General features: G+C 51.8%; 5 protein-coding genes and 2 long non-coding RNA genes across 19 annotated transcripts; 2 read left to right on the forward strand and 5 right to left on the reverse strand.

The window, feature by feature from the left end:
• Positions 1 to 1,530: 1,530 nt before the first annotated feature.
• Positions 1,531 to 41,826, reverse strand: TRAI (TRAF interacting protein). 3 transcript variants are annotated; one of them, XM_011739363.2, is made up of 16 exons: positions 41,385 to 41,826; positions 34,636 to 34,693; positions 34,019 to 34,102; positions 30,836 to 30,875; positions 29,792 to 29,919; positions 28,466 to 28,560; positions 27,862 to 27,975; positions 26,411 to 26,498; positions 25,703 to 25,792; positions 25,191 to 25,279; positions 15,964 to 16,116; positions 13,745 to 13,793; positions 13,342 to 13,491; positions 13,183 to 13,233; positions 12,846 to 12,973; positions 1,531 to 1,640 (listed from the first exon to the last, which is right to left on the reverse strand). In XM_011739363.2, exons 1-15 carry the CDS (start codon positions 41,480 to 41,482, stop codon positions 12,851 to 12,853), a joined length of 1,410 nt encoding a protein of 469 aa, XP_011737665.1. In that variant the 5' UTR covers positions 41,483 to 41,826; the 3' UTR covers positions 1,531 to 1,640; positions 12,846 to 12,850. The 3 variants fall into 3 exon arrangements, with proteins under 3 accessions (XP_011737665.1, XP_070947832.1, XP_011737666.1); XM_071091731.1 differs by lacking the exon at positions 1,531 to 1,640 and adding an exon at positions 11,837 to 11,949; XM_011739364.2 differs by lacking the exon at positions 1,531 to 1,640 and having other exon boundaries at positions 12,361 to 12,973.
• On the forward strand, positions 41,825 to 45,848 carry LOC105480460 (uncharacterized). The gene is made up of 3 exons (XR_986468.3): positions 41,825 to 42,107; positions 42,281 to 42,336; positions 45,718 to 45,848. It is a non-coding gene; the product is annotated as an uncharacterized lncRNA (long non-coding RNA).
• LOC105480459 (CaM kinase like vesicle associated) lies at positions 43,010 to 55,274 on the reverse strand. Of its 2 annotated transcripts, XM_011739372.3 has the most exons (12): positions 55,087 to 55,274; positions 47,327 to 47,435; positions 47,078 to 47,209; positions 46,824 to 46,898; positions 46,472 to 46,610; positions 46,213 to 46,333; positions 45,967 to 46,042; positions 45,740 to 45,876; positions 45,494 to 45,572; positions 45,194 to 45,281; positions 44,793 to 44,904; positions 43,010 to 44,699 (listed from the first exon to the last, which is right to left on the reverse strand). In XM_011739372.3, exons 2-12 carry the CDS (start codon positions 47,419 to 47,421, stop codon positions 44,341 to 44,343), a joined length of 1,413 nt encoding a protein of 470 aa, XP_011737674.1. In that variant the 5' UTR covers positions 47,422 to 47,435; positions 55,087 to 55,274; the 3' UTR covers positions 43,010 to 44,340. The 2 variants fall into 2 exon arrangements, with proteins under 2 accessions (XP_011737674.1, XP_011737673.1); XM_011739371.2 differs by having other exon boundaries at positions 43,010 to 44,904.
• Positions 55,275 to 58,574: 3,300 nt separating this feature from the next.
• Positions 58,575 to 62,715, reverse strand: LOC105480464 (uncharacterized). Of its 2 annotated transcripts, none has more exons than XM_011739379.3 (2): positions 61,923 to 62,715; positions 58,575 to 61,518 (listed from the first exon to the last, which is right to left on the reverse strand). In XM_011739379.3, the coding sequence occupies exons 1-2, from the start codon at positions 62,569 to 62,571 to the stop codon at positions 58,607 to 58,609; spliced, it is 3,561 nt and encodes a 1,186-aa protein (XP_011737681.1). In that variant the 5' UTR covers positions 62,572 to 62,715; the 3' UTR covers positions 58,575 to 58,606. The 2 variants fall into 2 exon arrangements, with proteins under 2 accessions (XP_011737681.1, XP_011737682.1); XM_011739380.2 differs by having other exon boundaries at positions 62,128 to 62,267.
• A 132-nt stretch (positions 62,716 to 62,847) lies between these two features.
• Positions 62,848 to 74,208, forward strand: LOC105480463 (uncharacterized). 2 transcript variants are annotated; one of them, XR_986470.3, is made up of 3 exons: positions 62,848 to 62,986; positions 63,327 to 63,435; positions 73,997 to 74,208. It is a non-coding gene; the product is annotated as an uncharacterized lncRNA (long non-coding RNA). The 2 variants fall into 2 exon arrangements; XR_986469.3 differs by having other exon boundaries at positions 63,347 to 63,435.
• Positions 71,895 to 87,848, reverse strand: LOC105480461 (macrophage stimulating 1 receptor). Of its 6 annotated transcripts, none has more exons than XM_011739374.3 (20): positions 86,618 to 87,848; positions 83,367 to 83,555; positions 83,159 to 83,287; positions 82,811 to 82,981; positions 82,337 to 82,497; positions 81,806 to 81,971; positions 81,561 to 81,697; positions 81,010 to 81,171; positions 80,821 to 80,914; positions 80,480 to 80,689; positions 80,246 to 80,392; positions 80,000 to 80,165; positions 79,732 to 79,833; positions 79,455 to 79,658; positions 76,354 to 76,434; positions 75,995 to 76,176; positions 75,793 to 75,902; positions 75,071 to 75,236; positions 74,510 to 74,646; positions 71,895 to 72,458 (listed from the first exon to the last, which is right to left on the reverse strand). In XM_011739374.3, the coding sequence occupies exons 1-20, from the start codon at positions 87,845 to 87,847 to the stop codon at positions 72,203 to 72,205; spliced, it is 4,200 nt and encodes a 1,399-aa protein (XP_011737676.1). In that variant the 5' UTR covers position 87,848; the 3' UTR covers positions 71,895 to 72,202. The 6 variants fall into 6 exon arrangements, 5 of the variants coding, with proteins under 5 accessions (XP_011737676.1, XP_011737678.1, XP_011737677.1 ...); XM_011739376.3 differs by having other exon boundaries at positions 80,246 to 80,272; positions 80,480 to 80,692; XM_011739375.3 differs by having other exon boundaries at positions 79,455 to 79,634; positions 80,480 to 80,692.
• Positions 87,849 to 93,120: 5,272 nt separating this feature from the next.
• On the reverse strand, positions 93,121 to 115,450 carry LOC105480465 (MON1 homolog A, secretory trafficking associated). Of its 3 annotated transcripts, XM_071091749.1 has the most exons (7): positions 115,177 to 115,444; positions 109,829 to 109,966; positions 97,397 to 97,536; positions 95,700 to 96,185; positions 94,374 to 95,139; positions 93,508 to 93,655; positions 93,121 to 93,409 (listed from the first exon to the last, which is right to left on the reverse strand). In XM_071091749.1, the coding sequence occupies exons 2-7, from the start codon at positions 109,879 to 109,881 to the stop codon at positions 93,269 to 93,271; spliced, it is 1,734 nt and encodes a 577-aa protein (XP_070947850.1). In that variant the 5' UTR covers positions 109,882 to 109,966; positions 115,177 to 115,444; the 3' UTR covers positions 93,121 to 93,268. The 3 variants fall into 3 exon arrangements, with proteins under 3 accessions (XP_070947850.1, XP_070947852.1, XP_070947851.1); XM_071091751.1 differs by lacking the exon at positions 95,700 to 96,185; XM_071091750.1 differs by lacking the exons at positions 93,121 to 93,409; positions 93,508 to 93,655 and adding an exon at positions 93,669 to 93,976 and having other exon boundaries at positions 115,177 to 115,450.
• Between the last annotated feature and the right edge of the window lie 8,903 nt (positions 115,451 to 124,353).

The raw sequence follows: 124,353 nt of genomic DNA on the forward strand, positions 1-124,353 counted from the left end.
CAACAGCGTGAGACTCCGTCTCAAAAAAAAAAAAAAAAAAAAAAAAAAAAATTACACCAATCCTAGTGAATGTGAAGAGGTATGTCTTTATGGTCTTTTGTTTGTTTTCATTCAATAACATTTACTGGGTGTGACAGAAGTACTAGGTACAGAAACCAGGGCTGGATTTTGAAGTAAAATGCTATCTTTAATAGACTCCAAAGAGTATTTAAGGAAATTCAGTATCCATTCCTGCTTTTTAAAACTCTCATTAAAATAGAAAGAGATAAAAATTTTAAATTGTGGTAAAATATACATAAGATAGAATTTACCATTTAAACATTTAAGTGTGTAATTCAGTGACATTTAAGTACATTCACAATGCTGTGTAACTATCACCACTATCTATTTTTAGATCTTTTTTTTTTTTTTTGAGACAGGGTCTGGCTGTGTTGCCCAGGCTGGAGTGCAGTGACACCATTTCGGCTCACTGCAACCTCTGCCTCCCAGGCTCAAACCATCCTCCCACTTCAGCCTCTGGAGTAGCTGGGACTACAGGCACAGTGCTACCACGCCCAGCTAATTTTTGTATTTTTTGTGGAGACAGGATTTCGCCACATTGCCCAAGGTGGTCTCCGACTCCTGAGCTCAAATGATCTGCCTGCCTTAGCCTCCCAAAGTGTTGGAATTACTGGTATGAACCACCATGCCCAGCCAAAAATTGTTTTAAATTAGCTGGGCATGGGCCAGGCATGGTGGCTCATGCCTGTAATCCCAGCACTTCGGGAGGCCGTGGTGGGCGGCCTTAGGTTAGGAGTTCGAGACCAGCCTGGCCAACATGGCGAAACCTCGTATCTACCAAAAATACAAAAATTAGCTGGGCGTGGTGGCGGGCATCTGTAATCCCAGCTACTCAGGAGGCTGAGGCAAGAGAATTGCTTGAACCCAGGAGGCAGAGGTTGCAGTGAGCTGAGATTGTACCACTTCACTACAGCCTGGGCAACAGAGTGAGACTCCATCTCAAAAAAAAAAAAATTAGCTGGGCATGGTGGTGTGCTTCCTTAGTCCCAGCTACGGAGGAGGCTGAGGCAGGAGGGTCTCTTGAGCCCAAGAGGTGAAAGGTGCAATAAGCCATGACCACGCCAGTGCACTCCAGCCTAGGTGACAGCCCTTAAAAAAAAAGGTGGGGGACAGGCATGGTGGCTCACGCCTGTAATCCCAGCACTTTGGGAGGCTGAGGCAGGCAGATCACGAGGTCAGGAGATCAAGACCATCCTGGCTAACATGGTGAAAACCCATCTCTACTAAAAATATAAAAAATTAGCCGGGCGTGGTGGCGGGCCCCTGTAGTCCCAGCTACTTGGGAGGCTGAGGCAGGAGAATGGCGTGAACCTGGGAGGCGGAGCTTGTGGTGAGCCGAGATGGCGCCACTGCACTCCAGCCTGGGCGACAGAGCGAGAACTCCATCTCAAAAAAAAAAAAAAGTGTGTCTCTCCCCATCCCCCCATTGTATCCCCGCATTGCATCCCCCATTGGCTTCTTCTCTTACCGTGTGGTCTCTGCACATGCCAGCTCCATGTTGTCTTCTGCTGAGTACAAGCAGCCTAACGTCTTCACCAGAAGCAGATGCTGCTGCCACACTTCTTGTACAGCCCAGACATCTGTAAGCCAAATAAAGTTTTCTTTTTTTTTTTTTTTTGAGACGGTCTCACTCTGTCTCCCAAGTTGGAGTGCAATGGTGCAAACATGGCTCACTGCAGACTCCTAGGCTCAAGGAATTCTCCCACTTCAGCCTACCAAGTAGCTGAGACCACAGGCGTGCACCACCATGCCCAGCTAATTTTTTAAAATTGTGTAGAGACGGGGTCTTACCATGTTGTCCAGGCTGGCCTCAAATTCTTGAAAGCAAGTGATCCTCCCATCTTGGCCTCCCAAAGTGCTGGGATTATAGGCGTGAGTCACCATGCTCAGCCGAGATTATTATTATTATTATTTTTTGAGACAGAGTCTCGGTCTGTTGCCCAGGCTGGAGTATAGTGGTGCAATCTCGGCTCACTGAAACTTCCACCTCCCCAGTTCAAGTGATTCTCCTGCCTCAGCCTCCCAAGTAGCTGGGATTATAGGCATGCGCCACCACGCCTGGTTAATATTTTTCTATTTTTAGTAAAGACGGGGGTTTTACCATGTTGGACAGGCTGGTCTCGAACTCCTGAACTCAAGTGATCTGCCTGCCTCAGCTTCCCAAAATGCTGGGATTACAGCCGTGAGCCACTGTGCCCGGCTGAGATTTTGTATGACTGATTCAATACCCTTACTAGTTATAGGTCTATTCAGGTATTCTATTTCTTCTTTGAGACAGTTTTTTTAGTTTTTGTGTTTCTAGGAATTTATCCATTTCGACTATGTTATATAATTTGTTGGCATAGAATTGTTCACCATATCCTCTTATAATTTTTTTTTTTTTTTTTTTTTTTTTTTTTTTTGAGACAGGGTCTCGCTCTATCTCTCAGGCTGGAGTGCAGTGGCACGATCACAGCTTACTGCAGCCTCAACCTCCTGGGTTCAAGCAACCTTCCCATCCCAGCCTCTTGAGTAGCTGGGACCTGGGACCTGGGACCACAGGCCCGTGCCACCACACCCAGCTAATTTTAGTACTTTTAGTAGAGTTGGGGTTTCACCATGTTGGCCAGGCTGGTGTCCAACTCCTGGACTCAAGTAATCCACCTGCCTCAGCCTCCCAAAGTGTTGGCATTACAGGTGTGAACCACCTTGCCTAGACTAGTTTGTTCTTTTTCTAGTTCTTTCAGGTATACAGTGAAGTTACTGATTTTAGATCTTTTTGTTGTTTGTTGAGACAGGGCCTCACTTTGTAGCCCAGACTGGAATGCAGTGGCATGATCACTGCTCACTACAAATTCTGTGTCCCGGGTTCAAGTGATCCTCCCATCTCAGCCTCCCAAGTAGCTGGGACTACAGGCCTGCACCACCACGCCAGGATAATTTTTGTATATTTATTTTGGTAGAGATGAGAGGTTCACCATGTTGCCCAGGCTGGTCTCAAACTCCTGGGCTCAACTGATCCTCTCACCTTGGCCTCCCAAAGTGCTAGGATTACAGGCATGAACCACTGCACCCAGCGAGATCTTTTTTTAAAATACAGGTTTTTACAGTTATAAATTTCCCTTTTACAGCATCCCATAAATTTTGGTGTATTGTGTTTTCATTTTCATTCATCTCAAAGTGTTAATTTCCCTTGTGATTTCTTCTTCGACCTATTGATTGTTTAAGGTGTGTTGTTTGAAAGTCATGTGAGCTGGGCATGCTGGCTCACACCTGTAATCCCAGCACCATGGGAGGCTGAGGCAGGAAGATGACTTGAACCCAGGAGTCCAAGACCAGCCTGTGCAATATAGTGGGAACCTGTCCCTACAAACAAAGAACAAAAAAACCCTCTAGCCAGGTGTGGTGGTGTGCACTACTAGTCCCAGCTATTCAGGAGGTTGAGGCGGGAGGATCGCTTGAGCCCGGGAGGTCGACATTGCAGTAAGCCATGATCATGCCACTGTACTCCAGCCTGTGTGACAGAGTGAGACCTTGTCTCAGAAACAAAATAAAACAAAAAGTCTTATCAAGGAGGATGAAGGAGCAGAGAGTTCCAGGAATCCATCTCTCCACAGCAAAAATTGAGCTAGTTGAAACTATCTGAAGCAACCATTTTGGAAATCTGGTCTAGTAGAACATTTTCAGCATCCAGGGGAGAGGTTGATGAAGAGGCTGGTAAACTTCAGTAAATTTTCACTTTTCTCATAGCAGCTGCTGCCTCCAGTCCAGTGATAAACATCTACGTGGAGAGCTCCTATAGAACCTTTCTTCTACACACACAGTTTCCCCTATTGAAGTTGCTCCCAAGTTTTGGCAATTATAAATACAGCTGCCATAAATATTTATGTACTGAGTTTTGTGTAAACATCATTTTTTTAAATGCATTTGCTAACTTTGGGTTTTTAAAAACTTATTTGGGGCCCGGCGCAGTGGTTCACGCCTGTAATCCCAGCACTTTGGGAGGTTGAGGCGGGCAGATCACCTGAGGTCAGGAGTTTGAGACCAGCCTAGCCAACATGGCGAAACCCCGTCTCTACTAAAAATACATAAATTAGCCAGGCATGGTAGCAAGTGCCTGTAATTCAGGAGGCTGAGGCAGGGAGAATTACTTGAACCCAAAAAGCGGAGGTTGCAGTGAGCCAAGATCATGTCATTACACTCTAGCCTGGGCAACAGAGCAGGACTCAGTCTCAAAAACAAACACACACTCATTTTGGTCTTTGGAAAATAATGAAAAGCACAATTGCTGCATTAAGACTACGTTTAGCTTTGTAAGGATGCCTTGGGTGTGGTGGCAATGCCGGGATTAAGACTACGTTTAACTTTGTAAGAATGCCACAGATGTGGTGGCTAGGCCGGGCACGGTGGCTCACACCTGTAATTCCAGCACTTTGGGAGGCCTAGGTGAGCGGATTGTCTGAGCTCAGGAGTTTGAGACCAGCCTGTGCAACATGGTGAAACCCCATCTCCTCTAAAAATACAAAAACATTAGCCAGGCATGGTGGTGCATGCCTGTAGTCTCAGCTACTCGGGAGGCTGAGACGGGAGAATCACTTGAACCCAGGAGGCAGAGGTTGCAGTGAGCCTAAATCAGGCCACTGCACTCCAGCCTGGGTGACAGAGTGAGACTCTGTCTCAAATAATAATAATAATAAAAATACAAGGCCGAGCGCAGTGTAATCCCAGCACTTTGGGAGGCAGAGGAAGGCAGATCACCTGAGGTCAGGAGTTCAAGACCAGCCTGGCCAACATGGTGAAACCCTGTCCCTACTAAAAATACAAAATTTAGCCAGGTGTGGTGGCACACACCTGTAATCGCAGCTACTCGAGAGGCTAAGGCAGGAGAATCACTTGAACTTGGGAGGTGGAGGTTGCAGTGAACCAAGATCACGCTACCGCACTCCAGCCTGGATGACAAGAGCGAGACTGCCTCTCAAATAAATAAATATACAAAAATTGTTGAGGTATGGTGGCAAGAATCTGTAATTCCAGCTACTCGGGAGGCTGAGGCAGGAGAATCACTTGAGCCCACGAGGTGGAGGTTGCAGTGAGGTGAAATCACCCCACTGCACTCCAGCCTGGGCTACAGAGCAAGACTCGGTCTCAAAACAAACAAACAAACAAACAACTGCCAAAGCGTCTTCCAAAATGGCCATATACCATTTTGCATTCCTACCAGCAATGAATGAGAATTCCTATTGCTTCACATCTTGTCAGCATTTGGTGGTGTCAGTGTTTTGGATTTTAGTCATTCTAATAGGTAAGTAGTGCTATCTTACTATTTTAGTTTGCAGTTCTCTGATGACATGTGATGTTGAACATCTTTTCATATCCCTACTTGCCATCTGTATATTTTCTTTGGTGAGATGTGTATCCAGATCTTTGCTCATTTAAAAAATTGGGTGATATGGCCAGGGGCAGGGGCTCACACCTGTAATCCCAGCACTTTGGGAGGCCAACGTGGGAGAATTACTTGAGGCCAGGAGTTTGAGACCAGCTTGGCCAACATGACGAAACCCCATCTCTACTAAAAATGCCAAAAATTAGACAAGTGTGGTGGAGCACACCTGTAATCTTACCTACTCAGGGGTCTGAGGCATAAGAATCGCTTGAACCTGGGAGGTGGAGATTGCAGTGAGCCAAGATCACGCCACTGCACTCCAGTCTGGGTGACATAGACCCTGTCTCAAAATGAATAAATAAATAAAAATAAAATTTGAGTTATTTGTTTTCCTTTTTGTGTGTGTGAGACAGAGCCTCACTTTGTCAGCCAGGCTGGAGTAAAATGGTGCTATCTTGGCTCACTGCAACCTCCGCCTCCTGGGTTCAAGCAATTCTCCTGCTGGGATTACAGGTGCCTGCCACCAAACCCAGCTAATTTTTGTATTTTTATTAGAGACGGGGTTTCACCATGTTGGTCAGGCTGGTCTCAAACTCCTGACCTCGTGATCTGCCTGCCTTGGCCTCCCAAAGTGCTAGGATTACAGGCGTGAACCACAATGCCTGGCCTGTATTTTTTCTTAGAGATGGGGTTTCGCCATGTTGCCCAGGCTGGTTTCCAACTCCTTGGTTCAGGCGATCCTCCTGCCTCGGCCTCTCAAAGTGCTGGGATTACAGATGTGAGCCACTGCATCTGGTCTAATTCCAAAGTTTATATGGAAAAGCAAAAGGCCAAGAATAACCAATACAATATTGAAGAAGAGCAAAGTCAGAGGAATGACACTTCCTGACTTCAAGACTTACTACAAAGCTATAGTAATCAAGACAGTAAGAACTGGACATGGTGGTTCACATCTGTAATCCCAGCACTTTGGGGGGCTGAGGCAGGAGGATCACTTGAACCCAGGAGTTTGAGACCAGCCTGGCTACGCGTGAGACCTGGTCTCTATGTTAAAAAAAAAAAGGGTGGGGGGCTGGGTGTGGCAGCTCATGTCTGTAATCCCAGCACTTTGGAAGGCTGAGGCAGGCAAATCACCTGAGTCAGTTCAAGACCAGCCTGGCCAACATGGTGAAACCCTGTTTCTACTAAAAATATAAAAATTATCTGGGCATGGTGGCAGGCGCCTGTAATCCCAGCTACTTGGGAGGCTGAGGCAGGAGAATTGCTTGAACCTGGGAGGTGGAGGTTGCAGTGAGCCGAGATTGCGCCACTGCACTCCAGCCTGGGCAGCAGAGCGAAACTTCATCTCGAAAAAAAAAAAGAGAGAAAAAAAGAGAAGGAAAGAAAATCAAGACAGTATGGTATTGGCAAAAATAGACCAATGAAACAGAATAGAGCCCAGAAACAGACCCACACAAATATAGTCAACTGATCTTTGACAAAGGAGCAAAGGCAACTCAGTAGAGAAAGAGTAATCTTTTCACAAATAGTCCTGGAACAATTGGCCATCCATATGCAAAAATCAAAAAAAAAATCTAGACATATCTTAGACCTTTCACAAACATTAACTCAAAATGGGTCATAGACCTAAATGTAAAATACAAAACTATAAAACTCCTAAAAGATAACATAGGGGAAAATCTAGGTGACCTTGGTTTGGTGATGACTTTTTTCTTTTTTGTTTTTTTGAGACAGAGTCTTGCTCTGTTATCCAGGCTGGAGTGCAGTGGCACAATCTTAGCTCACTGAAAACCTATTTACTTTTCAACTTCAGAGTTTTTCAGGGATAGTTTGTCAAAAAAATTCTTCCTGTGGCCAGGTGCGGTGGCTCACGCCTGTAATCCCAGCACTTTGGGAGGCCGAGGCGGGTGGATCACCTGAGGTTGGGAGTTCGAGACCAGCCTGACCAACATGGAGAAACCCTGTCTCTACTAAAAATACAAAATTAGCTGGGCATAGTGGCACATGCCTGTAATCCCAGCTACTCAGGAGGCTGAGGCAGGAGAATTGCTTGAACCCAGGAGGCAGAGGTTGTAGTGAGCAGAAGTCACACCATTGCACTCCAGCCTGGGCAACAAGAGCGAAACTCCATCTCAAAAAAAAAAAAAAAAAAAAAAAGGCCGGGCTCAGTGGCTCATGCCTGTAATCCTAGCACTTTGGGAGGCTGAGGCTGGCGGATCACGAGGTCAGGAAATCGAGACCATCCTGGCTAACATGGTGAAACCCCGTCTCCACTAAAAAAATACAAAAAAAATTAGCTGGGTGTGGTGGCGGGCGCCTGTAGTCCCAGCTACTCAGGAGTCTGAGGCAGGAGAATGGCGGGAACCCAGGAGGCGGAGCTTGCAGTGAGCTGAGATCGCGCCACTGCACTCCAGCAGCCTGGGCGACAGAGCGAGACTCCATCTCAAAAAAAAAAAAAAAAAAAAAAATTCCTGTGAGTAGGCCATACTTCCCTGTTTCTTCATATTCTTTATAATTTTTTTGAGAACTGAATATTCTGGCCAGGCACAGTGGCTCACACCTGTAATCCTAGCACTTTGAGAGACTGAGGCGGGCAGATCCCTTGAGTCCAGAAGTTTGAGAACAGTCTGGGCAATATGGTGAAACTCCATATCTACTAAAACTACAAAGAAATTAGGCCAGGCGCCATGGCTCACACCTCTAATCCCAGCACTTTGGGAGGCCGAGGCAGGCGGATTACCTGAGGTCGGGAGTTCAAGACCAGCCTAACCAACATGAAGAAATCCCATCTCTACTAAAAATACAAAATTAGGCCAGGCACAGTGGCTCACACTTGTAATCCCAGCCCTTTGGGAAGCTGGGGGGGGGGGGGTGGATCACGAGGTCAGGAGTTCAAGACCAGCCTGGCCAAGATGGTGAAACCCTGTCTCTACTAAAAAAAATACAAAAATTAGCCAGGTGTGGTGGCAGGCACCTGTAATCCCTGCTAGTTGAGAGGCTGAAGCAGGGAATTGCTTGAACCTGGGAGGCAGAGGTTGCAGTGAGCCGAGATTGCACCACTGCACTCCAGCCTGGGCAACAGAGCGAGACTCTGTCTCAACAACAACTAACCGGGTGTGGTGGTGCATGCCTATAATCCCAGCTACTCGGGAGGCTGAGGCAGGAGAATCGCTTGAACCTGGGAGGCAGAGGTTGCAGTGAGCTGAGATTGTGCCATTGCACTCCAGCGTGGGCAATAAGAGCGAAAGTCTGTTTCAAAAAAATAATATTGCCAGATGTGGTGGCCCATGCCTGTAGTCCCAGCTACTCGGGAGACTGCAGCCTGGGTGACAGAGACCCTGTCTCAAAAAACAAAACAAAACAATAAAAATAGAACAAAAAACCACCCAAAACGGAATATTCCGAGTATTTTTTTGTGGTAACTCTGGAAATCTTATTCTCAAATTCCTCAGGGATTGTTCAATTTTTTTTTTTTTTTTTTTTGACACTGGCAACTCTGTTGCCCAGGATGGAGTGCAGTGGTACTATCTCGGCTCACTACAACCTCTGCCTCCCTGGTTCAAGTGATTCTCCTGCCTCAGCCTCCTGAGTAGATGGGATTACAGGCATGTGCCACTGCACCCAGCTAATTTTTTGTATTTGTAGTAGAGACGGGGTTTCACCATGTTGGCTCAGATGGTCTAGAACTCCTGACTTCAGGTGATCTGCCCACCTCGGGCTCCCAAAATGCTGGGATTACAGGTGTAAGCCACCGCACCAGGCCTAAATTTTTGCTTGTTGAGGGCTGGAGCCATCTGTGATTTTTCCAAACTAGTTATGCAAAGTGTGTGTCTCCTGTGTGTGTGTTGTCACTGAAGTTTGTTATCTCTTATAATGCTAAAAACCTCAATTACTTTTGCACCAATCTAATATTTTATTTTGCAGCAACCTAATTCATTTATTTATTTATGAGACAAGGTCTCACTCTGTTGCCCCAGCTGAACTGCAGTGGTATAATCACTGCTACTGCAGTCTCCAACTCCTGGAATCAAGCAATTCTCCTGCCTCAGACTCCCTAGCAGCTGGGAGTCTGCAGGCATGCACCACCACACCTGGCTAATTTTTAAATTTTTTGTGGAGACAGGGTCCCACTGTTTTCCTCAAGCTGGTCTTGAACTCCTAGGTTCAAGTATTCCTCCTGCCTCAGCCTCCCAAAGTGTGAGCCGCTGTGCCCAGCTTCTATTATCTCTGTAGTCAGCTAGTGAGTGAGCTCACAAAGATTTTTTGGCTTAAAAAACAAACAAAAAAAGGCACGGGTCCTTTAAATCTTCTGATATGTTGCCAAGGTGGGGTGGAGCGGGGTATTAATGCAGGAATTGTATCTAAGAGGCTGAAACCAAGACAAGCATCTCAGAGTACCTCCAGGTCCACCAAAGCACACAACCCCCAAATTTTTGGAGGGCAAGGTCCCCAGACCTGTTCTGGCACCAGTCAGCTGCTTTCAGAACTGGTGCTGTTATCCCCACAGCCGGGTGGGGCTGAGGAATGGGAGTAGTAGCTGCTTGATTCACACTACTTTCTTCATCCAGCAACCCCCTTGTTAAATGTCTGATCAGGAACCAGAGTTCTGAAACGGTTGATTATAATCACTGCTCTTTTCAGCTCAATGCTTGCTTTGATCCAGGAACCAACCCCTGGAGCTTCCAGTTCCACCATTGTGCATGCCTTCACTCCACACTCTTTTGATTACTATAGTTTTATAGTTAAGTTTTTAAATTGGGAAGAACTTTATCTTTTCTCTAAAACAATTTCAAAAAAATGTTTTGGCTATTCAGAGCCTCTTGCAATTCCATATAAATTTGAGAATTAGTTTTCAAATTTCTGCAAAAAACAAGGGCCATTGGAATTTTGATAGGGATTGTATTGAATTTGTAGAATGCTTTGGGGGTTATTGCCATCTTAATATTAAGTCTTCTAATCCAGGAACACAAGATGTCCATATATTCAGGTCATAAGTTCAATTTTTGGTAACCATCACACCTATTTCCAAAACTTTTTCATCACCCCAGACAGAAACTCTGTGACCATCAAGCAGTAACTCCCCTGCCCCCTCCCTCTATCCCATGCTAACTTCTATTCTGTCTCTGTGAACTTGCCTGTTCTAGACACTTCATGTAAGTGGAATCATACAATAGTTGTCTTTTTGTGTCTGGCTTATTTCACCTAGCTGCCATAAGTTCTTAACCTATACGCAACACAGATCCCCACTTTATTTTTATTTTGGGGAGTCTCGTTCTGTCGCTCAGGCTGGAGTGCAGCGGAATGATCTCAGCTCACTGCAGCCTTTGCCTCCTAGGGTCAGGTGATCCTCCCACCTCAGCCTCCCAAGTAGCTGGGACTACAGGTGCACACCACCATGCCCGGCTAATTTTTGAATTTTTGGAGAGATGGGGTTTCACTATGTTGGCCAGGCTGGTCTCGAACTCCTGGGCTCAAGCAATCTACCTGCTTTGGCCTCCCAAAGTGCTGGAATTATAGGTATGAGTCACCATGCCTGGCCCAGATCCCTACTTTACAGATAAAGAAGCTGAGCACAGGGGCCAGGCACGGTGGCTCACACCTGTAATCCCACCACTTTGGGAGGCTGAGGTGGGTGGATCACCTTAGGTCAGGAGTTTGAGACCAGCCTGGCCAACATGGTGAAACCCCGTCTCTACTACAAATACAAAAATTAGCCAGGCATGGTGGTGCGTGCCTGTAGTCCCAGCTACTCAGGAGGCTGAGGCAGGAGAATCGCTTGAACCCGGGAAGTGGAGGTTGCAGTGAGCAGAGATTGTGCCACTGCACTCCAGCCTGGGTAACAGACTGACTCTGTCTCAAAAAAAAAAACAGAAGAAGCCGAGCACAGAGAGGCCAGGTAATTTACCTAAGGTCACTCAGCTGGACAGTGCTAGCGGCCAGCCCCTACACTCTTAACCTGATGCTTCACTTCACATCACTAAACTTCCTTGGCTCAAGTCAGCTGCAGAGGGGCCAAAACTCATAACCAAGAATGGTACCTCCTTGCCACAAAGCCCCATACTCCTCCAGATATGCTAGAGATCAGCTGGGCAACCTCCACTGCAGCATTCACTCACTCCCTGTGCTCTTAATCCCCATGCTGGGTCCTGGGAAAACAGGTGAACTCCTACCTAATAGTGGGAGAGGGAAATTTAGGGGACTTCACTCAGGCTGGGGGTCAAGAAGTGAAGCACTTGAAAGAAAGTGCCCTTGGCTGGGTGTGGTGGCTCACACCTATAATTCCAGCACTTTGGGAGGCCAAGGCAGAAGGATCGCTTGAGCTCAGGGGTTTGAGACCAGCATGGGCAACATAGCAGGACCCTGTCTCCACAAAAAGTAAAAATAAAAAAATTAGCCAGGTGTGGTGGCACATACCTGCAGTCCCAGCTACAGGTTGAGGTGGGAGGATCACCTGAGCCTGGGAGGTTGAGGCTGCAGTGAACTGTGATTGTGCCACTGCACTCCAGCCTGGGAGACAGAGGGAGACCCTGTTGCAAAAAGAAAAAAAAGAAAGAAAGAAAGTGCCTTTGCAGCCAAAAGTCAAAAGCTAGTAATTTGGCTGGTAGTGTTTAAACGTGGGGAGGAACGGAAGGTAGTGGTCGTTGGTTATTTGCTGTGAGTATCCCTGTATAGATAGATTTCTGTTTACTCATTCACTTTCCTACTTATGGCCTTTAGGCTATGCCTAGGTTAGAGATTGTGAGAAAAGCAGAAGTGATCTCATTTTTGCTAGAGTCTTCCTGTGCCCCATGAGAAGGCACATGCCTAGGGAAGGAACTGCTAGGTCTGAGGCTAGGTGATATTCCTGCTTTAGAAAGTCATGCCAAACAGTTTTCTAAAGTGTTGGTGCAAATTTACACTCTCAGAACCAGGAAGAAGATATTATTATTATTTTTTTAAATTTTATTTTACATGAAAATCTTCCATCCTCTCCATACATCCCATTCTATCCTCCATTCCCCAACCTGCTTGGCCCAGGCTATGCCTAGCAGCAAGTCAAAGGCAGGTAGAAGCTCAGGCTGAGGCTGCCTGAGATGCCTCAAGTACTCTGGTCCACAGAGACAGTCAACAAGCGACCGTGGTCTCCAGGCCCAGAAAGAGTCTGACCACATCTGATCATGGCTATAAACAGAAGCCTGGCAACAGGAGCAGGCCCTGCTGACAGGATCAGTGGGCTGGTCATGTCAGCTTCCAGTCATGGGAGTGGGGCAGGGTGAGGGCAGGAAGAGCAGCCTCTGGGTGTCACACTCCCCCTCACCTGTTTGTCTGCCCTTACTCCTCAGGCTGGTCCCGAAAGTGGGGCTCTGCCCACAAAACCCCCTGCCTGGACAGTCCTTAAATCCTACAAGTTGGAGGCATGTGTCTGGCCACTGGTCAGACTCACTGTTCTCACGACCACAGGAAGGTGTCCAGTTTGGCCTGGGAGAGAGAAGGCACTGTCTTCACGCTCACTCTCTGCTTAGCCTTGGTCTTGGGCTTAACAGGCAATGGGCGGATCATGGCTGTGTCAGTCTGGAGGAGCTGTCAAGGAAGAGGCTTGGAGAAAGGACTGCAATGCAGGGCAAGAAAAGCTCTGAGCCGGGGCTGGGCAGCCCTGGTACACAGAATGAGGCCCAGCACTGCACACCTGAGGCTGTTGGCACTGGCAGGCTGGGAGTATAGGTGAGGCATAGTATGGGCTCCACAGCTCAGCTCAGCTCAACACCACAGAAAAAGGATACAGGCTGGATGAATTTTGTCCGGCCACCGAGCCCATCGAAGCCTGTCCTTACCTAGGGTGGAAAAAAGAGATGAGTGGGCCAGGCTAATGGGCTGGGTGGCTGGCCACCCATTTCTACCCAAGAGGGTTGGCTCCTGCCACTGTGAGAAGCCGTACTCACCACATCTTTGCTGCGACAGGACTCTGACCTGGGCCTCTTGGGCTGTTTCTGGCCCAGGATGGCATTCCGGACAAAAATAGGGAAGGCACCAACCAGTTCCTCATCTGGCTCTCCTGCACAGCTCTGGTCACCCAGTGAAAGCTGGGACTCCTGCAGGAAAGACCCCAGGGCCAGACTTGATAAGCCAAATGTCAGCAAAGGAGGGAGGATAGTGGTGGTGGAACAAGATCAGGATCTCTGATGCCTCACTAGGAGGCAGGAGGGATAATAAGTAGAATCCCAAGGGTGGCTCCAAAGTACCTCAGTTCTGGACCAGGAGTGACAGGGCTCTGGCAAGACCATGCCCTCCCAAAAGTCCAGTCCTGGCAACGGTTAGACTGTGCTTCTTCTAGAAAGTTCTTACCTTCTTGGGGCCTTTGCATATCTTCTTGGGGACATCCTGAATTGGGGAGCTACAAGAATGCGAGAGAAGGCAAGGGGTAGGTAAGAAAGACATGAGGGCAGGTGAACCAGGCTCAGCACACGTACCTTGGGGAGTTACCATGTGGCACTGCTGCTGCCATGCCTGCATTCTGGGCAAGGCACCTCAGTGATCCCACCCCAAGTGCAGGTCTGTTAACAGCTGGACAGTCACAGCTAGTAGGGTGGCAGAGACAGGGATGACTGGGGATGACTGGACCGTGTTCCAATCCTGTGGCTTCCACTCAAGGCCAAATTCCAATGCTCCTCAAGTCCTCGGGCACCTCACCATGTCCCAGGCTCTGTATGGGGCTGGAGAGCCCAACCAACTCACCAACCACGGGAGGAAAGCCAGTCATGCCCTGATATGAGCAAAAGGCATCTTATGAGCTCAGGCCTAGATATGCCTTCCCAGAGAGGGGACACTACCTCCACGAGAGCCTCAGTAAGTTAGCCTTTCAGTAAAGTCGCTCACAAACTCCTCTCAGAACACAGGGCCAGGCCATCTCCCTAAAGAGTGTGTGTAGGAAGGGCCTGGGGCAGAATAGCGCATGGCCCCAGGCCCTGGCCTCCCAATCCCAGCCCCAGAGCTGGAAACTGTATTTCCATCCAATTCCTGGGGAACCCAGCAGCTGGATACCCTCTCCTGGCGTTTTCCCTGGTGGGTGAGAAGATGGTGATTTTTATTTATTTATTTATTTAGAGGTGGAGTTTCACTCTGCCGCCCAGGCTGGAGTGCAGTGGCGTGATCTCGGCTCACTGAAAGCTCCACCTCCCAGGTTCACGCCATTCTCCTGCCTCAGCCTCCCAAGTAGCTGGGACTACAGGCGCCCGCCTCTAGGCCTGGCTAATTTTTTTCTGTATTTTTAGTAGAGTCGGGGTTTCACTGTTTTAGCCAGGATGGTCTCGATCTCCTGACCTCGCGTGATCCACCCGCCTCAGCCTCCCAAAGTGCTGGGATTACAGGCGTGAGACACCGCAACCGGCCTGAGAAGACGATGATCTAAGGCTGGCCCTGTGGCTTCTCAAGTCATAAGGACAGGCATGGGATCAGGGCCTGGTGGCTGACTCCTCTACTCCTGCCTTAATGGCCTGTGGTAAGGCTACATGACAACCAAGGCTCCAGAATGGATGAGCTGAGTTAGGGACTCTGAACTTCACTACCTCCTTCGCTACCTCCACAGGCCCTGAAGGTGGTGGAAATGTCTCTGAAAGGCCTGGCAGCCTGAAGACCCCAGATGTCCACCTTCAACCTTTACAGCGGAAGACGGGCAACAGGAGGAAGCCAGAGTACGCAGCAGACACTGACAGGATCCCTGGGGACTGCAGCCCACGTGTCTTAGGTTTGTTTCTCATTGCTACCAGGCTTGGCCATCTACAACAGGGATGCCCATGCCTCTGAGGTTTGGGAGGTTAGACAGCCCAGCTGGCTTGCCCTCTTGCTCCCTTCCACCTCCACTGTCTAGCATCTCAATTTCTTTCTCTTTCTCTTCTTTCTGTCCAAAGTCTTTGAATAAGAGGAAACCTGCCCAGCCCTTGACCAGCCTCACCTGAACAGTACCTGTATGAATGAGTATAGTCCTTGTCTCCACAGTGAACCACACTTGGCAAACCTGGTCAAGGAGACAGCCTCCCTTTTTCTGGTCCCACAGTACCCCAGAGCAGGTTCCACCTGCCCCACTGGAGTTCCAGACAGCTTCTCATGCCTGCCCCTGTGGGTCACCCCTTTGGGTGGTAAGGCCCTGGGCTCTGTGGTTTGAGATGATCCTCCCTCAGGCATGAGCCTCAGAGGCAAACATAGAGAGGAAGTTCAGAGTCCCTGGCTCAGAACTCTGGTGGGCAGGCCTTAAAGGTATTGGGAGCACCCTCTCCAACTCCACCGGCCCAGACCCACCCCTTCTGGCATCCCTACATTCTCTAAGTTGCATTCCAATACCTTTTCCTTGAAGTGTGATGGTGAGGAATAATGAAATAAGAGAAGGGGTTTGCACAGATTGAGTGCTCAGGTAAGGGAACAAGAGGTAGCTGGAACCAAAGCCATAGCCAAGCCTAGGCAGTACTCATTGCCCCATCAGCCACTCAGAGCTAACAGCACAGGGCCTGCAGAGCTGTCTTAGCTATCCCCCCACCAGCCCATGGACAGTGCCGGGGACTACCACTCACTGTGACTTCTCTAGGCAAAGTTTTTTGGAGTAACCATGCTGGGAGCTGGAGGGCCGGGCTGGGGGAGTATCCACATCAAAGGTAGCATTGAGATCAATATCCTCACTGAAGGATGGCCGGCGGAGCTTCAGGTTCACCTCCACAGGGGCTGGGCTGAAGGCAGAGATGACCTGGTTACTTGGGGCCACAGTGGTAACCCAGAAGGACAACAGCTCCTCAAGCATCAGAGACAACTCAGCTCCAGGGACCTGGAGCCCACTCCTGACTGAAGGCCACCCCTCAAGAAAGCCCTACTCTCGGACAGGCACAGTGGCTCGCGCCTGTAATCCCAGCACTTTGGGAGGCCGAGGTGGGCGGATCATGAGGTCAGGAGATCGAGACCATCCTGGCCAACATGGTGAAACCCCGTCTCTACTAAAAATACAAAAATTAGCTGGGCGTGGTGGCTCGTATCTGTAGTCCCAGCTGCTCAGAAGGCTGAGGCAGGAGAATCGCTTGAATCCGGGAGGCGGAGGTTGCAGTGAGCCGAGATTGCACCACTGCATTCCAGCCTGGCAACAGAGCGAGACACTGTCTCAAAAAAAAGCCCTACTCTCTAGAGAACAAACCACTTGACTCAGTCCTTTGCATAGTCATGGGACCAGTGAAAGTGTGGAAGACAAAGAAAGAAGCAAGCCAAAACCCAGAGAAAACCTAAATGTATAAATAAAAGCCTACTGCCCTTTGACCACATAGCCTCATGTCTCAGAATGCAATGTAAGGAGCCAGTCAGAGATGTCACCACAGATTGATGTGGAGGGAAGGTCTCCCTTCCTCTCCCTGTGATGTTGCTACTTACCCCGGCAAATGGTACAATATTAGAAACCATCAAAATGATTCCCTAGGGGACTGGCAGTCATAGCTTAAATATGACGTAGGCAAAAAGTAGTGTTTCCAGAGAGTAAATTTAATAACATGGAGAAATGTTTGTATGCTAGATTTATTTATTTATTTATTTTGAGACGGAGCCAAAATCGTGCCACTGCACTCCACTCCAGCACTCCAGCCTGGGCGACAGAGCAAGACTCTGTCTCAAAAAAAAAAAAAAAAAAAAAAAAGCATGCAACAGTAATCCCTGATTGCACCACTGCACTGATCCAGACTCTGTCTTAAAAAAATTTAATTTGGCCGGGTATGGTGGCTCATGCCTGTAATCCCAGCACTTTGGGAGGCCGAGGCAGGCAGATCACGAGGTCATGTGATCGAGACTATCCTGGCTAACACAGTGAAATCCCATCTCTACCAAAAATACAAAAAATTAGCCAGGCGTGGTGGCGGGCGCCTGTGGTCCCAGCTACTTGGGAGGCTGAGGCAGGAGAATGACGTGAACCCAGGAGGCAGAGCTTGCAGTGAGCTGAGATCCGGCCACTGCACTCTAGCCTGGGTGACAGAGCGAGACTCCATCTCAAAAAAAAAAAAAAAAAAAATTTTAATTTAATTTAAAAGGCACACAAAACTCCATGTATAGTGCAATTACATGATTTGGCACCCCCCCCAACCACTCCCAACCCCACCCCCACATGCAGAAAAAGGAGTAGAAGGAAATATTCCACATGTCAACTGTAACTACCTCTGTAATTCCCTATTTTCCAAATTCTCAATGAGTGTGTTTTTACTTTTATAACGGGTGGGTGTCGGGAGGGGGGGAGTGAAGTTTTATTCTATTAAAAACTACAGCCCACAGGATTCTTCCAGCCCACCCAGACCTGGCAGGGCTCCCCAGCTCCTGCCATACAAGGAGAACCCTGGGGAGTGGCAAGGGTAGCTCCAAAGATGCCTTCTCTCTTCCCTTCCTCAGGAACTTTTCAGGGCTGCACCACAGTCCCACTCTCACTGGGATGTACACATCAGAGGGAGGAAGGTTACCTGCATTGATCTGGGTGGCTAAGCAATCCAGGCAACCTGGACTATTTCTTCCTTCCCTGTCCAGGACCCTAGAAGCTCTACTTCTGTCCTTGCCTGCAAGTGAAAATGAAGGCTGCACAAACCCACCTCAAACCAACTCCAGGCTGGCTGCTTCGCTTCTTCCTCTGGGAACCACAGCAGCCAGGACCACTCATGCCATCTTTTTTGCAGTATCCATATTCTGCCACCATTTACCAATCCCAGCAAGTTGAGGCTCAGGTTAGGAAAGATAAACTCAAGAGGCAGGCAGGATCTCGCTGGGTGCTGTGAATTTTACCCTCAAGGTAGCCCAAGGCAGGACTTTCTTTTTTTTTTTTTTTTTGAGACGGAGTCTCGCTCTGTTGCCCAGGCTGGAGTGCAGTGGCCGGATCTCAGCTCACTGCAAGCTCCGCCTCCCGGGTTTATGCCATTCTCCTGCCTCAGCCTCCTGAGTAGCTGGGACTACAGGTGCCCACCACCTCGCCCGGCTAGTTTTTTTGTATTTTTTAGTAGAGACGGGGTTTCACCATGTTAGCCAGAATGGTCTCGATCTCCTGACCTCGTGATCCGCCCATCTCGGCCTCCCAAAGTGCTGGGATTACAGGCTTGAGCCACCGCGCCCGGCCAAGGCAGGACTTTCTACTCCCAGCCATCCCCTAAGGCGTTGCCTAGTGGTGCCCAAGCTCAAGGCAAGCCAGGCTTATTCACTTGCACCTCCTGGTCATCCACAACACTAAACTCAAGACTCAGGAGGTTCTCATGGTGCCTCCTTCACTCCCCATATCCACATCTGGATCATAAGGACACATTTCTTCTTCTCTTAGACTATTTTTTTTTTTTTGAGATGGAATCTCACTCTGTTGCCCAGGCTGGAGTCCAGTGGTGCGATCTCGGCTCACAGCAAGCTCTGCCTTCCGGGTTCACACCATTCTCCTGCCTCAGCCTCCTGAGTAGCTGGGACTACAGGCACCCGCCACCATGCCCAGCTAACTTTTTGTATTTTTAGTAGAGATGGGGTTTCACCGTGTTAGCCAGGATGGTCTCGATCTCCTGACCTTGTGATCTGCCCACCTCGGCCTGCCAAAGTGCTGGGATTACAGGCGTGAGCCACTGGGCCCAGCTTTCTCTTAGACTGTTTCTATATTCTTCTTCCTTTTTTTTTTTTTTTGGAGACAGAGTCTTGCTCTGTCACCCAGGCTGGAGTGCAGTGGCCGGATCTCAGCTCACTGCAAGCTCCGCCTCCCGGGTTTATGCCATTCTCCTGCCTCAGCCTCCCGAGTAGCTGGGACTACAGGCGCCCGCCACCACGCCCGGCTAGTTTTTTGTATTTTTTTAGTAGAGACGAGGTTTCACCACGTTAGCCAGGATGGTCTTGATCTCCTGACCTCGTGATCCGCCCGTCTCGGCCTCCCAAAGTGCTGGGATTACAGGCTTGAGCCACCGCGCCTGGCCTATTCTTCTTCCTTTATGAGCTTGAAACCTGTTTCCCCTTCTGCCAGAGGTCCACTTTCTTTCCTTCCCACCTTCTGTTTGTCCTATGAGGAAGAACCTAGGGCTTAGTAGTCCTTCCCTCACTGGTTGAGGCTGGCTTGAGGCCCTCCTGAGTGACACTATCACCCTTGGGACACGCACCCATGGTCAACTTACAGGGCTTCATGCCAGATGCCTCAGCGGGTCAGGTAAGACACTCAAAGCTCCCCTTTCCAGAACATAGCTAAGGCCTTGAGCAGCTCATTGCCTGTGTGGCATGGGATTAGTCAATGTCTCCTCCATGAACTCATGGCTCCTGGCGGCCTTACCCTACCCTAAGGAAAGATCTCCCTGGCTCTCTCCAGCCTAGAGTTCAGGGGCCCTTGGGGCCCATAAGAGAGATCTTCCTAACACTGACTTTGTAATTGGGGTGGTGGCTACCTGCTGATGCCTCCCTAAAATGACAGATATGAAGGGTAATCCAACTGCAATAAGTAGAAAGGGCAACCACCATCAGCCCCCAGAGATTTCCAAAAAATTCTGGGAGAGAAAGCATGGCCAGGGGACAAGAGACTGACACAGCAGCCAGAACCCACAAGGAGGGGTCCATAAAGGCAAGGGAGGGCCTTGCAAAAGCATTAAACAGGCCTGAAAACTGGAACACTGATGAAATTGTGAGCTTGGCTCCACCCCATCCTAATCTGCATTGGTAGAACACTAGGCAGTCAGGCTGCTGCCCTGGGCCAATAAATAAAAGAGCTTTTCTCGAAGACACTAAACAAACCATGTAGAGTGACCTAGGGCAGTCAGTATTATTGGCCCCAACAGTAAAGCCTTCTGCATCCTGGGTTCAGGTAAGACTCAAGATGATATGAGCTGTCTGCACATCTCCCCCAAACCCTACCCACATAGGTTGGCCTCCAAAGTAGCCAAGGACTACCAGGTATGGGAGAGGAGCCCAGGAGAAAGTCCACGGTGCACAATTACTGACTCTGATACAAAGAGAAATATGAGACCATAAAACAAGAACATCCCCCATCTCTACTAAAAATACAAAAAATTAGCCGGGCATGGTGGCAGGTGCCTGTAGTCCCAGCTACTCAGGAGGCTGAGGCAGGAGAATGGCATAAACCCAGGAGGCAGAGCTTGCAGTGAGCCGAGATTGCGCCACTGCACTCCAGCCTGGGCGACAGAGCGAGACTCCGTCTCAAAAAAAAAAAACAAAAAAACAAGAACATCATGCTTTGCAAAACAGACATACCCAAAGAGCAAGAAAGAATGCTTGCAAATTTAAAACATGAATACTGCCAGGCACAGTAGCTCACGCCTGTAATACCAACAATTTGGGAAGCTGAGGTGGGAGGATGGCTTGAGGCCAAGAGTTCAATATTGACCTGGGCAACATATTGAGACTCTGTCTCTACAAAATATAAAATTAAATAAATTAACTGGGCATTGTGGCACATGCCTGTAATCTCAGCTACTTGGAAGGCTGAGGTGGGAGGATCCCTTGAACCCAGGGGGCGGAGGTTGCAGTGAGCCGAGATCATGCCACTGCACTCCAGCCTGGACAACAAAGCAACACCCTGTCTCAAAAAAAAAAAAAAAAAAATTTTAAATTAAATATGATTACTGATTCAGCCTTAAAAAGGAAGAAAATTCTAATACATGCTACATGGATAAACCTTGAAGACATTATGCTAAGTGAAATAAGTCAGTAATAAAAGGACAAATATTGTATGAGTCCACTTATATGAAGCTCCTAAAGTAGTCAAATTGATAGAGATGGAAAGTAGAAAGGTAAGTGAAGGAGCTGAGGAGAAAGGGGATAGGAGAGTTACTGTTTAATGGGTATAGAATTTCACCTTGGGTAGATGAAAACATTCTGGAGTGGGATGGTGGTGATGGCTGCACAGCAAGTAATTGTACTTGACGCCACAGAAATGTACTTAAAAATGGTTACGATGGTGAATTTTGTTTATATTTTACCACAATAAAAAATATTGCTGCCGGTCGCGGTGGCTCAAGCCTGTAATCCCAGCACTTTGGGAGGCCGAGATGGGTGGATCACGAGGTCAGGAGATTGAGACCATCCTGGCTAACACAGTGAAACCCCGTCTCTACTAAAAAAATACAAAAAAACTAGCCAGGCGAGGTGGCGGGCGCCTGTAGTCTCAGCTACTCGGGAGGCTGAGGCAGGAGAATGGCGGGAACCCGGGAGGCAGAGGAATGTGGATCCAATAACTGAGATCCGGCCACTGCACTCCAGCCTGGGCGACAGAGCAAGACTCCGTCTCAAAAACAAACAAACAAAAAATATTGCTGCAGTAAAAAGTTATAAAAATTAAGAAGTTTCTTAAAAAACCTAAGAAACTTCTTAATTTTTTTTTTGTTTTTGTGACAGAGTCTCGCTGTCATCCAGGCTGGAGTACAGTGGCACGATCCCAGCTTACTGCAACCTCCACCTCCCAGGTTCAAGCCATTCTCGTGCGTCAGCCTCCCAAGTAGCTGGGATTATAGACATGCACCACCACACCTGGCTAATTTTTGTATTTTTAGTACACCCACCATATCCAGCCAGAAATTTCTTAATTTTCCTAATTTTAAATCAAGAAATGGTGGTGGCTGGGCATGGTGGGTCACACCTGTAATCTCAGCCCTTTGGAAGGCCAAGGTGGGAGGATCGCTTGAGGTCAGGAGTTAAAGACCAGCCTGGCCAACATGGTGAAACTCCGTCTCTACTAAAAATACAAAAAACTAGCTGGGCATGGTGGAGCGTGCCTATAATCCCAGCTATTCGGGAGGCTGAGGCAGAAGAATTGCTTCAACTCGGGAAGTGGAGGTTGCAGTGAGCCAAGATGGCACCACTGTACTCCAGCCTGGGCGACAGAGCAAGACACCGTTTCAAAAAGAAAAGAAAGAAAAAAAAGGAAATGAAAGGAAAGGAAAGGAAGGGGAAAGGAGGGGAGGGGAGGGGAGGGGAGGAAAAGAAAAGGTGGCTCACACCTGTAATCCCAGCACTTTGGGAAGCCCAGGCAGGAGGATCGCTTGAGGTCAGGAGTTCAAGACCAGCCTGGGCAATAAGTGAGACCCTGTCTCTACAAAAAATTAGTTGGGCATGGTGGTGCATGCCTGTAGTCAATCCCAGCTACTCAGGAGATTGAGGCAGGAGGATCACTTGAGCCCAGGAGGTGGAGCTGCTATGAGAAAATTTACTGAAGTTTACCAGCTTCTTCATCAACCTCTTCCCTGGATGCTGAAAATGTTCTACTAGACCAGATTTCCAAAGTGGTTGCTTCAGATAGTTTCAGCCAGCTCAACTGTTGCCACAGAGAGATGGATTCCTGGAGCTTTCTACTCTTCCACCTTCCTTGACATGACTTTTTTTTTTGAGACAGGTCTTACTCTGTTGCCCAGGCTAGAGTGCAGTGGCATGATCATCGCTCACTGCAGCCTTGACCTCCCAGGCTCAAGTGATCCTCTCACCTCAGCCTCCCGAGCAGGTGGCCCAAGAAAACTTAAGACTTCTTCCAGACCTCTGTAGTAACACATTAGCAGTCACAGGAGAAAGGTAGAGGCAGTCTTTGAGGTCACTTGTAGTTGTGAGGGTCTTGCCATCAGAACACAAAGAAGACAGGGCAATGCTATTGCTGAGGATTCAACAACCATTTTTGAGAGCTTGAGGCTCTGAGTTTAGAAGATGCTGTGCCTAGGATGGGCATGGTGGCTCATGCTTGTAATCCCAGCACTTTAGTCCCAGCTATCCAGGAGGCTGAGGCAGGAGGATCACATCACCTGAGCCCAGGAGGTCAAGGCTGCAGTGAGCTGTGATCACACTGCTGCACTCCAGCCTGGGCAACAGAATGAGACCCTATCTCAAAACAAACAAACAAAAACAAGAATAGACTATGCTGGTGCTGCCTAATGCCTAGTTAAAAGATGGGCTTTTGCTAAAAACAAACAGACCTGCCACTGTAATTTTTTTTTTCTTTTTCTTGGGACAGAGTCTTTCTGTCACCCAGGCTGGAGTGCAGTGGTGCGATCTTAGCTCACTGCAACCTCCACTTCCCAGGTTCAAGCGATTGTTCTGCCTCAGCCTCTCGAGTAACTGGGATTACAGGCACCCACCACCACACCCAGCTAATTCTTGTATTTTTAGTAGAGATGGGGTTTCACCATATTGGTCAGGCTGGTCTCAAACTCCTGACCTCAGGTGATCCCCTGACTCAGCCTCCCAAAGTGCTGGGGTTACAGGCATGAGCCACCGTGCCTGGTCTCTCAAGAGAGACAGGGTCTTACTCTGTCTCCCAGGATGCAGTGCAGTGGCACAATCATAGCTCAACTCTTGGGCTCAAGTGATTCTCCTGCCTTGGCCTCCTGAGTAGCTAGAACTACAAGTGTGTGCCACCATGTTTGACTAAGTTTTAAGTTTTTTGATACAGGGTCTCATTATGTTGCCCAGGCTGGTCTTGAACTCCTGGACTCAAGCAATCCTCCCACCTTGGCCTCCCAAAGCGCTGAGATTACAGGTATGAGTCAATGCACTCACCCAACCACTTCGATAGTTATGCCCAGAAAAATACTGGAGACAAAAATGAATGAAGTCATCCTCATGTGGCTTGATGACAAGCCCAGCCCAGCTTACGAAGGTTTGTCAATTTAGTGTCCTGCTGGCCTGAAAGCCAAGGGAGACCATTGTTGTCCTCCCTGTACCAAATGGGCTACAGGCCCTGGCATGAAGCTTACTCAGAATGAGGTGGGCCTGTCCCCATCTGGGAGCTACAGACCAGATTCTATAATGTAGTATATAGCTGGTGGGCTGTGGGCTTAGCCATCGAAACTCCCAGCTCATCTATCCCACTGGAACATAAGCTCCAAGAGAACAGAGAAGGCCTGCCATGCAGTGGGCACTCATCAAGGACCTGCTGTAGGAGTCCAGGCCTTCCAGCACACTGAAGAGGTAAAGAAAGTAAACAAAAGCAACTAGGCATGGTGGCTCACACCTGTAATCCCAGCACTTTGGGAGGCCGAGGAAGGTGGATCAGGAGGTCAGGAGATCGAGACCATCCTGGCCAACATGGTGAAACCCTGTCTCTACTAAAATACAAAAAATTAGCCGGGCATGGTGGTGTGCACCTGTAATACCAGCTATTTGGGAGACTGAGTCAGGGGAATCGCTTGAATCTAGGAGGCAGAGATTGCAGTAAGCCAAGATCATGCCACTGCACTCCAACCTGGCAACAGAGTGAGACTCCATTAAAAAAAAAAAAAAAAAAAACTGGGGCCACTGACAGGAGTTGTGTGCCTTCTATCTGGGTCCTTGCTGGGGACTTTCGGCAGGCAGGAAGTAGCCTTGAGGATGCTCTCAGCTAGTCTGTTTCTGTGAAACTCTCAGGAGCAGAAACAGATGCCCATGCTTGCTGCGACACCAATCCTTCTGCCTCTTGGCTCCCTCTGCTGGCAGCTTTAAAGCATGCACTCCTGGCAGTAGGGGAATTATTTTAAGAGTGGTTTCATATTTGTTTCAAAATCTAGGGTGGACAGATACATGTGGGGAGCTACTCCATAAACAGGATGCCCCAAGACAGTCAGTGCTCCTGCCCTATTCTCAGACCACTTCTAGGTCCTCTGGCCTTCTCTGGCCTCTCCGTGTCAGAGACTAATTTGCTTCAAAGCTGCCTGCCAGCTAAATCTTGGCTGGCTTCCAGGGCAGGTTGTCTGCAGACATCAGGTCCACAAAGGTCACCCACCCCACCAAAGCCAGAAGGAGTAAAGACTGTTACCAGAAGGCTCTCCCACCTTGTGACCCCTGTACCGCCCAAGGCTCAACAAACCTCTCTAAAACCAGGCGGTCGACAGTCTCATTGGCCACTGGTGGCAGGTTCAAAGTTTCCTGCAGCATCATTAGCTTCTTTTTCAGGCTCTTGGGGAGGGAAAAAAAAGTGTGTGAGAGAAAGGCTGAGGCATCAAGTCCAGAGATAATGCAGAGGACATGACTAGCATGCATGAAAGGCCGGCCCACTGGGAACAGAGCAAGGCCTGATACCCCATTATTAGGCTCAGGAGGCCAAGCCCCAGCTACAGTCCCTCCTCTGATGAGGGACCTCAGGGATGTAAGTACAGGACAGACTATGAGGGAAGACTCATGGTGCTATCTGCCCTCTGTTGAGGAGGCCCAGGTTCCAGTTCGGACCAGGGCCAAGGGGCACACCCTCACCCAGGAAGATGCAGGGGCCCAGAACCACCACTGACTGGTGCAAGGGTCCTGGGCAGAGATAGCCCAGCCCTGCTTTGGGAGGGCACACAAACCACCCCTCATTCCTGTCAAGCCAGGGATGTTCCTCACCATGATTTCCTTGTCAGCACTCTGTAAGTCCTTCTGGGCTGACTTCAGTTCTAACTTGGCCTGATCCAATTCAGAGTAGACTGTCTGCAACTATAAGAAAGTGTAGGGAGTGAAGGACAAGCCAAGTGTTAGCCTTGTTCCCTGCCCCCTCCTGCTGCTCCCCAGTGAGTGATCAAGGTAGCCTAGAGTCTAGAAGAGACTAGGGGTATGGGAAGAGATCCCAGCTCTCTGAGGCTAGGCCTCAGTCTGGCAATGCACATCCGGAGCTGCCCAGAAGCAAAGGCTGCTTCCTATATCCTGTAGCCTGTGGCTGCACCATGCCAGAAGTAAAAGCAGCTATGCTGACCGAATCAGGTTCCAGAAGCCCTCCTACTCCAGACATGGTGCAAAAATAGGCCCCTGACGCTGTCACATTTGGGGCCTGTGCTCTCCAGCCAGCTGAGAGGTACCCAGGAGCTGGGAAGAGCAGAGGGGAGCATGAGTGTCCACATGTTGGCAGACACCTCTGTGATCTGTCTATCCCTACTGGACAAGTCACATATTCAGACCAATGCCCAGTAAGGACTGGTAACAAATCTCTATAAGTCATCCAGCTGCCCCAGGGAATCAGCTGTGCCATCAGGTCCCATGGCCTTGCTCAGGAGACCAGAGTGAGCATGACAAAAGGAGAGCCGCCTCTCCTTCAACCCGTGTTCACTGCTAAGTTACCTTGCTTCTGGAGGAAAACAAATCCTTCCTCAGCTTCTCAGCCAGCTCCCCTGAGGCCTTCCGTGCCTCTTTTAGATTCTCGTACTCTCTGCAATGTGGCCATGGAAAGAGATGCCAGAAAAGAACACCTGCAGGTCAGACTGAGCCACAGCACTAATCTAACACAAAGCACTGCCCAACCCCTCAACTCATTCTCATTCCTACTTTGACACCTGAGCCCAGTAAGTACCAGGTGGCACTGTGGAGGGTCCTGCAGAGAACGCAAGGAAGTGACTCTTTCCTCCTGCCTGTCCTGCAGGCACTGGTGACTTGAGAGGGCATGCAGAAAGCCCCAGTCTCACTAGGGGGCCCCCTAAACCACCTGGTCTTTTTTTTTTTTTTTTTTTTTGAGAGGGAGTATCGCTCTATCGCCCTGGCTGGAGTGCAGTGGCCGGATCTCAGCTCACTGCAAGCTCCGCCTCCCAGGTTTACGCCATTCTCCTGCCTCAGCCTCCCGTGTAGCTGGGACTACAGGCGCCCACCACCTCTCCCAGCTAGTTTTTTGTATTTTTTAGTAGAGACAGGGTTTCACCGTGTTAGCCAGGATGGTCTCGATCTCCTGACCTCGTGATCTGCCCATCTCGGCCTCCCAAAGTGCTGAGATTACAGGCTTGAGCCACCGCGCCCTACCTACAGGCCTACCACCTGGTCTTAAAGGAAGCATCTTGGACCCTCTATGCCTCTCAGCTAAGTGACCCTCCACCCTTCCCGCCAACCTTACACCCACCAGAGTAAGAATACGAGTTTGATCCAAGCCAGGCAGGATCATAGTGCTAAAGGGGAACAGGCTCTAGATATCAATCACAATGGGGCTTATAGCTCAGAGAGCTAGGTCAACTCCCTTAGAAACAGCACTTAAGATTCACACTCAGGCCGGGCGCGGTGGCTCATGCCTGTAATCCCAGCACTTTGGGAGGCCGAGGCGGGCGGATCACGAGGTCAGGAGATTGAGACCGTGGTGAAACCCCGTCTCTACTAAAAATAAAAAAATTATCCGGGCGCAGTGGCGGGTACCTGTAGTCCCAGCTACTCAGGAGGCTGAGGCAGGAGAACGGCGTGAACCCGGGAGGGGGAGCTTGCAGTGAGCCGAGATCCCGCCACTGCACTCCAGCCTGGGCGACAGAGCGAGACTCCGTCTCAAAAAAAAAAAAAAAGATTCACACTCAATCCTCTCAACAATCCTATGAGGCAGGTCTACTACTATCTCCATTCAGGAAGCTGAAGGTCAAAGAAGCCAAGAAACTGGCACCAGGCCACATAGCTGCTGAGAGGTGGAATCAGGGTTCAAAGGCAGCATGGCTCCAGAGTTTGCCCCTTAGCTCTATCTGCTTTACAAGAGATGGGAAGCAATGACATGGCGGGAGCCCCATGGCCTATCTCCTGTGTTTGCTGAGAGGGGCCACAGTACGCACTTCTTGAGAGACACACAGTACACAGCCAGCTGTTCCACCGCTGACTGTCCCACACCCATGTCTCGGATCATCTCCTCCACCTCTGGGCGCTGGCTCTGGAGTAGAAGCTCAATCCTGAAAAACACACCCAGCCCACGGCATTTGCAATCTGGAGGCTGATGGGTAGGTACCCAGTGCAGCTCTGCCTTCCTTTGCTGCCGTTGCTAAGGTAACAGGCTAGGCTGCTAGGATGTTTAGCAGGTGGGTGTGCCCAAGGAAAGGCCCCACAGCAGAGATGAGCATAGCTCCAAGGATGCTGCTGAGAAAGAAGAGGTGCTGAAAGAGGGTCTCAAGGTGAGGGATTTCCTGGAGGGAAAAACCCACCAGGTCATCTGGCCACAGGCAACAGAGACAGGGAGGAATGTGGCAAGGGCTCCCATTCCTTGGAATGGTGGAAGAGTTCATAGAGGCTAAGATCTGTGCCCACACCCAGCTGACCTCAGCCCTCCATGGCCTATGGAGATTCGAGCCTCGGACATGACCCAATCCCACTCCCTGTTGCAGTCATAAGAACTTGCAGGCCCTGGGGGCAAAGGCACAGTGCAGGACCCAGCTCCAAACTCACTGCTCCATGGTCTTCATCTTGCTCCTGAGTCGGCGGGCCTCCTCTTGCGCTTGTTTGGTCTCATCCTGCTGCTGCTCCAAGTACTTCATCTGCTTCTGAAAAGCAAATACACCCATATCTGATGCTTGGAGGCCCTCAGGAGCCATTGCTAAAGTCACTAGGAAAACTGCTCCAGAACTCTCTGCAGCTTATGTTTTGAAAATGCTGATAACCATGTACTCCCAAACCCCAGGAGGTAAAGCTCCTGGGTCCCACTCTCACTTGTGCTTCTGCTAAAAGGCTCTAAGCCAGCTGCTTCTTCACCTCCCTGCCTGCTTCCTCCTGAAAGGTTTCTTACAGTAGGCACAGCCCACTGCCAGCATTTACAGGCCCACTGTGGGCTGCCAAGGTCCAGTGGTCTGGGCCTCATGGTACATGTTGTGCAGGTGGCTGAAGAAGTCCAGAGCACAAACCCAGGCCTCACCATTCACCACCCAGACCCATGGACAGTTGCCAAGAATGAAGAATTGAGCCAGGGGAAGCTGGCCAGCCTACCTTCAGCCTAAGACCACTTGTCTCTGACCTGAGAATACCATTAGAGACTCCTGCTCTGTAGCCAGGTGCCAGTTTGCTCCCTCCCACCAGCCAGACCAACCCAGCCCCCAAGCAGGAACAGAGACAATGAATATCCTGGGGCCTTGTCTGTTCACAAGGATGGCTCCCTTTCCCTTTCAAATGGCATCCAGCAAGGACTGCTCCTGCCTACAAGGCCAGAATATCAATCATGGGTTCAGATCAATCACCTCTCATGCCCCTTGGAGAGCAAGAGGCTCACCAACCCAGGCTGATGCAAAATTCATCTAGGTCTAAGACTGTTCACTCTGCAGACTTTGATCTGGCTGGTCAGCTCAGCACAGCTGACTTCAAAGGCCCTTGCTCCTCCCTAGGGTGCTGTTTGATCTGGCTCAGGAGAGCAGCCCAGCCAAGGACTGGAGTGCTAATGGAAGGTTCTTCAGGCTGGCCTCATCAGTAGAGTATGAACCACTTTTGGAAACATGGCCCATGAGCTCTTAGTTGAGCATCCCTTCTGTGAGGTACTGGGAAGGCCTTGCCTCTTCAAATTACCTAGCACAAAACCCCAAGTATAGCCAACATGGTCCTTTTCTAATGGGATGGATGGGTACAGTATGGGAGGGCAAGGGGAAGAAGTGATTTGCCTCTATTTTACAACTCCCCAAACCAAGGTATTGACTGAAGCAGAACCAGAAGATAAGCCCAGAATGGGGAGTCCAGTTCTGGGGCAACACCTCCCCACTAATTCTGTACCCATAAAACCTGAGGACCTACTTTCAGTGCAGAGCACAGCATCTCGGCCTTGCCCAAGGCCTGCTGCAGAGATACCACAGTAGCATTGCGTTCTTCCAGCGTGTCCCGCAGATTGTCGATGATGACCTGGCTGTCTCGTTTCTCCTTCTCTGGAGCAGGGATAATGGGTGGGGGAAAGGGAAAGGCCTGTCCATCCATCAGCATAAGAACTTGGGCCCTTGGCTTCAGTGCCTGATCCCTTAGGCAGGTGAGAAACAAGACTCAGAGCTGAAAGCTGGGTGGCCCGCTTCCTTCTCTGGGATGTGCCAAACCACAGAAGCTGAGCCAGAGCCTTCATTCAGGTAAAAGCCCACTTTCTGCTGCTTGAACTACTTAGGAAATTTTTTTTTTTTTTCTGAGACGGAGTCTCGCTCTGTGGCCCAGGCTGGAGTGCAGTGGCGCGATCTCGGCTCACTGCAAGCTCCGCCTCCCAGGTTCACGCCATTCTCCTGCCTCAGCCTCCCGAGTAGCTGGGACTACAGGCGCCTGCCACCGTGCCCGGCTAGTTTTTTGTATTTTTTAGTAGAGACAGGGTTTCACCGTGTTAGCCAGGATGGTCTCGATCTCCTGACCTCGTGATCCGCCCGCCTCGGCCTCCCAAAGTGCTGGGATTACAGGCGTGAGCCACCGTGCCCGGCCAGGAAAATATTTTACTGCCCACTCCCCACCCCTCATGGGTCCAGTTAGTTCATCATCCCAGAACTCAAGCAGGTTCCAGTCAAACTCAGCTGCTGAGTCCTCTCCCAAAGATATTCTGTCCCATCAGGTAGCCCCCTCCCATCTTGGTTCCTGGGCAAGAAGCTGCACTCAGAGACAAGAGGCTCACCTGGTCTAGGTGAACAGCTTCAGTCACCTCCCTTCCCTCTCTTTTTCTGCCAGCCACAAGAGCTAGCAGGACTCTTGGACATACAAAGCAGGGAAAGGCCCTGGCTCTCCCAAACAGCTTGAAACATTCCTCCTAGGGCCCCCTTCCTGCAGCATCCAAGTCAGGGGCTTCCCAGTACCCCCTGTCTCTTGCTAACTCACCTTTCTGGGAAAGTTGGGCTCTGATATTGTCCAGTTCATTCTGAAAGGCAATACCCACAATAAGCAGCAGGAAAGCATCATAGCCGACCTCCACGTTGTCTCCCATAAGGTTGTGGGGAGCCCCAGGATTGAACAATGAGGCCTTCTAGGGCATGAATCCTGCAGTGCCTCAAGGCCAAGCTAAGCTAACAATGGAAAGATAAGCACTGCTTTAGCTCTATGTGCCCTTTTGAAAAGTAGGTAAAATGGAGGAATAATCTCAGGGATTGCCGGGCGCGGTGGCTCACGCCTGTAATCCCAGCACTTTGGGAGGCCGAGGCGGGCGGATCACAAGGTCAGGAGATCGAGACCACGGTGAAACCCCGTCTCTACTAAAAATACAAAAAATTAGCCGGGCGCGGTTGTGGGCGCCTGTAGTCCCAGCTACTCGGGAGGCTGAGGCAGGAGAATGGCGTGAACCCGGGAGGCGGAGCTTGCAGTGAGCCGAGATCGCGCCACTGCACTCCAGCCTGGGCGACAGAGCGAGACTCCGTCTCAAAAAAAAAAAAAAATAATAATCTCAGGGACAAGGCCCCAGGACAGGTAAAGAGGTAGAATAGTGGAAGGGAAGTAAAGTTGGGCCCCTGTGATCAGTCTCCATAGCAGAAGCTTCTATTGCTTCCTTGGCCTCATTGCTCTGTTGGTCTCATTCCCTCTGGGTATCAGTTGCCTCACCAGGGACACACAATAGGAATGGCCAAGGACCCTGGGCCATTACTCCTCCTCTCCCACCCTGGGTCTTCCTGATTCATAGTCTACTTTCCTCCAAGCTCTGAACTGGCTCTGTGTACCACAGTCCTTCCAGACCTAGGATCAAATGGAGGTAGGTATGCCAGAATAGCTTTGTACTCCTGGATGAAACCTCCCATGTGTCTAGTCTCTAACTAGACTGTTGTGAGGATCAAGTGAGCCTCTCAAAGCCCTTGCAAATGTTCCACAGCCATGCCACAGAATCACTGAGAAGCTGTGGCAGAATTGAACCCAGTTCCTATTCAGGATGCCAGAGAACTCAACATCCCCATGAGCAAGAGAGATGCCTGCTCCATAACAAAGAAAGCCAAGGACTTTTACAAAACTGAAATGCTTGACCAAGGGTCCATGGTGGTAGCTAGATGGAATCCAGGCAAATCTTACTCTAGATCACTCATCTAAGGTCAACAGAAGACTCAGAATTTCACATGTGACCAACAGTATGGCCCAGGCCCAGTGGGTAAACAAGACCCTGCTGTCAAACTCTCCACCGTGGACTCTGGGGGCAGGAGCTTCTGGTGGCTGGGCTGGTTAGTATAGGCTGAACAGCTGGGAGTGGAAGTGGTGGGTAAGGAAGAGCACGCAGGGGCTGCCTGAGAACAGATACTAGGCCATGGCTGCTGCACCACTACCCATAGTCCTCTGGCTTCTTCTACACTCCAGCAGGGGCTTCCAAGCCCTTGCTCCAAACTACCCAAGATGGTGCTACCTGTCTCACAAACCTGGCTTTGAAAGCTGGAAATAAATGAAACTGCCTTTGTTGCTTTCATCACAGGGAAGACACTACTTAAAACTGGGAGCAGTTACCATGACGATGAACATGCTTGCTCTAAGCACAAAAGCTCCATGTTCCTGAAGCAGTGAGGTTCCAAGGACATCATGACATCCTGGGGCCAGAGCCAAATGAACTCTGATCTGACAGATACCCAGTAAATTAACCCTCAGAGTCCAGGGATCATTTGTGAATCCCAATCCAACTTCCTCAAGAGTTCTCTGCCAATGCAGCCTGCTTGCACACAAAAAAAGCTAAATTTTAGGTTAGGAGGAGAAGCAGTAGATTTACAGGAGGGAAACTACCCACTTTTGCCTCCATTCCCACCTGAGCTGCAAATCTTGATTCCAAGATCTCTGGTCTGGGGAAGGCCCAGGCATCCGACTTTACACCAAGCTCCCTAGGTAATTTTTTTTCTTTTAACTTTTTTTATTTAATAGAGATGGGGTCCCATGTTGCCCAGACTGGTCTTGAACTCCTGGGCTCAAGTGATCTGCCCACTTTGGCCTCCCAAAGTGTTGGGATTACAGGAATGAGCCATCACGCCCAGCCTCCCCAGGCACTTTTGAGGCACAGGCAGGCTAGGGAACACTGAGTCCAAAAATCTTCTGTGACTGGGGAGTAGAAGAGTTTTCTAATCTGTCACTAACTATCCAACCAGCAAAATGGGCTATACAGGATGGCTGTAGGTTCTTTAAAAGATGAGGAAACAAGACCGCAGGAGAGAATTAAGGTTGGAATTGACCTGAAATCACAAGGGGAGGGTTTACAGTCAAGCAGCTCCCCTCTTCCCTCACAGTGTATTTCTCTGATGACTGTGTCTCATCACTTGTGCACTGCTTTTTGTGTCCCCACCTTGAAAACTGTACCAAGTCTCACCTCTATAACTTCATCTCCATGCTCCAGGAACCCTCCACTTATGTGGAAATAGAAAGTGAACTCTCAGGCCAGGCACAGTGGCTTATGCCTATAATCTCAGCACTTTGGGAGGCCAAGGTGGGAGGATTGCTCCAGCCCAAGAGTTCAAGACCAGCCTAGGTAACATAGCAAGGCCCTATCTCTACAAAAAATTTTTTTAAAAATTAGGGCCGGACACAGTGGCTCACGCCTGTAATCTCAGCACTTTGGGAGGCCAAGGCGGCTGGATCACTTGAGGTCAGGAGTTCGAGACCAGCCTGGTCAACAAGGTGAAACCCCGTCTATACTAAAAACACAAAACTAGCTGGGTATGGTGGCACGTGCCTGTAGTCCCAGCAACTCAGGAGGCTGAAGCAGGAGTATTGCTTTAACCCAGGAGGCAAAGGTTGCAGTGAGCCAAGATCACGCCACTACACTCCAGCCTGGGTGACAGAGTGAGACTTCATCTCAAAAATAAATAAACACATAAAATAAAAAAATTAACTGAACATGGTGGTGCACCCCTATAGTCCTAGCTACTAGGCAGGCTGAGGTGGGGAGATCCCTTGAACTCAGGAGTTTGAGGTTATAGTGAGCTATGATTGCACCACTGCACTCCAGTGTGGACAACAGAGTAAGACTCTGTCTCTTAGAAAATAAAAAAAGAAAGAAAGTGAACTCCCAGAGGGCTTAGAGTTCAGTAGAATCAGATAAATTCTAGCTACCTTTAAGAATTCTGCATCCAAGACATTCTCCTCCTCCTGGGCAAGATCAAAGAAGAGCTTATTGATAATGGTTCTTTTGCCAACCTGGATGGGAGAACAAGATAAGAGTATGATTGTGTAGCTGGGTCATGCGCAAGGAAGAGAGTGTTGTACATGGGTCTGACTACCTGTCTGACATGCATGTCAGGCCTGTTCTCAGACCTAACTTTTCAAAGTACATCCTTTAGAGTCAAAAGACCTCTTTACCCCTGCAGGTACCCCAAGCTGGGGCTGCTGGTTTGGTGGTCACTGAAGTCATATTACTACAGACCTACATGGTTAAGTGCTCAAAAGATACGTAACTTTAGGTGCTGAGTCATTGAGGAAAAGACAGTGAAGGAGGCCAGCCAAATCTATCCAAGTGAAAACTGGCCCAGGCAACAAGTCCATCTGCCAGCTACCTGTGGGTGTAAGCAGGCCCCCCAACCAACTCAAGGACACAAGTGCGGCTCAACTCGCCTTAAACCAGAAGGGTCCAAAAAGGTCAGATATATTGCAGTTTCAGAGCTCTTTTCACATTCCTGTTGTCTGCTAAGGAGATCTCTTCAGTTGATGTGGTCCCACCCCAATACTCTCACCTGGATTCGGCACTGTGGGCAGGTCCGACTTGGTGCTGTCTCGAACCACTGAATTAGGCTGGAATGAAAAGCAGAACAATAGATTGATGAGCCCTGGTTTGTCTGGGGACATAAGCCAGGCAAACATTCTCACCACGAAAGGGTTTGTTCTGCTCCTCCTTGACCCAATGCCTGCCCAAATAAGAGGGCAGCAGCACGGACAGTTACAGAACCTCCCTCAAGGCCTGACGGGTACTCGACTCCAGCCAGCTGGCCCTTTTTTTTTGGCCCTTTTGGCTTGGCCAAAAGCAGTCCTTCAGGCAACCTTCTGGGCTTTGACTGGGGTTGGGAGAGATATAGTCAAAGCTCAGGGGCCCTCAGGGATGGGGACTCTGATAACACTCCCATTTTAAGCTGGAATCCCAAAGACTACACTTTCAAGGTGAGGATCAACCAGAAATAAAAGTAAGTAAGGGTACAAAAATAAAGTTAGATATAATGAATACAATCTAGTATTTGATAGCACAACAGAGTGACTACAGTCAATAATAATCTACTGTACATTTTACAGTAACTAAAAGAATATAATAGGAATGTTTGTAACATAAAACAATGATAAATGCTTGAGGTGATGGCTACTCCATTTACCCTGAAGTGATTATTACACACTGTATCCCTGCATCAAAATATCTCATAAAGGCCGGGCGCGGTGGCTCAAGCCTGTAATCCCAGCACTTTGGGAGGCCGAGACGGGTGGATCACGAGGTCAGGAGATCGAGACCATCCTGGCTAACACGGTGAAACCCCGTCTCTACTAAAAAAAATACAAAAAAAAATTAGCCGGGCGAGGTGGCGGGCGCCTGTAGTCCCAGCTACTCGGGAGGCTGGGGCAGGAGAATGGCGTGAACCCGGGAAGCAGAGCTTGCAGTGAGCCGAGAGGTCGCGCCACTGCACTCCAGCCTGGGCGACAGAGCGAGACTCCGTCTCAAAAAAAAAAAAAAAAAAAAAAAAAAATCTCATAAATCCCAGAAATATGTATACCTACTACGTACTCATAACTTTTTTTTTTTTGAGATGGAGTCTTGCTCTGTCACCCAGGCTAGAGTGCAGTGGCGCCATCTTGGCTCACTGCAACCTCCACCCCCTTGGTTCAAGCAATTCTCCTACCTCAGCCTCCCAAGTAGCTGGGATTACAGGCATGCGCCACCACGCCCAGCTAATTTTTGTTTTTAGTAGAGATGGGGTTTCACCATGTTGGCCAGGCTGGTCTTGAACTCCTGACCTCAACTGATCCACCTGCCTCAGCCTCCCAAAGTGCTGGATTACAGGTATGAGCCACCATACCCAGCCATAAAATTTTTTTTAATTGAAATTTGTGTTTGTTTTTTTGTTTTTTATAGAACAGAGACAGGGTTTCACTATGCTGCCCAAGCTGGTCTCTTCTTCTGAGCTTAAGTGCTCCTCCCACCTCAGCCTCCCAAAGTGCTGGAACTACTGGCGTGAGCCACTGTGCCCAGTCAAAAAAAGTTTTTCAATTAAAAAAAAAAAAAAAAAAAGGGGGCGGGGCGTGGTGGCTCACACCTGTAATCCCAGCATCCCAGCACTTTGGGAGTCGGAGGCAGGTGGATCACCAGGTCAGGAGATCGAGACCATCCCGACTAACACGGTGAAACCCCGTCTCTACCAAAAATACAAAAAATTAGAGGGGTATGGTGGCGGGCACCTGTAGTCCCAGCTGCTCGGGAGGCTGAGTCGGGAGAACAGTGTGAACCTGGGAGGCAGAGCTTGCAGTGAGCCAAAGCCAAGATTGTACCACTGCACTTCAACCTGGGCAACAGAGCGAGACTCCGTCTAGAAAAAAAAAAAAGTAAGTAGTGGTAAAAGCAAAACATAGCTAGGTGGTCTAGCAAAGCTCAAGCCTTAAACTTTAATTAGTCTTCTACTAGTAGACTCCCCTACTCCTAGGGACCAGGGAGAAACTAAGTCCTCTCTGGAAAATGATACCATCATCCTGGCCTCAAATATTCCTATAAATACATTTTCTCTTCTCTTTTCTTCTCTTCTCTTTTCTTTTCTTTTTTTTCTTTTCTTTTCAGATGGGGTCTCAATCTGTCACCCAGGCTGGAGTACAGCGGGGTGATCTTGGCTTACTGCAACCTTCGCCTCCCAGGCTCAAGCGAGCGATCCTCCCACCTCAGCCTCCCGAGTAGCTGGGACCACAGGCTTGCACCCACCACGCCCAGCTAAAATTCCTGTAAGTTTTCAAATACCATGTACAACGTATAATCAAGGGTAACCAGGCACAATGGGATACTACACAGCAACAATCAATGAGTCTACAACTAAGAACAATATTATGAATAAATCACAAAAACATAACTTAGGAAGAGAAGCCAGACACAAAAAGTTATATTCTGTATGATTCTATTTACACAGAGTTTAAAAGTAGGCAGGCCAGGCCCAGTGGCTCACGTCTGTAATCCCAGAACTTTGGGAGGTCGAGGCGGGTGGATCATGAGGTCAGGAGTTTGAGACCAGCCTAACCAATATGGTGAAACTCCATCTCTATTAAAAATAGAAAAATTAGCTGGGTGTGGTAGCACGTGCCTGTAATCCCAGCTACTTGGGAGGCTGAGGCTGAAGAATTGCTTGAACCTGGGAGGCGGAGGTTGCAGTGAGTCAAGATTGCGCCACTGCACTCCAGCGTGGGGGACAGAGTGAGACCCCGTCTCAAAAAAAAAAAAAAAAAAAAAGTAGGCAAAATTCATCTATGCTCTCAAAGTCAAGACAGTAGCTATCTTTTTTTTTTTTTTTTTTCTTGGCCTCCCAAAGTGCTAGGATTACAGGCTTGAGCCACCACTCCCAGCCAATAGCCTGCGTTTTCCTGTTTTCTTTTTTTTTTTTTTTTTTTTTCAAGGGAGGCGTCTTTTCAGACAGGGTCTCACTCTGTCACTCACGCTGGAATGCAGTGGAGCAATCACAGCTCACAGCAGCCTCTACCTCCCAGGCTCAGGTGATGATCATCTCAGCATCCCAGGTAGCTGGGACCACAGGCACATGCCATTATGCCCGGCTAATTTTTTCAATTGCTTGAACCCAGGAGGTGGAGGTTGCAATGAGCCAAGATCGAGCCATTGCACTCCAGCCTGGGCGACAGAGTGAGACTCTGCCTCAAAAACAAATAATAATACAGGATACAAAAGTTAATGGAATAGAGGCAATGTATGAAGAGATAATGGCTCATAATTTTCCAGCACCTATTAAAGAAATTGCTTCACACGGCCGGGCATGGTGGCTCACGCCTGTAATCCCAGCACTTTGGGAGGCCGAGGCGGGCAGATCACGAGGTCAGGAGATAGAGACCATCCTGACTACCACAGTGAAACCCCATCTCTACTAAAAATACAAAAAATTAGCAGGGCATGGTAGTGGGCACCTGTAATCCCAGCTACTCAGGAGGCTGAGGCAAGAGAATGGCATGAACCCAGGAGGCGGAGCTTCCAGTGAGCCAAGATGGCACCACTGCACTCCAGCCTGGGTGACAGAGCAAGACTCCGTCTCACAAATAAATAAAATAAAATAAAATAAAGTAAAGTAAAGTAAAATAAAATAAAATAAAATAAACCAGGTGAAAAAAGATATACCATGCAGTCACCAAACGAGAGCTGAAGTGGCTATACCAATAGCAGATAAAATGGACTTTAAATTAGACAAGATAGGCCAGGTGCAGTGGCTCACACCTGTAATCCCAGCACTTTGGGAGGCCGAGGTGGGCGGATCATGAGGTCAGGAGTTTGAGACCAGTCTGGCCAACATAGTGAAACCCCATCTCTAATAAAAATACAAAAAAAAATTAGCCGGGCATGGCGGTGTGCGCCTGTAATCCCAGCTACTCAGGAGGCTGAGGCAGAAGAATGTGAACCCGGGAGGCGGAGGTTGCAGTGAGCCGAGATTGCGAGATTGCGCCACTGCACTCCGGTCTGGGCCACAGAACGAAACATTTTTTTAAAAAAAGAGAGACTTTGAATTAAAGTTACAAGAGACAAAGAAGGACAAAGAAGAACATTAACAAAAAGTTCAATCCTGCAAGAAAAAACAATTATAAACTCCAGCCTGGGCAACACAGCAGCATCCTGTTTCAAAAAAAAAAAATTATTACAAACAAAAACTTTATTTAAAAACATACAATTGGCCGGTCGTGTTGGCTCATGCCTGTAAACCCAAGCACTTTGGCAAGCCAAGGAGGGTGGATCGCTTGAGTACAGGAGTTTCAAACCAGCCTGGGCAGCATGGCAAAATCCTGTCTCTAAAAAACAAAATTAGCTGGGCATGGTGACATGCACCTGTAATCCCAGCTATTTGTGAGGCTGAGGCAGGAGGATCGCTTGAGTCCAGGAGGCTGAGCAGAGATTGCACCACTGCAGACCAGCTTGGGCAAGACAGAAGGACTCTGTCTCAAAAACAACACCAACAAAAAAAATACCACACATACACCAATTAAAACATTCAACAATAATGTAGAAGTGGGAAGAGAGTGTTACTATTCTAAGCTCTTTGAGTTGCCTGGGAAAATGAGAAAGGTGTTGATTAACCTTGAAATTGGTAAGTTAAGGATACATACCTTAATTTCTAAGATAACCACTTATAAATGGAAATGGGCTACATAACGTCCAAACCAACTGAGGGAAAATGGAGAAATACAGAATATTTAACCAATTCCCACCAAGGCAAGAAAGGAGAGAATAAGATATAATAGGCAAGACAAAACAGAATCGACTAAAGACAATAGATTTACTCTTCATTTAATCAGTAAGTGCAACAATTTTAAGTAGACTAAATGGTTCAGTTAAATACAAAGATTATCAGACTGGACTTTTAAAAGTCCAACTAGGCCGGGCGCGGTGGCTCACGCCTGTAACCCCAGCACTTTGGGAGGCCAAGATGGGCGGATCACGAGGTCAGGAGATCGAGACCATCCTGACTAACACGGTGAAACCCCGTCTCTACTAAAAATACAAAAATTAGCCGGGCGCGGTGGCGGGCGCCTGTAGTCCCAGCCACACAGGAGGCTGAGGCAGGAGAATGGCGTGAACCCGGGAGGCGAAGCTTGCAGTGAGTGGAGATTGCGCCACTGCACTCCAGCCTGGGAGACAGAGCGAGACTCCCTCTCAAAAAAAAAAAGTCCAACTAAATGCTGTTTTCCCAGGCTGGGCGCAATGGCTCACGCCTGTAATCCTAGCACTTTGGGAGGCCAAGGTGGGTGGATTGCTTGAGTCCAGGGGTTCGGGACCAGCCTGGGCAACATAGCAAGACCCCATCTCTACTAAAAATACAAAAAAAAAAAAAAATTAGTCGAGCATGCTGGCAGGCACCTGTAGTCCCAGCTACTTGGGAGGCGAAGGTGGGAGAATCACCTTAGCCCAGGAGGTCAAGGCTGCAGTGAGCTGAGATGGCACCATTGCACTGCAGCCTGGGTAACGGAGTGAGACCCTGTCTCAAAATAAAATAAAATAAAGATCTTTGGGGTAAGCTAAAGTAATTTTTAATATATAAAAAAAAGAAATAAATGCTGTTTTCAAGGGATACATGTAAAACACAAGTACACAGAAAAGTTTAAAATAAAAGGACAGGCCCTAGCACTTTGGGAGGCCAAGGCGAGTGGATCACCTGAGGTCAGGAGTTTGAGACCAGCCTGGCCAACATGGAGAAACCCCGTCTCTACTAAAAATACAAAAATTAGTTGGGCGTGGTAGCGCACGCCTGTAATGTCAGCTACTCGGGAGGCTAAGGAAGGAGAATCACTTGAACCCAGGAGGTGGCGGTTGCAGTGAGCCAAGATCGCACCACTGCACTCCAGCCTGCGTGACAGGAGCGAGACTCCATCTCAAAAATAAATAAATAAATAAATATAAACAAATAAAGTAAAAGGATAGAAGAAAATAGAGTAGGCAAATAGAAAATAAAGTACAGTACTCTTAGATGCGAGCTTAATTTCTAGTCTAACCAAACAGCAGTGGCTCCCTCAGCATGGGGCTCAGGCTGTCAGCAACACAGGTCTAAACAAAGCTTTGCCAGTAAGCCAGCAGCCATCAGGGTCATGCCTGCCTCTCTGCTTCCTAGGGCCTTTAGCCCTACAAGCCCCCTGTGATTATTATCACCCACCATTCCCACGGGTAACTCTGCCTTATCTCTTTTGCTAGGAGGTCCAAACCAGCCTGTCCACATCTGCTAGGGGAATCTTTCCCCACTAGCTGTACACTCAACAGAATGGCCCTACACGGTCAGCAGGACCCCTGGATAGGGGGAGCATCTCCTTGCCTTCCCCATGTTAAACGGGTTTGCTGACATGGCGAATACACTGGGGTGTCCTAATTCCAAACCATCAAGTAAGCCTACCCTCTTGGGTTGCCAGAAACCTACCAGGTTTCTATCTGGAAGAAATAAAAGGATTTGTTGATGTAGTGAAAGCTCACCCTTGCCCAGGCTAACAGTTGTGAAATCACATCTGTTTGTATAGGTGATCAAGGAAGCATCTGTCTTCACTGAGCCATCTCAGTCCCCCTCAGGCTTAGCTCAGCTATCACCTCTGCCAGAAAGCCTGTCCTGACCCACTTCTGCCCAAGTTGGGAAGCTCCCGTGGGGCCTCGTTTAGGAGGAAGGTTCTCATCACTTGTCTGGATTCCGGGGAAGGACCGCCTGGAGGCCCGACACCTCGCGGCCCTGAAGCGGTACCCGGGCAAACATCGGGCCCCAACACTGCAGTCACTCACCACTGCAAGTGGAAGGTGTGGCCGCAGTGGATGGCGGCCACGTCGCGGGAGTGATCGAAGAAGTCGGAGCAGATAGTGCACAGAGCACGGATAGGCATGATGGCTGGACTCAAGGGGCCCAGGCAGCCAAAGAAACTGCTACAGGTCCGGCTTCGCAGACGCGCCCCCGCGCCTCCACTGCCTTCAAATTTGGCTCCGCAGCACGACTTCCTGGAGCAGGCCGGAAGTGACAACACAAAACTTTGGGCGGAGCGTAAATATTTCGTCTGGATTGGACAAATCCTCGGGTGGGCGGAACTAGGGGCGGGGCTTAGTGGCCCCGAGGCCGTAGAGAATCCTGGGCGGAACGCGGTCGCTCTCTGGCGTCTTCTGGGAGGACTCGACCTGCCACTTGACAGCGCAGCGTTATATCAAGGCGGGGAGCAGCGAGGCTGCCAGCTGGACCCTTCTCCAGGGCAAGGCAGCGCATTGTAGTCCCACGCCAGAGCTGGCGCGAGGCAGGCTGGGCCAAGGCAGAGAAAACTGCAGCCGCAAGGGAATAGAACAATGGTCCAGATGGGTCCCTTGGGCTCTGGACAGTGCTGGACCATGCGCTGTGGTCTATATTTCCCATAGACCAAAATACTCTACCCTCTCAGTCATCAGTTCCGGGCGATTCTGGAAAGATTGACACATAGGCCCCAGTCCCTCAGGTCACCCCAGGCCAACCTTGGCTTCATCCAAGTAAGACATGACTATCCTTGAGTTTGGAGACACTAGGGCCAGTACCCTGACTTTAGCTCTTAACTCTCAGGAGGATCGGTTATGCTTGGGACTGTAGTAGGGTTGGAATTTTGGAGGCCCAGATGCTTCAAAGACTAGAGACTAACAAATTCTTTTTATTATTCCCACATCAGAGAAGTTATCTTTGAGGAGGTTATCTTTGAGGTCCTCCCAGAGAGCAGCATCCCTGGTAAGTTCACCCAGGCCCACGTGGGGTGTAGTAAGTAAACTTTTGGGTTTTTAGGTTTAGTATCTGTAGCAATGTTACTCCCTCTACCCAGAAGAAACCTTATGCATAGCCCCATAATATAAAGCTGATCTGCTCCAGCTGAAATAGACCCAGAGTGAGATTTCATTTGGGGCATATGTGGAAAGCACAGGTGTTCACAGGAAGAACGCAGAGCATTATAGAATCTTTGTGCACTGCTCACCCTACACCCTCTCCCCAGCTCAGGGAAGCTATCTTTGGCTAATAGCAGGGTCTGTCCTTGTGGTGGCTGGCCCAGGTAGATTCCAGCTCTATGCCTAAATCAAGAGTGAGGCTCCTCGGTCAACAGGAGTCAAAAACAGCAGCCCTTACTTGAGCTCTCAGCCCAGGGAGTATTCCTCGGTCCAAATGCAGCCCAAGACCCACTACTCACATGGATTTCTAGAGTCCAGAGGACCCCCACCACCACCACCATTGAGGAATACACTGTGGTGAGGATGATCTTCACTCTCAGCCCAAGAAATCCACAGGGCACTGTTCACTACTACTCCCAGCCACTACTTATGAACCTGCTCCCAGCCTCTCCCCTCCCCACTGCCTTCCAGGGGCTCCTCCCCAGTAGGACAGAGGAAGCAAAGGCAAGAGGGTGGCCAGAGGCTTTGCAGGGTGATGTTTATTTGCCAGGTTCAGCAGGCACACAGTTAACCCACCGACCTTCACACACCAGAGCAGACCCACAGGCATGCAGGGAGAAGGGCAGGACCACCAAGGAGTGCCAAGCAAGGGCGAGGACCAATGTGGCTGCCTGTCCAGGCTGTGATTGGGTCTGACAAAGGGCACCTGTCAGGAGCCTCCCTCAGGAAACTGGGGACTTTAACTCTACTTCCTCTTCCCAGCAACAGCAACTCAATGTGGCTCTGAGGCACCTGGGCCTCTGATAGAAGTGAGCTGTAGAAATAGAGGGAGTTCCTCTTCATTTCATTGTTGAACTGAGCAGAAAATCTGCCCCTGTAAAGGGCAAACCCCCAAATCAGATTATGGGGTATTGCCATGCAGCAAGCCCCCTAGGGTGGAGAGGACTTGTGGGTTGAGATTGTAGGGGGTGGGCATCTAAGAAGAGCAAGGAGATATCAGCCCTCCCTGTTTGGCCCAGGGTAAGGACCTAGTTAGGCTGGAACACTGGGTGCTGGGCTTGTACTCTGCCCTGCCAGGTCTCATTGCCACATCCTAATTGTTCCTCCTTTCCCTTAGAGGCTCATGAGGTTCAAGGTACAGGGCAGCCCACTGCAGGACTCAGGAGGGCAGGAAATAACACAAATAACAGGGTCTTAGGAGGGACAAATATGGAAGCTTCTGCCTTCCTACTCATTCTCTCCACTCCTGAGGACCCCCACAGCTAGAGAGCAGTATCCCTAGCCATGTGCCCAGTCTGGACTTAAACATACTGCCCTACCTTTCTGCATCCTCTATACCAGCCTGTATCCGCTCCTAGAGTAGCCCACACACCACAGGCACACACCTTCATGTGCAGGAGCCTAAGACCGCTGACAGGGCCTCGCTGGAGGACCAGCTCTCAGGGCAAGGCCGCCCAAGTTTAGGGCCTGGGAGAGTGTGGGACCTGCAGGGCCTGCCTAGGGGAATGGTGAAGCAAGAAGGGAAGGGGAAGGAGAGCAGGAGCCCCCTGAGTATCCCTAGAGCAGCATCCCACAAGGAACAGAAACTGGTGAAGCTAGCAAAAGACAGAAAAGCCACAAGGAATCCATGCAGGGGCTGGGGCTGGCCCTGCCACTGGCCTGCCCACCACTCACACACATACACACAGGAGACGAGACTGCTCTCCCGTGACCCCTAAGTATGCCCCACTGGGATGTGGGGGCATGGGGGAGCGAGGGCATCATGCCAGTGACTCTATGTACAGTGAGAAGCCCCTCATCCACTCTCCCACCCTCCTGCCCATCCCCCGCCCCCCCTCACCAGGCTGCCTACTCAGCTGGCCTCCTCCCTTTGAGACTCCTGGGCATAACCAGCAGCCTCTTCCCCTTTACTAGAGGGTGGAGCCTGGCCTGTGGCGCCCTCTGGGGCTGTGCTGTCCGGCTGGGCCATAGCCGGCTCAGGGGTGGCAGCTGCCTTGGTGGCTAGTGTGGCACTGCTTTGGATGGTGGGCACAGTGCTCTCTTCTGTGGCCGGTGTGGCTCTCCCATCAGTGGCTGGAGTAGCGCTCCTGTCAGTGGCTGGGGTGACACTCCCATCAGTGGCTGGAGTGATGCTTCCATCAGTGGCTGGGGTGACACTGCCATCAGTGGCTGGGGTGGCACTTCCATCTGTGGCTGGGGTGGCACTACGGTCTGCGGGGGCCACATTATCACTCTTTGCAGCATGAGCAGCATCACCCTCAGGGACTGAGGTAGCTCCACTCGCAGCTGCAGCTATGGCCCCACCTGCAGCCCCGGGGGTGGCAGTGTCTGTGGCTGAGGCCGACTGGGCTGCAGCCGTGCTGGACTGCTCTGGCGCCCGGAGCCGTTTCATGAGGGTGGTCACTCGGACAGCCTTCTGAAAGGAGCACAGTGGAGAAAGGCTAAGGGTGAAGCTTGCTGGATCCATTGCTTGGCAGTGACCAGACCAAACTCCTTCCATAGTACCCCCGGCCACCTCCATCCACCCCAGGGCCAAGTACCCAGCTGCTCAGCACTCCTACTTAAGGTAATCGCAGTGGCTACACCCACACCTGATGGCCTGAGAAAAGCTTGTATGTGGCTGCAGGGGTGTGATGCAGGCAAGAAACTGAGTGCCAGAAGGAATAGTTGGGATAGAGCCAAGAAGGGAGCTATCCAAGCCTTACCTTCCACTTGGCCCTGGCAAAGTTCTTTTCAATCTGGGCACAGACACCATCCTTGATGTTCTTATCAGAAGCAGCATTGCCAGAAATCCTGGAAAGGGTGCAAGTGTGTCTGGATCTAAGAGAATGAGCCTTTGTGGAGACTCTGCCCAGCCCTTCCATGTGGCATCCAGGGGCTACCACGCAGAGCCTCTGGGCTGGCCTGAGCTCTAGGTGCCTGCACCCCTTCTAGGCCTCAAAGATGTGGCTGCTAGGTGTGAGGGGGACCCTGGCCTCTCCCACCCTCCCCTGGACCCTGCTTACCACTCATGGGAGATGGCCTCTTCTGCAGTGATCCGCTGGTCTTGCTCCACCTCCATCAGCCTTGCGACCAGGTCTTTGGCTGTGGACAAAACCAAGGAGGGGCTAGGCATGGGCACCCCATCTCAATGTCTAGAGGTGATGAATGGGCTAGGGGACAGAAGCAGAATACCACAGAGAAAGCTGAGAGCAGGACCCCCTCCCCCACTCCCTTGCATTCTACCAAGTACTGGGCAGGCACCTCCTCACCTGCCTGCGAAATATCATCCCAATATGGAGAGTCAAACTCATAGTCACCAGCCAGGATCTTGCGGAAGAGATTCTTATCGTGGTTCTCATAATCATCTTCTTCCACCTCCTCATAGAAAGGTGGGTTGCCTGAAAGCCTGCATGGGGGAAGGGTCACACAGAAAGGCCACAGACACATGCCCCCACCCCATCTGACTGCAAGCCTGCTTGTCCGTCTGTCCACTCACAGGATGTACATGATGACTCCAATGGCCCAGCAGTCCACAGGGCGTCCATATCGCTGCCGGCCTACCACCTCTGGGGCTACAAACACAGCACCCATCTGCTGGTCAGTATCTGGCAGTACCTGGCCTAGCCAGGTCCAGTACCATCCACACCAGCTTCCTGAGATGAGTACATTTTTCCCCTGCCCAGAGAAGCTCCCTGAAGGCTGCCCCCCATTCTCCCCCTGCCCTGCCCCACCCCCTGCTTGCCCAGATACTCGGGGGTCCCACAGGGCTCCTTGATGAGGCCATTTTCTAGCTTAGCCAGATGGAAGTCACTGATGACAATCTTAGAGTTCTTCAGCCGGTTGTAGTAAACCAGGTTTTCCAGCTGTGATGTGAGAATAGCATGTGGGTGAGCAGAAGACACCATGAGGACCTCAGAGGCTAGACCAAGGCCCCGAGGTTCTGCCCACCCCAGCACCAGCCCAGTTGCCAAATGACCCTTTGACTCTGGCTCTGACCTCACCTTAAGATTCCTGTGCACGATCTTGAGTGAGTGCAAATAGGCCACAGCCTCCAGGACCTGCCGTACCACGTTGCTTGTGTCTCGCTCCGAGTAGTAGCCCTGGTCCAGGATCCAGTCAAACACCTCCCTCCCCGTGGCCCTGAGGGACACCAGCCCCTGAGCCTGGTGTGGGCAGAATCGGGGGTAGGGCAGGAGCACTTGGGTGAGCTGCCTGCACCAGGCAGCTGGCTGAGCAAGGCACAGGGACCTGGGACGCCAAGCGTCCAGAAAGGGGGTTTCCTTAGCTGCAGAGGGTGGGAGAGGTGAAAGCCCTGGGCGCTGGGGAATCTTGGGACCCCAGACCCACACTCACAGCTCCAGGAAGATAAAGTACTCCTTGCGGGTCACAAACACATCCACCAGTTGTAGGATGTTGGGATGCTTCACCCTGGCGACAGGGAGGGGAGCCAGTAGTTAAGGCTGGATGAACCCCTGGGAGAGGCTGTGGTCGCCACAGTGGTCACAGCAGACTAATTGGCCAGAGGCTGGGACTGCCTGAGGCCACTTGCCCTCTAAGCCCTTCCCTGCTGCCTCCCACGCTGCCCCAATCCCAGGCCTCAAACTCACATCTTGAGGATGCCTATCTCGTTCTTGGCAGCTTTCCGCACCTTGCGGCCATCCCGCTTCTGGAACTTCTTGCAGGTGTGCAGCTTGCCTGTTGTCTTGTCCTTGGCCCGGAAGATTTCACAGAACTCCTCACTGCAGCCGACAGGCACTCACTCAGGCCTGGTCTTAGTGTCAGCTGCACTCCACTCCCACTTCCCTAGCCCTTGCCCACCAGCCCACCCAGCCCTGCCTGACAGGCCCGGCACTCACGTCTTGATGACCTGTCCCAAATCATATCTGTCAGTCACCTCCGATGGCTGGTTATAGTTCTTCTTGTCGCCCAGAGTCACACACCCAAACGGCATTGCCGGGCTCTAACCTGCAGGCACGATGGGGTCTGGCTTAGCTGTACTACTCTCCACTTCTCCACAACATAGGTGCTGCTTTTGGGAGACCCCAATCTGGCTCAGGACAAGCTAGGAGCAGAGACCATACCAGGAGGGGCTAGAGGATAGGCAGGCTCAGATCCTACCCCTGCTTTTCTGGCTAGACATCCAGCTACTCAGCTTGGCTGCCTGAACTACAACAGCCTACATAAGAAAAATGTATTAAACTGATATATAAGGGAATAGTTTTGTATTCTATACACTCAAAAAAAAAAGGCTTATCAAACAGTTTATTTAAATTTCAGCTATTTTACAGATGAAGGGGGCTATAACCACCCACCCACCTGCTAATCATCTCTGAAGGTCTAGAGCTAACAAGTGTTAGTGGATATATGAAGAACGTCAGCACTGCTAGGAGAAGGCAACCTCCCCTTTGTAAAGCCGTTTGGTAAAACCACTAAAATCAAACAAACATACCCTATGAACCAGTAATTGCACTCCTAAATACGTGCCTACAGAAGTGCACATATTCGTGCATCAGGACAGTCATACAATGCTCAGAGTGGCCATATACATAATCGCCAAAAATTGAAAACAGACCAAATACCACCACCAACAGGATGTATTGTGGTAGAGTCACACAATGGAATATTATACAGCAATGGAAACAAAGGACTACAGCTATACCCAACCACCTGGTGACTCTTACACAGCGTTAAATGCAAAAAGACACAAAAGAATACATATAGTATGAGTCTATCGATAGAGAGTTCCAACAGGCAGAACAAACCCGTACTGGGAATACAAACATAGCAGTAGAGCTATAAAGAAAAGCTAGGAAATAAGCAGAGTCAGATAATGGTCCCTTCTAAGAGAAAAGGAGGGGTTATGATTGAATCAGGACACATGGGGGGATTCTGGAAAACCTATTTCTTTTCTTTTCTTTTCTTTTCTTTCTTGCTTTCTTTTTTTAGAGACAGGTCTCACTATGTTGCCCAGGCTGGAGTGCAGTGGCTATTCATGGGCGCAAGCCCACTACTTATCAGCACAGGAGTTTTGACCTGCTTCGTTTCTGATCTTGGTTGCTTCACCCCTCCTTTAGGCAACCTGATGGTCTCCGGCTCCCAGGAAGTCACCATACTAATGCCAAACGTAGTGCAGACACCCAACTGACATAGCATACTACAGCCCAGAGCTCCTGAACTCAAATGATCCTCCCACCGCAGCTGGGATTACCGGCACCAGCACCATACCCGGCTGTTCTGTCACCCAGGCTGGAATGCAGTGGCACGATCACAGCTTACTGCAGCCTCAACCTCCTGGGCTCAAGCAATCCTCCCACCTCAGCCTCCTGAGTAGCTAGGACTGGACCCCAGGTGCGCACTACCACAACTGGCTAATTTTTAAAATTTTTTTGTAGAGACAGGATTTCATTATGTTGCCCAGGCTGTTCTCAAACTCCTGGGCTCAAGCAATCCTCCCGCCTCAGCTTCCCAAAGTGCTGGGATTACAGGTGTGAGCCACCACACCTGGCTTGGGTAAATTTTTTAAAGTTTACATGCTGATATACACTCACAAACTCTTTTCTGGAAGAATGCTGAAGGAAATAAGAGTTCTCTCCTGGGCAAAGAATTGGATGTCAAAAGGGCAGATATATCTTCTGTTTATTAATTTTCTGTGTGAATTTTTACTATTTTACTGTAATGACTTTGATTAATTTAGTAAATACTGCACTCAGGCACAGTGCTTGGGTGATTCCTCAGAGGGATAATCTGGGTGGAGGGGCAAGGTAAAGCTTTGGAGGCAGCATTAGGACTTAGAAGGGAAGGATTTGCCAGGAGGTATGTAGGTATACCGGTCAGGAAGAGCAAAACAAGCCTGCTCCTGGTCCCAGCTTTCAGCTCTGCATATGCATTCATGCCCACTGGGGCCCCTCAGGGGACCTTGGCTGTCATGTCCAGGTGCGAGGCCCCCAAACAGAACAGATACAGCTGGCTCAGTGAGCTCTAGGCACTCTTTCCACCTGGGGCACGGTGTCCCACAGGTCTGCAATCCTGCCAATTACAGCCCAATCCTCATCTGTGGTGGTGGGTGGGCTGACTCCAGTGTCTAAAGGAAAAGGCACTCATAGACCATGCTCAAAGGTGGGGGTGGGGGGTTAGTGACTAGACCTTCACAGATCTGACGCCAGGGTGTGCCTCCATAATGCCTGGTCAGTGTGACACAGACTACAGCAAGCTCTGCACTGAGGCTGCACTGAAATTGCTCTGCCTCTGCTGACTATGCATGTTTTCCCTCCATGCCAATTAGCACTTGCTATGTGCAGGGCCTGAGCTAGGGCCTGGGGGTACCTAGATGTTCCCCGACCTGAAGGCACTCACAGCCTCAAGGTAGTGGAGAAGGGAGGAGGCAGCTTGGCAAGATGAACTCTGCCAGGCAAAGTCAAAGACCAGGACCCAAACAAAGCCCCATGGCCAACCCTGGCTGCTACTTGCTTCCTCCCAGGCAGAAGCCAGCCACTGGGCTGTGATTCCCAGGAGTCACAGCCCTGGAAATTCTCCCTCAGATTTGCCTTCAGCATTAGGGAACAAACTCTGTAATTCCTTAATCTGGGTTTCTTGGGCTCAGGGAATACAAATGCTTTTTTTTTTTTTTTTTTTTTTTTTTGCGACAGTGGCCCAGGCTGGAGTGCAGTGGCGCGATCTCAGCTCACTGCAAGCTCCGCCTCCTGGGTTCAAGCCATTCTCCTGCCTCAGCCTCCCAAGTAGCTGGGACTACAGGCGCCTGCCACCACGCCCAGCTAAATTTTTTTGTATTTTTAGTAGAGACGGGGTTTCACCATGTTAGCCAGGATGGTCTTGATCTCCTGACCTCGTGATCCACCCGCTTCAGCCTCCCAAAGTGCTGGGCCTACAGGCGTGAGCCACCGCGCCAGGCCACAAATGCATTTCATCAGCGTCATTCCAGACAGGGTTTAAGCCATCTTGTGAGGCACAGCGAGGCAAAGGAGAGGCTTTGAAGATTGTCACTGACTGCATGTCTGCCACCATGGCCACAACCCTGCATCTCCTCCACTGGGGAGAAGCATGTGGCCAGAATCTCATCCTCACAGCTGAGAGCAGAGGCATAGCCAGTTACCATTGCCGGCCACACATTTTCACACAACATCTGCGGGAGGGGGCCTGCAACAGTCCTCTCAGTCTAAGGGCCATGTACTGGGCAGGAGGGTGGTACCTTAGACTGCAGTCTCCCAAGAGGGCTGGGAGGGACCTGTGCCCCAGCTCTGTTGCTTTGCTTACACCATTCCCTCTGGCAAGAGTGCCCTTCCCCCAAAAGCCTCCCGTCAGATTCCTATTTGTCACGGCAGAGTTATTTATAACATTAAAAAAAATTCAGCAACTACCTAAATGTCCAACAACAGGTGACTCGCCAGCTCAACTGTGTCCACTCAATGGTAGGAAGTGTGGGCACTGGCAAGAGCTCTGCCCACCTTGGCTTTCCTGTGGAGCAGCTGCCACATGAGCAAGGTGCTGAGAGCAGAACTGAATCTCTTCTTTCATTGTGATTGCTGACATTGTAAGGTAGTTTGTGCAACACATTGTCCAAAACAATCCTGATGCTCCAAGGCCAGACTCAAATGGTCCTTTTCTGAGATACCTTCCACAACCTCCATGCCCCACCCCCCACCCCACTCCAACAGCTCCCGGCTCTACCAGTGTGGTGTGGGCGGGAGGTTTTGTGCATGCCTGTCCCTGATCCTGGCCCCAGCTTTCAGCTCTGCATATGCACTCATGCCCACTGGGGCCCAGGGCTGGTCATGGGGGTCTATCTCTACCACAGAAAGCTGGGCCTCCACCCCATAATGTCAGCCTGGAGCCATGTCCTGCAGCCTCAAGGCTGAGATGGGAACAGATCTGTCTCCCCTGCCCCCTACTATGGCTGCCCAAATTTCAGCCAGTCACTCCTCCTCCTCCTCCTCACCAGTCTAACTATACTGGCTTGGGGCCCCGGACTTGGCCCCAGGGCAAGGAGAGGAGAAAGAGGGGCCTGGCTTTCAATTAGCACCCTGGTTCCCTCTGCCCACCCCCACTCCACCATCTGCTATCCACTGTTGCTCCCTGGGAGGCTTCCGGTGTGTGCACCAAGCCCTGGGCACCTGCTTGCAACAAAGGAGAACTGGGAGGAACAGTCAAGGGACAGCTCTCAGAAAGGGAGGAGGCCAGGTGGAAGGGGTGTGCATTTCTCACCCCCATGGCCCAGACCCAACACCCAACAATGGAGAGCTCTCCTCTCAGCAACACAGGACCTGAGCTTTTCCTCAGGTACACTTAGGCCATGGAAGGGCACGGGAGCCCCACAACAGTCATTTCCCTAGAGACATGGCTCCCTCCACTCTCTGCAGAGGAACTGAACAGTATGCACTGCGGGCTGCCCAAAGGGAGCTTGTGGGGAGTGCAGGCCCTGGTGCTGCCACTGCCCTCCAGCTGGCTCTCAGGGAGCCTGACAGCCAAGCACTCCCCAGTTACAGCCTGCTCCCAGGGCCCGACCACTGGGCTCAGGGAATTGAGCCTCCAGCAATCCTGAGGGGTCCTCTGTTGCTGCCCTGGTGACAAATGGTCCCCCAAGGACTCTACTGCATCTTTAGGTAAGTCTGACCCAGGGAAAGCCCAAACAAAACAAAGGCCAAGAGGTCCAGAGGCCCCACATTGGGGTCCTGTCCCCTCCTCCACTGAGATCATCCTGGTTCAGGCCCTACCTGTCATAGACATAAACAGACTTTCCTGCTACCTTTGTCCCCTGCCATGTGGGACTCCAGAGTTTGCAGTAAATCTAGGGAGGCCAGGAGAGGCCCAAGAGGCCTCCAGCTGCCTCCCAACAACTGTAGGCAGCACCTCCCAATTTAGTGGTAGCTGTGAACACCAGCCTGCAGGCACCCCCTACTCTCTGCTGCTGTACTCTCTCAAGGACTGGGGCTGGATTTCCTGCTGCAATGAACATGCTGAAGCCCAAGCCCTGCCTAACTCACAGCTGAGGTGTCACCCACAGGAACAGGGGAGCTGAAGACCTCACTCAAGGTCTATTAGGAACAAGGGCCAAGCTTCTAGACCACCATCCAATTGCTTCAGGGGACTGGTCAAGGGGCTGCCCTGACTGAGCCTCAGGCTCCAGCTAAATCATGGTAGAAGTTCCTACAGCTGAATTTTGCCCATCTAATGAAGGAGTATTGTGGGGAGGTCTCTCCAATCTTGGGGGTGGGCATGCAGTCCAGTGCTACGTCCTGAAAGTTTGGCTCTCAACATGCAGGCAGAGGCAAAGGTCAGCTGTCTCCTCCCAAGCACTTGGGGTCCAAATCTCTGAACCCCTGAAGGAGAATCCACTGGAGGCTCTGCTTCCCTGTGGGTGGAGGAGGGGAAATGCAGAGGAAGGCACTAGAGTAAAGGGTTGCTATGGTGATGGAAGTTTTAAAACAAGGGGAGGGGGAGGGGAGATGTGTTGGTTAGGTCCCTTCTTCAAGAATTCCCTGAGACTTTAGCCTGGCTCCTTCTTCAAGGTTCTGTGACCCAGGTCCCCATCAATAAAGAGGAGGTGGGGAGATTGAGAGAATTTAGAAAAAAGAGAATGGGGCAGAGACACAGACAAAGACAGAACCTGTGATGGAAGAGGAGCAAGGAGATGACAAAGTAAAAGGGACACAGGCACAAAGGGCAGGAAAGGGGAGGTGGACGGGAGTTCTGAAGGGGACGGATGGGTGCCCAGCAGAGCCCTAAGGCCTCCATGGCTATGTGCTCTAAATCCCTGGGCCAGGAGCTATCCATGGTACCTGGACCTTCCAGCTTGCACCCTCCTGTATCCCCCAAACATACATTGAACTTGGCATAGGAGGCACAGCCAAAAGGAGGCCAGCTCCTTGGAGCATATTGGTGAGGAAGAGGCCAGCTGCTACAGCCCCCAAGTCAGGACAGTTCCCATCCCATCTCTCTGCCATCACGGCAGCTTAGGTAAAGCAGGTCCAACATGTTGAAGGCAGACGCATAGGGGGATGGAAATGAGGCTTGGATGCCTAGTTGCTTCCCTTTATAGTCCCTCTTCTCAGTTGGCCCAGCTGTACCTAGACCCTCCCAGCCAACCCCTCCCCCATCTGCTATCCTCTCCAGGCTTTGGGTCCCCAGATCCCCTCTTACAGCTCTGCTTAATCCCCTCTCACCACCCCCAACAGCAGATCCTGCCATGAATGCCAGAAATGGCATCACAAGCAACCCAGAAACAGAATAACTGCACAGCCCTTCCCCTCCCCATGCCTCAGTTTCCCCAAATAGAAACCATGGAATCTGGCCTTCTCCCAGGGCAGAGGACTGCTTGCTTGCCACTGCTTGCTTGCTTGCCTGTGAATGGTGGCCAGGGCATGGGGCTGGAGAGTAAGGCCATCAGAGATATGTGAACAGCCAGCCTAGGAGGGACACCTGAAGGGTCCGCACCAAATACTGTATTAGAAAAGGGAGACCCTTGCCCCACCCTGGAAACCAACCTGACCTTGAGGGGAGTGGAGACACCAATTTCCCAGTTGAGGAAACTGAGGCTCAGAAGTCGCTGGAGCTGCCAGGAATCAACTCTGAGGGTGGGGGAGGGCACCAGGTCTCTGAAGGTAGTCCTGGGGGCTCAAAGCCTGGACTTGGGGGTAAGGGGAGTACAGCACAGGAACTGGACTACTGCAGACTCTGAGCTTTTAGTGTGGGACAGAGGGCCCTGATCCTTAGGAAGGAACCTGGTGGAGCAGGCTCTGCCTGGGAGGTGCGGACAAAAGCAATTTGGCAGAGCTACACGGGGAGGGGGCTGGGGCTCAAGAGCCCAGGGTCTCTGCCAGACAGTACAAGCTGGGGAAGGCAGAAGCTCACGCTGTCACTATCCCAGCCACCTCCTGCCAGGGGCCCTGCTCCCCACCGTGGTGCCACCCTGACCCCCTTCCCAAGTGCTGCTGGCTCGCCCCCGCTGGCACAGCAACACACATGCGGAAAGCACACGTGTGAGCACCAAGCCCCGCACCTCCCAGCAGGAACATGTGCGCCCCCACCCCCACCGTGCACGTGGGTCCATGCACTGGACCCCCGGCTAGCCCCCAGGTGAAGGCTTAGAAGCTGAATTTTGGCTGGGGGGCTGCTGGTCCCCAGGGGCTTGGAGCTTCCTCCCCCACTCCGCGGCAGCCCCGCCCAGCCCCCTCCGGGTTGTCGCCCATAAAGAACTCTCCGTTGTCATGGAAATTAGTGACTGCTAAGCGGGAGGGAAGGGGCCCGGGGACAGTTGGGAGGGGCTGGAGGCGGCTCTGGGAACGGGGAGGCACGGCTCAGCTCTCGGCCCCTATCCTCACGGGGGACCACGAATCTTCGAGGGTTAATCTTTTCATAATTCCGAGCCGCAGAGGCTTCCCCCCAGGATCCCCAAGCCGTCCGAGGTAATGGGGAACTTTAGCCCGACCCCGCACTCCGTCCCCCAAATCTGCAAAGCCCGCGCGCTCTGACCCCGCCAGGACCTCGAGCCCTCGCTGCGCCCCCGCGCACTCTGCATCCCGAACCTCGAGCCAGGGAACCAATCCCCCAAGGCCCCACAACGTGAGTTCGGGAAGCGCCCCCAGCCCGGCCAGCCCCGCACCTGCAGCGCCGGTTGGTCACACGGAGGAAGTGATCGCGGGCTCAGCGGGGCGCCGAGGGCTCCGGGGACGGCGGGTAGAATCCGCTCCGAGCACGCGGGGCAGACGCGGCGCCAGATGCAGCCGCTTCGGCTAGCGAACCTCCAGCATCGCCAGCCGCTTGCCGGCACCGGATTCGCACCCCGGGCCGGGGGCGGGCTGGGGGCGGGGCCTCCCAACCGGCCCCGCCCCGACCCTGGCGGAGCCTTAAGGGCAGAATCCCACTGGAGAGCAGGCTCGCGCGGGATGGCAGCGGTGCTGGTGAGCACTGGCCTGCTTAGCCCTGGCTAAGGTTCTCAACGGCTTCCTTAGGCCCTCAGCCAGGGGTCGGAGGGGGCCTCCTATGCCCAATGTAAGGAGTGGGGAGTGGAGAGTTGGGGGAAAGCCTGAGTCCTTGAGCTGCGTAGGATCGCTTGCCAGCCATTAGTCTCTAGGGAACCGGGGCTTTGCCCAGCTCCCCGAACCCGACCCAAAAGGCAGGACCAACTTAGAAAAACCAGATGGGCAGTCGGGCTAGGGCAGGCTCCCCTACAGACTGGCATCCCCTAGCTAGGAGCAGTTAATACACAGAGGTGTCTGTTTGCAGGTAGTCAGTGTGAAAACAGTGAGTGCCCTAGACTCTGGAAGCAAAGTCTCCTATCCCACCCCACCCCCAACTCCTGCAAGGCCAGTCTTTCCCAACCATAAGCCCCAGCAAGGGTGACTGGCACAGTCAGCCCCCTCCTGTATGGCACCAAATTTCCCAAACTATAAAAGTCACCTGTGACATGGTGTGGCCTCTGCTTTCTTTTCAGTCTAATCACTCTCAAACACTTCATGACTAGCATCACTCTAGGTGGCCTGGCCTGGGATATAGGGACACAGGAGAACTGTGGCACCAAGGTATCTCACCCGGCCTGGGCGCTAATCAGAGGGAGGAGGCTCAGAACCACCAGGAGGAAGCTTTGAAGGAAGTCCTTGGCCATTTCTCTGTCCCTTGTCAGTGAGGCTCATGGACCCAAAGCCTGACCCACACCCCTCACAAGCCCTGAGGACCATCCTAAGGCCAGTATCTGAAAGCCAGACTCAGGCCTCTCAGTGTCTGGAGCTGGGCTTTATCCCACCCCACTCCTCCCAGCAAGCCTCCTGACCCTGCTGTGGGAGAGGGAGTTGGGGTCATCCCCAAACCCTCAGCCATCTTGAGGCTCCCCTGCATGGCCACCCATGGCCGATGACAGGAGGGACTGTCCAAGTCCAGAAGCTGGGGCTGGGGCTCAGACTGGAAGGCTAGCTTAGGAAATGACCGCCTCAAACAAGGTTCCTCAAAATTTTCCTCCAGAGGGGGTACTGAGCCCTTCACATTCCTCCCTGGCTTGGGGTTACCTCCTCTGGGCCAGGCTGGTGCCACTTCTGGGGTCCCTGGGTTCTGAGTGGTCTCGGGTTATGGGATCCACCCCACCACTGGGTAGGAATCTCCTGGCAGGCTGGGTATCTGCAAGGCAGAACCCGTTTCTCATATCAGTATGCTCGGCTGATGTCTGCAGAGTGAATGAATGGCCTGGCACTGAGTCCTTCCTGCCATCTGCCCACTATTCTTGAAACAATGGGTCTCTGAGTTTTATGGTGTAGCCAAGCTGTGGCTTGCTGACCCCACACATGCCACACACTTGTTTTCTGTCTTTCCTGAGGGTCATGGCTATCCAGGCATGGGGTCAAGGAGAAGCTGGAATGGGGATGTTTAGGCAGGGGAAGGGGTGGCTTCTTAGCGCCCTGCCTGCTGCTGGCAGTACTCCACCTCTTCTTGGTCCTAAGCACGCTCTGTGCATGTGGGTGAGAGCACGTGGCAGGGTGTGTGTGCACACGTGTATGTGTGTGTATGCTGTCTTTTGACAAGGGAGATGCAACAGCATAGTGTATGCAATGGTGCCCAGGGGCACGTGTGTCTGCATTCTTTGTGCACCCAGGCATGCTTGCTGGCACGTGTGTGTGGACTCTGTAGCTGGTCCCTGGAGTTGTCAGTCCCTTTCCTGCCTGACACAAGTCTCAGGATTGTGGAGACTGAATCAGGCTTTGAGAGCCGGACATGGGAAGGGGGCTGGACCATGTCCAGGGGCGGGCAGGGTCTGTGCTGACCCTACATCATTGGTTGTTTTCAGGCTCCCCACCAGAGCAGCCCCTTGATCTCTGGTGTATGTGAAGATAGACAAGTCTTTGCCATTTGTGGAGGGCAATCTGAAGACAAGAACCCAAGGCTAGGATTGAGCCATGGCTTATCCCTCAGCCCCCAGACAGGAAGGCACAGGCAGGGTAGGACCGGCTTCAATGTTTTGGCTTCACCTCCAGCTGCCTTTCAGGCAGGAGATAGTAACACCAGCTGAATGCCATCCTCTTAGCTCTTCCAGGGCAGGGACTGGACCAATGCTGAGCTTTGTTCTTACTTCTACTATTCAAAGCCAGATGGGGTCAGGGGACATGATTTCTTACCACTCCACTGGCCAGAGGGATGGCAGGAAGTCCTTTAGCACAGAGCACAGTTTGGAAGAAGAGCAGAGGCAATTGAGATTGGCATTGCCTAGTAGCCTTTATGAGGATACTCCTAAGGAGGCCTGTTCCCTGAAGACAGGGGCTGCCTGGGTTGGGAGGCTGAGGAGGAGAAGAGGGCCCAAGTTCATAGTTCTGGCTCCCACCAAAGCTAGAAAGTCCGAGTGGCATAATAAGGTGTGAGCCTCAGTATCCACAGAACTTCATCCCCCAGCTCAGGTTGGGCGCCCTACCCAGGATTCAGGACTTATCTGCGCCCCCAACTCCTTGCCCTAGGGTACCAAAGGCCAGCACTCCCATGCCCTTAGATTCTGGCTGGCTGATAGAAGCCCCTGCTAACCCAGCATAGAGCTCCAGCAAAGGTTCAGACTGTAGGAGGTACCTAGATTACCAGTGCAGCTCTCCCAAGAAGCCTGAACTCTGAGAGAACCCTCCCGCCCCAGGCCCCCAGCCATCTTTGAAACTGCCTGACTGTTGTCCATGTTGCTTGGCTTCAGCCCCTAGAAGAGGGCCCACAATAGGGAAGGCAAGCAGTCTTTTCCTCTGGAGCCAGGGGAGGGGGCTACCCCCCCACCCCCCACCCTGTGACTCACTCCAGGCTGTGTGGGTTATTACATTATGTTTGAAATTGCCATGGCAACAAGCTGGCAATCAAGGGTAATTGCACTTGTCGTCAGGGCAACGGGGCAAAACCCACAGCAGCCACTCTCTGTGGTTGCCCTTGGGGTGCAGTAAAGGTCAGACCAGATCAGAGCCAATGCCAGTCAAGGGGCTCCAGGGCTGTCTAGAAAGGGTAGGTTGCCAGGGCCCATGGAGTTCCAGAGTGCAGAGGCAGAGCATGCCTTGGGAGAGCCAGGGCCCCTATCCATGACCCCATGCCTGGACTCCTGCTTTTCCCACACCACCCTGTGGCTGAAACATGCCACGGCGCTTAAAGCAAGCAGAACCAGAACTTTTATCTGCTTACAGCTGGTACTTATAGATAGCCCATGGGCCCTCTTCCTCATACTCCCGGCGGCTGAGCCACAGGTTCTGGAAGGAGCTGCGGGATGCCATGATGGAGCCCCCAAGCCAGGCAGCAACTGCACGGTGGGGAGACCCCAGCACAGCGGCACCAGGGCCCAGCTCCTGTCTCAGGCGCTCGGGGAAGCCACTCACGAGGGTGCTGCCACCGTCCAGTACCACGTTGGCCAGTAGCTGCTCCTGCTGCTTGGCCTCCAACCGGCTGATGCTTAGGAGGGCCAGCTGTGGGAGGCCCGGCTGGTTGAGACCTATCAGATTGGGTTGGAAGAGGGCCTCGGGGCAGCAGAAGCGCTCAGAACCCAGCGTGATAACCTGCTTGTCTGGAAGCACAAAGTTCACCTGGGCCTGCACTTGGGTGCGGGCCCTCTCAGCTGCCACATCCATGGCCACATAGCAGCAGGCTTCTTTCATCTGGTTGATCAGTCCTACCTGGGGCAGTGAGTGGCCACTTCTCTGCAGCAGCTGGGCCAAGTAGTCAGTAAGGTCAGCACCAGCCACATCCAGCCGGTAGGTGTCAAGTGGGGCCAGATTCCCAGTAAGGATGGGTGCCACATAGGAGGTACCATGGCCACTGCCCAGCACCAACCCAGTGGTACGTCCATAAGCATAGAGTGCCAGCAGGGCCTGATGCACTGTCTGCATGGCTGGGACATGGAAATGCTCAAAGAGTATTTCAGCCACCTTTTCTCGGTTGGTGTGTGGTGAGATGGGTGAGTCGGCTATGAGCACAGCCAGCTTCTCAGGCTGCACACCCAGCCTGCAATAGAACAGGTGTTGCCATAGCACCTCTAGTGCATCCCAGTCATAGACCACACCTCGGTTCAGCACTGAATAGAATCCCTCTTGGTTTTCAGGCACTGCATACAGTGGCTGGCCCTGGGCTGGGTGCTGCAGCAGCTGAACTTGTGAGGGTACGACACTGAGGACATGGTCCTCTCCAGCCAGTCCACATTTGGTGAATCCTGTGCCTGTATCAATCACCACGGCCGCCACGTCCTCGAAGGGTCCCAGTGAGTGGCAGCAGAGCACTGGTGACCGAACTGGCAGAGCATCCATGGTGGACACCAGTTCATAGCAGGCCCTGCAGGGCAGGCCAAGGTGTGCAACCACTGATAAGCGTGTAAGATCCTCAGCTGTCAGCTTGAATGGGGCATTCTGGGGCTCAGTGGCCACCATGGCCATGGGCAAGACCTTGCGTCCAGTGCCAGGTGTGGTAAATGTGATCAAGGGAAGCTGCTCCTCCTGGGCCCTAGGGGAGTTGCCAGGTTGCTGCTGATGCATGATGGAGTGCTGAGTATTACTGACACCAACCTTGTTTCTACTTATATAGATACAGGTCTCCTCAGGGGTCAGGGGCACCTGAAATATCCCTACATGAGTAGGCAGGCCTAAGGGCTCATCTTCCTGGGTAGAGACCTGGCCAGGTTCTCCAGGGTTGGGAGACCATCTTGAAAGAGTGGGCTCTTTGGTGATGGGGGGTTCTTTAGATAAAGAGGGATTCCTAGCAAGGGGTGTCTGCCCAGTGAGAGGGGGTTGATCAGTAAGAGGGTGCTCAGGTAGGGGTGGCTGTCTAGCAAGGAGGATCTGCCCAGTGAGAGTCTGTCCAGCATCTTTGGCCTGAGGGTTATCAGGGTGAGCAGGAATGACCTCTTCCTGGCTGCTTATGTCTTCCTGGAGGAGGGATCTGGGCACTTCCTGGGTACTGGCTGGTGCAGCAGGCTCTGAGTTAATCCACTGCAGTTTCTTGGTCTGGACTATGGAGGCATCTGGCATCCTAGAGGGTGCCATGGGAGGGTCTAGCATCCAGATGGTATGACTAGGTTCATTTTTTTCACCATCAGGCTTGGACCAGCTAGTATTAGGGACATGGCTCAGTATCCTCTCATCAAATTGGAGGGGCATCCCCAGTGGAACAGGCCCAGTGAGCATCCCAACCCTGATGGGTGTCTCAGTACCAGGGGAGTCCCATGACTCCAGATTGAGCCTGGCCTCCTTGGGAAGCAGGGCTACCTCTCGGAGGCTGGAGGGCACTGGGCTGGACAGCATGGGTGTGATAGACCAAAAGCTGGAGTGATTGCTGTCAGGAGACAGGATGGGTTTGGCCAACAGCTGGGTGGACAGCATATTTTCAGGGACATAGATGGATGGGTGGCTGGGCATGAGGCCCACAAGCACTGCCCGTGAGCCCACAGGGTCATGACACAGCAGCCCCATCCTGGTGCTGCCTGTGGCCATATCAAATCCCAGCACACGGTCTTCCACAGCTTCCTGAAGCTGGCAGGTTGGGGCACTGGAGAGGGGGATCTGCATGGCTTCCTTCAGAGACTGGAATGGGGACTGCTTGTGGCAGGTTACTTCGTAGGCAGATGGTGGCACATTAGAGTTGGTATTCTCACAGACATTGGGGGCCTGCTTCTGTGGCTGAGAGCTACAGATCTCCTGGCTACTCCTATGGGACTTGGAGATAACTGGGGGCTCTGGGCCTGGCATTGGGCTGCCTGGCCTGGAGGTAGAGACTGGAAGTTTCTTCATGGGGTTCTCAGCCTCCTCGGTTGGCACTTTCCTTCTGGTAACCTCATCCTCCTGGGCATGGTCTGGGCGCTCTTCTAGACTAGGCACTGGGGTGGAAGGCTCCTCTTTAGAGTGGAGATTCACTTTGTCCTGGCAAGATGCGACCATTTTGGAAGACTCCAAGACAGTTGACCACTGATTGCCACACTTCCTGAGAAAGAGGTCTTGAGATGGGCCCTTGGTGACTGCAGTGGTGTCAGTCAGGTGGTCAATGGTATGGGTAGCAGTTTCAACTGCAGTGGGGGTTGGGGTCACATCCAGAGCTGGAGTCGTAGCCCAAGCTGGAATTGGAGGAATCAGTGACAGAAAAGAAGGTGTAAGGCCGGGCACGGTGGCTCACGCCTATAATAATCCTAACACTTCAGGAGGCCAAGACAGGTGGATCACCTGAGGTCAGGAGTTTGAGACCAGCCTGACTAACATGGAGAAACCCAGTCTCTACTAAAAATACAAAAATTAGCTGGGTGTGATGGCGGGCACCTGTACTCCCAGCTACTTGGGAGGCTGAGGCAGGAGAATCGCTTGAACCCAGGAGGTGGAGGTTGCAGTGGGCTTGAGATTGCGCCATTGTACTCCAGCCTGGGCAACAAATGCAAAATTCCGTCTCAAAAAAAAAAAAAAAAGAAAGAAAGAAAGAAAAGAAAAGAAAATGTAACTAGGGCAGCAGTCTGAGCTGGACACTTACCCTGGTCCTGATCTTGGGCTAGATCCTGAGCTGGAGCCAGAAGAGCACCTTGGGCTTTGGGAGCACCATTCTCTCCTGGGAGGAGGAAGGGTACCCACCAACTCTTCCTGCTGCCCAAGGAGGCTATCTGGTCGGAGCTGCAGGGGCCTTTGCCCCAGCCTACCAGGACCTTAGCTGGAGGCTTGCCTTCCCCCAAATTCTGCACCTGAAGCTGAAGGCAGCAGGGTCCACGCTGGGCTATGTCACTAGTGCTGTCACTGTGCGTGCACACTGGTAAGGTCAGGGTCACATCCTCCATGATGAGATGTTGTTGGGCTCCCACGATGGGGCTTGAAGATACGCTAGTGGAGGAGAGTCTCGGGGCATCCTGGGAGGCCTGTTTACAGCAGCACCGGGAGCTAACAAGAGCAGGATCCTGGAGTAGCTGGCAAATGGGCTCAGGGATGCAGGCCTGGGAGGCTGGGCCACAGGCGCCATCAGTGATGGTCTCGGTAGACAATGACAACCCCTGCTTGAAGTATAGGGATTCTGAGCTTATCCATGGTCCCTGAGACCCTCTGAGGCCACTCCCCAGCTGCTGGCTGCTGACTGAGGGGTGGTCCTGGGGACCCGATGGATCAGGGCCCCCCACCTTCTTGGTGGCTTCCATAGTCCTTCTGCTCCATGCCCTAGGTGCCCTGCCCCCACTCCATTGCCATGGTGACCTTACACATCACAGCCCCCTGGGGATTGACTTGAAGATTCTGAGCAGAGGACCCACCCTCACCCCTGCTGCTCCCATCCCTAACCCTGCAGGATACTGGTCCTGGGCTTCAGGGACATGTGGCTCTGGGGAGGGGGTGACATCACAGTGACCTGGGGATAACAGAGTGTGAGAAACCAGGGGCCCCATGCTCCTGAAGAAGGGAGGCCTGCCCAGGGAACCTTAGGAGGCAGGGGGCCAGGGGACACCAGTGAAGTCAGCCAGCTGCAGGCCAGCCTCCCCCATCGTTCCCAGCCTGGTGCACATTCTGCCCAGGCTAGTCTCACAGTGAGGACAGCCAGGATACGGCCAGAGGAAAAAGGTAGGCAGGGGAGACTGTTAGGAAGCTCCTGGCAGAGGTCCTTTGGATGAGGGGCAAAGTCCCTTCACCACTCAGTCCTGGGAGGCAGAAGCGGGTGAGGGGCCCATGCTCAGTCCCAAGCTCCCCTCCCTATGTTCCCCGGCTCCCGCTCCAGGGACAGCAGCTCCTTGGCAGTCTCTGCTGCTCCAGATGGTTCTCCTCTGCCTGCGCCTCACAGAGCCCCCTCCCCAGAGCCACATGTCCCTAAAACCCAGGACCAGTATCCTGCAGGGGTAGGGATGGGGCTGGCAGGGGTGGGGGTGGGGCCTCTGCTCAGAATTCTCAAGTCAGAATGTTCTAGCTCTTGTCACATTGTGTCAGCTTCATCTTGGCCACAATGGGGGCAGAGCTCTGGGCACAGGGCTGGGCCACAGCAGCCACAGGGCCAGCCAAGTGGCAATTACAGGATGGTAAGACCACAGTAGTCCCAGGGCTAGCTCCACAGTGGGGACATAGTGGGTGGAGGACTGAGTACACAGTGGGCACAGAGCTGCATATACAGCAAGGACAAGTCAGACAAAGAATTGGACAGGGGGATGCATAGGAAATATAAGCTACAAGACGAGGTGGGCAATTCCACCCTCCATTTCTTAAATAGAGGGGGAAAAAAGGGCAGGGAGGAGTAGAACCTGCCTGGAGCAGCAGCCTAGGCTCAGAGCTGCCCTTTAGCCACAAGGACAGGCCTAGGCAACAGTTTGAAGAGCTGCACATTGCCACGGGTCCAGGTCTGGAGGTTCTAACCTATGGTAGGGTCAGGCCCTCCTGCCTCCCACCAGCTCTGAGCTCTGGGCCTTCTCCCTCTCTCTGGCAAGGCTGTGTTCTTTCAGGTCTCAGTCTTTCCACCCATGAAACAGGTTTGTAGACAATATAACTGTAGGTTTGTTCTCTGAAACTGTTTTCACAGAGGTTAAAAATAGTGTTTACAGTTGGCTGTGGGGTGTAAGGCTGTGTGACCAGGGACCAAAGTTAACACAACAGTGCTGCATCTGCAGCTTGCTAACTTGGCACTGGGCACAGCCAGGCTCTGCCATATCTCAGGCCCCCTGGGGTCCCACCCCCCTTCCCTTGATGCTGCCTTTGGTTAAGAATGGGGACAGGGCCAGGTGTGGTGGCTCACGTCTGCAATTCGAATACTTTGGGAGGCCAAGACAGGAGGATTGCTTGAGCCCAGGAGTTTGAGACCAGCCTGGGCAACGAAGCGAGACCCAGTCTCTAGAAAAATATTTTTTTTTTTGAGACGGAGTCTCCCTCTGTTGCCCAGGCTAGAGTGCAATGCCACGATCTCGGCTCACTGCAACCTCTGCCGCCCAGGTTCAAGTGATTCTCCTGTCCCAGCCTCCCAAGTAGCTGGGATTATAGGCACCCGCCACGATGCCCCACTAATTTTTGTATTTTTAGTAGAGACGGGTTTCACCATGTTGGCCAGGCTGGTCTTGAACTCCTGACCTCAGGTGATCCCTCCGCCTCGGCCTCCCAAAGTGCTAGGATTAAAAATAATTTCTTAAAAAAGTTAAAAAGGCCGGGCGCAGTGGCTCAAGCCTGTAATCCCAGCACTTTGGGAGGCCGAGACGGGCGGATCACGAGGTCAGATTGAAACCATCCTGGCTAACACGGTGAAACCCTGTCTCTACTAAAAAAAAATACAAAAAACTAGCCGCACGAGGTGGCGGGCACCTGTCCCAGTTACTCGGGAGGCTGAGGCAGGAGAATGGCGTAAACCCGGGAGGCGGAGCTTGCAGTGGGCTGAGATCCGGCCACTGCACTCCAGCCTGGGCGACAGAGCGAGACTCCATCTCAAAAAAAAAAAAAAGTTAAAAAAAGAATGGAAACCGATAGCTCTGCACACCAAGGGGGAGCTGCTCATCCTCATTCGAACGTCCGAAGCCCAAGGGTCTGCCTGTGCATATGTGTGCCTACATTCATGTACACACATACTTGCTGACCATTATTAATGTCATTAATCTTTGGCTTGAGCAAGCTAGTTTTCTGTTTACAATAGAGATGCTAGTAACAGCCTCTAGTGCCTGTGGAACACTTGAGCTGTACTGTGCCTGGAAGGGTTGGAGAGGCATGGAGAGAGGTCCTGAGAGCCCCTGGCCTGTCTCACCACTAAGCCATCCTCCACCTCCTGCAGAGGTGGGGCATAATCCTCCTCCTTTCCAGAACTGTGGTCCTTTGTAAACAACTGGCCTGAAGTCTCCTGGGGGAAGGGAGCAGAACTGGCTGAAGCGGCTAGCCCATGAAAGAAGGCCCAAAGGAAGCAGCCAGGATAGAGAAGGCCCTTATTTTTATTTTCATTTTTAGAAGCAAGGTCTCACTCTGTCGCCCAGGCTGGAGTGCAGTGACATTATCATTGCTCACTGCAGCCTTGAACTCCTGGGCTCAAGCAATCCTCACGACTCAGCCTTCTGAGTAGCTGGGATAGTATGAGCCACCACACCTGGCTTTTTTTTGGATGGAGACGGGTTCTCACTTTGTTGCCTAGGCTGGTCTCAAACTCCTGGCTTCCTCCCACCTCAGCCTCCTGAAGTGCTGGGATTACAAGCATGGGCCACCATGTCTGGCTGCAAAGGTCCTTATAGCAAACACCCCTTATAGTAGTAATAACAATTACTGATATTGATGGGGTCCTTCCTCTCTGCCAGTACAGTGTGGAGCACTCATAACCCAGACTCATAGCAATTCAATGAACTGGGCACTGTCATACCTCATTTTACAGATAAGGAAATCAAGGCACAGAAAGGGAGAGAGGTCTGTCTCAGCTAGCGTGTAGTGGAGCCAGAAACTGAAGCCAGGCCATCAGGCTCTGGATTCATATTTCAGGATCCTGTGTTGCCACCATGGGGTGCCATGCTTAAGGCCAGGCAGTCACGGACCCTGCTGGATGGGAGCTAAAATGACTCCATTGTGGGTGCTGCAGCCCCAAGCCCTACACCCAAGCTGGGTCCTGCATGGACCTGCTCCTCCTTCTGATAGCTTATCAGGTAGCTCAAGCCTGAGAGGAGGCCCTCCCAGGAACCTGGTGGTGCTGAGTATGGGCCAGACTGAATTCTCCGTACTCAGAATTTTTAGCTGGCCAAAGCCCGCTCATCTCATCCAGCTGGGGAGAGGAGTAGCAGGGCAAATAAAGAGACTTTCAGGCTGGGTCCCTTCTTCCCAGCCCCTAGGGATAGCGCCCCTCAGCCCCTCCCCCAACATGTTTTTAAATAGTGTCTCACCAGGAAGAAGGGCGTCCAATTCTATTTCTGAATCTGGAAAGTGAGGAGGGCCAACGTGTTGCCATGGCAACCTGGAGAGCCCCTCCCCCAGACTGAGCCCATTCCCCAGGCTGAGGGCTGTGGGGTGGAATGGAGGTGGCAAGGAGAAGCTGGGAGGAGCTTAGTCTGAGGGTGAGGCCAGGTAGAGTCCCTGTGAGGGCAAGACCTGCATGGCCTTCTCCTCCCACTTCACCTCGCCCCTCCAGGCAGGCTTGCTGGGAAGGCCCCAACCTCTGCAGAGAGGGTTGAGGGTCAAATCACCGTGAGAAACCCTTCTCCCCTGTGGATCAGGCTGGAACCCTCCCATTTAGGAGGTCTTGAGGATGGTAGAGAGCTGGCAAGAAGGGCGTCAAGGGGACAGGCACAGCGCCACACCCCATTAGGAGCTCTACAGCTGGCTCCCACACCTGCTTCAATACAGACCTATTTTCGGCTCCCTTGTGTTCTCAGGAGGCAGCTAGCTTTGTCAAGTCCCTGGGCTTGCACCCTTCCAGTCTGCCTGCCTTCCACTGCATTGGGAAGGGTCTGAACATCTCCAAAAATCTAGGATCAGAAAAAACCTTAAAGGACTCCCAGTGCAGCCATTCACTTGATAATGGAGCAAAAAGGGAGGCATGTTTCCCCAGGGGTTCACACACCAGCCACTGTCCAGGGGTTCATACATCAGCCATTCTACCTCAGAGGTGACAGATGGGTAGCATTTAGATCTGCAGAGGGAGGGCATTCCAGCTGGGAGCACAGCTCAAGCAAAGGCAGGCTTCTGAACAGACTCAAAAGTATCCTGTGATTCAACCCTCTCTTGGTGCTGATGGAAAGCTGAGGCCCCCAAGGAGGAAGGGATGCACTCTTGGTCTCCTAGCTCTATGCCCCACACACCTTACCTTCCTCCCTGGAGCTATCCAAGTGACCTGTGAACCCTAGACCTAGACCTCCTGCTTCCCTGACATTTCCCCTGGCCAGGATACAACCATTCCACAGAGGCAGGACCATGATTAAAGGAGCTGGCACCTCCTGCTCCATGACCCCCCTGTCTGACCCCAGAGGAAGACAGAAAGCACCAGAGAACCCCAGCCCTAGGGGAACCTTAGGCAGGATGAGGGGAGATAATTCACTCCTATTCTGAGATGTGGAAGGTCGAACCCACTAGTACCAGGAGGATATGGCTTCTGAGCTCTAAGGCACAGGGAAATTTAAATAACAGATGTTTAAGCAACCTTCCCTGCAAGCCGGCAGTGCAGTGACCCCTCTGCTGTGATGTGTTGCAGCTTAAAAATAGCCCACAATGAACTGCTCTGAGCCCCAATTGACTCAAGCTTACGTAACTCTGCGTGAAAGATGGCCAGCTGCATCAGCCCAGAGGGAAGGCAACAGCACAGCCGCCCTGACTGCTGCCCACAGCTGGCTTAGGGGCTGGGAGAGCTCCTCACCCTCCCTGGGAGCAGCCCCCACATCCAGAAGCCAGCAAAAGTGGAGGCAAAGGTGGTACTGCCAAAAGTACACATGGCTTCATGACTGCTGAGCAGAGCTGACCTCTAGTCACACCTGCAGAGAGAATGTGAGCAGAGCTGCCCTCTTTCAGGGTTCCTATGGAACCCAGGTCCAGTGGATGGTGGGAGTGACTTTATTTATTTATTTATTTATTTTGAGACGGAGTCTTGCTCTGTCACCCAGGCTGGAGTGCAGTGGCCGGATCTCAGCTCACTGCAAGCTCCGCCTCCCGGGTTCACGCCATTCTCCTGCCTCAGCCTCCCGAGTAGCTGGGACTACAGGCGCCCGCCACCTCGCCTGGCTAGTTTTTTGTATTTTTTAGTAGAGACGGGGTTTCACCGTGTTATCCAGGATGGTCTCGATCTCCTGACCTCGTGATCCACCCATCTCGGCCTCCCAAAGTGCTGGGATTACAGGCTTGAGCCACCGCGCCCGGCCGGGAGTGACTAAATTAAACAGATGACTGGGTCGAAGAGACCAGGGCAGGAGCCCATGTGAACAGAGTGACTGGAGCCACCCAAAGGATTCCTTTTCCTCTTTGAAGAGGAGGTTCCCTGGCTTGGAGGGACATGTCAGCAGGATTAATGCTTGGCTAAAGCTGCCACGCCATGGAGCCCAGGGGTGGAGCTGACTCCTTTGGGGCCTCTGATTCTCCATGGTCCAGGGTGCAATGTCCCATGAGGGACCTGTGGCATGAAGGAGGGATCACTGGCTTCAAAGGTGATTGAATCCCATGATCTTGACCGCCTGCTACTTCAAGCCCCTTGCCTTGCCTAATGCATCTCCAGATCCCAAATGCCCAGTGCAAGAAAGGCTACAAAAGTATGCAGGTGGTTGGTCAGGTGAGGTGGCTCACAAATCCCAGCACTTCAGGAGGGCGAGGTGGGTGGATCACCTGAGGCCAAGTATTTGAGACCAGCCTGGCCGACATGATGAAACCCCATCTCTACTAAAACTAAAAAAAATTAGCTGGGGATGGTGGTGCACACCTGTAATCCCAGCTACTCAGGAGGCTGAGGCAGGAGAATTATTTGAAGCCAGGAGGCAGAGGTTGCAGTGAGCCAAGTTCATGCCACTGCACTCCAGCCTGGGTGACAGAGTGAGACTCTGTTTAAAAAAAAAAAAAAGAGTATGCAGGTGGTTAAACCAACCTGAAAGAGAGTGGAGAGGTGAGAAGGTGAAGATGCCCCTGGCATTGGGAGTCTCTGGTACTCACTGGTCCCTCTGCTTTGGCACATGATGAGCCTTACCAAGGAATAAGCAACTTCCCTCAGCTCCTACCACCTGAGCTCAAAATAGGAACCACCACAGGCCTGGTCCCTGAGCTCCCATAGAGCAACAATGAGACTGGGTTTGGAATGGGGCTATATCTGGAGCCCACAGGTATGACCCTAATATAGTTTGGATATTTGTCCCCACCCCAATCTCATGTTGAATTGCAATCCCCAGTGCTGGAGGCGGGGCCTGATGGGAGGTGTTTGGGTGATGGAGGTGGATGCTTCATGGCTTGGTGCTGTTTTCATAACAGTGAGTTATTTTGAGATCTGTCATTTAAAAGTATGTGACACCTCCCTGCTACTCTCTGTCTTTCTCTCTCTCTTCCTCCTCCTGCCACTATGTGAAGTGTCTGCTCCTGCTTTGCCTTCCACCATGATTGTAAGCTTCCTGAGGACTACACAGAAGCAGATGCTGACACAATGCTTCCTGTATAGCCTGCAGAACTGTGAGCCAAGTAAACCTCATAAATTACCTAGTCTTAGGTATTTCTTTCTAGCAACCTAGAGTGATATAGACTCCCAGAGAGCCTTTGGGTCCCTCAGAATATTCCCTGAAAGGCTGGGGCTGAGGCCGAGACACAAGGGGAATCTTAGGCCAGATTCATGGTACCCCATCAAAGCAGGTCACTCTGCCCCATGCATGACCTCCAGGCTCCAGAGGACAGTGACACCAATGGGCAGTCAGGAAGGCATCTGCTGCCTCCTCAGTGCCAGCTCCCACCTTGGCCTGCCTCAGCCTTTATTAGCATCTGCTTGCCCCTAGCCCTACTGGGTTGAGATGGAGGGAGATGGGACAGAGAGGTACCTACTCTTCACAGCTCTTGGTGGGAAGGCTGGTCTCCCAAAGCCCTAGGAGAAACCTCCGTCCACACCATTCCACCCTGGTGGCAGGCCCAGGCCTCCCATGGCCACTAGCAACCCTCCCCTTGCACTGGCCACCCACTGTAGCTGAGCTACTGCCCAGGCCTCCCCTAGAGGAGAGGCAGCCCAGCCTTCATAAGCCCTGGAAGCCACATGGTCCCCCAGCCCATCCAGGGACCTAGAACTAACCCTCCCTACCCTGTTCTCCCTGGTAGCCCAGTCACTGATTTGAAGCCCTAAAATAGTCCCAGCTCCTGACACCCCAGATGGGGTTGGGACTATCAGGTGGCTCTGAGAATGGAGCTCAGAGCTTAGGGGCTGCAGAAATTGAGAGTGGGGGCAGCTGTGCCACAATCCAGGGCCCCAAGTGCCTAACTGGGTCCCCTCCCTGGAGAATTCTGGCCCTGGAGGCCCTTGGCCCAGAAGCAGGCCCAAAGCCCTACATTCTGGCTGCACTTGATACCCTCTTTCTCTCCTATCTCTCTTCTCTGGGAGCCTTTCCCATGCTAAGCTCCCTTCTTGTCCAGAGACTCCCTTTCTCTCTGAGCCCCTCACGTGAACAGATAAGCCAGTGGTCCATGAGCTGTAGAAGCTCAATGGGGAAGGAACTCCTGGGCTTAAGAGGTTTGGGTGACCCTTAGAACCCCAGGATGGGGTTAAAGGGGAGAACTACAAGTTGGAGGGATGAAGGCAGTCCTTTCCAACTGGGGTGGGGATGGGCTCCAGGATACTCCACTTACCTCCCTCTCAGCCTCAGGAGACAGTGTGCACAACTGTCTCCTGCACACCCAGAGAGACAAAGGGTCAGTGGCTAAGCATGTGAGGCTACAACCTCCTCAGTGCCTGCTGAGGCACTGAGAGTCACCCAAGGTACGGCAGTAAACAGACAGACAGTCTGTCTCTGTCCCCCTTCAGCATACAGGTTCCTGATCTTTGGATCCCTGCACTCAAGCAAGAATCTCCTTTTAAGCCTTACCCACCTGTCCTCAGAGTCCTTAGGGTCCCCAGGTCTGGACTTCTCTCTGGCCTGAGGTGGCAGAGTGAGCAGCAGCTGGATGGAGAAAGCTGGGCAGCTCTGGTCCCAAGGAGACTCCCACTCTGATTAGCAGGGAGCTCTTGCTCCAAACCCAGGGTTCCATGTGTGACAGGGCACAGAGCTGTGGGCTCCGAGGGAAGGAAGTCTACCCTCTTACAGTCAGCTGGAGTCTCCTAACTGAAGGGATGGAGGCTATGGGGTTCCTGAGGGAGAAGGAACACTGTGATCCAGGTCCTGGGACAGGAACCCTGGCGCCTCAGCTACCCCCTTAGCAGTCAGTGTAGGGAGGAAGAGGAGGAGGGGGAGGTCTCCCTCTCAGAGGAGCATGCCCCTCTACGAACTGTTGTGCAGTGGCCTTTACAAGTACAAATAGCCTGGGCAGTTGGCACTTTGAAGTTGGCTCCTTGAAAGTGTGGAGCTGAGGCCTTGCTGCTGGCTCCTCTCTCTTAAGGCTACAAGTACAATCAATGCTGCAGTGTTGCAGGGACCCAAGCCTCTATGCCCCGATGGCAGGCCCCATTCCATCCCAGCTGGTTTGACGGTGGGCACTGCAGATCGAGCAGGGAGCCCTGGAGAAGTGCTAGGGCTGGGGAAAGGGGAGCAAGCAGCCTGACTCATGGAAGAAACCATCCTAGTCACTGCATGCTTGGGTACTCAGCCTACTTCCTTGGTTCCATCTAACAGTCCCCAGGGCCCTATGACCTGGATCTGGGCCTTGCTCACCCTCCCCGTTCTCTAGAGCCTTCTTGCTGATCCATATCCTTTCCAGCCTCAGGGCCTTTGCACGTGTGACTCTCTGCCAAAAACTCTCTTTCCTCAACACTGCTTCTGGTGGTTTTTCCCCAGTGATAGGGCCTCAGCAAAATGTCACCTCCTGGGAGGTTTCCCTTGCCTCTCTATTCAGCTATTTATAGCAGCCTCCTGTCATTCTTTCACACTATTTGCCACAATTTGTGTTTTAATAGTCATTTGTTCCTTTATTGGTTCAAGGGTCAGTGTTGGTGTGGTCACTGCTGAGTCCACTGTTCCCAGAAGACAGGGTCCACAGCAGGCACTCCATAAATACATGTTGCAGAAGGACTGCCCTCACTGGCTCACTCTGTGGAGTGAGGGACCTAATGGGTCCCATTTACCTATTGCCTCTGAAGATTAAAGGGCAGGAACAAGGTAGAGGGCCACTGCCCTCTGGCCTGGCATGGCTCAGAGGCAGCTTGGGGTTAGCTCAAGGCAGCTAAGCAGGTCCAGCCCAAGGACTAAGTCAAGTGGGCCGAGGAGGCTCCGAGAGTGGCCGGGGCCGGTGTGCACTCCCTGGCATGGGTGAGGACTGCTGCTGTTCTGGATGCACATTCATCTCATGTGAGGTGCTGGGGCCCAGGTTCATGTAGGTTGCTGGCAGCTGCACATAATGGTCCCCAAGCAGTGCAGACACTATCTGCTCCACTTCCCCCACTAGTACTCCGAAGGTGGGTCGTGCTGCTGGGTCTGCCTCCCAGCATTGCTGCATCACTTGGTACCTATTGGGGGAAAGGCATGTCAGGTTAAGGCAACTTCCACCCAAGGATTCTGGGCCACCCACTTGCTGTTAAACCTCTGGCAGGTCACACAGGGATGAGGATAGGTGACAGGACCTAGTACCTAGCACTGCCCAATCAGGGGCAGCTCTTCTCATCCCTATGATTGCTGTTCCAGTCCTGCCTCCCCACCCCGGCAGAGGTCCAACTACCTCAGGTGTTAAGAGCTTGGACTCCTGTGCCCTGTGCCCTGGGCTATGTGATCTTGGGCAAGTTCCTTAACTTCTCTGTGCCTCTGGGTCGTCCTCTGATGACAGAGCAGTAGGCACATAGGCTGATGCCTGTGAAGTGCTAAGCACAAGGCCCAGCTCATAAGGTACCATGGTCATCATCACAGTTCTTCCAGGAAGGAAGCCTGGGTCCAGCAAGGCAGGAATTAAAAATCCTGAAGCGGTCGGGCACAGTGGCTCATGCCTGTAATCCCAGCACTTTGGGAGGCTGAGGTGGGCAGATCACAAGGTCAGGAGTTCGAGACCAGCCTGGCCAACATAGTGAAACCTCATCTCTACTAAAAATACAAAAATTAGCTGGGCATGGTGGCACACGCCTGTAGTCCCAGCTACTTGGGAGGCTGAGGCAGGAGAATCACTTGAACATGGGAGGCAGAGGCTGTAGTGAGCCAACATTGTGCCACTGCACTCCAGCCTGGGCAACAGAGCAAGACTCCGTCTCAAAAAAAAAGAAAAAATCCTGAAGCAAGAGCATGTGGGGCAGCACTAGTGGCATGCTGGTCCTGAAGCAGAGGATCCCCAGGTTTACCTGCTGGGTCCTAGTGCATGCCCCATTATCTTGGGGATGTCATTCCTGCCTGAAATAATACTCTAAGTACCTTACACACAATATCTCATATAATTCTCAGGCTCTCGGAGGGTGGTACTATTGTCTCCACTTTACAGATGAGGAAATTGAGGCCCAGAGAGGAGAAGGGCTGGACTGCTGAAGTGGACCCTATGGTGTACCACCCACATCCCCCTTTCCTCTCCCAGTGGCTGGGTGTGTTGCCTGCTGATGGTTCTTGACTGAGGCTCTCTCTAAGAATTGCCCTAGGCAGAAGAGAACTGCCTCTGCCAAGCTCACATTCTCTCACCAGGGACAGCCTGTGACTAGTAACTGATTAATGCCTGGTACAAAGACCTGGCCTGTTGGTCTCAATTTCAGAAAACTCTGGTGGGTCATCCCAGTTCAAGCAGTCCCTGTGGGATGGGCTGCAGTTTCTGTGACATTTCTCTGTCCCAGTCCTTCTTCCCTTGCCCCCAACCTCTCAGTAAATCCCCATACATAAATCTCCAGCTGAGTCTATTTCCAGGAGCCCAATCTAGATACGGGTAGGCAGTGAATTAAAGAAATGAATAATAAGAGCAAACCCAAAGCAGGTAGGACTGTGAGGAAGGCTACTCACATCCTTCCTGGAGCACAGCCTGAGACAGGAGGCGTCAACTACTTTTACCTATGTCCTGGTTCTCTCTGTTCTAACCCAGCAGACCTGGACACTGCTCAGGCACACCTGCTACATATGAAGCTGAACCTCAGAACCGAACCCACCCCGTAGGCACTGAGGACAACGCAGCTGCCGCCATCCCTCCAGGAATGGGGAATCTGAAACCACATCCAGTGAAAAAACCTGATCTGGAGATCCAGAGGGGGTTGCTGTGGGGGTTGGAATCTTTCCTCGAGATTAAATGAGAGGAAAAGGTGGAAAGCAGACCCCATTAGTGGGAGGCGGGGAGGAGGAGTGCTGGGAAAATCAAACCACTGGCCTCAACCCCAACTCTGAGCTCAGAATGCTGTTACCATGGCAACTGTGAGGTCCTCCCAGTGTCCCATCCTGCATGTGGGTGGGACCAGTTCACAGATGAGGAAACTGAGGCCCAGCGAGACTCCCTTTCTGAGTCAACCAGAAGTTCAGTCAGGAAGCCAGGCAGGAGCTCTGTCTCCTGCCTCTTCCATGTCTCTGGGGCCCAGTTCCCTCCCCACTACCACCTCCACATACTTACAGAGAATTGGGGCAATACTCAGGCTGGGGCAGGCGCCGACCCTGGGCCAGGAAGTGGGTGAGGTCAAAAGGGTCGATGTGGGGGTATGGTGGGGCACCCCGTGTCAACAGTTCCCACAGCAGCACACCAAATGACCACTGTGGAAAGGGGGAGGTAAGGGGACTCAATTCACTCCAAATTTGGGGGCAGGTGGGTCCCCCAGGGCTTCTATCTCCCAGAGTCCTTCAGCTGGAAATGGAAGACCCCACCCTCCACTGAGAGCTCATTCCTCAATACGTCACCAGTGTCTTTCCTCTGTCTCCTCCCACCACCTCATCCTGCCCAGAGTTGGGGCTGGGCAGGCCCTGGATTATCTGTGAGGAGCCAGTGAGTTCCCAGCCTCCTCTTGCCCTGGCAGGTGTCAGATTCCATCTTACATCTGCCCAAGAGGTGGGCAGAAGGGCTTTGGGAGTCATCTACCCCGGGGACTCCCTGGGCTCAGATTATCCAGAGCTGAATGGGTGAGGCCCAGTGTTCTCAGGTGCCAAAGCCATGTGGACTATAGGGCAGATGGGGCCTCACCACATCAGACTTGGTGGTAAATCTATAGGTCTGCAGGCTCTCCAGCGCCATCCACTTCACAGGTAGGCGAGCGTGGCGATGCTGTCGAACACTATAGTATTCCTTGTCCAGGATGTCACGGGCCAAACCAAAGTCAGCCACTTTGACAGTGAATGACTCGTCCAGCCTTGGGGGTAGGGAGAGGATTACACTTAGGACTGGCCCTTACCAGGCCCTGAACCCACCTGTTCTAGGCCCTTACAGAATTTCTTTTTTTTTTTTTTTTTGAGATGGAGTCTCGCTCTGTCTCCCAGACTGGAGTGCAATGGCGCGATCTCTACTCACTGCAAGCTCTTCCTCCCGGGTTCATGCCATTCTTCTGCCTCAGCCTCCCGAGTAGCTGGGACTACAGGCACCCACCACCACACCCGGCTAATTTTTTTGTATTTTTAGTAGAGACAGGGTTTCACCATGTTAGCCAGGATGGTCTTGATCTCCTGACCTCGTGATCCACCTGCCTCGGCCTCCCAAAGTGCTGGGATTACAGATGTGAGCCACGGTACCCGCCCACAGAATTTCAAAGCCACAGTGTCCAGTCCAAGTCTGTACTGGGCAGACAAAAAAAGTAAGGTGCAGAGAGAGGAGGACAAGGCTGGAGTGGGCCCTTCCCTGAGGCGGCCTTAAGCACCGCACACCCTCATGCCCTGTGCCTTTGCTTCACCCCAGCTACTCTGGACTCTCACATGCAGTTTCGCGCAGCCAGGTCCCTGTGTACAAACTTCTGCTCTGCGAGGTACTCCATGCCATGGGCTACCTGCAGGCCAAAGCTGATGAGGTCCTTCACGGTGGGGTTCTGGGGGCACAGGTGGGTTGGTGGGCAAGGGGACAGCAGCTCCTTCTCCAGCTGCTGCCCAGCCCCCAACCCAGAGGCAGCTGAGCACTGACCCGCTGAGGTGAGCGGATGAACTGGAGCAGGTCACCGTGGCACATATAGGGCAGCAGCACATGGGGCAGGCCCTCGGGTGGCAACATGATACCAATGAGAGCCAGCACATTCGGGTGGTTCAGGCCACGCATGAGCAGCCCCTCTCGAAGGAAGGCCTCCACCTGCTGCATCTCTGTGATGCCTACAGAGCAGTGCAAGTCAGGCACAGGGCAGGGCATCCCTTTACAAGGCTCATATGGGGAAATGGGAAATAAAGGTCTCCTGCTCAGGGTCAGTCAGTAAGGTGGGAACACAGAGAAAAAGAATCCTCCCAGCCTGAGGCCCCTCCCTCTGCCCTCCCATCTTCTGCTCCACTCACGACTTAGTGACTTGATGGCACATTGGATTCGATTCTGGGCCTGGTCTATGTATTCTCCATGGTAGACAACTCCAAAGTGGCCTGGTGGGAAGTAGATAATGAGTCGATGAGAGGGGCTCCAGGGCCCAAGGTTCACACCACACATTCTCATTGGCAACCAGACCTCAGAGCACTAAACTGGCCAATCTCACATTTAATTTTTAATTTTTATTTATTTATTTTTTAGATCGAGTCTTACTCTGTTGCCCAGACTGGAGTGCAGTGGTGCAATCTCAACTCATTGCAACCTCTGCCTCCTAGGTTCAAGTGATTCTCCTGCCTCAGCCTCCTGAGTAGCTGGGATTACAGGCACCCACCACTAAGCCCAGCTAATTTTTTGTATTTTTAGTACAGACTGGGTGTCACCATGTTGGCCAGACTGGTCTCAAACTCCTGACTTTGTGATTCACCCACCTTGGCCTCCCAAAGGTGAGGGTTGGGATTACAGGTGTAAGCCACCATACCTGGCCCAATCTGACATTTTAAAAAAGCAGCAGGGCTGGGCGTGGTGACTCATGCCTATAATCCCAGTACTTTGGGAGGCCAAGGTGGGTGGATCACGAGGTCAGGAGTTTGAGACCAGCCTGGCCAATATGGTGAAACCCCATCTCTAGTCCCAGCTGCTTGGGAGCCTGAGGCAGGAGAACAGCTTGAACCCGGGAGGCGGAGGTTGCAGTGAGCCAAGATCGTGTCACTGCACTCCAGACTGAGAGACAGGGTGAGACTCCGTCGCCCCCCCCAAAAAAAAGCAGCAGAAGCAAAGCGCAGTGCACCTATAATCCCAGTTACTCAGGAGGCTGAGGCAGGAGAATCGCGTAAGCCCAGGAGTCCAAAGCCAGCCTGGGTAACACAGTGAGATGCTGTCTTTAAAAAAAAAATTTTTTTTAAAAAGGCTTATGCCTATAATCTTAACACTTTGGGAGACTGGGGTGGGAGGATCAGCTGAGGTCAGGGGTTTAAGACCAGTCTGGCCAACATGGTGAAACCCTGTCTCTAGTAAAACTACAAAAGTTAGACAGGTGTGGTGGCAGTGGCAGGCCCCTGTAATCCCAGCTACTCAGGAGGCGGAGGCAGGAGAAACGCTTGAATCTAGGAGGAAGAAGTTGCAGTGAGTCGAGATCGCACCACTGCACTCCAGCCTGGGCAACAGAGCGAGACTGTCTCAAAATAATAATAACTAAAAACTAAAAAAAAATAAAGCAGGGCCGGGTGCGATGGCTCACGCCTGTAATCCCAGCGCTTCGGGAGGCCAAGGCAGGTGGATTACCTGAGGTTGGGAGTTTGAGACCAGCCTGGCCAACATGATGAAACTCCATCTCTACTAAAAATACAAAAATTAGATGGGCATGGTGGTGCATGTCTGTAATCCCAGCTACTCAGGAGGCTGAGGCAGGAGAATCACTTGAATCTGGGAGGCAGAGGTTGCAATGAGCCGAGATCACACCACTGCACTCCGGCCTGGATGACAGGCGAGGCTCTGTCTCAAAAATAAATAAATAAATAGGCCAAGTGCGGTGGCTCACGCCTATAATACCAGCACTTTGGGAGGTCGAGGTGGGCGGATCACTTGAGGTTAGGAGTTCGAGACCAACCTGGCCAACATGGTGAAACCTCGTCTCTACCAAAAATACAAAAGTACAAAAAAAAAAAAAAAATTAGCTGGGTGTGCTGGCATGCATCTGTAGTCCCAGCTACTCAGGAGGTTGAGGCAGAAGAATGGCGTGAACCTGGGAGGCAGAGCTTGCAGCGAGCCAAGATAGCGCCACTGCACTCCAGTGTGGGCAAAAGAGCGAGACTCCGTCTCAAAAAAAAAAAAGAAAAAGGAAAATAAAATAGTCTGGGGTGGTGGCTCATGCCTGTAATCCCAGCACTTTGGGAGGCTGAGGCGGGCAGATCACCTGAGGTCAGGAGTTCGAGACCAGCCTGGCCAACATGGTGAAATCCTGTCTCTACCAAAAATACCAAAAATTAGCCGGGTGTTGTGGCAGGTACCTGTAATCTCAGCTACTCAGGATGCTGAGACAGGAGAATTGCTTGAACCTAGGAGGTGGAGGTTGCAGTGAGCCGAGATCATGCCATTGCACTCCAGCCTGGGCAATAAGAGTGAAATTCTGTCTCATAATAATAATAATAATAAAATAGAATAAAAATAAAACTAAACTAAAATAAATATAATAAAACAGGCTGGGTTTGGTGGCTCATGCCTGTAATCCCAGCACTTTGGGAAGTTTAGGCAGGCAGATTGCTTGAGTCCAGGAGTTCGCGGCCAGCCTGGACAACGCGATTTGAGGCCCATCTCTACAAAAGACAAACAAAAAATTAGCCAGGCATGGTGGTGCATGCTTGTAGTCCCAGCTACTCAGGAGACTGAGGGAGGAGGATCACCTGAGCCTGGGGAGGTCGAGGCTGCAGTGAGCCATGATTGTGTCATTGCACTCCAGCCTGCGTAACAGAGTGAGACCCTGTCTCAAAAACAAAACCATAAATAAAACCAAAAATAAACAGCAGCCACATGATGGCAGAGGCTATAATCCTCCTGTGCCTGATTGATCCACACCAGAACCCACTGAAGACAGAACTTTTCTCATCCATTTTACAGATGAGCAAATGGAGGCTCAGAGAGGTTAAGTGGTATAACCAAGGTCACACAGGTTGGTGAGAAGGTTAGAGCAGAATCTGGTCCAACTGTCCCTTTAGCCTATGTCTTTTTTTTTTTTTTTGGAGACGGAGTCTCGCTCTGTTGCCCAGGCTGGAGTGCAGTGGCGCAATCTTGGCTCACTGCAAGCTCCGCTTCCCGGGTTCACGCTATTCTCCTGCCTCAGCCTCCCGAGTAGCTGGGACTACAGGTGCCTGTCACCACGGCTGGCTAATTTCTTTTTGTATTTTTAGTAGAGACTGGGTTTCACCGTGTTAGCCAGGACGGTCTCGATCTCCTGACCTCGTGATCTGCTGGCCTTGGCCTCCCAGAGTGCTGGGATTACAGGCATGAGCCACTGTGCCTGGTCTAGCCTATGTCATCTTGAGACTCCATCTCTGCCCCCAGCCCCACCTGGCCCCCACACCTTTGCCAATGACTCGGTCACTGTGGGTGACCACCCGCTCATGGGGAATCAGCACATCCTTGACCTCAGCCAACAGCGCAGAGTCCAGGTCCCTTAGCTGGATGGACTCTTTCCGCAGCAGTGGAACACAGGATTCATCTTCACTATTGGAGAAGGATGCTCCATGGACACAAGTGGAATCTAGACCATCAGTGGCAGGGCGTGCTGTGGGGAGAGGGAGTGAGGAGCTTGTAGGGAGAGGGGGTGGCTTTAGCTTCTCGTGCCTCCACTATCTTACCAAGGCCACTTCTGTAGTCAGAGCCCGAGTAGAGAATAGGCAGGGGTGTGGCTCCAGCAGTCTGGTCCAGGGATGCCAGGTCATCCAGGTTGGGAGGAAGAACTGTGGAAAGAGAATCCCTGGTGGCCTGGCTTTCCAAGCTCCCAGGGGCCAACCCCTCTGGGGAGGACTTAGATCCCTAAGTCCTGGGCAGAGAGAGGATGTAGGGACTTGAAGATGCCATTGATTGGGGGTAGGGGCTGAATAAAGGTAGGAGCAGAGAACTCACCTAGCTGCTTCCTCTGCCACCAGTAGCTGAAGACCAGTGCAGTGGCCAATGCGGCCACAAGCAGCAGCAAAGGCAGCAGGATACCAAGGAGCGTGCTCTGTGGGACCCCATGTGGCCCTGGCCACACCACTCTACCCAGGATGCGACATTCACCATCCATGCAGACCTGGGAGCAGGTGGCAACTCAGGCCCAGCCTGCAGGCCCTCTGCCCGTGTTTCCCAGGGAGGTCCAGCTGGGCTGCCTACCTGCAGTGGGGCACCATCCTTGCCAAGCTGCAGGGATGGGGGCAGGGGGCAGACAACCATGTCCCCCCGGAACTCGTGCTGGCAGCTCTCACCACCCACGGTCACGTTGACACCCACGCAGTCAGTCACAGCACCCAGCCCAATATACTGCAGAGAGGGTCATGAGGACCAGCCAGTAGGCTGGCCCCTACTTTCAGATCCCCAACTGTCCCTGCCCCTATCCCTTACACTTACCTCAAACTTAATGGCATGCTCCTCAGGCTTCAGTGGAATTAGGTTGGCACTGGGTGGATGGGGTGGGGTTAGGAAGCGAAAGCCAGGCAGTGTAAAGCCAGCAGCTCCATCCCCCCAGGCACTCAGATTTCCTGCCACCCATCCCTGGGGGTCTTGGACCACATATTCAGGCAGGCGGCACAACTGCTGCTCTGGAAGCTGCCTCTCACACTGCTGAGACAAATAGGTGATTAGCCAGGAACCCCACCTGTGATTGCTCCTCTCCTCAGCCCAGCACAAGGTTGGGCTGCAGCTCAGGGAACTCATCCAGCCTTCCTCCCTCCTGGCCAGCACTCACTCACCCTGCTCTCCACTGCCCTAAGCCCGTCATGGAATGACAGCACTAAGTGCCATGCTGAAGTTAGATGCTGGCCACAGATGGTGATGTGGGAGTTGCTGTGGAAGAGGGCAGGGTGGTAGGCTTTGGGTGTTCTCCAAGGCTGGCTCTCTCATTCCCCAGAGGCCAGAGTGGGCAAAGAGGTGGCGCTTACCTGTAGCCACAGTTGGGGCTGATGCTTAGCACGACAGGGTCTTCTCTGTAGTGGAAGGTCCAGGAACCAGGTACCTGGGCACCCCCCACCTGCAGGCTAAGGGGGACACTGGCCACCATGGCCCCAGGGGGTGTGGCACATAAAAGCTGCCCCTCACTGACCCTGCAGGAACAAGAGATTGGGCTCAGGGTTACCCCCTTTGTAATGGCCGGGCCCACTTCCTCCAGGGGCCTGTTGCCCTCTCCCAGTTTGTCTGTTATCTCTCCCACCTGCCCCACTCCATGGTCTGTCTGAAGATAAGGTGGTCCCAGGAAGACATTCCAAGAGGGTAAGGAGGGAACAAGTTCCCCACAGCCTTGGCTGGAGCCACTGGACTCTGTGATGGGCTCTCTTGCCTCTGGGCTGAAGAGGGCAGTAGTCTTTTCTTCCTGGACCTGCTCTCCACACCACACTGACCATGTAACGAGCACTCTTCCCTCCATCCTGACAGAGTCCAGGTCTCCACCTGGATAGAACCCTGTGGCCTCCCATGCCTGCCTGGTGGTACTTACCGTGCTAGCAGACACTCAGTCCCATTGACCAGCACAGCCCGGCTGGTGCCTACAGACAGACTCTGGCCTTCAAGAGTGAGACAGGTGCCTCCTGCCCGTGGGCCAAAGAGGGGTTGCACTGCTATCAGCACTGGCTCCTAAAAGGATATAGAGGTGGCTTAGGTGGAATAGGTCTTCCACTCCAAGCCCCTCCCTTCCTGTACCATGCACTGGCCAAGGGCACAGACAGGGCAAGGTGACCTCACCATGAAAAAGAAGCCTCTCAGCATGGAGGTGCCGTCTACCCGGAAGTGCTTGCCCGGTGGCATGTTAGTCACGGTGAGGCTGACGTTGGTAGGCCCCACTGCTTGGGTGCCCAAGGGCTCCAGTTCACACTCAAACTCCTCTACAAAGTCTTTCCGGGGCACTGGTCTGGGGCACCAGGGGGAACCCCTGAGGTCAGCCAGGAATTATACAGGCCTAGCTGCATGTCTGCCACAAGCCACAGGGCTCCTCTGAGCCAGAGAATGGCGTTTCTCCACCCATGCCTCCCTCCAGGGAAGGAAGGTTCCGGCAGGGCAGAGATTAACCTTGGCTGGTCCATGAGTGAACAGACAGGAAGGGCACATGAAAATTCAAAAAGGGACAGAGACATCTCCCGAGACACAAAACAGTCAGAACCACTGCAGCTGCCCCCATCTCCCCTTGCCTCTGATAAGCAGAGAACAGGGTCTCATGGGGAAGGGGCTGCTTGGTTGCTCCCTTCAGGGAAAGGGAGGGGAGGGACCAGATTGTACCTGAGTTTTGAGCTGTCCTTGGGCAGTGGCCGGCAGGGACTTTGGCCCACCGTGATCTGATGGGTTCCCTCAGGCACCAGACCAGAAGGGTGCAGGTAGAAGTTGGAGCCACACAGGGTCAGCCTTGTACTGCCCCTTAAAGGTCCACTGTGGGGGTGGAACTGAAATGGGGAAAACAGCCTGAGTCCTCATGTGGGGTTGGGCTCTCTCAGCCCCACCTGCTTCCCCAAAGTCTCCTGCCATACCCCTTGCCTGCCCCATGCTCCAGCCATTTGGAGTCACTTGCTAGTCCTCATTCAAGCACTTTCCTGCCTCCAAGTCTTTGCATGTGTCATCCCCTCTGACAAGAATGCCCTCCTTGTAGATATGAAGGACACTCCCAGACCTGAGAAAGATTGTGATCAAGACTTGCTGACCACCACCCCAGGCCCAGCCTGTCCCACTCTTACCTGTGCCCTGCCAGGGAAGCCATACCTCAGTAAGCTTAGGCGGACAGTGGTCCTGTTGCCAGGAGCCAGGACACTCCTTCTGCCGGCCACACATGTTCCCACACCAGCCACAGCCCATGAAACGCTGTGCCCTTAGGCAACGCCCACAGGTGAGGAAGTGGCGGCAGCCAGGGCCTTGGATAGGCACCTGGAAAACCTGGGGGTAGAAGACAGGTGACTAGGGGCACCTGGAGGGGGAGATTGGGCCCTATAGACCCTCCTGGTACACTGTAGGCTAGGGTGGTAAGGCCTGCATATCAATGCCTCCCTGGATTGGATGGACAGTCTGTGATCCCACAACCCTGGCCCCAGGCCCTGCCCCTGCCCACCTTACCTGGTCCCCAGAGGCGAAGAATAGGTGGTCCCCAAGGCGACTGACATCCCGCTGCACGGGCTGCCCACTGTCACCCAGTGAGAAGTTGGACACATACAGCAAGTAGTTGAGTGACCTGGCCAGCTCCACCTAGGACAGGTTAGATGTGAGCAAAATGGGGATGGAGACAAAGACCCAGGGCCAGGGGGCTGTGGGGATGAGGACCCACCTGCAGGATACGCCCATCCGCTGTGCCCATGTGTGCCACTGTGACGTTGTCAAGGCGTGTCACATACAGTGCAGTGACCTCTACTGTTCCCAACAGCCCGTTGAATAGGTCCACACGTGAGAAGCTGCTACTGACCAGCAAAGGGAAGTGGTGGCAGCTGGTGTTGGGGCTGGGGGCCTCCAGGCCAGGCTGGGAAAAGTCAGGTAAGGGAACGAGTCAGGGTTCAGCCCTGTGCCCCAACCCTTTGGGGCCTTTGTCAGTGGCCACAGCAGCCCAACACTCTCACCCCTCACCTGGCCTGACTGGAGAAGGCCCTGGGCCTACCGGTTGCCATCTCGCATTGCCCCCACAGGGCTCTCAGTGTAGCAAGGGCAGGCAGAAGGTCCAGGCTGGAAGGCCCGCTCCCCATTCTCCCTGCCCCACCTTGCCATGTCCATCCTGATGGTGAGTTACCCCCATTCCATCCTCACAACCACCCCGTATATCTTTTTTTTTTTTTTTTTTTTTGAGACAGTGTCTCACATTGTTGCCGGGGCTGGAGTGCAGTGGCATGATCTTGGCTCACTGCAACCTCCACCTCCCGGGTTCAAGTGATTCTCCTGCCTCAGCCTCCGGAGTAGCTGGGATTACAGGTGCTCACCACCACCCCTGGCTAATTTTTTGTATTTTTAGTAGAGATGGGGTTTCACGATGTTGGCCAGGCTGGTCTCGAACTCCTGACCTTGTGATCTGCCCACTTTGGCTTCCCAGAGTGCTGGAATTACAGGCATGAGCCACTGTGGCTGGCCCACCCCATACATCTTACAGATGAGGAAACAGGCTTAAGAGGTTTGGTCTCTTGTCCAAGGCATCATAAATGCTCAAGAGGGGAACCAAGTTGGAAGTCTCAGCTCCACAAGAGTCTTCTCCTGCCCCCTGCTGGCTCTTCTCTGCTTCTCTGTGTGCACTTCAGCAAACCCTGTCTCCTCCGGGCTTCGGTTTCCCCACTTGCATTAATTGGCCAGCACAAGGTTGGGAGCATGGTCCTTCTCCCTAGACTCCAAAGGTCTTCCTGTACCCTTGGCTGCTTCCTATACCCCCCTTTAGGGTACAAAAGGGATAAACCAAACCCCTACAGCCTGGGTGCCAGAACTAAGTTCTGGAAGCTAAGGGGTACTAACCTCTCCCCTGCTCTTAGCAAGGGGGTGTTTTGGGGGCTGCAGTCATGCCCCAGGGCAGACTGTGGAAGCTCTGGGAAACCAGGACACCAGGGTATGAACTCACGGTGTTGGAGCTGAGTGTGAGGTGCAGACGGGGCTCAGTAGCCAGCCCTAGGTGCTCAGGACTCTCCCTCACCAGCCCTGAGGGCACTCCTTGAAGCAGGAGCCTCTGAAGTCTCCATCAGACCACAGAGACTTAACCCAGTCCTGAGATCTCAGCACTGATTAGCAGCCCTGGAGGCAAAAGTAGATGTGGAGCTGAGCCTTGAAACCCCATACACCCTGCGCCTACAGCTTGGGGAGGGGGGGGGACTGGGATTTTGTCCTCACTTGAGGCAGGAAATCGGCTTGGCTTGGCCCGAGCCGGAAGCCTGCCAGGTGTTTCCAGCATGACTCAGGGACAGGTGGGGCTCTGACGGGGAATAGAGCCCTACCTTAGCCAGGCCCACACCCTAGCCTGCTTGTCTCTAGGCCCCAGGACCTTAGCTCTAGGTTCCCAGGCTTAGGTAGGGGCTCCAGGCTCCTGAAAACACGTAAGTGTCCAATGTCCTATGGAGGACAGGCACCAGCTCTGAGTCCCTCAGGCCTCCTGAGGCCAACCACTATGTGGGTGCTGCCCCAGTGGCTGCATGCCCACAGTTGCTAGGCAAACACTGTACAGGGTGATTCACACACCTCCTGGGGGCCTGGCCAGCCTGTGGGCAGGGACCAAGATTAGTCCTCCTGGAGCCTGGCACTGCCCAGCCGTGCTGGGTGTCTTCTGACCCACTGACCACTAGCCAAGCTGGGGAGAGGTTCTGACTCCCCACTGGGAAGGAGAAGGGGCCAGGCAGGCCTGCCCAGGCCCAGACAAGGAGTCCCCAACCCTAAAGCCTCTCAACCCAGATGTACTCAGCAGAGGGAGGGAGGCTAAAGACCCCCAACCTCACATTGGGTGTAAGTTCTCCTCCCATCTCCGAGGCATCAATAGGAGTGGAAAGGAGTCTGTCGAGAATGTCACAGCAGGCCCAGGGCCACAGGATGATGGCTAGAGAATATGAGAGCAGTAGCTGTGGGTCCCATTCCTTGGTCTAATCTTATTGCTGTTGCCTACACGACGGCTGGAGAGAGCCTAGATAGAGTCTGTTGGAAGGAGCCCCCAGTTCAGCACGGGCTTTGAGACTTCCTGCCTGGGGCAGGGCTCCAAATATGGTTAAAAAAAAAAAAAAAAAAGTCTGAGATGGATCAATTCCAACCAGCCCTTCCTAGGCCTTCCCCAGATGTTTATAGTAGCTTGCACAAGACTAGAGTGAGGCTCCCGGAACCTTCTAGAACCAAGCTGCCATCCCATGAGTGCTGGGTACTCCCCCCAATCACCCCCAATCATGTCAAACAGGTTAGTGAAGCCCAGGACATGCAGGCTCCCTAACAAGCTGCCAACTTCCAAGGCCCAGGAGGCTCCCTGGAACGTGGTGGCTGGCAGAAGGATGGGGGTGGGTGTGGAGGAAGGGGAGATTCTCTGACAACTCTTGTCCCACCCTCTTTGGAAAGCAGAGCAAAACAAGGGAAAGTGAAACTGTTGGCAAGCAGCTGTGAGTCTGTGAATCTGTGAGCATCTCCCTGTGTATTTGTGTGTGGTGGTGGTGGTGGTGGTGGGCGAGGGGGGCGCTATTTTTTTGCGTGTGTCCCTGAGGATATGGATGGTGGACAAGTAGGAGGGAATGCCCATCATTCTACCCAGCATTCAGGAGCTATGCTAACAGAGACACGGTTATGTAACCCCATCCTCACATAGCCAGGGAAACTAAAAAACCAGAGGCCATGATGGGCAGATAGGAGAAAGGGCAAAATGAGGTAGTCACAAGGGCCAGCCTGGCTGGGAGCCGAGCCTCCAGTGTAGCCTTTGTCTGGCTGCTTTCTCACACCACCCCAGCACTTAGGAACTGGGTGAGAGAGAATGCTTCTTTCCACCTGCCCTCCCCCTCCCAGATCCCCTCAGTGATGGAAGGGAAGCAGCCTGTGTTCAGCCACGTGCATGCAGCTCACAAGTAAGGGCCCCTTCTTTCAGCTCACCGGGTTGGGGCAAAAACTGGGTGACTGGAAGAAGTCGAGGCCTCGCCGGAGGCCTGGATGGACTGGGGATTCACAACAGCGCTCCACACCTTCATCAATTAATGTGTCCAGCAGGTCAATGGGGAAGGCACAGACGACAGAGTTGGGGCCCACGCCAGGGCCACTATCCTTGCCAGCCACAAAGACCCCAAATAGCACTTCCTGGCCCTCAGCAATGCTCAGCTCAGTGGCAAGTTGAGCACCCACTGGAGCAGAGTGGGCCACCCGCAGCACAGGGTAGGGCTGTCCGCCCTCTGGGGCCCCCCGGCGCCTGCGTTTCGGAGCAAATCTGCAGTCGAGGACCAGCTCCCGATAGTCACCCAACTCTGGCTCAGTGGCGCTAAGTCGTGCCAGGCGTGTGTGCAGGGCACCAGGAGCATCAGTCACGCTGGCCGGCTGTACAGTCAGGAAGTAGACGAAGGCTCCCGTATGGAAGCTGTGCACGTATTCAATACTGTAGGAGACAAGATGCTTGGGCAGCACTGACAACGCCACAAAGCCTGGTGCAAATCCCGAGGCGTCGGCCTTGAGACGCCTGATAGACACTGAGCGTGGGCTGAAGCTGGCAGCCACGGCTGCGTCCAGTGAGGATGCCACGTAGAAATAGGAGGCCTGGCCTTGCTCAACCACAGTCACACGGGTGCCCAATGGGCTGGCCACACAGTCGGGGCAGTCATCGGGCCGGTTATGGTGGGCTGAGAAGAGGCAGGCTGGCGCTGCCAGATGCACGGCTGTCCCTTGGGGATCTAGGTCATGCAGGAAGCAGCGGCCCTGCAGGCTGGAGCCACAACTGACCAGGGCAGGCAGCGCGGGCTCCAGCACCAGCACCTTTGTGTCTGTGTCACCGGAAGGGCCGTGGGGGCCTGGGCCACAGGCTGCACACGTCTGGCAGCCAGGGTCCCCAGCAGGGCCCGTGGCCAGGCTCTGGACAGACTTCAGGTCAGGCCCAAGCACGTGCAGGCGATTGCGTATGGCTACAAACACAGCACTCTCATTTTTGTCGCCCTGGTAGGTCACCATGGTCTGCACCAGGCCTCCGGCGGAGAAGCTGGGCACCATGTACTTCACGTTAAAGTCTCGAGAGGCCGCGTAGGGGGTGCGCGGGCACTGCCATTCCTTGGCCGCCGCGGGCTTGGCAGGCAACAGCAGCAGCAGTAAGAAGGACTGAGGCAGCGGAGGGAGGAGCTCCATCGAGGCGAGCTGGGACCCTAGGGGATCCCTACGGGCCTGGGCCTGGGCCCGGGCCCGGGCCTGGTTGGGGGCCCGACTCGAGGTCTGGGCTGGGCCAACTTTAAGCGGCGGTCCCGACAGCCCCAAGATAGCGGACCCCCGTCCCAGGTTCCTGTGAAACCCAAATCCCTTCCCGGCCCTCGGGTCTGGGCACCTGACGCCCGCGGACGCACGGACAGCAACGCCCCAGCCGCCTCACCTGCCGCCCCAGCAGCCGCTGCACACTGGCGCTTATCGCTCAGCCGACCAGAGGGCGCCGGGCTGGGCGGGCGGGGTCGGGCCGTGGGGGCGGGGCCGCGAGGGAGGCGTGGCCTACCCCAGGCCCTCCACCCATCCGACTCTTCCGGCCCTTGGAAGCCTGGCTCCTGTACCTTCTCTTGGCGTCTTGGCGCCTTTTTCTCAGCGGCCTGTGGGTGGATGCGCATGGTGCGGCCTGGAGAGAGGTGAGCCGCTCTGAAGCGTCCCATCCCATCCCCCCACTACCGACTGGTTCGCAGCGAGAGGGGGCAGGACACTGGGCTCTTTGCTTGTGGTGGAACTAGTTTGCACTTAGTAGCAACACCCTCAGAGGCTAGTGCCCAGAGGCTTCCTGGGGGCCCGCCATGTGGGGAACAGAGACCAGGATTGTGTGGAAGACCAGAGGGGAGATGTGGGGCACTTAACAAGAGATGTTATGGGGCGCCACCCTTTGTGGGAAAGGACTGTCTTTTTTTTTTTTTTTTTTGCTCTGTGACCTAGGCTGGAGTGCAATGGCGCGATCTCGGCTCACTGCAAGCTCCGCCTCCCAGGTTCAAGCGATTCTCCTGCTTCAACCTCCTGAATAGCTGGGATTACAGGCGTGCATCACAACACCTGGCTAATTTTGTATTTTTAGTAGAGACGGGTTTCACCATGTTGGCCAGGCTGGTCTCAAATTCCTGACCTCAGGTGATCTGCCCCCCTCGGCCTCCCAAACTGCTGGGATTATAGGCGTGAGCCACCGCGCCTGGTGGGGACCATTCTTCCATGTGCTTCTCCTGAGCTATCAGCAACAAGATGGTCTCAGAGGAAGGTGTGTTATGCCCTGCTCTCCTAGGGCCCTAAGGGTCTTAGGATGGGATCTGGCCTTGCTGACTGGACCTCAGAGTCAGAGAGTCACATAAGTGGAGGCCCAACCCTAATTCTGGTACCTCCTCTGCAGCCTCAGTATATAGAAGCTGTATAATGGCGTTACAATCCACAATATGGGCCTTGGGGGCTCCCCCTTCCTGGCTCTGCCCAGTGCACCCCTGATATGAAGGAATCATGAGCTTTGGCTCTCAGGACACTTCCAACCTGCTCTGTAGGCCTTGCTGGATCTTATTCTCTGCAATGAGAATGTGAGAATGTAGTTCTGGGCTGGGCACTGTGGCTCATGCCTGTAATCCTAGCACTTCTTTGAGAGGCCAAGGCAGGAGGATTGCTTGAGGCTAGCAGTTCAAGACCAGCCTGGGCAACATAACAAAAGTCAACAAAACAAAAAAACTGCTAAAAATTTAAAAATAAAATGTATGACCGGGCGTGGTGGCTCACGCCTGTAATCCCAGCACTTTGGGGGGCCGAGGCAGGTGTACCACTTGAGGTAAGGAGTTCAAGACGAGTCTGGCCAATATGGTGAAACAAGATGGTCTAAAAACAAAAATTAGCCGGGTGTGGTGGTGGGCACCTGTAATCCCAGCTACTCAGGAGGTTGAGCAGGGAGAATGAATTGCTTGAACTTGGGGGGTGGAGGTTGCAGTGAGCTGAGATTGTGCCACTGCACTCCAGCCTGGGCGACAGAGCGAGACTCCATCTCCAAAAAAAAAAAAAAAAAGAAAAAGAAAATGTAGTTCCGATTAGGTGATTTCCCAGAGTTCTCTCTTCTATTTATGAGGAGTGGGGGTGGGGGAGCCTAGTCCCACACCTGGATCTCAGCAGCTGCCCTTTGGTAACTGGTCCTACCAACACTAGACTGAGGCCCCTGGGGGACAACCTTAGCCTGACAGCCCCCTCAGCTAGGTGGGCCTGGACCCTGGAAGAAGGGGAAGGTCCACAGGGTGGCTTTGGGCTGTGAACTATGGGCCCCAAGGCTGTAGAGGATAAGGATTCTAGGGGAGAGAGGAACCCTCGGTCCAACAGGATTTAGCCTGGCTTGGGTATCTATATCTCCTCACTCTCTTTTCAGTCCATACTTCTGCGCCTGCATCCCCTTCCTAACCTAACCTTTGTAAGTGCTGTTCCTCCTTCCAGGAGCACTCTTTCCCTTTCCTCCTTTTGCCACCTAAATGGCACCTCCTCCAGGAAGCCTTTTTGATCCAGACTTTGCCAGGCCCCTCTCCTGGGTTCCACAGACCCAGTGCTACACCCACCCCAGCACAGTTTACTCTGGATACTTCACTCTGCCTCCATCCCCAGTGCAGGACTTCCCCCTCCTTCCAGCCTGGAGCTCCATGAGTACCTGAAGACTGAAAGAGGAAATGGAACTGGGGGCAGCCACACCCAGTGCAGGGTTGATACTGTGCCCTGAGGTGACACAAAAGACACTCCTTTTCCAAAGCAGAATTGGCCAGGAAATGAATAAACACCCTGAGAAAACCGTGGCATGGTTCCTGCATTCCACAGTCAACACATCTAAAGATAGGCAGGGCAAAACTAAAATGAAACATTCTCAGCCTGGCGCCCAGACAGGGGTTCTGGTGACCCAAATCCCACCTCCAGACTTTCAGAAGGATCTCTGGGGGTTGGGAGGAGACTTCACAAGACCTCTTAAATCACCCCACCCACCCCTTTTTGGGGGTGGGGTTGCAGCAACCATTCGTTAGTTCTCTGCTGCCACCGTGTGGCCACGCTAATGGCTGTCCCCAGGCTGAGGTCCCCTCTAAGGCAGCCTTGGTTCTCAACAGCACGGGTACACAGGAGCACCCCTTCCCCGTCTCGCCATCTGCCGCCTCTGTAGGAGGGAGCAGTCAAGGTGTGTGGGGGATGTCAGCTAATGGGGCTCTTAAGTGCCAAGTACAAGGGCACCCCCAAGGTAAACTCACGAGGCCTGGCCCATAGCTGGCTAAGAACCTGCTCGACTGCCCTTAGCACCTGACGGCTTGAAGGAATGCTAGCCACTTTTCCCTCCTTGAGCTCTCAGTCCCCTCTGAACACTGTTCTAGAGGACTAGGTCTAGCCTCTTTCTCTAATCCCAAGATCACCTTAGCAGTAGCAAGGTAGTCTCTCCAACTGTAATATGACCACATCACACTGCAGGTTACCTGGAGTTTGAGAACCCCAGCCCTTATGGACTCCTCCAGCTTCACTGCAAACAAGTTATATTAGGTTCCTTTTTTTTTTTTTTTTTTTTGAGACGGAGTCTCTCTCTGTCGCCCAGGCTAGAGTGCAGTGGCGCAATCTCGGCTCACTACAACCTCCGCCTTCTGGGTTCAAGCAATTCTCCTGCCTCAGCCTCCTGAGTAGCTGGGACTACAGGTGCACGCCACCACACTCAGCTAATTTTTGTATTTTTAGTAGAGACAGGGTTTCACCATGTTGGCCAGGCTGGTCTCAAATTCCTGACTTCAAGTGATACACCCACCTTGGCCTCCCAAAGTGTTGGGATTACAGGTGTGAGCCACCATGTCCGGCCCGTACAGGGTTCTTACCATGTCCTTCCCTTGGCACATGCTGGCTCCTTCACTAGGAACACCTTCCTTATTTGCCTGTCGTCCCACCCGTGATCTCCAAGCAGGTATACCTCACGCTCCTAGGTGCCTACAGTCCTAGGTCTGTATCCAACTATGGTCCAACTATGGTCTCCCCAGAATATATGCTGAACTACAGAGAAACAGAAACCTACAAGAGTCAGGGCAAGCAAAAGAGGCACTTAGGGGCTCACTATTGACCAGAATGCCAGTAACAGTCAGGGACAGCTAGCCTGGCATCACCCAGGCCCCAGAGGCAGTGGTTTGATGTTCTTACTAGGAGCAGAAGAGGAACAAAGGCAGAAAACAGGCATAAAAGAGAACCAGGGCATGTGTGGCAGGGTGAACAGCACCCACCAAACCTATAGCTGCTCCCCAGAGGCTTTGGAATCTGGGCTGGTAGCCTGCTGCCATGTCCATTCCAATGTGAGCCACAGTGGGGCCAAGGGCAGGGGCTGTGCTGCCATTTTCTGGGACAATAAATACAACTGTTCCAGTGTACCCTGGGCCCATGCCACCCACACAGGCTTATTCTTCAACATGGCTTGATTTTAGTGGCAGAAAATACTGGCCCAACTCTCAGAAACTGCATGAGGGTGATTCTCTCTGACAGTCTGAAGACCACATTCAGAGGACAGTTTTCTTCAATAAGTACTTCCTAGGCCTTGTGCTCCCTGGGGCCAGAACTAGAAGATCCCCCAGCAGCAAAGTGGAAGCTTTCTGCACTGTGCCCTAGGTCCTGTGGTAGAGTAAATGGGGCTCGGCTTTCACTACGGAGCCTCCTGGATGTCCATGGTGCCCCATGCAGGTCTGCCTATGCCATACCAGGGACTAGGGTGACTAAGGAGAGCCCAGTGCACGCAGTAGCATTAGCTCTTATTATGACAGGCCCACTGCCTTAGAGGGTCAACTGGGCCTTCTCTCAGACCCTCAGCTCACTCTTGGGGACCATTTGGAGGATTGCACTGGCTGAGGTAGGAGAACTGAGGCACACAGCCCTTCATGGGAAGGCCTAAGCAGGGACAGTTTCCTCAGAGGCCTGCAGCTAAAGGGAGGCTAGATTCTGAATTTCAGCTGAAGACTGAGTTGCCTCACCAGGGGCTCCCTCCAGTACCAGGGCTCAGATTCCCCCCATTTTGACCATCTCTATCTTACTCAGCTCAGCTCCTGCTGAACTACAGCAACCCATTAAACAGAGCCACAGCGAGGGCTCCCAAGGTGGTTGGGTAGTCTTTTGTGGCATGCAGTGGGGGCCCCTCCCAGGAGTGATAAGAGAGGCAGACAGCAGAAGCTCAGACTGAGTATGGGGGTGGGGGTAGGGTAGGGCAGTATGGTGCCTGAGAGCCTTTTACATATGGTAGACTTCAGCCGAACCAAAACAGCCCCAGCCCAAGATCCAACTGAGAATGTGTGTGGCCTCATGCTGCTGCAAGGGAGGGAGAAGAGGGGCTCAAATGTGCCTGTGCCCCTGTGCAGGAGCTAGGGAGGAGGATCCAGTGTCTGTATGTGAGTGAGGGTGGATGGGCGAAGGGACAAGTGACAGGGCTTGACAAGTGTCTTCCCCAAAGCACTTTAATGCACTCACCAACCCACAGTCCCTGCCTGCTGGCTGGGCAAGAGAGGCCAGCCCCCATCTGGAGGCTCCTACGGCTTCCCACACCCAGTGTGCCTGGGAAGGCCGAGCCTGCACACATTCCCATCAATAGGTGAGGGGCGTGAGAATGAAGAGGCGGTCTTCCTCTTTGCGGATCCAGCGCATCAGCTTATGGATGGCACTGACAGCTGATGCCTTGGTCCCCAGGGGGCTGTAACACATGTAGAGCTCAAAGGCGCCTGTCACCTGGAGAAGGGGCAAAGGGTCGTCATCTAGGTTAGATGCCCCTCATGGCCCACACCTAGGACCTCTGTGAAGCCAAGCCCATCCCAGGGCTGCCTTACCCAGGCCAGGAGGTTCTCGTTGGGGCCCGTGTAGTAAATGGTCTTGAGTGGGCGAGAGGCATTGTGGGCACGGCTGTGCAGGTACTGGTAGAGGCCCAGCAGCCGCTCCTGCTCCTCTTCACTGGTGTACGGGGCCTCAATCTCAGGGCTGCAGACAGGGTTGGGGGGAGTAGGTTTGCAAAGGAATGACTTCCACTGTCTTCTCTAGAGATTTAGAAACACTCTTCCTATCCAGGAAGACTCTATCATATGTCTTACCCTCCAAATAATCCCTTAGGACAGGGCATTGTCTCCCCACCACAGCAGGCACTCCAGGACAGAGCTGGGCCCACTGAGACTAGAGCTGTGTCCCCTCTTACCCCCTAAGCTCATGGTGTCTTTGGTGACCCCTCTTTGGAGAAGCCAGGTTGAGTTTAGATGTCCAAGACAGAGTGACAGATCTGGAGTAGAGGAAAGTGAACTAGGAATCCTGTGGGCCAAAAGGGACAAAGGAAGGCCATATCTTCCCAGCCCCTCTGCTGGGGGAGGGAGTAGAGGAGGGCTCTGCTTCCTGAGCTGGGCCAAACTGACGCCTAAAGTAGAGTTGCTCTAGGACAAGGGACCTGAGAGACCTCTGTTCCAGTTTCCTTCCCTGGGTATACTGGGCATTTCCAGGCCTTCTGGGTAATAAAGTCGAGAGGGGTATGCTCATAGGGTGATGGAGAGTGTGAGTCTCTGGTGCCAGAGTAAAACAGACCCAGCACACTGGTCTGCTTCCAAAGATGGGGGCAGCTTCATGGCTACATCTCAGAGCTCAGGAGCAAACAGCCTCCCAACTCCACATGTCCCTGTCCCCCTACAGCAGTGCCCTCAAGGCCCTCCCTCACCTGGTGAAGAGTCCCGAGCTCTTTGACTTATAGAGGAAGTGACGCAGGTCAGGGATGCCCACTTGGGCAACGCTGTAGTAGGGTGTGCGCAGCGCCTCTCGCAGGGCCAGGTGGGCTCCACGCTTGCGAAGGCGCTCCTGGAAGCGGCGGCGGCAGTCAGAGACTGCAAAGAAGTCCTCACGGTCAGTGGAGACAAACAGCAGGCAGAGGTCGGTGTCAGGCTCTAGGTAAGAGATATGTGCGTGGAAGAAGCCGGCTGCGTTGAATTTGGGCAGGCACACGGGCGTCCAGGCCTCGCCCTCGCGGAAGGACGAGGAGGAACTAATGAGGTTGAAAAGCAGGTGCAGGTCGATGGGGTGCAGAAATTGGTCCTTTCGGCGCACAAGTGCCACGAGCTGGTTGCGGGCCAGCAGGATGGAGAAGACCAGGCTGCGCGCCCGTGCCTGCTGTAGGCTGGCACTCACAGTATCGCGCACGGCTGCTGCGAGGGGCAGGCACCGTGCCGCCCCCATCAGGAAGCTGGGGTCCCGTGCCATGAGCTGCAGCAGGTTGTCGGTGATGCGTTCTGAGCCCGAGAGCAGGCGCCGTAGGTCATAGTTCTGCTTCTGCTGGAAGATGTGGCTCAGCTGCGCACCGGTAAGAAGGCTCAGGATCTGATAGTAGATGTAGAGCAGCTCCTGCGCCAGCTCTTGTGCCGACTGCCGTGTGCGAGCCACTGCCACTAGCACCAGCGGGCTCCGGCGCACGAATACTACTTTGTAGCCATCTGAGGGCGGGATGGGAAAGAGGGATATCAGCCTCAGCCGCAGCTCCCTCCGAACACCGCTTCGCCCATCCTTTCCTCGCTCAGAGCTCTGCGCACAGTAGGGGCTTAAGGATGTTCAGGATAAAAACCCATTGCTCCTTCTCCCTGAGGGCTCAGGGCCTATCCCTGCCACTTGTTTCAAAGACTAGCTCCCTCTGAAACACACATTCTTACGCTAAGTGCTAAGTCAACTGGCAAGGGCTGGCTGGGTGGAGCTCAGGACCTGGGAGATACATATATGTATTTTTTTTCTTTCTTTCTTTTTGTCACCTCCCCAGGGAGATTCTCTCTCCAAAGGCAAAGCCCATGTCAGAGGCATCTTTGGTCCTCACCACAGCCCCATGAGGCCAGCAGTGTTGTTATCCTCTGTTCAGGTGAGGACCTTGAGGCTCAGAGAGGTAGAGGGGCTTACCCTCAGTCACATAGCACATCCCAGCCCTCTGGTCTGCAGGGGTCCAAAACCTGCTATGAATGAACCTTGGCCAGGGGAGCCCACCCCATTCCCTCTCCAGGTGGCTCACCTGCATGGATGGAGCGGATGGCGTTCTTGTCTGCCTCCAGGAAGGACACCAGGGCCACCATAACACCCATAGTGCTGGAAAGTGCCTCCTCAGACCCATAGCGGGAGTACACAGGCTTCCCTGCCTCACTCAGCACAAAGACATGCTTCTGGTGCAGGCGCCATGCCTCCGTGGCATCCTCCTCATCCCCCTCGGCTGTGCCCTCCCTGGGGGGCTCTGTGGCTGGTCGGCCAACTGCCCCTGGGGGGTCCAGCCAATCCTCAGAGCTTCCTGGCAGCATCTCCTCCTGCAGGTCCCGGGCCACACCCGTCAGCTGGGTGCTTAGCTCGCTAAAGTCCTGGCTGATCTGACGCATGTCTGCAGGCAGCGGCGGGGGACCCCTGGCACCCTCCTTGGGGCTGTCCCCAGAAGCTGCCCCATCCTCTGACTCAGTCAGGTCCTCGTAGGAACGGGCATGGACGAACATGGCACCCTCCTGCCCAGCACCTGCAGGCCAAAAGCACTGGTGCTTAGAGGGGTAGCTACTGGCAGACACTCCTACCAGCAAGGTGCCTAACGTGGTCACTCCAGCATGACTGCCTGACTTGTCAGGGTCAAGCCACTGTTCCCTTCTGCCACTGTCTGCCATGGATGATGCTTCTCTGAAACTTACAGCCCACCAGTCTCCTCCCATCATACTGGAAAGAAGACTGAAACCACTCATGGCAGCAGTGGTGGCTGGTATCTGCCTACCTCTCATTCCCATCTCCCACCCTACTCCCTTGCCCATCTTGGTCACACTGGCCAAGATCTGCTCTTAGACAGTTTCAACATGCCCCCACCTGCCTCGGGAGCTCCACACCTGCTGTCAGCTGTCTCCTATCTCCCCACGTGGCTGGCTAATTGTCACACTTCAGCTTTCAGGGAAGATGTTAGTTACTGACTTCCAACCCCAGGCACTCTATATGTCCCTCTTTGATTTCTCTTGTGGCACTTGCCAATTATTGTCCTTCTCCCCAGCTACAATGGTACCCAGCAAGGTGCAGGAACGTAGCACCTCACCCTGTGTCTGGAGCACCACCCATACTCAATGAATCTCTCTGGGAGAAAGCTCCCCTACCCTACTTAGGCCATAGCTTCTGACTGACCCCTTGTAATGGCTCCACAGCCTGTGACTGCCTCACAGCAGGGACCAGGTCAGTCTTCCTTTATTGGTTTTTTGACAAAATAGTTTAACAGATATATTTTGAGTCTCTCTTACGAATTCAGCCCTGTATCAGGCACTGGGGATATAACTGCCCTATGCTCAGTGTTCACAATCTTGTGGAAGAGAGAGATGGGCAATATATACATAAAGAGATAAAATTATGAAATAATTAGTGTCCTATACAGAGCATGGTCAGAGCAGGCCTAACTTGTGAGGAGGGGAGAAGGAGCCGGGGAGGTGTGCTGTAGACACAGGGAACAGAAGAAGAGCCCACAATGGCAGCCAGAAAGCTCAGGGCGAACAGCGTAATACGAAGTGGAGAGGAAAGCCACATGCAGAATGAGCCTGGCCTCCTGCCTTTTCCCCAGAACCTGACAAATATCCAATGAGTGACTGACAAATGCATGAATAAGTGGAAAGCAAAAAGTGGTTGGGAATGCTAATTTCTGCCCCCACCCCCCCGAAGCCTGCTCTGGTTGGCAGCTGGCTGAGGCTGTACACTTGCCCATACCTGGCTCCATTCCCTGGGCCAGTCCTGGTGTGGGGCTCTCAGCTCTCTCCACACTGTGTCCATCAGAAGGAGTCAATGTGCCATCAGGGCATTCGCTGCTTCTCTTCCTTTGCATGTCAGCAGCCATCCTTTGGGTTCTCCTGTGGGGCAAAGGCAACATCGATGGCTTTTGGCAGGGTCACAGGCATAATCAACAGTGGTACTAAGTAAAGGAAAGTGTCCTTTATCAGGACTCCACTAACTCAAATCTCTAGAAAATGGATTCTGAAAATTCCTTTCAAAAAAATATATACTGTTCCTTTTCTGATTATAAAAGGAAGACATATTCATTGTAAAAAAAACTTGGAAAGCACAGAAAAGTAGAAAGAAATATCAAGATTTTCCTACCATTCAGGATCTTTCACTGTTCATACATTAGTGTATTTCCTTCTAGTCTTTTTTTTTTTTTTTTTTTTTTTTTTTTTTTTTTTTTTTTTTTTTTTTTTGAGACAGGGTCTCACTCCGCCACCCAGGCTGTAGTGCAGTGGCACAATCTTGGCTCGCTGCAGCCTCCACCTCTGGGGCTCAAGCAATTCTTGTGTCTCAGCCTCCCAAGTAGCTGGGACTACAGGTGTGCACCATCATGCCTGGCTAATTTTTATATTTTTTGGTATAGACGGGGTTTCACCATGTTGGTCAGGCTAGTCTCGAACTCCGGACCTCAAGTGATCTGCCCCTCTCGGCAGATTATTGTTGTTGTTGTTGAGACAGGGTCTCACTCTGTTGCCAAGGCTGGAGTGCAATGGCACCAACACAGCTTACTGCAGCCTTGACTTGGGCCCAAGCAATCCTCCCATCTCAGCCTTCCCAGTAGCACATGCCACAGTCAGCTAATTTTTTCTTTTCTTTTTTTTTTTTTTTGAGATGGAGTTTCACTGTTGTTGCCCTGGCTGGAGTGCAATGGCACGATCTCGGCTCACCGCAACCTCTGCCTCCCAGGTTCAAGAGATTCTCCTGCCTCAGCCTCCCAAGGTAGCTGGGATTACAGGCATGCACCACCATGCCCGGCTAATTTTGTATTTTTAGTAGGGACAGGGTTTCTCCATGTTGTTCAGGCTGGTCTCAAACTCCCAACCTCAAGTGATCTGCCCGACTTGACCTCCCAAAGTGCTGGGATTATAGACGTGAGCCACCGTGCCTGGCTTTTCTTTTCTGAGACAGGGTCTGGCTCTCTTGCCCAGGCTGGAGAGCAGTGGCACGATCTTGGCTCACTGCAACCTCTGCCTCCTGGACTTAAGCCATCCTCCCATCTCATCCTCCTGCCACTGTGCCTAATTTTTTTTTTTTTCTGAGATAGCGTCTTGCTCTGTGTCACCCAGGCTAGAGTGCAGTGGCGCGATCTTGGCTCACTGCAACCTCTGCCTCCTGGGTTCAAGAGATTCTCCTGCCTCAGCCTCCCAAGTAGCTGGGATTACAGGCACCTGCCACCATGCCCCGCTAATTTTTGTATTTTTAGTAGAGACAGGGTTTCACCATCTTGGCCAGGTTGGTCTTGAACTCCCGACCTTGTGATCCACCTGCCTCAGCCTCCCAAAGTGCTGGGATTACTGGTGTGAGCCACTGCGCTGGCCTAATTTTTTTTTTTTTTTGGAGACAGAGTCTCGCTCTGTTGCCCAAGCTGGAGCGCAGTGGTGTAATCTCGGCTCACTGCAAGCTCTGCCTCCCGGGTTCCTGCCATTCTTCTGCCTCAGCCTCACGAGGAGCTGGGACTACAGGCGCCCGCCACCACGCCCGGCTAATTTTTGTATTTTTAGTAGAGATGGGGTTTCACCGTGTTAGCCAGGATGGTCTCGATCTCCTGACCTCGTGATCTGCCCACCTTGGCCTCCCAAAGTGCTGGAATTACAGGCGTGAGCCACTGTGCCCAGCCAATTTTTGTATTTTTTTTTTTTTTTTTTATAGAGACAAGGTCTTTTCATGTTGCCCTGGCTGGTCTCAAACTACTAGGCTCAAGCAGTCCCCCCATTTTAGCCTCCCAAAATGTTGGAATTACAGGCAAGAGCCACCACGCTCAGCCTAGTCTTTTAGAAAAAGTACATAAAATGTAAATAATTAAACAAACTGATAACAGCAGCTAACAGTTATTCAGTGTCAGCGTATCATGCTAAGAAGTTTCTGTGGATTAAGTTACCTAATCTTGATCACGCCTCTATGAGGCAGATGCTCCCGTCAGGCTAGCTTTATAGATGAAAGAACTGACACTGAGAGAGCTTAAGCAGCTTGCCCAATATTACTACAGGAAGGAAGTGCTGGATTTGGATCTGGGAGTTGAAACAACTCTGTATCCTGTATCCGGTGGCTCACTCCTGTAATCTTAGCAAAGATTGGAGGCCAAAGAGGGAGGATCACTTGAGCTCAGTAGTTTACTAGCTGGGGCAACAAAGTGAGACCCTGTCTCTACAAAAAATTTTAAAAACTAGCCAGGCATGGTGGCATGTGCCTGTAATCCCAGCTACTGGAGAGAGGATCACATAAACCCAGCAAGTCAAGGCTCCAGTAAGCCATGACTACAACATTGCACTCCAGTTTAGGCAACAGAGTGAGACCCTGTCTCAAAAAACTAAAACTAAAAATAAATAAAAATAAAAATTAACGGAGTTGACCAATAGTTCTTTTTGGATATCTAGGTGTTTGCAGAGAAAGAAGTGAGACACAGCCAACAGGCTTGTCTTCAGGCTGAAGCCCTGCTTTTCTCTAAATATCCTTTTGTACCTTTTGAATTTGGCACAAGTTGTCTTAACAATTAAAAACAACTATAAGGCCGGGCGCGGTGGCTCAAGCCTGTAATCCCAGCACTTTGGGAGGCCGAGATGGGCGGATCGCAAGGTCAGGAGATCGAGACCATCCTGGCTAGAGACGGTGAAACCCCGTCTCTACTAAAAAAAAATACAAAACACTAGCCGGGCGAGGTGGCGGGCGCCTGTAGTCCCAGCTACTCGGGAGGCTGAGGCAGGAGAATGGCGTGAACCCGGGAGGCGGAGCTTGCAGTGAGCTGAGATCCGGCCACTGCACTCCAGCCTGGGCGACAGAGCAAGACTCTGTCTCAAAAAAAAAAACAAAAAAACAAAAAAACAACTATAGACATGACAACTCTCAGTGCCCATATGATGGCCAGGATAGATTCAGCTGGATCTCCTTGTCCTTCCACAGCCCCAGGCCCAGGTGGAGGTGGCCACAAGTGAATGTCAGTGGTAACAGAGCCAGCTGGGTGGCTCACCAAGGGTGGTAGCAAGGCTTATGTCACCTCTAGAGTCCTTCAATGGCAGGCTGAAGGATCCTCACTTGTCAGGCAACATATAGTTCACCCAGGAGGGGATCCATTCCAGGTACCAATCCTCTAAGAAAGAGGGATCTAGGTGGATGGATTAGAAGGGCAGAAACTCATGGGGCAAACACTGCAGGCAGGCCAGGGGCCCAGGAGGCACTGGTGTTAGTGTGAGCAAAGTAGACCTGAGCCTGCCTCCCAGAACACAGAGTCTGGTGGGAATAACTGAGCTCTTGTCCCCTCCTGGCTGTGTAATCTTGGGCAAACGACTCTTCCCTGAGCATGGCATAAAGTAGGTGTTCAAAAAAGTTCATGAAAAGGGTAGTCCCAAACAGATAGCCTCACCATCAGTAGCATTTGTGTGGTGCCAGCCAGTGTATGTCCAAGAACATTCTCTCTGGACCTGGCATAGCTCCAGTCAGGCAGCTCCTATGTGTGTGCCCAAAGAACTAATTTTCAACCTCTTCTTTTTGTCACCTTTATGTTGTTTTGTTTTGTTTTGTTTTTGAGACAGAGTCTCGCTCTGTCGCCCAGGCTGGAGTGCAGTGGCCGGATCTCGGCTCACTGCAAGTTCCGCCTCCCGGGTTTACACCATTCTCCTGTCTCAACCTCCCAAGTAGCTGGGACTACAGGCACCCACCACCTCGCCTGGCTAGTCTTTTTTTTTTTTTGTATTTTTTTAGTAGAGACGGGGTTTCACCGTGTTAGCCAGGATGGTCTCGATCTCCTGACCTTGTGATCCGCCCGTCTCAGCCTCCCAGAGTGCTGGGATTACAGGCTTGAGCCACTGTGCCCGGCCAAGTTATGTAATTCTTTCTTTAATTGAATCTTTTGCAGAAGCTCCATGTGCAAATAGACAGGGAAGCAGAGCCTGTATCCTGATAGCTGGCCTGGTGGCCACTCCTGCACTGAGCCTGAAGGACATGGGGGGTTGGGCACCACTGCCAACAGCATCACCCCACACAGAATAAAACCAAAGAAAGAAGGTTGGGGAGATAATTTGGGGATTTTCTAGTCCCCCAATCCCATCCATCAGGACAATCAAGAGTAATGGTTCCCAGCAAGGGTCAGAGCCCAGAAGGCCAAGGTGCAGGCTGCCTTGTCAGACAGTGGGCCGGAGGAACTAAGAGGCTGCATGCCCTCAACAAGCAACCTGCGGTAGCATCCACAGAGGTCCCCTCTGAGGCTGAGACTAAGAGGAGCAATCCAAAACAACCACTGCAACACCACAAGGCCCAGGATGCTGAATGCCAAGGAAACCAGGGCACGTCTAAGTCTTGAGCAAGAACATACAGGCCATGTGTAATCATAGACCAGTAATTCCAAAGCTATCCTAAAAGCCAGAGTGGGTTCTGAGAGATGAGTCTGCAGGCCGAGAGCAAGTTGCTCCTGACAGTGCCAGGGTTGTGGCCAGGGTTTCCAGGCCTATCTGGCCTCAAGCGATCCTCCTACCTCAGCCTCCTGAGTAACTGGGAACATAGGCGTGAGCCACCATGCGTGGATAATTTTTGTATTTTTTTGGTAGAAATAGGGTTTTGCCATGTTTCTCAGGCTGGTCTTGAGCACCCGGGCTCAAGCAACCTGCCTGCCTTGGCCTCCCACAGTCCTGGGATTACAGGTGTAAGCCAGCGCCCAGCCTGGAATGCCCTACATTTCTTTTTTTTTTTTTTGAGATGGAGTCTCGCTCTGTCACCCAGGCTGGAGTGCAGTGGTGCGATCTCAGCTAACTGCAAGCTCCGCCTCCCGGGTTCACACCATTCTCCTGCCTCAGCCTTCAGAGTAGCTGGGACTACAGGTGCCTACCACCATGCCCAGCTAATTTCTTTTTGTATTTTTAGTAGAGATGGGGTTTTACCGTGTTTGCCAGGATGGTCTCAATCTCCTGACGTGGTGATCCGCCTGCCTCGGCCTCCCAAAGTGCTGGGATTACAGGCGTGAGCCACTGCGCCTGGCCGGAATGCCCTACATTTCTATGTCTCCTCACTTTCCTACTCCTCTAGTTAACTTCACATCTCTTGTCTCTTCAAATGTCCATCATCTCCTTCCCTGATGGTCATACTTAGCACTATCAGCAAATCACCTTGCCTTCCATTTCACCGAGAAGACAGAAGTCATTCTAGAAGAGAACTTCCAGGGCAGGTATGGTGGCTCGCGCCTGTAATCCCAGCACTCTGGGAGGCCAAGGCGGGCAGATCACCTGAGGTCGGGAGTTTGAGAACAGCCTGACCAACATGGAGAAACCCTGTCTCTACTAAATAAAAAAAATTAGCCGGGGTGGTGGAGCATGCCTATAATTCCAGCTACTCGGGAGGCTGAGGCAGATGAATCACTTGTACCTGGAGGTGGAGATTGCAGTAAGCTGAGATCGCACCCCTGCCCTCCAGCCTGGGCAACAAGAGCGAAACTCTGTCTCAAAAAAAAAAAAAAAAAAAAAGAAAGAAAAGAACTTCCGGAGATTACCACCACCACCTCCTCGCCTCATCTGCCAGACTAGGCCTTCCCTCTCTTTTTTTTTTTTTTTTTTTTTTTTTTTTTTTTTTTGAGACGGAGTCTTGCTCTGCCGCCCAGGCTGGAGTGCAGTGGCCGGATCTCAGCTCACTGCAATCTCCGCCTCCCGGGTTCACGCCATTCTCCTGCCTCAGCCTCCCGAGTAGCTGGGACTACAGGCGCCCGCCACCGCGCCCGGCTAGTTTTTTTGTATTTTTTAGTAGAGACGGGGTTTCACCGTGTTAGCCAGGATGGTCTCGATCTCCTGACCTCGTGATCCGCCCGTCTCGGCCTCCCAAAGTGCTAGGATTACAGGCTTGAGCCACCGCGCCCGGCCTGGCCCCCTCTTCTTACTAAAGATGAGCTGTTCATGCTCCATAGAGGCTAACTCCTCCATGTGTACACCAGATCCCAGCCCCTGTCCTACTCAGGTACATGGCTTCAGCAGCTGTCCCTCCTCATCAGTTTCCCCTCCTCCCTTATCCATTACCAATATGGTGATATTTCTTTTTTCTTTTTTTTTTTGAGGCGGAGTCTCGCTCTGTCGCCCAGGCTGGAGTGCAGTGGCCGGATCTCGGCTCACTGCAAGCTCCGCCTCCCGGATTTATGCCATTCTCCTGCCTCAGCCTCCCGAGTAGCTGGGACTACAGGCGCCCGCCACCTCGCCCAGCTAGTTTTTTGTATTTTTTAGTAGAGATGGGGTTTCACTGTGTTAGCCAGGATGGTCTCGATCTCCTGACCTCGTGATCCGCCTGTCTCGGCCTCCCAAAGTGCTGGGATTACAGGCTTGAGCCACCGCGCCCGGCCAATATGGTGATATTTCTTCTGTCTTCAAAACCCCCTCACAGCAGGGCTTGATGGCTCATGCCTGTCATCCTAGCACTTTGGGAGGCCTAGGTGGGCAAACCGCTTAAGCCTAGGAGCTTGAGACCAGCTTAGGCAACATGGTGAAACCCCATTTCTACAAAAAGTACAAAAGATTAACTAGGTGTAGTGGCATGCACCTGTAGTCCCAGCTACTTGGGAGGCTGAGGTGGGAAAATCACCTGATCCCAGGAGGTCCAGGCTGCAGTGAGCGGTGATCATACCACTGCATTCCAGCCTGGGTAAAGGGAGTGAGATCCTGTCTCAAAAATAAAAACCAAACAAAAAACACCCTCCTTTGGGGCTGTTCACATTGCAATAATTCATTGAGCTATACTTATGATTTGTGAACTTTTCTGTATGTTTGTTTTATTTCAAAGTTAAAACAAAACAAACTTCCCCTTAACTCTACATTCCCCACTAGCTACCAACCCATTTTTCTGTTGCCCTTTATAAAAAAACAAACAAACGCCCTCAAAATGGCAAATAATATTTGGAGTTTGCATTAGTCAGGTAGGCTAGACTATTCTGTGTAACAAATGGATGCCAAATGCTAGAGATTTTATACCCAAAGATCTTTTTTTATTTTTTGAGACGGAGTCTTACTCTGTCACCCAGGCCGGACCACAGTAGTGCCAGCTCGGCTCACTGCAACCTCTGCCTCCTGGGTTCAAGCGATTCTCCTCCCTCAGCCTCCCGAGCAGCTGGGATTATAGGCGCCCACCACCACATCTGGCTAATTTTTGTATTTTTAGTAGAGATGGGGTTTCACTATGTTGGCCAGGCTGGTCTCAAACTCCTGACCTCAGGTGATCCGCCCACCTTGGCTTTCCAAAATGCTGGGATTACAGGCATGAGCCACTGCACCCAGACCCAAAGACGTATTTTTTGCTCACACAAAATCTACTGTGGGACTGGTAGCAATTCACAGTAGCTCCATTCCAAGCAGTGATTCAGGAATCCAAGCTATTAGCACCCTATAGTAGCCATTTGAAACACATGCCTTCCGCATCACCTGGCAGGGGAAGACAGAGATGGAGGATCACATACCAGCTCTTAAATAATTTGTAGCTCACATTGACCAGAACCAGTGATGTGGCCAGAGGGACTGGGAAATGTATGAAGCTCATGGATATCTGGAAAGCAGGAATTGTCCCTGCCACAGCCTCTCCATTTCTCCCATTCTCTCTAAACCAGTTCTGAACAGAATCTCACCTCCATTACTCCACCAACACTGCTCCCATCAAGGTCACCAACGACTGCCAGGATCATCTTACTTCACCCATAAACAATAGATAATTTGGTTATTTCCTCTCTCGAAACATTTTCTCCTCTTTTATGGCACACCACTCCTTTCTTGGCTCTCTTCTGACCTCATGGACTATTCCTTCTGAGTCCTTTTTGCAGTTCTTACTGTAAAGGGGCACAGAATTCAGTCTTTGGACCTCTTCTCTGTCTTCACTCAATCCCTTGGTGATCTCATTTGGTCTCATAGTTTTAAATTCCCTCTACATATTAATAATTTATTTTTTTTTATCTCCAGCCCCAATCTCTTTTCTGACTTAAAGAGGCACACACATTTAACTGTCTACTTAACGTTATCTCAAGGTTATATGCCTCAAACTGAACTCCTTAAAAAAGCCATCTCCTGGCCGGGCGCGGTGGCTCAAGCCTGTAATCCCAGCACTTTGGGAGGCCGAGACGGGCGGATCACGAGGTCGGGAGATCGAGACCATCCTGGCTAACACGGTGAAACCCCGTCTCTACTAAAAAAAATACAAAAAACTAGCCGGGCGAGGTGGCAGGCGCCTGTAGTCCCAGCTACTCGGGAGGCTGAGGCAGGAGAATGGCGTGAACCCGGGAGGCGGAGCTTGCAGTGAGCTGAGATCCGGCCACTGCACTCCAGCCTGGGCAACAGAGCGAGACTCCGTCTCAAAAAAAAAAAAAAAAAAGCCATCTCCTAGCTAGGCACGGTAGCTCTCGCCTATAATCCCAGCACTTTGGGAGGCTGAGGAGGGTAGATCACAAGGTCAGAAGTTCGAGACCAGCCTGGCCAACCTGGTGAAACCCTGTCTTTACTAAACATATGAAAATTAGCTGGGTGTGGTGGCGCATGCCTGTAATCCCAGCTACTCAGGAAGCTGAGGCAGGAGAATTGCTTGAATCCGGGAGGCGGAGGTTGCAATGAGCCAAGATCACACCACTGCACTCTAGCCGGGGTGGCAGAGCCAGATTCTGTCTCAAAAGAAAAAGGTCATCTCCTTAAAAAGTTGCTCCTGGTTGTGTGTGGTGGCTCACACCTGTAATCCTAGCACTTTGGGAGGCCAAAGCAGGCAGATTACTTGAGCAAAGGAGTTCAAGACCAGCCTAGGCAATATGGCAACCCTGCCTCTACAAAAATACAAAAATTAGCCAGGCGTGGTGGCACGTGTCTGTGGCCCCAGTTACTCAGGAGGCTAAGGTGGGAGGATCAATGGAACCTGGGAGGCAGAGCTTGCTTGCAATAAGCCAAGATCGCGCCACCGCATTCCAGCCTGGGCGATAAGAGTGATACCCTGTCCTTTTTTTTTTTTTTTTTTTGAGACAGAATCTGGCTCTGTTGCCCAGGCTGGAGTGCAGTGGCGTGATCTCAGCTCACTGCAAGCTCCGCCTCCCAGGTTCACGCCATTCTCCTGCCTCAGCCTCCTGAGTAGCTGGGACTACAGGCGCCCGCCACCATGCCCGGCTAAGTTTTTGTATTTTTTAGTAGAGACGGGGTTTCACCATGCTAGCCAAGATGGTCTCAATCTCCTGACCTCGTGATCCGCCCGCCTCAGCCTCCCAAAGTGCTGGGATTACAGGCATGAGCCACCATGCCCAGCCGGTAGAGACCCTGTCTTTAAAAAGAAAAAAAGGCCAGATGCTGTGGATCACGCCTGTAATCCCAGCACTTTGGGAGGCTGAGGTGGGCGGATCACCATATCAGGATATGGAGACCATTCTGGCTAACACGGGGAAACCCATCTCTACTAAAATACAAAAAATTAGGCCGGGCGCGGTGGCTCAAGCCTGTAATCCCAGCACTTTGGGAGGCCGAGGCGGGCGGATCACAAGGTCAGGAGATCGAGACCACAGTGAAACCCCGTCTCTACTAAAAATACAAAAAATTAGCCGGGCGCGGTGGCAGGCGCCTGTAGTCCCAGCTACTCAGGAGGCTGAGGCAGGAGAATGGCAGGAACCCGGGAGGCGGAGCTTGCAGTGAGCCGAGATCGTGCCACTGCACTCCAGCCTGGGCAACAGCGTGAGACTCCGTCTCAAAAAAAAAAAAAAAAAAAAAAATTAGCCAAGCACTTTTTTTTTTTTTTTAAGAGATGGGGTCTTGCTCTATCACCAAGTCTGGAGTGCAGTGGCTATTCACAGGTGGAATCACCACCCCACCATGCACTACAGCCCCAAATTCCTGGGCTCAAGTGAACTTCCTGCCTCAGCCTTCCGAGTAGCAGGGACTACAGGCACTTACCACTTCTCCCAGAGTTTTCACCATCTCAGTAAAAGACAATTTCATGGCTGGGCATAGTGGCTCATGCCTGTAATCCCAGCATTCTGGGAGGCCAAGGGGGGTGGATCACCTGAGGTCAGGAGTTTAAGACCAGCCTGGCCAACTTGGTGAAATCCCATCTCTACTAAAAATACAAAATTAGCCAGGTGTGGTAGTGAATGCCTGTAATCCCAGCTACTTGGGAGGCTGAGGCAGGAGAATCACTTGAACCCATGAGGCAGAGGTTGCAGTGAGCCAAGATCATGCCATTGCACTCCAGCCTGGGCAATAAGAGCAAAGCTCTGTCTCAAAAAAAAAAAAAAAAAAAAAAAGAAGGAAAGGAAAGGAGAGGAAAAAGGAAAGGAAAGGAAAGGAAAGGAAAGACAACCGGGCGCAGTGGCTCATGCCTGTAATCCCAGCACTTTGGGAGGCCGAGGTGGGCAGATCATGAGGTCAGGAGATTGAGACCATCCTGGCTAACACAGTGAAACCCTGTCTCTATTAAAAATACAAAAAATTAGCTGAGTATGGTGGCGCATGCCTGTAATTCCAGCTACCCCAGGAGGCTGAAGCAGGAGAATCGCTTAAACACAGGAGGCGGAGGTTGAGATTGTGCCACCACACTCCACCCTGGGTGACAGAGTGAGACTCTGTCAGGAAGGAAGGAAGGAAGGAAGGAAGGAATGGAGGAAGGGAGGAAGGGAAAGAAGGAAGGAAGGAAGGAAGGAAAAGAAAGGAGGGAAAGGTCGGGCGTGGTGGCTCAAGCCTGTAATCCCAGCACTTTGGGAGGCCAAGATGGGTGGATCACGAGGTCAGGAGATCGAGACCATCCTGGGTAACCTGGTGAAACCCCGTCTCTACTAAAAAATACAAAAAAAAAAAAAAAAAACCTAGCCGGGTGAGGTGGCGGGCGCCTGTAGTCCCAGCTGCTCGGGAGGCTGAGGCAGGAGAATGGCGTAAACCCAGGAGGCGGAGTTTGCAGTGAGCTGAGATCCAGCCACTGCACTCCATCCAGCCTGGGCGACAAAGCGAGACTCCATCTCAAAAAAAAAAAAAAAAAAAAGAAAAGAAAAAAAAGAAAGGAGGGAAAGGAAGTAAAGGAAGAAAGGAAGGAAAGGAAAAGGAAGGAAGCAAGGAAGGAAGGAAAGAACGAAAGAGAAAAAGACAAAGACAATCTTTTTTTTTTTGAGACAGTCTTGCTCTGTTACCCAGGCTGGAGTGCAAAGGCGCAATCTCAGCTCACTGCAACAGTGTGATCTCAGCTCCACCTCCCAGGTTCAAGTGATTCTCATGCCTCAATCTCCAGAGTAGCTGGGACTACAGGCGCATGCCACCACACTGGCTAATTTTTGTATTTGTAGTAGAGACAGGGTTTCACTATGTTGGCCAGGCTGGTCTAAACCCCTGACCTCATGATCTGCTCACCTTAGCCTCCCAAAGTGCTGGGATTACAGGTGTGAGCTACTGCACCTGGCCAAGAAAGACAATCTCATCCTTTCAGTTATTTGGTGAAAAACCTTGGAGTCAGCCGGACACGGTGTCTCACACCTGTAATCCTAGCACTTTGGGAGGCCGAGGCAGGCAGATCACGAGGTCAGGAGATTGAGACCATGCTGGCTAACATGGTGAAACCCCGTCTCTACTAAAAATACAAAAAATTAGCCGGGTGTGGTGGCTCATGCCTGTAGTCCCAACTACTCAGGAGGCTGAGGCAGGAGAATTTCTTGAACTGGAGAGGTGGAGGTTGCAGTGAGCCGAAATCGCACTGTGGCATTCCGGGCTGGGCGACAGAGTGAGACTCTGTCTCATAGAAAAAAAAAAAAAAAGGAAAACCTTGGAGTCAACCCTTATGCCTCTCTTTTTTTTCCCACACCTCATATACCAAACCATGAGCAAATCCTGTCAGTTCTATTTCAGAATACAGGCACATCGAGCAAAATGTCTCTGGTTAACATTTTCACCATAGAATGCCTTTTCGTTTTTAATATCCAGCTGTGGTTGTCAGCCTTCAAGATGGTCTCTAGTGATCCTCAACTCCTGCTATGCATGCCTTTGCATACTCCCTTTCCACACTGAGCAGGGCTGACCTATGCAACCAAAAGGACGCTGTAAATAACAATGTGTGGTTGGGGACAGTGGCTCATGCCTGTAATCCCAGCACTTTGGGAGGCCAAGATGGGCAGATCTCTTGAGATAGGAGTTTGACACCAGCCTGGACAACATGGTGAAACCCCAACTCTACTAAAAATACAAAAATTACCTAGGTGTCGTGGTGGGCGCCTGTAATCCCAACTGCTCGGGAGGCTGAGGCATGAGAATCACTTGAACCCGGGAGGCAGAGGTTGCAGCGAGCCAAGATCGCACCACTGCACTCCAGCTTGGGTGCCAGAGCAAGATCCTGTCAAAAAAAAAAAAAAGAAAAATAATGTGTGACTTCTGAGGCTAGGTCATAAAAGACATTGTGGCTTCTGCCTTGTTCTCTCGGATCACTCCCTCTAGGGAAAGCCATCAGCCATGTTTTAAGGACATGTAAGCAGCTCTATGGAGAGAACTTCATGGCAAGGAACTGAGACCTCCTGTGAATAGCCAGTACCAACTTGCTAGTCATGAGCGAGTCATCTTGGAAGCAGATCATCTAGGCCCAGTCAAACCTTCAGGTGACTTCAAAGTAATAAGAGACCCTGAGCTTGAGCCATCCAGCTAAGCTGCTCCCAAATTCTTGACCCACAAGAACTGTATGCGATAATAAATACTGTCATTTTAAGCTGCTAAGTTTTGGGATAATTTGTTACACAGCAATAGTTAACTAATATACCAAACTTATATTGATTCAGCTTATGTTTATTTATCTATCAAGAGAGGGTCTCACTCTGCCACCCAGGCCGAAGTGCAATAGTGTGATCACGGTTCACTGTAGCCTCAACCTCCCAGGCCCAAGTGATCCTCCCACCTCAGCCTCCCAAGTAGCTGGGACCACAGGCATGTGCCATCATGCCTGGCTAATGTTTAAATTTTTTTTTTTTTTTTTTTTTTTTTTTTGAGACGGAGTCTGTCTCTGTCACCCAGGCTGGAGTGCAGTGGCGTGATCTCGGCTCACTGCAAGCTCCGCCTCCCGGGTTTACGCCATTCTCCTGCCTCAGCCTCCCGAGTAGCTGGGACTACAGGCGCCTGCCACCTCGCCCGGCTAGTTTTTTGTATTTTTTAGTAGAGACGGGGTTTCACCGTGTTAGCCAGGATGGTCTCGATCTCCTGACCTCGTGATCCGCCCGTCTCGGCCTCCCAAAGTGCTGGGATTACAGGCTTGAGCCACCGCGCCCGGCCTAATGTTTAAATTTTTTGTAGAGACAGGGTCTCCTTATGTTGCCCAAGCTGGTCTCAAACTCCTTGACTCAAGTGATCTGCCTGCCTCAGCCTCCCAAAGTACTGGGATTACAGTGTGAGCCACCACACCTGGCCCAGTGTATGTTTATACAGAAAATATGTATATTTACATCATTAAAATCTTATCTATATTTTTAACAAAGTAATGTGCATTTAAAGCTTCAAATTACATTCCAAATAGAATTGATAGAAAATTACTGAGTGCCAGCCTGGCTGACATAGTGAGACCCTGTCTTTACAAAATAAAAAATTAGCTGGGTGGGGCAGCTCATGCCTGTAGTCCCACCTACTTAAGAGGCTGAAGTGGGAGGATCGCTTGAGTACAGGAGGTCAAAGCTGCAGTGAACCATGATTGTGCCACTGTACTCCAGCCTGGGCAACAGAGCAAGACCCTGTCTCAATCAGTCAATCAATGGAAAATATATTAAGTTAATGATTTCACACAGAATGTCCAATTTTCATGAAACAGATTACTGATGTTAAGTGGGAAATGCCTATATCCAGAATCTGACGACTTATCACCTCCACAACTACCACTGTGGTCAAAGCCACCAGTGTCACTCTAGGAGATTGTTGTAGTAGTCTCCTATCCAGTTTCCCCTCTTCTGCCCTTGTCCCTGCATAATCTGTGCTTCTTACAGCAACGTGATTCTCCTGATACAAAATTCAGGTCATGCAGTTCCTCTGCTCACAACTCTGCAATGGTCCCACCTTACTCAGTAAGAAAGCCAATTTCCTCACAGTGGTGCACAAGGCCCCACTCAACATAACTCCTTCCCCATTACTTATTTGACCTCATCTCCTATCCTTTTTCCCTACTAACTGTGATTCAGTCCAGTCACAGTGACCTCCTGGCTTTCCTTAAGCCTCCTGGGCACTTTCACTTTAGAACTTTGCCCTTGCTGAACTTTCCCCCTGCACCCCACTTGACCTACTCCATTGCCTGGGCTAGTTATCTATGTGACTCAGTCCCTTACTTCCTTCAGGTTGCTATTCAAGCATTACCTTATCAATATACCTGCTCTTTACCCCTCTTGCCCTGCTTTATTTCTCTGGATTGAAGGTTACCTGCCACAAATTTCAGTGTGGCTTTAAGCCACATGCAGAAGGAGTTCTATTTTTTTTTTTTTTTTTGAGATAGAATAGTGATGTGATCACAGCTAACTGTAGCCCTGGCCTCTCAGGCTCAAGTGCTCCTTCCACCTCAGCCTCCTGAGTACCTGAGACTACAGGCACGTGCCACCACGCCTGGCTAATTTTTTAATTTTTATTTTTGTAGAGATAGGGTCTCAGTATGTTGTCCAGGCTGTTCTTGAACTCCCGAGCTGAAGATCCTCCCTCCTAGGGCTCCCAAAGTGCTGGGATTACAGGTGTGAGCCACCACATCCAGCCAGCAAACATCTTTGGGAGGGAGATTTTTTTTTTTTTGAGATGGAGTCTCTGTCGCCCAGGCTGGAGTGCAGTGGTGTGATCTTGGCTCACTGCAACCTCTGCCTCCTGGGTTCAAGCAATTCTTGTGCCTCAGCCTCCTGAGTAGCTGGGATTATGGGTGTGCACCACCGTGCCCATCTAATATTTGTATTTTTAGTAGAGATGGGGTTTCACCATGTTAGCCAGGCTAGTCTCAAACTCCTGACCTCAGGTGATCCATCGGCCTTGGACTCCCAAAGTGCTGGGATTACAGGCATTAGTCACAGTGCCCAGCCAAACTTGTGTTTTTATCCCTCAGGCAATTAAAAAAGAAAAATGGAAAGGAAAACTGAAAGATCTCTGAAGAATGCCCAGTTCCATCACATCTATCATGTGGCCTCTGGAAATCCCTGCCCGTGGGGAAGACTTATAATTGGTAGTAGTCAGGTGTTCAGGAACAATGGCTTTGAAGTTAGAAGGACCTGGATTAACCTGGCCTGGTATCAGTTTTCTCATTTATAAAATGGGATGGTAGTATTGATTCTTTGGGTTGTGGGAAGATTAAATGAAATAATCCATGTAATTTGATTACATACTCAGCTGCTTCCATTAGCACATCCTGATTATTCTTACTTAGCATTCAGTCCATGTGTGACTGCACTTATAATACCACATGAATCCAGTGGTCTGTGCCATGTAAATCAGGCCTCTGAGATTTTGCTCAGCTTACAATGGCATATGGGCAAATATGCTTCTGACCTTGCAAAGCCAGGTGGGCCGTAGCCTGAAGCGACTCACCTTCAGGCTAGGGCTGTCTATAGACAGTTGGGAGTCAGGTCAAAGAGCTGTCTTATAGATAGCTGGGAGTTCCTCCAGGCTAACTGGTTGTTCACTGGCTCTGGAGTTGCAGGAATAGACAACTGGCTCTCTGCTGCTCCTGGAAGTCTCTCCTAAATTAAACTCCTTAATTAGCCAGGTGTGGTGGCGGGCGCCTATAATCCCAGCTATTCAGGAGGCTCAGGCAGGAGAATCGCTTGAACCCAGGGGGCAGAGGTTGCAGTGAGCTGATATCACGCCATTGCACTCCAGCCTGGGCGAAAGATCAAAACTCTGAATCAAAAAAAAAAAAAAAAAAAAAAAACCACAAAAAAACAAAAAACTCCTTGGTCTGCCACATGCCACTGCTCTGTGACCTTGCACTTTTGGTTCAAAGAACCAGACAAGGTCTACAATAGCTTACTTATTCTGTCCTCAGGGCCCACTCTCCACTGATCCCTTGTGGGCTTTAGCTGACTAAGCCCAGAGTGGCTGAGTGGTACCCAGCATGGTACGTGCCTGGGGAAGGGTTGGCGGGGGCAGGATCAGCTGGCCAGAGCTAGTGGATACTTCCTTCACAACAGTTCTCCTGCCACCTGAGATCATACAGTATCTCAGCATCTCCTAGGTCAGTCTGGGGTCCAGCCAGAGGCCTGATGAAGCAAACAGCTCTCTGTATACTTACTCTGGACACTCAAACAGGGAGGCTGAGTGAATCACAGCAAAATCCACCCCAACCCCCACTGGAGCCACAACTGAGCAACTGAAGCTCCTGGGAGGCTAGAATTGAAGAAGTTAGGCAAAGGAGGTCTCTTAGAACCAGCCCCAGATGCCCCTTCTTAGGGGACCCTTCTCAGAAGCCCCAGGCCTTGCTTTTCCTAAAAGTGCCCTGCTATGCCTGTGAGCAATGTCACCAAACAAGTTGGCTCAGTCAGCCCTTTTAGTGTGCCTCTCTCACTCAGGCAGCCCTGGAGCCAAGAAGGCCTTCAGGAGCCACTCCCTACTGACTCCCTACCACTCCTGTTCCCTCTTCCTGCTTGGATAGCACTTCATTTCACCTTAACCCTTTGGAGTGGTCTGTCTGGGAAGGAGGTGCCAGGATACAAGATGTGTGGCAGACAAGGCCCAGGTTCGAGACTGTGCTATGGCTGCTTCAGCAGGATGCCTACTCCATGCTGAGATCATAGTCTGGTCCTTGTCACTTCTGGCGGTTACTTCCCTCCCTGACAAAGGGTGCTTACCCTCCCTCTGCAAACTTGTGCCCAGAAAGCGTGGCTCACCTAGTACAAGGGACAACCCAGTTGCACCAGACAAACTGGTGCAAAGTACAGCTGGGCACAGTGGCTCATGCCTGTAATCCCAGCACTTTGTGAGGCTGAGACAGGCAGATCACCTGAGGTCAGGGGTTCGAGACTAGCCTGGCCAACATGGTGAAACCTCGTCTCTACTAAAAAAATACAAAAATACAAAAAATTAGCTGGGCGTGGTAGCGCATGCCTGTAATCCCAGCTACTCGGGAGGCTGAGGCAGGAGAGTCGCTTGAACCTGGGAGGCAGAGGTTGCAGAGAGCTGAAATCACACCATTGCACTCCACCCTGGTCAACAAGAGTGAAACTCCGTCTAAAAACAACAACAAAGCAAAGCCCCAAGCCCTTTCCAGGTGCTGCCCCGCTCATCCCAGTCACCTCTGTTGCTTTTTGAGAAGACTCTACCGGCCGAATATGTGTTCGTTTGTTGAGGGGTGGGGGTGGGGGGTGGGGAAGAGTCCTACCTGGCCACTGCCCCCTACCGGACCTCGCCCTCCCAGCCTAAGTATGGGTTCCAGATCTCGCCTTTTGTATTCCCCAGCTGGGGGCCAGCCAGCTGAGGGACCCCAGGGAGACACAGTCTTCCCACTGCAAGCGATAGCGTTGATGGCCGTCTTCAAGCCCCTCCCTCCAAAGATGACAGCTCTCCAGTCTCTAGGTGCCTCCAGGCCACGTGGGCTGGCAGTCAACTCACCTGTTTCTCAGAGGGGCCCAGGACGCACAGAAGGTGCCGGTCACTGCCCTCTGCCAGAGCCCTGGGGGGGTAAGGGTGTCCGGCTGGGCCCGGCCTGAGGGCACAGCTTCGCGGGGCCCCGGCCCCCTGCGTACACAGACATGGCCACAGCGCAGGCACCGCGCCCTCCCACCGCCCTCAGCCGGCCGCCAGTGCAGGAAGACAGCTTTCTCCGGCCTCTCGCAGCCAAGGCCCAGCTCCAGCCGCACAGCCCGACCCGGCCCGCCCCCGGAGTGCATTGTGGGAAATGTAGTCCTTAGCGCCCGGCTGCTTGCCGCGCCGCGGGACTGGCTCTGGGTTCCTCGTCCCAGCGTAGCTGCGGGCATGTCCCGACCCGCATCCAGGATTGCCTCACCCGGCGCCGCCTTCTAGGGACCTGGGCGCCTCCTTAGAGCCTAGAGCCCCACACAGACCGCAGACTTGGACTCTGGGCCTCACCCTCCGAGCCAGCTAGCAGTTCATTTCAAGGGAGAGAAAGGGACGTTAGGGTTGTTTCTCCCACTGATTGTGGAAGGACAGTGCAAGTTTGAGGGACTGGATAAATGACATCAGTGGGCCCAGCCACACAGGCTGTAAAGGATGTGGGCATGCGCAAAAGTCGCACTAATTGTTTCTAAAACCGTATTTGTAGCCACGTTTTAATGTATCAGTATAATGCTCTAGAACGGTAGTTCTCAACTCTGACGGCACACAGAATATCCCTGGAAGCTTTAAAAAAACAAAACAAAAACTAGGACTGGCGAGGTGGCTCACGCCTGTAATCCTAACACTTGGGAGACCGAGGTGGGCGGATCACTTGAGGTCAGGAGTTCCAGACCAGCCTGGCCAACATGGTGAAACCCCATCTCTACTAAAAATACAAAAACTAGCCATCCTTGATGGCTCGTGCCTATAGTCCCAGCTACTCGGGAGACTGAGGTGGGATCCCAGGAGGTCGAGGCTGCGGTGAGCCGTGATCATGCCCCTGCATTCCAGCCTAAGCACCAGAGCAAGACCCTGTCTCAAAAACAACAACAACAAAAAACTAATGCCTGGACACCAGCCCTAGAGATTTTGATTTAATTGAATTTAGAGTAAGGTGGAGTGTTGGGGAACCAGGCATCACTATTGTTTTAAAAGTACCCCAGGGGGCCGGGCGCGGTGGCTCACGCCTGTAATCCCAGCACTTTGGGAGGCCGAGACGGGCGGATCACGAGGTCAGGAGATCGAGACCATCCTGGCTAACACGGTGAAACCCTGTCTCTACTAAAAAATACAAAAAACTAGCCGGGCGAGGTGGCGGGCGCCTGTAGTCCCAGCTACTCGGGAGGCTGAGGCAGGAGAATGGCGTAAACCCGGGAGGCGGAGCTTGCAGTGAGCTGAGATCCGGCCACTGCACTCCAGCCTGGGCGACAGAGCAAGACTCCATCTCAAAAAAAAAAAAAAAAAAGTACCCCAGGGGATTTGCCATTGCAAAGAATCATTATTTGTAATTTCCTAGATGCAAAGCAATAAAAACAACAGGAAAACAGGCAACAACAGGCTTTCCCAAAAGGCCCTTATTTTTAGAGATGGTTTTAAAAAGCAAAAATTAGGGATTGGCACCACTGCTCATGTTTTTTTCTGAAGCAATTAATTCACTTTACAGCCTTATGGTTTATTCTCCCAACAGTTAATAGGATGAAAGAAAAAGTCAAATCACTCCTCTGACTTTCCCTCCTGCTCCACAAGCACCTGGGGGCAGTGTCCTGTCCCTCTCTGAGCCCTACACTGGAGTTAGGGTAGAGCTCCGTCCTTGGGCTTTTCTTCCAGTCTCACATGGCTGCCACCATAGCCTGCTTCCGCAACACTGACCTGTGACTGACATGGTGAAAAAGCTGTGGCCTTTCACTGAAGATGGCTTTGCATAAGGCTATCAAGTTCTTCCACATAGTCTAAGGGAACTTTTCTCACTCCCCTGTCCCCCACTTTTAGGTAAGGACATAAGAAAATGCCCTATTCCTTAACTGAGAGTCTCTCCAGGTTTCCACAGGTCACTCAGTATTTTATCTCCTCATTAGCTCAGAAGTCCACGTTCCCTCCCTTAGGGCAAGAATCATTTATACAGTTTTTTTCTCTAATTATTACACTATAAGAGTTTGAGCCATAAGCTGGGCTTGGTGGCACAGGCTTGTAATCCCAATTACTCCAGAGGCTGAAGCAGGAAGAATTGCTTGAGCCCAGGAGATCAAGTCTGAAGTGAGCCATGATCCATGGACAACAAGAATGAGAGAGTCAAGAAAGAAGGAAGGAAGGAAGGGAGGAAGGGAGGGAGAGAGAGAGGGAGGGAGGGAGGGAGGAAGAAAGGAAAGAAGGAAGGAGAGTTTAAGTCAAGATATAACATTCTCTGCTTGGTACAGAAATGTTCTGACTATATTCCTTTTCTTTTTCTTTCTTTTTTTTTTTCCACTTTAGAGATGGTGGTTTCATTATGCTATGTTGACAAGGCTGGTATCAAACTCTTGGCCTCAAGCAATTCTCCCATCTTGGCCTCCCAAAGTACTGGGATTACAGGGCATAAACCACCATGCCTGGCTAATATCCTGCCTGTATTTCATTAACTTGAAGTTACACCCTATAGAATTCATCTCCATAGAAGACTAATTTAATTTAATTTATTTACTTATTTTTTTCAAACGAAGTCTCTATCGCCCAGGCTGGAGTGCAGTAGCTCCATCTCAGCTCACTGCAACCTCCGCCTCCCAGGTTCAAGCAGTTCTCTGCCTCAGCCTCCCGAGTGGCTGGGATTACAGGCATCTACCACCACGCCCAGCTAATTTTTGTATTTTTAGTAGAGACAGGGTTTCGCCATCTTGGCCAGGCTGGTCTTGAACTTCTGACCTCGTGATCCACCCGCCTCAGCCTCCCAAAGTGCTGGGATTACAGGTATGAGCCACCACACGCGGCCCAGAAGACAAATTTAAAGTTTTCTTTTCTTTTTTTTTTTTGAGACGGAGTTTTGCTCTGTCGCCCAGGCTGGAGTGCAGTGGTGCGATCTTAGCTCACTGCAACCTCCGCCTCCTGGGTTCAAGCAATTTTCTGCCTCAGCCTCCAGAGTAGCTGGGTGTGCACCACCACGTCTGGCTAATTTTTGTAATTTTTGTATTTTTAGTAGAGATGGTGTTTCCCTATGTTGGTCAGACTGGTCTCGAACTCCTGACCTCGTGATTCACCCATCTCAGACTCCCAAAGTGCTGGGATTACAGGTATGAGCGACCGTGCCTGGCCAGTTTTTTGTTTTGTTTTTTTTGAGACAAAGTCTTGCTCTGTCACCCAGTCTGGAGTGCAGTGGTACTATCTCGGCTCACTGCAACCTCCACCTCCCAGGTTCAAGCGATTCTCCTGCCTCAGCCTCCCGAGTAGCTGAGACTACAGGCATGCACCACCACGCCTAGCTAATTTTTTTATTTTTAGTAGAGAAGGGGTTTCACTGTGTTGGCCAGGATGGTCTCGATCTCTCAACCTTGTGATCCACCCACCTCGGCCTCCCAAAGTGCTGGGATTTTAGGTGTGAGCCACTGCACCCAGCCAATTTTTGTATTTTTAGTAGAGACGGGGTTTCACCATGTTGGCCAGGCTGATCTCGAACTCCTGATCTCAAGTGATCCGCCCGCCTCAGCCTCCCAAAGTGCTGGGATTATAGGTGTGTGCCACTGCACCCGGCCTAATTTTTGTATTTTTAGTAGAGATGGGGTTTCACCATGTTGGCCAGGATGGTCTCAATCTCCTGACCTTGTGATCTGCATCCACCCACCTTGGCCTCCCAAAGTGCTGGGATTACAGGCGTGAGCCACCACGCCCGACCAAATTTAAAGTTTTCTACCTAACTAGTTCTTGACAGTCTCCATGTTGACCTCAGGATTTCTTCCAGAATCTTACTATTCCTGTTAAGCACATCAGTTCCACGAGATAGTACCACTATCATCTGGAAGTATTACATCTACTTAGCTAAGCAAGTGGCCATATATCTCATATATTTCTTGCTAAGACTTGTGCCTAAGACATTCTCATAGACCAAATCAAGGTGGCTACTTACTAAAACATCTTAGGTTATTACTTAAAACTTTGTTTTAATCCACTTTTTTTTTTTTTTTTTTTTTTGAGATGGAGTTTTGCTCTTGTTGCCCAGGCTGGAGTGCAATGGTGCAATCTCAGCTCACCACAACCACCGCCTCCCGGGTTCAAGCGACTTTCCTGCCTCAGCCTCCTGGCTGGGATTACAGGCATGCACCACCACGCCTGGCTATTTTTGTATTTTTAGTAGAGATGGGGTTTCTCCATGTTGGTCAGGCTTGTCTCGAACTCCCGACCTCAGGCAATCCACCCGCCTTGGCCTCCCAAAGTGCTGGGATTACAGGCGTTAGCCACCATGCCCAGCCTTCTTTGTTTTTTGAGTCAGGGTCTTACTCTGTCACCTAGGCTGCAGTACAGTGGCTCACTGCAGCCTTGACCTCCTGGGCTTAAGTGATCCTCCTACTTTAGCCTCCTGAGTGGCTGGGACCACAGTTGTGTGCCACCACATTGGGCAAGTTTTAAATTTTTTGTAGAAATGGCATCTCCTTATGTTTCCCAGGCTGGTCTGGAACTCCTGGGCTCAAGCAATCCTCCTACCTTGGCCTCCCAAAGTGTTGGGATTACAGGTGTGAGCCACTGTGCCTGGATTTTTGTTTTTATATAGAGACAGTCTCAATATGTTGCCCAGGCTGGCCAGGAACTACTGGGCGCAAGCCATCCTCCCACATCAGTCTCCTGAGTAATTAAGACGACACACCCAGCAAGGATACACTTTAGCTACAACCTTGTAGCACCTCAGGTTCTAACATCTTCACTAAAGCTAGAAAAGAGAGGAAATATGGTGAAGAACACATCTAATTGTTACATTTCTTCAGCCTTCACTTTTCAGCTATGGCAAGTTACTTAACCTTTCTGGGCTCGGGTTTCCTTAACTACAAAAGGGGAGGCTGGGCCCGGTGGCTCATGCCTGTAGTCTCAGCACTTTGGGAAGCTGAGGCAGGTGGATCACCTGAGGTCAGGAGTTCGGGACTAGCCTGGCCAAGATGCTGAAACACTGTCTCTACTAAAACTACCAAAAAAATTAGCTGGGCGTGGTGGTGTGAGCCTGTAATCTCAGCTACTAGGGAGGCTGAGGCAGGAAAATTGCTTGAACCCTGAAGGCGGAGGCAGAGGTTTCGGTGAGCTGAGATCTTTCAGCCTGGGTGAAAGAGCAAGACTCCATCTCAAAACAAACAAACAAACAAACAAAAAAATGGTGGCTCATACCTGTAATCCAGCACTTTGGGAGGCTGAGGCGGGTGGGTCATAAGGTCAAGAGATCGAGACAATCCTGGCCAACATGGTGATACCCTGTCTCTACTAAAAATACAAAAATTAGCTGGGTGTGGTGGCACATGCCTGTTGTCCCAGCTACTCAGGAGGCTCAGGTGGGAGAATTGATTGAACCGGGGAGGCGGAGGTTGTAGTGAGCCAAGATCGTGCCACTGTACTGCAGCCTGGCGACAGAGTGAGACTCCATCTCAAAAAAAAAAGGGGGAAAATGTCATGCAGTTATTACAAGGATTAAATGAAATCATAGATGAAGTGCCAGCACCATGCCAGGCACATGGTGTGATAAAGTGTAGCAATTATTATTACCCCAGGAGATTAGGCTTAAACCAATAATAATTAGTTCCTTAATATGGTATACCTCTTAAGAGGATAAAGTATTATCTGATAAGTGAAAGACCCATCAATAAAGGCCTAGTTTGAGAAGCAAAGTCAAAATACCTGTAATTCTTTTTTTTTTTGAAACACAGTCTCTGTTGCACAGGCTAGGGTGCAGTGGCGTGATCTCGGCTCACTGCAACCTCCACCTCCCAGGTTCAAGCGATTTTCCTGCCTCAGCCTCCTGAGTAGCTGGATTACAGTGTCCACCACCATGCCCAGCTAATTTTTGCATTTTTATTAGAGATGAGGTTTCGCCATATTGGCTAGATTGGTCTCGAACTCCTGAACTCAGGTGATCCACCCACCTTGGCCTCCCAAAGTGCTGGGATTACAGTCATGAGCCACCTCACCTAGCCAAAATACCCACAGTTCTGTTCCTCCTCTTCCCTGAAAACTGTTAGCACTGGTGTGGCCTTAGTGCTCAAGGCTTAAACTTTGCTTTCCCATCTCTGCTTACTCCTTTACTCCCTTGGTTATCTCGTCCATGCCTGTGGCTTTAGACATTAGCAATATGTTGATACCTCCCAGATTTGTATCTCTAGTACTGATCTTTATCCTGAACTCCAGACTGATGGAACCGACTTCCAGCTCCACATCTCACTTGTCTACTGGTTATCAGAAAACTCAACCTACCCAAAACTGAGCCCCTGCTCTTCCTACCAAAACTGTTCCTCCCATATCTTTCCCTTTCTTCCTTCATTCCAGTCCAACAGGTCTGTCTCCTGTTTCTGCTGTGGTCACACTGCTGCAAGTACCATCCTTCTGTGGTTGGATTTTTTCTTTCCTTGAGATGGGGTGTTGCTCTGTTGCTCAGGCTGAAGTACAGTGGCATGATTGTGGCTCCTCCCAAGTCTTGTAGGCTGCTGAATTTGGTTTCTGTAAGAAGGGAGATGGAAAGTTGTCAGAGGGCTCCCAACAGAGAAATATCATAACCTGACTTCCACGTTAACAGGATTCCTCTGGTTGCTGTGTGGAAAACAGACTGAAGGTGGGAAAGGGGAGAAGCAGAACTGCTAGTTGGGAGGCTGCTGCAATAATCCAACCACATTGTTTGAACCTAGGAGTTCAAGGCTGTAGTGAGCTATGATTGTGCCACTGTACTGCAACCTCCACACCTTCCTGAACCTCACATTTCTCCCAAAACAATTCTGTTTCAGACTCCTTACTGATCCTTAAAAATCCTAGTCATGCTCACACCTCAGGGCCTTTGGCCTTGCTGTTCTTTCTGTCCAGAACATTCTTTCCCCAGGTATCCCAATAACTTTGTTCCTCATCTTCTTTGGGTCTTTATTCCAAGAGCTCAGTGAGGCCTTCCCTCACAGCTCTAAAGTTACAACTCCTCCCCCCGAACTCCTCACTCTCCTTCCCTCCCTTATTTTTTTCCATAGCATTACCACCACCAGAGAGACTGTGTATCTTTTTTTTTTTTTTTTTTTTTTTTTTTTTGAGATGGAGTCTCTGTCACCAGGCTGGAGTGCAATGGCACGATCTGAGCTCACTGCAACCTCTGCCTCCAGGGTTCAAGCAATTCTCCTGCCTCAGCCTCCCAAGGAGCTGGAACTACAGGCACACGCCACCAAGCCCAGCTAATTTTTGTATTTTTAGTAGAGATGGGGTTTCACCATATTGGCCAGAATGATCTCGATCTCTCGACCTCGTGATCTGCCCGCCTCAGCCTCCCAAAGTCTGGGATTACAGGCGTGAGCCACCACGCGCAGCCTTCGAGACAGTCTTGCTCAATCGCCCAGAGCTGGAGTGCAATGGCGTGATCTTGGCTCACTACAACCTCTGCCTCCCGGGTTCAAGTGATTCTCCCGCCTCAGCCTCCCTAGTAGCTGCAATTATAGGTGCAGGCCACCATGCCTGGCTAATTTTTGTATTTTTACTAGAGACGGGGTTTCACCATGTTGGCCAAGTTGGTCTTGTACTTGTAACCTCATGATCCACCCACTTTGGCCTCCCAAAGTGCTGGGATTACAGGCGTGAGCCTCCGTTCCCGGCCTAAGTCTGCTTTATTTTTGAATGCTTAATGGGCTTTTCTTGCAGCAGACTTTTTTGATCCCATAATGTTGAATTTAGGCTATAAAATCAGGTTACCTTCCCTAAGGGTCCACTGACAGGAACACCAGATGGCCAAGACTAGCAAGTCTTTCAACAATGTAGACAATACACCTAAGAACTTGAAGCTGGCAGTTGGAAGAACATTAGCTTGAAGATGCTGGAAATGATCTGCAAACCGAGTTGTGTTGCCCCGTTTTCTGCTAGATTGCTGACTTGCAGCTTCCTTCCAGTTCCTCTGTGACCTTGCACAAATCAGTCTTGGCCAGATTTATTGCCCAAGAGCTAGCAAGACCTGTGGAAGCCGGGTGATTTTTCCTTTATGGGTCAAACCTTTAACACAGATGAAACTTTTTTTTTTTGGCTTTTTTTGAGACAGAGTCTTGCTCTGTGCCCCAAGCCGGAGTGCACTGGTGCAATCTCACCTCACTGCAAACTCCACCTCCCGGGTTCAAGGGATTCTCCTGCCCCAGCCACCCGACCAGTTGGGATTACAGGCGCCTGCCACCATGCCCAGCTAATTTTTGTATTTTTAGTAGAAACGAGGTTTCACCATGGTGGTCAGGCTGGTCTTGAACTCCTGACCTCAGGTGATCCGCCCATCTTGGCCTCCCAAAATGCTGGGATTACAGGTGCCCGCCACCACGCCCGACTAATTTTTTTTTTTTTTTTTTTTTTTGTATTTTTAGTAGAGACGGGGTTTCACCATGTTAGCCAGGATGGTCTCTATCTCCTCACCTCGTGATCCACCCACCTCGGCCTCCCAAAGTGCTAGGATTACAGGCGTGAGCCACCGCGCCCAGCCTAAGTTTTGTATTATTAGTTGAGACGGGATTTCACTATCTTGGCCAGGCTGGTCTTGAACTCCTGACCTCGCGATTCACCCACCTCGGCCTTCCAAAGTGCTAGGATTACAAGCGTGAGCCACTGAGCCCGGTATCTTTCTTTTCCTTCTTTTTTTCTGAGACGTAGTCTTGCTCTATTGCCCAGGCTGGAGTCAGTAGCACAGTCTCGGCTCACTGCCTTCCGGGTTTAAGTGATTCTCTTGCCTCAGCCTCCCAAGTAGCTGGGATTACAGGCACGCGCCACCACGCCCAGGTAATTTTCGTATTTTTAGTAGAGATGGGGTTTCACCATGTTGGCCAGGCTGGTCTAGAACTCCTGACCTCGGGTGATCCACCCGCCGAGGCCTACCAAAGTGCTGGGATTACAGGCGTGAGCCACCGCGCCCCTCCAATCAGTTGGAGATGGCTTAAACTTAGTTCCGAAGAAGCTCCCTTCCATTTCTCTCACACTAACGGACAATAAGGAGGCCTCGAGGTAGGCAGGCCAGGGCCG

Source organism: Macaca nemestrina, chromosome 2 (assembly GCF_043159975.1).
Source record: "Macaca nemestrina isolate mMacNem1 chromosome 2, mMacNem.hap1, whole genome shotgun sequence".
In the NCBI taxonomy this organism is placed as follows: Eukaryota; Metazoa; Chordata; class Mammalia; order Primates; family Cercopithecidae; genus Macaca; species Macaca nemestrina.

Coding starts and splice junctions, on each gene's coding strand:
- TRAI (XM_011739363.2), bottom strand. CDS start 41,482: ATGCCTATCCGTGCTCTGTGCACTATCTGCTCCGACTTCTTCGATCAC. Junction 28,561..29,791: donor TGCTGTGCTCTGCACTGAAA/GTAGGTCCTCAG, acceptor TTTGCTTTTCAG/AAGCAGATGAAGTACTTGGA. Junction 25,793..26,410: donor TGTTTTCCTCCAGAAGCAAG/GTAACTTAGCAG, acceptor ACTTTCTTATAG/TTGCAGACAGTCTACTCTGA.
- LOC105480459 (XM_011739371.2), bottom strand. CDS start 47,421: ATGCCGTTTGGGTGTGTGACTCTGGGCGACAAGAAGAACTATAACCAG. Junction 46,611..46,823: donor TACTTTATCTTCCTGGAGCT/GTGAGTGTGGGT, acceptor GGTGTCCCTCAG/GGCCACGGGGAGGGAGGTGT. Junction 46,334..46,471: donor TCGTGCACAGGAATCTTAAG/GTGAGGTCAGAG, acceptor CTCACATCACAG/CTGGAAAACCTGGTTTACTA.
- LOC105480464 (XM_011739379.3), bottom strand. CDS start 62,571: ATGGAAGCCACCAAGAAGGTGGGGGGCCCTGATCCATCGGGTCCCCAG. Junction 61,519..61,922: donor AGCCCAAGATCAGGACCAGG/GTAAGTGTCCAG, acceptor CTCCAATTCCAG/CTTGGGCTACGACTCCAGCT.
- LOC105480461 (XM_011739373.3), bottom strand. CDS start 87,847: ATGGAGCTCCTCCCTCCGCTGCCTCAGTCCTTCTTACTGCTGCTGCTG. Junction 80,166..80,245: donor AGGATGGTGCCCCACTGCAG/GTAGGCAGCCCA, acceptor ACCTGCTCCCAG/GTCTGCATGGATGGTGAATG. Junction 75,903..75,994: donor TCATCCGCTCACCTCAGCGG/GTCAGTGCTCAG, acceptor CTGTGCCCCCAG/AACCCCACCGTGAAGGACCT.
- LOC105480465 (XM_071091749.1), bottom strand. CDS start 109,881: ATGCCTCAGCCTCCCGAGCAGTTGGGATTACAGGCGCCCACCACGACA. Junction 97,537..109,828: donor GCGCCCACCACGACACCTAG/GTAATTTTTGTA, acceptor TTTGCCCCACAG/GAGAACCCAAAGGATGGCTG. Junction 93,656..94,373: donor AGCTCGGGACTCTTCACCAG/GTGAGGGAGGGC, acceptor CCCTGTCTGCAG/CCCTGAGATTGAGGCCCCGT.